This window comes from Somniosus microcephalus, chromosome 2, assembly GCF_052327205.1.
Source record: "Somniosus microcephalus isolate GS21.2 chromosome 2, FLI_Smic_1.0, whole genome shotgun sequence".
In the NCBI taxonomy this organism is placed as follows: Eukaryota; Metazoa; Chordata; class Chondrichthyes; order Squaliformes; family Somniosidae; genus Somniosus; species Somniosus microcephalus.
The window spans coordinates 381,001,935-381,146,113 of NC_140988.1; positions in this window are offsets into that span (position 1 = coordinate 381,001,935).

Here is a 144,179-nt window from a genome sequence, read left to right on the forward strand (position 1 = left end):
TAATCATGGGTGACTTTAAACTACATATAGACTGGCCAATCCAAATTAGCAATAATACTGTGGAGGATGAATTCCTGGAGTGTGTACGAGATGGTTTTTTAGACCAGTACGTTGAGGAGCCAACTAGGGAACAGGCTATCCTAGATTGGGTATTGTGTAATGAGAAGGGATTAATTAATAATCTTGTTCTGCAGGGTCCTTTAGGGAAGAGTGAGCATAACATGATAGAATTCTTCATTAAGATGGAAAGTGAAAAAGTCCAATCCGAAACTAGGGTCCTATATCTAAACAAAGGAAACTACGAAGGTATGAGGAGTGAGTTGTCTATGATAGATTGGGGAGCTTCATTAAAAAGCATCACGGTGGATAAGCAATGGCTAACAAATAAGGAACGAATGCATGAATTGCAACCATTATACATTCCTTTCTGGTGCAAAAACACAAAAGGAAAAGCGGCCCAACCATGGATAACAATAGAAATTAAGGATAGTATTAGATCCAAAGAGGAGTCATATAAAGTTGCCAGAAAAATAGCAAGCCTGAGGATCGGGAGCAGTTTAGAGTTCAGCAAAAAAGGACCAACAGATTGACTAAGAGGGGAAAAATAGAGTATGAGAGCAAACTTGCTAGGAACATAAAAGCGGATTGTAAAAGCTTCTACAAGTATGTAAAAAGAAAAAGATTAGTGAAGACAAATGTAGGTCCCTTACAGTCAGAAACGGGAGAATTTATCACGGGGAACAAGGAAATGGCACAGCAATTCAACAAATACTTTGGTTCTGTCTTCATGGAAGAGGAAATGCTAGGGAACCAAGGGTCCAGTGAGAAGGAGGAATTAAAGGAAATTAGTATTAGTAAAAAACTAGAGAAATTAATGGGACTGAAAGCTGATAAATCCCCAGGGCCTTATAATCTGCATCCCAGAGTAATAAAAGAGGTAGCCATGGAAATAGTGGATGCATTGGTTGTCATCTTCCAAAATTCTATAGATTATGGAACAGTTCCTGCCAATTGGAGGGTGGCAAATGTAACCCCACTATTTAAAAAAGGAGGGAGAGAGAAAACGGGGAACTACAGACTATAGCCTAGCATCAGTAGTAGGGAAAATGCTAGAGTCTATTATAAAGGATATGATAACAGGACACTTAAAAAATATCAACTGGATTAGACAAAGTCAACATGGATTTATGAAAGGGAAATCTTGTTTGACAAACCTACTGGAGTTTTTTGAGGACGTAACTGGTAGAATAGATAAAGGAGAACCAGTGGATGTGGTGTATTTGGATTTTCAGAAGGCCTATGATAAAATCCCACATAAGAGGTTAGTGTGCAAAATTAAAGCACATGGGATTGGGGGTAATAAACTGGCATGGATCGAAAATTGGTTAACAGACAGGAAACAGAGAGTAGGAATAAATGGGTCTTTTTCGGGGTGGCAGGCGGTGACTAGTGGGGTACCGCAGGGATCAGTGCTTGGGCCCCAGCTATTCACAATATGTATCAATGATTTGGATGAGGGAACCAAATGTAATATTTCCAAATTTGCTGATGACACGAAACTAGGTGGGATTGTGAGTTGTGAGGAGGATGCAAAGAGGCATCAAGGTGATTTAGACAAGTTGAGTGAGTGGACAAATACATGGCAGATGCAGTATAAGGTGGATAAATGTGACGTTATCCACTTCGGTAGGAAAAACAGAAAGGTAGAGTATTATTTAAATGGTGATAGATTGGGAAATGTTGATGTACAAAGGGACCTGGGTGTCCTTGTACACCAGTCACTGAAAGCAAACATGCAGGTGCAACAAGCAGTTAGGAAGGTAAATGGCATGTTGGCCTTCATTGCAAGAGGATTTGAGTACAGGAGCAAGGATGTCTTACTACAGTTGTACAGGGCCTTGGTGAAACCACACCTGGAGTACTGTGTGCAGTTTTGGTCTCCTTACCTAAGAAAGGATATATTTGCCATAGAGGGAGTGCAGCGAAGGTTCACCAGACTGATTCCTGGGATGGCAGGATTGTCGTATGAGGAGAGATTGGGTCGACTACGCCAGTATTCACTAGAGTTTAGAAGAATGAGAGGGGATCTCATTCATACGCATAAAATTCTGACAGGGCTAGACAGACTGGATGCAGGGAGGATGTTTCCCCTGGCTGGGGGGTCTAGAACGAGGGGCCACAGTCTCAGGATACGGGGTAGGACATTTAGGACTGAGAGGAGGAGAAATTTCTTCACTCAGAGGGTGGAGAACCTGTGGAATTCTCTACCACAGAAGGCTGTGGAGGCCTAGTCACTGAATATATTTAAGAAAGAGATAGATAGATTTCTAGACACAAAAGACATCAAGGGATATGGGGAGAGCGCAGGAATATGGTATTGAGATAGAGGATCAGCCATGATCATATTGAATGGCGGAGCAGGCTCGAAGGGCCAAATGCCCTACTCCTGCTCCTATTTATCTATGTTCCTATGTTTTCTATGAAAGGACAGTGTGTGACCCACTATCCCAGAGTGTGAAAGGACAGTGTGTGACCCACTGTCCCAGAGTGTGAAAGGACAGTGTGTGACCAACTGTCCCAGAGTGTGAAAGGACAGTGTGTGACCCACTGACCCCGAGTGTGAAAGGACAGTGTGTGACCCACTGTCCCAGAGTGTGAAAGGACAGTGTGTGACCCACTGTCCCAGAGTGTGAAAGGACAGTGTGTGACCCACTGTCCCAGAGTGTGAGAGGACAGTGTGTGACCCACTGTCCCAGAGTGTGAAAGGACAGTGTGTGACCCACTGTCCCAGAGTGTCAAAGGACAGTGTGTGACCCACTGTCCCCGACTGTGAAAGGACAGTGTGTGACCCACTGTCCCAGAGTGTGAAAGGACAGAGTGTGACCCACTGTCCCAGAGTGTGAAAGGACAGTGTGTGACCCACTGTCCCAGAGTGTGAAAGGACAGCGTGTGACCCACTGTCCCAGAGTGTGAAAGGACAGTGTGTGACCCACTGTCCCAGAGTGTGAAAGGACAGCGTGTGACCCACTGTCCCAGAGTGTGAAAGGACAGTGTGTGACCCACTGTCCCAGAGTGTGAAAGGACAGCGTGTGACCCACTGTCCCAGAGTGTGAAAGGACAGTGTGTGACCCACTGTCCCAGAGTGTGAAAGGACAGCGTGTGACCCACTGTCCCAGAGTGTGAAAGGACAGTGTGTGACCCACTGTCCCAGAGTGTGAAAGGACAGTGTGTGACCCACTGTCCCTATAGATTCTGGAACAGTTCCCATGGATTGGAGGGTAGCTAATGTTACCCCACTGTTCAAAAAATGTGCTGGAGAAAAAATGGGGAATTATAGACCGGTAAGCCTGACATCGGTAGTGGGGAAAATGCTACAGTCCATTATAAAAGATATAATAGCAGAGCACTTGGAAAACAGTGACAGGATCGGACAAAGTCAACATGGATTTACAAAGGTAAATCATGCTTGACTAATCTACTCGAATTTTTTGAGGATGTAACTGGTAGAATAGATAAGGGAGAACCAGTGGATGTGGTGTATTTGGACTTTCAGAAGGCTTTCGATAAGGTCCCGCATAAAAGGTTCGCGTGTTAAGTTAAAGCATATGGGATTGGGGGCAAGGTACCGACTTGGACAGAGAACTGGTTGGCAGACAGGAAGCAAAGAGTTGGAATAAACGGGTCTTTTTCTGAGTGGCAGGCAGTGACTAGTGGGGTACCACAGGGATTGGTCCTTGGACCCCAGCTATTCACAATATATATTAATGATCTAGACAAAGGAACTAGATGTAGTATCTCCAAGTTTGCAGATGACACAAATCTGGGTGGGCGTGTGTGCTGTGAGGAGGATGCAGCACGGTGGCATAGTGGTTAGCACTGTTGCCTCACAGCGCCAGGGACCCGGTTTCGAATCTGGCCTCGGGTGACTGTCTGTGTGGAGTTTGCACATTCTCCCCGTGTTTGCATGGGTTTCCTCCGGGTGCTCCGGTTTCCTCCCACAGTCCAAAGATGTGCGGGTTAGGTTGATTGGCTATGATAAATTGATCCTTAGTGTTGGGGGGATTAAATACGTGGGGTTACGGGGATAGAGTGGGATTTGTGTTGGTGTAGGGGTTACAGGGATCGGGTGGGATATGTGTCGGTGCAGGCTCGATGGGCCGAAATGGCCTCTATCTGCACTGTGGGGTTTCTGTGATTCTGTGATTCTGTGAAACTCCAGTATGATTTGGACAGGTTGGGTGATTGGGCAGAAGCATGGCAGATGCAATATAATGTGGATAAATGCGAGGTTATCCACTTTAGTGTCAAAAGCAGGAATACAGATTATTATCTGAAGGCAATAGATTGGGAAAAGGGGAAGTGCAACGAGACCTGGGTGTCCTTGTGCACCAGTCGCTGAAGGTAAGCATGCAGGTGCAGCAGGCGGCTAAGAAGGCAAATGGTATGTTGGCCTTTACAGCGAGAGGATTTGAGTACAGGAACAGGGATGTCTTGCTGCAGTTGTACAGGGCCTTGGTGAGACCACACCTTGAGTATTGTGTGCAGTTTTGGTCACCTTATCTGAGGAAGGATGTTCTTGCCATGGAGAGAGTGCAGCGAAGATTCACCAGACTGATACCTGGGATGGCAGGAATGACGTATGAAGAGAGATTGGGTCAATTAGGCTTATATTCGCTAGAGTTTAGAAGAATGAGAGGGGATCTCATTGAAACTTATAAAATTCTAACAGGACTAGAGAGCCTAGATGCAGGAAGGATGTTCCCGATGGCAGGGGAGTCCAGAACAAGGGGTCACAGTCTAAGGATTAGGGGTAAGCAATTTAGGACTGAGATGAGGAGGAATTTCTTCACCCAGAGAGTGGTGAACCTGTGGAATTCTCTGCCACAGAAGGCAGTTGAGGCCAATTCATTAAATATATTCAAGAAGAAGTTGGATATATTTCTTGAGGCTAAAGGGATCAAGGGATATGGGGGGAAAGCAGGAACAGGGTACTGAATTTGGATGATCAGCCATAATCTCATTAAATGATGGAGCGGGCTCGAGGGCCCGAATGGCCGACTCCTGCTCCTATCTTCTATGTTTCTGTGAGTGTGAAAGGACAGTGTGTGACCCACTGTCCCAAAGTGTGAAAGGACAGTGTGTGACCCAGTGTCCCAGAGTTTGAAAGGACAGCTTGTGACCGACTGTCCCAGAGTGTGAAAGAACAGTGTCTGACCCAATGTCCCAGAGTGAGAAAGGACAGTGTCTGACCCACTGTCCCAGAGTGTGAAAGGACAGTGTCTGACCCACTGTCCCAGAGTGTGAAAGGACTGTGTCTGACCCACTGTCCCAGAGTGAGAAAGGACAGTGTCTGACCCACTGTCCCAGAGTGTGAAAGGACAGTGCCTGACCCACTGTCCCAGAGTGTGAAAGGACAGTGTCTGGCCCATTGTCCCAGAGTGTGAAAGGACAGTGTCTGACCCAATGTCCCAGAGTGAGAAAGGACAGTGTCTGACCCACTGTCCCAGAGTGTGAAAGGACAGTGTCTGACCCACTGTCCCAGAGTGTGAAAGGACAGTGTCTGACCCACTGTCCCAGAGTGTGAAAGGACAGTGTGTGACCCACTGTCCCAGAGTGTGAAAGGACTGTGAGTGACCCACTGTCCCAGAGTGTGAAAGGACAGTGTGTGACCCACTGTCCCAGAGTGTGAAAGGACTGTGAGTGACCCACTGTCCCAGAGTGTGAAAGGACAGTGTGTGACCCACTGTCACAGACACAAATAGTTCCTCTTCGAGTTCACAAAGCTGGGTCTAGGAGATGTGATCTTGAACTACACGGGACAATGTGCCGTCCCACTCCCACTTGCCACAACCCAGTGTGATCAGTGAAGCGTAATCGGAGCCTTTTCATCTGTTCGATGTTATTGACACAGACACAGGCATGAGAGGGATAACTGACTGTGTGCAGTGTCAATGAGTTAAAGAGTTTACAAAACATTAACCAGATCAGAAAAGACGTTAACACTTAATGAGGCAAGAGGGTGAGACAACAGACATTTCTCAGCATGTATCAAAACTCTACGTAGCCTAGGTGACAGTTTGACACAGTGCAATAGAACACGGAGTCCTTTCATTGCCTGAACTCTTGCGGGGGTGGTCCCCACAGGAATATTTAAAGCTGTCGTTTTATCTTCAATCTCACTCTCTCCCACCCTCGCTCATAGAATCGTAAAGGTTCATGGCACAGAAGGAGGCCATTTGGCCCATCGTGTCTGTGCCGGCCGAAGAAGAGCTATCCAACCTAATCCCACTTTCCAGCTCTTGGTCCGTAGCCCTGTAGGTTACGGCACTTCGAGTACATATCCAAGTACTTTTTAAATGTGATGAGGGTCTCTGCCTCTACCACCCTTTCAGGCAGTGAGTTCCAGACCCCCATCACCCTCTGGGTGAAAAATTTCTCCTCCACTCCCCTCTAATTCTTCTACCAATTACTTTAATTCTATGCCCCCTGGATATCGACCCCTCTGCGAAGAGAAATAAGTCCCTCCTATCCACTCTATCTGGGCCCCTCATAATTTTATACACCTCAATTAATTCTCCCCTCAGCCTTCTCTGTTCCAAAGAAAACTACCCCAGTCTATCCAATCTTTCCTCATAGCTAAATATCTCCAGCCCAGGCAACATCCTTGTAAATCTCCACTGCACCCCCTCTAGTGCAATCACATCCTTCCTGTGATGTGGTGACCAGAACTGCACGCAGTAGTCTAACTAGTGTTTTATACAGTTCTAGCATAACCCCCCCCCCCCGCTCTTATATTCTGTGCCTCGGCAAATAAAAGCAAGTATCCTGTATGCCTTCTTAACCACCTTGCCTGCTACCTTCAGGGATCTGTGGACATGCACTCCAAGGTTCCTCTACACTTCTCAGTACCCTACCATTTATTGTGTGTTCCCTTTCCTTGTTAGCCCTCCCCAAAAAATTCAACTTTATTGTCATTGCACAAGTACATGAACAGCAAAATGTGATCTTGCAAGCTCCCATGACTGGGAGAAGCAAAGCTGCTGCGTCGGTGCGTGCTGCCATTCCATTTCCACCATTCCTCCTGTCCAACAATCTTCAGCCCAACGCCTGGGCCTGCTCACCAGCTGCTCCTCCTTCCGTGACCTTCTCACCAACTGCCCCTCCTCGGGGCTCCTTCTGTGACCTTCTGCACCTGGTCTTCCCTGCTGGTCACCTCTCTAGGTACTAACCAGGCCTGGCTCTAGCTTAGCTTCCAAGCCTTGCCAGTGACCCTGTCCCTAGTCCCAGGAACAGGGCCTTACCTCACACTTCTCCAGATTGAATTCCATTTGCCACTGTTCTGCCCACCTGACCAGTCCATTGATATCTTCCTGCAGTCTACAGCTTTCTTCCTCACTATCAATCACATGGCCAATTTTTGTATCATCTGTAAACTTCTGAATCATGCCCCCTACATTGAAGTCTAAATCATTGATATATACCACAAAAAGCAAGGGACCTAGAACCCTGCAGAAGCCCACTGGAAACAGCCTTCCAGTCACAAAAAACACCCTTCGACTATTACCCTTTGCCTCTGAGACAATTTTGGATCCAACTTGCCACTTTTCCTTGGATCCCATGGGTTTTACTTTTATGACCAGCCTGCCAAGCGGGACCTTATCAAAAGCCTTGCTAAAATCCATGTAGACTACATCAAATGCGCTACTCTTATCGACCCTCCCCGTTACCTCCTCAAAAAATTCAATCGAGTTAGTCAGATACTGTAGGAATTAACAAATTCCTACAAATAACGCAGATCGACACAAGAGAACAATTAAACAGGTCCTTACTCAACGGAGATGCCACGAGGACTGCCTGGGCAGCCCCGTGGCTTGCGACGTGACATCATCGCATTTACCCGCGTTTTCCCGCGCTCTTAAAGGGGCAACGCCCCGTACATGCAAACTTTATATGCAAAACACAGTAATGCCGAGCACAATGGTACAGGTTTAGGCTGGTGTTAGAACATCGTTAAAGAGAATTATATACAGTTAGCCAGAGTCATTCAGTGGTTCTGCCACATGCGCCCCCCAGAATTTGCTTTAACGGACAAAGTTAAACGGTGAGGGGGTCTGACGAGCCTGTCAGAATGACTCCTGTACTCTCGAGGCGGAGGCTGCTGGCCGGCTGGCGGTCTGGCGGGCGGTCGCACTTGGTCCGCCGTAACAACGATGGGTGGCCGACCCCGCCTCGGCGGTTGTGCTGTCTCGACGGGGCGATCGAGGTCTAAATGTGCTGGCTTTAAGCGGTCGACCAAAATGTGGTCCGGTTTACCACCGGCATCTACCGTGAAGGTTTTGTCCCCTGCTTCCAACACGTGGAAGGGACCGGTATTCAGGGCCTTGAGCGGATCCCTATGTGTGTCATGGCGAATAAAAACGTCTCCAGCCTTGTGAAGCTCCGTGGGAACGTGTGACCTCTGCAGCCCGTGGTGCGAAGTGGGCACCGGTGCGAAACATCTGGCCGCCTCTTGGTGACTAGCAAGCTGGGCAGACGCGGACCATGGCTCCGTCGATGTTGGTAAGAAGTCTCCCGGGACTCGCAGCGGCTGACCATACACAAGCTCTGCTGATGGTCCTACCAGGTCCGCGTTGACATGGTCAAAACGTCGCTCCGGAACTGTGAAGGTGGCCAACGGAGCTTTGATGTGGCGCTGTGCCTTGGCCTTTTGGCAGACCACGCAGGTGTTGGCCCAGTCGCAGATGTCTTTATGCATGCCATGCCATACAAATTTCGCTGACATCAGTTTCTGAGAGGCCTTCATTCCTGGGTGTGAAGGTCTTCTTTGGGGGCCGTGCGAAGGCCCAACAGGACCCACGGTAGCTTGTCTGCCCATCCAGCGTCCTGGAGGCTGGCCCTCAGGGCGGCTTTCATTGACCGGTGGAAGCGTTCGCAGAGGCCATTCGCCTGTGGGTGGTAGGCTGTGGTGCGGTACAATTTGACACCGAGTCCTTGGGCCACTGCGTTCCAGAGTTCGGAGGAAAACTGCGGTCCCCTGTCTGATGAAATATCTGCGGGCACTCCGAAATGGGCGATCCAGGAGGAAATGAACGCCCTGGCCGCGTCCGCCGAAGTAGTGGATGACAGGGGGACCGCCTCTGGCCATCTGGTGGTGCGGTCAACCATGGTCAGGATGTGTGAAGAACCATGGGAGGGTGGGAGTGGTCCTACCAGGTCCACGTTGACATGGTCAAAATGTCGGTCCGGAACTGTGAAGGTGGCCAACGGAGCTTTGATGTGGCGCTGTGCCTTGGCCTTTTGGCAGACCACGCAGGTGTTGGCCCAGTCGCGGACGTCTTTATGCATGCCATACCATACAAATTTCGCTGACATCAGTTTCTGAGAGGCCTTCATTCCTGGGTGTGACAACCCATGTATGGCGTCAAACACTTTGCGGCACCAGATGACTGGCACGACAGGGCGAGGATCCTGTATGGAGACGTCACACAACAGCGTGGTACCTGCCAAATGGAACTTGACGTCGGCCAACTGGAGGCCAGTGATGGCCGTTCTGTAAGCTTGGACTTCCGGGTCTGAGGCTTGGTCCGCTGCCATGAGGGCGTAGTCGATGCCCAAATGAACCGTATTGACGATCGCGCGGGAGAGGCAGTCTGCCACCAGGTTGTCCTTATCGGCCACGTGCTGTATATCCGTGTTGAATTCGGATATGTAGGTCAGTTGACGCTGCTGTCGGGCTGACCACGGTTCAGCGGTCTTGGCCATTGCAAAGGTTAGCGGCTTATGGTCCACAAAGGCGGTGAAAGGACGTCCTTCGAGTAGGAACCGAAAATGACGGATGGCCAGAAAAAGGGCGAGCAACTCCGGGTCGAACGTGCTGTATGCTCTCTCGTTCTGCCGTAGTTGACGGCTGAAGAATGCCAATGGCTGCCACGTCCCATTCACCCACTGCTGCTGCACGGCACCGACTGCGTAGTCCGATGCGTCGGTGGTGAGGGCGATGGTGGCTCCTGGCAGCGGGTGCGCCAGCATAGTCGCGTTGGCTAAGGCGCTTTTGGTGTCGGCGAACGCTCGGGCCATGTCATCCGTCCACTCTACCGGGTTCTTGCCAGTCTTGCCCTTGAGGGCCTCGTACAGGGGCTGCATGAGTAGTGCCGCCTTAGGCACGAAACGGTGGTAAAAGTTTACCATGCCTAGGAATTCCTGCAGGGCTTTTACGTTCTGCGGGCGTGGAAAGGATGTCACCGCCTCTACTTTTGAAGGTAAAGGAACCGCTGCCTCCGAGGTGATGCGATGCCCCAGGAAGTCAATTTGGTGCAGGCCAAACTGACACTTGGCCGGGTTGATACTCAGGCCGTGTTGGCTGAGGCGTCGAAAAAGGGTGCGTAGGTGACAGGTATGTTCTTCCTTAGTAGGACTGGCAATCAGAATATCATCTAGGTAGGCGAAGAGGAACTTGAGGTCCCGCAGCACGGAGTCCATCAGGCGTTGGAAAGCCTGGGCGGCGTTCTTTAACCCAAACGGCATTCGTAAAAACTCAAAGAGGCCGAATGGGGTGATGACTGCAGTCTTCTGGACGTCTTGTGGATGAACTGGGAGATGGTGGTAGCCCCGGACGACGTCGACTTTTGAGAACACGGTGTTCCCTGCCAAATGGGCAGAGAAATCCTGAATGTGGGGATGTGGTACCGATCAGGAGTGGTGGCGTCGTTTAGGCGTCGATAGTCGCCGCATGGCCGCCATCCGCCGCCAGCCTTCGGGACGATATGGAGGGGTGAAGACCAGGGACTATTTGAACGGCGAATAATCCCTAACCGTTCCATGGTTGCGAACTCCGCCTTTGCGACCGCCAGCTTGCCAGGTTTCAGGCGCCGGGCCCGTGCGTAGACCGGGGGGCCGTTGGTGGTGATGTGGTGTTCCACACCATGTTTTGTGGCTGTGGAGGAGAACGTGGGTCTTGTCAGGTCGGGGAATTCGCTGAGCAGGCGAGTGAACTCATCAGGAGTCGGAAACGCACAGGAGACGGTGCGCAGCGTAGTGTTACTGCGATAACACGGAAGAGAATTAAAAGTTGCTGCGTTGATCAGCCGCCGGTTCCTAACGTCGACCAGGAGGCTGTTGGCGCACAGGAAATCCGCGCCGAGGAGGGGCTGGGAAACTTTGGCCGTAACAAACTCCCAGTGAAAACGTTGCCCCCCGAGGCACAACTCCACTCGCCGTCTGCCGAAGATCCGAATTGCTCCGCCATTGGCCGCTTCAAGTGTGGGGCCATGGTTCCCCATCTGCACATCGAGGGCGGACGCGGGTAAAATGCTGCACTGCGCTCCGGTGTCGCACAGAAAACGACGACCGGAGAGAGTATCAGTGATGAGCAGCAATTTTCCCACGTTGCCGATCGCCACAATACGACCTTCACTCAACAAATCCATGCTGACCGTCCCTGATTAATCCATGTCTTTTTAAACTCCTGCTGCTGACAAACTCATAGAATCATAGAAATTTACTGCACAGGAGGCCATTCGGCCCATCGTGTCCGCGCCAGCCGACTAAGAGCTCTCCAGCCTAATCCCACTTTCCAGCTCTTGGTCCAAAGCCCTGTAGGTTACGGCACTTCAGGTGCATATCCAAGTACTTTTTAAATGTGATGAGGGTCTCTGCCTCCACCACCCTTTCAGGTAGTGAGTTACAGACCCCCACCACCCTCTGGGTGAAGAAATTTCCTCTCAAATCCCCTCTAAACCTTCATGTAAATGAGTCTGAGGCCCAATATCAGGTGGGCCTTGGGCCCAGTTCACACTGGCACTCGGGTATGGTTGAGCGATTAAAATCGGGGATGTGCAAGAGGCCAGAATTAGAGGAGCGCAGATATCTCGGGCGGGTTGTGGGGCTGGAGGAGGTTACAGAGATAGGGAGGGACGAGACCATGGGGGGATTTGAACATGGGAACATGCCCGTTGCTCGGCCGTTGGATGAGGACAGGAGCGGGTTTACTGTGATGCCACCTGCGGTCAAATAGCTTGCTATTGTGGACAGTGAGAGGTGGTGCGGGGCTCGGGGGGACGATGGGGGTAACTGGCTCATTGCTCCGGGCCATGTACGAGGCTGGAAGCTGACTGGAGATTTTCTTTGAGACCGACTGAAGCCATTGGCAGGATTTGATCCCCGGTTCCATCTCCTAGGGACCCTTCTCCATCCTCGGGCGACTGCGCCTGACGGCAAAGCATTTCCTGCCTGCTGAACCTTGCCCCCATTGTCTACATGTTGCACCCAATTGCCTTCCACGTACAGTATGCTCAATCCATAGGGTGCGTGCTCCATACATGACCCAATAATCCATTTTTGGGTGTCAGATGAGAGATAAATATTGGCCAGGACATGAAGGAGAAGTCATAGAATCATAGAATGATTCAGCACTGAAGGAGGCCATTCAGCCCATCATGCCTGTAGCGCTGTTTCCCCATAGCCCAGTAATTCTTTTCACTTCTCTTCTTCGAAATAGTGCCGTGGGATCTTTTACGTTCACCTGAGAGGGCAGACGGGGCCTTGGTTTAACGTCTCATCCGAAAGACGTCACCTCTGACAGTGCAGCACTCCCTCAGTACTGCACTGGAGTGTCGGCCTAGATTTTTGTGCTCAAGTCTCTGGAGTGGGACTCGAACACACAACCTTCTGACTCCGAGGCGAGAGAGAGAGAGACCCACTGAGCCAGTGCTGCCGCTGAATGGTTGAGGAATCTGTGAGCAGTACCTGTGTATCCTGCCCCCCTTGCCCTCCCCCTCCCGCTGTGAGTCAGTGCCTTACTGGAGAAATTGTGAAAAAGATGAATAAAAGTCAGTTAATAATAGATGTACTTAAACATATTCAACACTTAAATCTGATGCTCTGAGCCTTTTTAACTCATGTAATTATTCCCATAAATGTATAATTCTCTGGTTATTGTCAAATGAAGCTGTATCTCGTGGGGCTGATGTGCTTTTTCTTTCCACTCTTGCAACTTTTAACAGCCCTTTGGAAACAGAGGCGGCTGGTCAATCTTTAATCCTCCTTAACCTCCCTCACTGGGAGTTTACTGCGCACCGTTACACAGGAGTGAGGAGTCATTTATTAACTCCTTCATTTCTCACAGTGTCCTGGATGCTGTGGTCAGCAATTTACCATTCCACCCATTCACTGCCACCCTGCACAAGTGGCCTTCACTGGAATATTTCAAACTCCATCGCTCTTGTACAGGATAGAGGTACCAGTGTGGCATATGATCATCATCATCATCATTACCACCTCCATCATCATCATCATTACCACCTCCATCATCATCAACATTACCACCTCCATCATCATCAACATTACCACCTCCATCATCATCAACATTACTGACATGAATCAGTCATTCATGAAAGAAAGACTTATGAAATAATACTGAGCGGCCTATGGGTGGCGCTGTCCAGGGAGAGTATAAATACTCGGGCATGGGCCCAGCTTGCGCAGGACATTCTTAACAGAAACTAGTGAAGGATGCAACTGGACCGCCATGTTGTAAAACAGTTGATTAGATTAAAGCTTTGTTTAACGCTTAGACCAAGTGCCTAGTAGTTTTCTTATGTCAATTACCATAACCTCCACCCCCACCACCATCACTGCCAGCCCACCACAATCACCACCAGCCCACCACAATCACCGCCAGCCCACCACAATCACCGCCGGCCCACCCCAATCACCACCGGCCCACCACAATCACCGCCGGCCCACCACAATCATCGCCGGCCCACCACAATCATCGCCAGCACCACAATCATCGCCGGCCCACCACAATCACCGCCGGCCCACCTCAATCACCGCCGGCCCACCACAATCACCGCCGGCCCACCACAATCACCACCAGCCCACCGCCAGCCCACCACAATCACCGCCAGCCCACCACAATCACTGCCAGCCCATCACAATCACCACAATCACTGCCAGCCCACCACAATCACCACAATCACCGCCAGCCCACCACAATCACCGCCAGCCCACCACAATCACCGCCAGCCCACCACAATCACCGCCAGCCCACCACAATTACCACCAGCCCACCACAATCACCACCAGCCCACCACAATCACCACCAGCCCACCTTCTCCTTCTTAGGCAGTCCCTCTGAACCGAGGATGACTTGCTTCCACACTAACAATGAGTTCTCAGGTGACTGATGAGTCCAATGCAGGACCTACAGTCTCTGTCACAGGTGGGGCAGACGATGGTTGGAGGGGCGGTTGGGTGGGGTGCTTGGGTTGACATGCACTCCTTGCGCTGCCTGCGCTTGGCTTCCGCTTGCTCCCGGCGAAGAGACTCGAGGTGTTTGGCGTCTTCCCGGATGCTTCTCCTCCACTTTGTGCAGTCTTGGGCCTGGGATTCCCAAGTGTTGATGGGGATGTTACACTTTTTCAAGGAGGCTTTGAGGGTGTCCTTGAAGCATTTCCTCTGCCCACCTGGGGCTCTCTTGCCGTGCCGGAGCTCCGAGTAGAGCGCTTGTTTTGGGAGTCTTGTATCGGGCATGCGGACAATGTGACCCGTCCATCGGAGCTGGTTGAGCGTGGTCAAAGCTTCGATGCTGGGGATGTTGGCCTGAACAAGAACACTGACATTGGTGCGCCTATCCTGCCAATGAATTTGCAGGATCTTGCGGAGGCAGCGTTGGTGGTACCTCTCCAGTGCTTTGAGGTGCCTGCTGTACATGGTCCATGTCTCTGAGGCATACAGCAGGGCAGGTATCACTGCTGCTCTGTAGACCATGAGCTTAGTGCCGGGTTTGAGGTCCTGGTCTTCAAACACTCTCTTCCTCAGGCGACCGAAGGCTGCACTGGCACACTGAAGGTGGTGTTGGACTTCGTCGTCGACATCTGCCCTTGTTGACAGTAGGCTCCCGAGGTATGGAAAGTGGTCCACGTTATCCAAGGCCTTGTCGTGGATTTTGATAATCGGGGGGCAGTACTGTGTGGTGGGGGCAGGTTGGTAGCGGAACCCTTGTCTTACGGATGTTTAGTGTAAGGCCCATCCTCCCGTACGCTTTGGTGAAGGTGTTGATGATGGTTTGGATTTCGACCTCCGAGTGAGCGCAGACGCAAGCGTTATCTGCACACTATAAATCAACGACAGAGGATGGGACGACCTTGGATCTGGACTGGAGGTGACTGAGGTTGAACAGTTTCCCGTTTGTTCTGTAAATTAGCTCCACTCCAGTGGGGAGCTTACTGAGGGTGAGATGGAGCATTGCAGCAAGGAAGATCGAGAAGAGCGTTGGTGCGATGACACAGCCTTGCTTGACCCCGGTTCGTATGTGAATTGGGTCTGTGGTGGAACCGTTGGTCAGGATCACGGCTTGCATGTCATTGTGAAGCAGTCGGAGGATGCTGACAAACTTTTGAGGGCAGCCGAATTTGAGGAGGACACTCCATAATCCCTCACGGTTGACAGTGTCGAAGGTTTTTGTGAGATCAAAGAAGGCCATGTACAGCGGTTGGTGCTGTTCCCTGCATTTCTCTTGTAATTGACGTGCGGGGAAGATCATATCCATTGTGCCCCTTAGTGAGCGGAATCCGCATTGCGACTCTGGGAGGAGCTCTTCTGCACTGGGAGAAGGCGATTGAGGAGGATTCTTGCGATGACTTTCCCTGTGGCAGACAGCAGGGAAACTCCTCTGTAATTACCGCAATCGGACTTGTCACCTTTTTTGAAGGTGGTCACAATTACGGCATCTCTGAGATCCCCTGGCATGCTCTCCTCCTTCCAGATAAGAGAAATTAGTTCATGTATTCGTGCCAGTAGTGCTTCTCCGCCATGCTTTAGTGCCTCGGCGGGGATTCCATCTGCTCCTGAGGCCTTGTTGTTCTTCAGTTGTCGGATGGCCTTTTCAACCTCATGCCGGGCTGGGGTTGTGCTGAGATGGTGGCGCGTAGCATGCTGCGGGATGGAGTTGAGGACACTCAAATCAAAGACAGAGTCACGGTTAAGGAGATTTTCGAAGTGCTCCTTCCAGTGGGCACTGACTGCCTCTCTGTCCTTGATGAGTACCTCGCCGTTCTTAGCCCACAGTGGGGTAGGGCCTTTGGGTGCTTGGGCCGTAGATGGTCTTGACTGCGCTAAAGAATCCATGCATGTCCGCCACAATCACCACCACCGCCACCATCACCAGTCAACTATTGCCAGAGCTTTGCTCACCCATTGCCTTGTCCTGTACTGGTTGTGTCTCAGTTTGCAGGTTGTAGACACCGTTGGTTAATTCAAGGGCATCAGACTGGACAGAGGGCAGGATAGGGGGTCAGACTGGGCAGAGGGCAGGAGAGGGCATTGGACTGGGCAGAGGGCAGGAGAGGGAATCGGACTGGGCAGAGGGCAGGAGAGGGAATCGGACTGGGCAGAGGGCAGGAGAGGGCATTGGACTGGACAGAGGGCAGGAGAGGGAATCGGACTGGGCAGAGGGCAGGAGAGGGCATCAGACTGGACAGAGGGCAGGAGAGGGAATCGGACTGGGCAGAGGGCAGGAGAGGGCATTGGACTGGGCAGAGGGCAGGAGAGGGCATCGGACTACAGAGATTGAGGTTCCTCACTCTGACCTCTCAGAAGGCTAACACCATCCTACCAGAGGAAGGGGAAGCAACCAGTTCCTCCACACCAGCCCATAAGGATGCGGTTGTATAAGTCCTGTAAACTTTGCCAACTACAACCATATAGGCATTAATCTATTCAATAGACTGAATGTCGAATACTGTTAACCTTTCAGCTATCCAAGGATTCTCATCCTAAATCAATGTTATTAATTTATATCAATCTCAGATAGGAATAGGAACATAGGAACAGGAGGAGGCCATTCAGCCCCCTGTGCCTGTTTCGCCATTGAATGAGATCATGGCTGATCGATGACCTACCGCCACCTTGGCTCCATATCCCTCGATACCTTTGTCTGACAAAAATCTATTGATCTCAGTTTTAAAATGATTAATTGAGCTGGCATCTACTGCTCTTTGTGGGAGAGAGTTCCACACTTCTACCACCCTGTGTGTGAAGAAGTGTTTCCTAACTTCTCTCCTGAATGGCCTGGCTCTGATTTTAAGGTCATGTCCCCTTGTTCCAGGCTCCCCCACCAGTGAACAGAGTTCCTCTCTATCGACCCAATCAATTCCTTTCAAAATTCTAAAAACCTCAATCCAATCACCCCTGAACCTTGTATATTCCAGGGAACACAAGCCTAGTTTCTGTAATCTCCGCCCATAATCTAACCCCTGGACCCCTGGTAACATTCTGGTGAATCTGCGCGGCTCTCCTTCCAAGGCCAAGATATCCTCTCTAAGGTGCGGTGCCCAGAACTGTACACAGTGCTCCAGATGTGGTCTAACCAGGGCTTTGTACAGCTGCAGCAAAACTCCCTCCCCTTTATATTCCAGCCCTCTGGTTATAAAGGCTAACATTCCATTAGCCTTTTTCGTTATTACCTGACCGCTAAATCTCTTTGGCCCTCCACTGTTTCTAGCTTCTCATCATTTAAATAATACTCGGATCTCTCCTTTCTTGGCTCAACATGGATGACCTCACACTTACCTGGGTTGAAATCCATCTGCCACAGTTTCGCCCGCTCACTTACTCTATCAATGTCTCTTTGTAATTTTATACTCCCATCTACACTCTGCCACCAAACTTTGTGTCATCGGTAAACTTGGATATATGGCTCGCTATTGTGTTATCTAAGTCATTAATCATTATAGTGAATATTTGAGGCCCCAGCACAGGTCCTTGTGGGTCACCACTAGTCACGTTCTTCCAGTTTGAGTTCAGAACCATTATCCCTTCTCTCTGTTTTCTACCGTCTAACCATCCTCATAATCAGGTCAATAATTAGCCTTCAATTCCATGAGCTTTAATTTTAGCTAACAGTTTCTTATGTGGAACCTTATCGAATGCCTTCTGGAAGTCCATATGAACTATATCCATAGACATTCCCATGTCTACTATTTTAGTTACTTCCTCAAAAAATTCAATTAAGTTCTGTAACAAGTTGAAACAGGCCCAGGAACCAATGGTTCATTAGGCACACAGACCAGAGCATAATGGTTAAAATAAGTCCGGTTTATTTACCCACCACAGTTGTGTCTTTAAGTGCAGTGATGAACAAGACAGTAACAGGGCCTATGCCTCGGTCCTCGGCCCTCAGTCCTCAGACCACAGTCCCCAGTTCTCCCAGCTTTTTACCCTCACAGGCTGGGAGTCATTTCTTTACCGAATGAAGGTTCACCAGACTGATTCCTGAGATGAGGGGATTGTCCTATGAGGAGAGATTGAGTAGACTAGGCCTATATTCTCCAAAGTTTAGAAGAATTAGTGGGGGGGAGGTTTCTAGAGAGCAAATAACAGAAATGACAACGGAGAAGGTCATAGACTTAGGTAGCAGTGGGGAAATTAAAAAGCAGAACGTGTCAGGAAGGGACAGAAGGTATGGAGTAAAAGGTAAAGTAGTAAAAGGGGAAAAAACAGGAACTAAGTGTCACAAAACATATTTGAAAGTTCTTTATCTGAATGCACGTAGCATTCGTAACAAAATGAATGAGTTAACGGCACAAATAACTACATATGGGTATGATCTTGTGGCCATTACAGAAACATGGCTGCAGGGTGACCATGACTGGGAATTAAACATACCAGGTTATTTAACAATCAGGAAGGATAGGCAGGAAGGGAGGGGAGGTGGGGTGGCTATGTTAATGAAGGAAGGAATCACTATTGTATTGTATGTGCCTTTAAGAGCCCCATGTGTGCTGTAATGCCGGTAATGGCCACTCGGGCTATATAAGCCTGTATATTGTGTTGCATCCGTTAGTTCCCCTCCAGACTTTGTTTAGTAAACACCTATCAAACCAACTCCTGTCTTCAGTGTCTCTATCAACACACAGACACAACAGTGGCGACGAAGTGGAAACGGACTTACCTGCAATTCAGCAGCACCTCAAGGACATCGATTCCTCTGGCATCCAGAAGAATCAAGAAAGTGAAAGAAGCTGTGGTTTCACCAGCTGGCCAAGCTGGTGGCAGGTACTGCGCTAATCCTTCCTGGGCATCAGGCTGGGGCTCCAGCGGCTGGCTCTACAGCTGGGCCAAGCAGCGAAATCGGAGGCAAGCAATAACGGACTGGGAGGGAGCACTCGGGAGACGGCCAGCGCAGCAAGCAGGTCAGCGTTCAGACCTCCGGCGGGAACGAGTCTCCAACTGTAAATAAATAAATAAAAAAAGAACGGAAACCACGGGAAACAGCGTTGTCATCGGCAGCAGCAGCGGGAAAGCGCGGGAAGCGCCATATCTTTTCTAAGATGCCTAAGTCTGGCAATATTGATGCTTTTGATAACAAGATAGAGGATTGGACCACATATGTGGAAAGAGTGGAGGTATATTGCACTGCAAATGGAATAGAAGATGAAAAAAAAGCTTCAGTACTGCTAAATCTAATGGGCGCAAAGACATACGGGCTGTTACGAAATTTAATCACTCCAGCCAAACCAAAGGACAAGAATTTTAAAGAAATTGTTGATACCCTACAGGAGCACTTAAATCCAACACTGCTGCTGATAGCGGAACGATTCAAATTCTTCAAGAGAAATCAACACAAGAATGAAAGTAACGCTGATTACCTCACCGAATTAAGAAAGCTATCAAAACACTGCCAATTCGGGGCAGGACTAGCAGATTATCTTCGAGACAAATTCGTCTGCGGTCTCTTAAGTGAAGGAACACAGAAAAGGCTGCTTTTTGAAAAGGATTTAACACTGGACAAGGCTTTCAGTATGGCTGTATCATACGAAGCAGCCGCAAGAGGAGCTGCAGAGATACAACAAAAGACACAGGACTTCAGCACCCATGAAATGACACAGGGTTTCGAGAGATGTTATCGCTGCGGCAGATCCACCCATGACCAGAGAGACTGCTGTTTCAAGGACAAAGCATGCAGGCAATGCGGAAAGATTGGACACATTGCACGGGTATGCCGATCTGGACAAAATAAATCCACAGACAGGAAAAAAAAAATCAATAAAAAAAAGTACAGAAAGGTACAAATGATGACGGACAGTAGCTCCGAAGACCAGAAGGGCGATAGCGACTCCGAAAACAAGAGACTAAGCTGTCTCAAATTACATAATGTACTTGCCAAAGATGATTACCAGACCATTTGGGTTACCCTCACGATAGCAGGGTCCCCAGTTAAAATGGAGCTAGATACAGGATCAGCTCTGAACGTCATAAATCGACGGGATTACGAGCAGCTATTTCCGCATATACCTTTAAAAGACACATCCATTATCTTGAAAACATATACGGGGCAGAAAGTATACCCAAAGGAAAAATAAGGGTGCCTGTTGTATACAACGGCAAGGAAATACAAAAGTTGTATTTATACATTCTACAAGATGGTGGCCCACCGCTGTTGGGACGTGACTGGATCAGGAAAATACGTTTAGACTGGCACTCCATTCAGGCACTGACAGTGACCAGTAAGAAAAAAAACGATGATGACGTCATACCTGAACGATTGAAAGACATCTTGGCCAACGCCAAGGAAGTGTTTCAAGAGAAACTAGGAACCTTGAAAGGCATCACCGCCTCAATAAAAGAGGAAGATGCAGCAATTCCCAAGTTTTTTAAGGCAAGACCGGTACCATACGCAATTCGTCCAGCAGTCGAGGCAGAGCTGGAGAATTTGGAAAATGCAGGCGTATTATCCAAAATAGATTGGAGCGAGTGGGCAACACCCATCGTTCCAGTCATGAAGAAAGCATTGAATAATGATAAATCTGAAGAACAGAGAAAAATTCGCATCTGTGGAGACTTCAAGGTGACTGTAAACCCGGTCCTTCACACGGTACAGTATCCTCTTCCGAGGATAGAAGCTATTTTTGCCTCACTATCCGGAGGGAAACGTTTCACCAAAATTGACTTGGCACAGGCATATCTACAGATGGAGGTTGAAGAGGCCTCTAAAAAAATATCTCACGATAAATACACACAAAGATCTGTACAAGTACAATCGACTGGTTTTCAGAGTAGCATCCGCTCCAGCTATCTGGCAAAGAGCTATGGAGCAAGTCCTCCAAGGGATTCCGGGGACTCAATGCTACCTTGACGACATCCTTGTAACAGGAGAAAACGACAACGAGCACCTTGCCAATTTGGAGCAGGTGCTCACTAGGCTGAGAGAACGGGGCCTACGAGCAAATCGCCCCAAGTGCGAATTTTTCCAAAATCAAATATCATATTGTGGCCACATAATTAATAAGGAAGGGTTGCATAAGTCACCTGAAAAAATTGAAGCGGTCATAAAAGCCCCAGCACCTGAAAATGTTTCACAATTAAGGTCGTTCCTGGGATTAATAAATTACTATCATAAATTTTTACCGAACTTATCAACTCTTCTACACCCTCTTAATGAACTGCTACAAACAGGAGTAATTTGGAAATGGAGCGAAGACTGTAAACGTGCCTTCCATAAATGCAAAGACTTAATCACGTCCAAAGAAGTTTTGGCTCATTACAACCCATCACTGCCAATCAGACTAGCGTGCGATGCATCCCCTTACGGCATAGGAGCAGTATTATCGCATAAATTCCCTGATGGCTCGGAACGGCCGATAGCTTTTGCGTCACGCTCATTGAATGCAGCTGAGCGTAACTATGCCCAAATCAACAGGGAAGCACTCAGCCTGGTATGGGGAGTGAAGAAATTCAACCATTACCTACACGGACAAAAATTTACCTTGTTGACTGACCATCAACCCCTCATCTCCATATTCAACCCTAAAAAGGGTGTTCCAATTATGACAGCGCAAAGGCTACAGAGGTGGTCCCTTTTTCTAGGGGCACACCAATACAACATAGAATACAAAGGATCAAAACAGCATGGGAATGCTGATGGTTTATCGCGCCTACCGTTGCCAACGGTAGAAGAGGCATCTACAGTGGAGATGTTCCACTCAACCATAGTGGAATGTCTACCAGTAACAAATTCTGCCATTGAAAAGGAAACAAGAAATGACCCGACTCTCTCACGAGTCTACGACTTAACGGTGAAGGGATGGCCAGCACATGGCGAACCACTGTTGCCAGCATTCTCGCAAAGAAGAGAACAGCTGTCAGTGTGCCGAGGAACCTTGATGTGTGGATCCAGAGTGGTGATTCCACCCAAACTCCAGGATAAAGTGCTAAAGGAGCTTCACGAGGGGCATCTGGGTGGAGTGAAAATGAAGAACCGAGCCAGAGCATTTGTATGGTGGCCAGGTATCGATGGAGACATAGAAGAAATGACCAAGAGCTGCCTAGGATGCCAGAAGGTCCAAAACGCTCCACCCCAAGCCCCTCTACATCCATGGGAGAGGCCCTCATCCCCCTGGCAAAGGGTACACATCGACTTTGCTGGTCCATTTATGGACTCAATGTTCTTAATCGCGGTTGATGCACACGCCAAGTGGCCGGAGGTAATAAAGATGTCCTCCACCACCACGGAAAAAACCATCACAGTATTAAGGACCATATTTGCCAGGAATGGGATGTCGGAACAGATCTGTTCTGATAATGGACCGCAATTTGTGTCCGAAGAATTCAGGAAGTTCTTAAAAAACAATGGGGTTAAGCACTACACGTTCGCCCCATACCATCCCGCCACCAATGGATTGGCTGAAAGGTTTGTCCAGACCTTCAAGAAGGCCATATAAAGGCCATGGGTAATGAAGACATAAAACTTCAGCACAAGTTGGATAACTTCTTGTTCGCATACAGGAATGCAACACATATGGTTACAAACCAAACTCCCGCCATGATGTTCTTCAATAGAAGCCTAAGATGCCGGCTGGATTTGATCAAGCCCAACATCAGAAGGGACGTGGAGAACCGGCAATTTCAATGCATGAATGAAAGGCCAACTAGAACCTTCCAGATAGGTCAACAATTTTTGGCCCGGGACTACCATACCGAGAAATGGCAGCCTGGAACTATCTGCACACGACTAGGACCACTGATGTATACCGTGGACATCGGAGAAAGCATAATAAGGCGCCATGCTGACCAAATCATAGAGTCATCCGAAAAGGGACAACCTACACCACAACTCTATACGCCTAACGATGAAGTAGAGATACCCATATCTACCTCCAATCCGGTGATACTGGAACCCGATGAACCCGACACTGACATTCAAGCCGAATCAGCCTTGCCAAAAGAACCTACTACACCACCAGAAACTACTACACCACCGAGGCGTTATCCGGACCGAGTCAGGAAGCCTCCAGAGAGAATGACTTATAATTAATTAACTGCAGCAATGTGTATATTATTTTTCTTATAACATGTAATTAATAATTACTTAAAATATTATGTACTGGTTAGCTAAAAGGGGAGGAATTGTAGTGTATGTGCCTTTAAGAGCCCCATGTGTGCTGTAATGCCGGTAATGGCCACTCGGGCTATATAAGCCTGTATATTGTGTTGTATCCGTTAGTTCCCCTTCAGACTTTATTTAGTAAACACCTATCAAACCAACTCCTATCTTCAGTGTCTCTATCAACACACAGACACAACGGCCTAGAAATTCAGTCGCGCCACTTTTGGGGCGCTAAAGTCGGGCGGTCGCTAAAGTTAGCGCCCGCCGGAAAGTGTAGGCCACTTCGCCGAAATTCAGTAGATTTGGCCAAGGAGTTTGGGCGAGCGCTGAAACTGGCGTTGCACTCCTATCTTTAGGCGCTAAGCCGGCGGTGCGGACTGATAACGCCGAGGCCGGGCGCAGCGCAGGTGCGGTCATGTTTTGATTGACAGCAGACACCCTGACGCCGGCCAGCTCTTAAAGGGGGAAGGGTCGATTTTGTCTGCTGCCACGCCCTGGATAGTGGAGCCCTGCAGCTAGGCCTCAACACTGCTGGTGGACCCAAATAGCGCCTGAAGCCATGCAGAAGGCCCGTGAACAAGTGCAGCGCTTCGCAGAGCCTGCTTTGTGGGTGCTGCTTAAGGGTTTGGAAAAGAGGAGAGAGATCTTGTGCCCGGACAGTGGCAAGAAGGCTCCCAGGAGGCAGTTCAGGAGAGCCTGGAGGGAAATCGCCCACAGGGTGTCAGCCACCAGCGATGTCCCCAGGACTGGTGACCAATGCCGCAAGAAGTACAATGACCTCACTCGGTTGGTCAAGGTGAGTAGCCTTTCCAGTGTCCTCCTCATCCTTGCATGTGCACCTCACATTATGGGCAAAGGGACCTCAAAGGCCTAATGGCCATCCCTCCTCCCGCAGCTATGGCACTGGCATGATCATCAATAGCACTTTCTGCACTTTACACACTGGCCAAGCTATTCGACCATGGGAGGCAGTGCACACAACAACAGGGCACCACACTGGCCAAGCTATTCCACCGTGGGAGGAAGTGCACACAACAACAGGGCACCACACTGGCCAAGCTATTCCACCATGGGAGGCAGTGCACACAACAACAGGGCACCACACTGGCCAAGCTATTCCACCATGGGAGGCAGTGCACACAACAACAGGGCACCACACTGTACTTGGAGGCCGTCCTTTCTCTTGCAGGCCAAGCTGGCCCAGAATATGAAGAGCCGGAATGTCACCGGGGGAGGCCGTGCCCAGTTCCAGGAGCTCAGTGAGCTGGAGGAGCGCGTGGCTCGACTCATGCGTGGCCGGGTGGTTGGCCCCGTTGCTATTGGTGATGCGGACCCTGTGCTGGGCCCCAATGGTAAGGACATGACCGTTTGGACCTCTCTCGTTCCCCTTGCGCTTCAGATCTACATCCTTTGCCACTGTCCGACCAATGCGCATAATGCCACCACTCATGCCTCCCTCGCTGATGCTCTGTCCTCACTCTAAAGCTACTCTTGTGCCTTCCTGCTTTCAGCTGGTGAGGAGGAGGTCCATGAAGCTGAGAGTGCCAGTCCCTCGGAAGAGGAGGACGACGAGGACCAAGAGGAAGGCGGCACATCGGGGGAACCCTCATCCGCGCCAGGGGATGGCGATGGAGGGGAGACGTCTTGCCTGGAGGAGAGCCAGGGGGAAGTGTTGCAGGGGGGTGTAGCTCCTGGGCCCAGTGGCGTCCATGCACGCGGGAAGGGTCGGGCAGCACGGCTGCCTTCTCCCCAGAGGGGGGAAGTGTTGCAGGGGGGTGTAGCTCCTGGGCCCAGTGGCGTCCAGGCACGCGGGAAGGGTCGGGCAGCACGGCTGCCTTCTCCCCAGAGGGGGGAAGTGTTGCAGGGGGGTGTAGCTCCTGGGCCCAGTGGCGTCCAGGCACGCGGGAAGGGTCGGGCAGCAAGGCGGCCTTCTCCCCAGAGGGGGGAAGTGTTGCAGGGGGGTGTAGCTCCTGGGCCCAGTGGCGTCCAGGCACGCGGGAAGGGTCGGGCAGCACGGCGGCCTTCTCCCCAGAGGGGGGAAGTGTTGCAGGGGAGGGCAGTTGCTGGGCCCAGTGGCGTCTAGGCACGCGGGAAGGGTCGGGCAGCTCGGCGGCCTTCTCCCCAGAGGGAGAGTCCGCCCTCCAGTCCGGAGACGGTCCTCGCCCAGGAGGTGCGCCTCCTTGATGAAATGTCCGCGGCCTCGGAGCGGCGCCACAACGAGTTCATGGGGGTTGTGGGACAGATGCCTCAGGCCATTGAGTCCCTGGCTCATAGTGTGGCCGCTTTTGGGGACTCACAGGCCAGGGGTGTCGACCAACTCACGGCAGCACAGGCCAGGGGTGTCGACCAACTCGCGGCAGCACACGCCAGGGGTGTCGACCAACTCGCGGCAGCACAGGCCAGGGGTGTCAAACAACTCGCGGCAGCACAGGACGCGAGTCGCGAGTTCATGAGTGGTGCCGTCCAGACACTGGCTGATCTGATGCGGGCACAGACCAGGGCAGTTCGGGCACTCACTTCTGCCACACTCGCGGTGTCACGGAAGCATCGCCAGGGCACCCGCCGCCCTGCTGCAGCACAGCGGTCTGGCCTCCACCAGATTGCTGCGCTTGCTGCAGTGCCAGCCCGGCCGAGTGCCAGTGTCTCTGGCGACCAGCGAGCGCCTGGCATCAGCCAGCTTGCCCCCATTGCTGCAGCCGCCACTGCCACTCCCCCAGCCAAGGTGCGACGAGCTGATGCAGAGACTGATGCTGCCCAGCCACAGCTGCAGCAGTCAGCAGCCGGCCCCTCCAGGGCCGGACCTCATCTAGGCCGACCCCCAAGGGCATCTGCCGTCACGCAGTGTGCCCCTCAGGAGCCTTCCCCCAGCCTTGCCACACCCACAGGGCCCAGGTTGAGGCGGAGCAACAGGTCGGGCAGGGGCCGGAGAAGCCTGCACAAGGACTCGCCCTCTCGGCACACCAAGTAGAGTGTGTTGCTGACTGTTTTTTTTATATGGGGGTGTTTGTGTTCTGTGGGGGGGGCTTATTTTGGGAAGGCGGAAGATGAAGCCAAATGTTTTTTTATATGGGGGTGGTTGTGTTCTGGAGGGGGGGGGCTTATTTTGGGAAGGCCGAGGATGAAGGCAAATGTTATTGACAAGTTTTGTTATTCCTCCCCAGGTTGTGGGAGTGAGAGATGTTTTTGACTGTTTTTTGGGGGTCTTGTCTGTTTCTCTGTTTCATGTGGGAAGGGCCCTGAGTTTGTTAAATAAAGCTTTTTATTTATTCAGCTTGTCCAGGTGTCATGTTTCAAGTGGTTGTTGCGTTAACCGGCTGAGGGCTTGCGGAGCGGCTGCATTCAGGTGCGTTCATTGCCACAAGCCATTCCCTGACAGGGGGCCTAGAAGTGCCGTTCAATAAGCCGCCGGCGGACGGCCCTTGGACCTTGTGGCTCCCTCCTGGGCTGGTACTCCTCCTCCTCCTCCTCCTCCTCATGGTCCTCCTGCTCGTCCTCCTGAGGTGGTGGTCCAACGTGAGGTGGCAGTGCCTGAGTCCTGCGGATAGCCAGGTTGTGCAGCATGCAGCAAACGACGACGAACTGGGAGACTCTATCCGGCGAATACTGTAGAGATCCGCCGGAACGATCCAGGCAGCGGAACCGTTACTTCAGGACGGCAATCGTTTACTCTATGATGTTCCTTGTGGCTTGATGGCTTTCGTTGTATGCCTCCTCCGCAGGGGTCCTGGGCGCGCGGAGCGGGGTCATGAGCCATGTCCACAAAGGGTAGCCCTTGTCCCCAATAAGCCATCCCCTTGGTGGAGGCTGTGCCTCGAACATGTCAGCCACAGTAGTCTGGCGCAGGATAAATGCATCGTGGCTGCTTCCTGGAAAGCGGGCATTGACAGCTAGGATGCGCTGCCTGTGGTCACACACCAGCTGTACATTGAGGGAATGGTAGCCCTTCCGGTTGCGGTAATCCTCAGCATTGTCGATAGGTGCCCGCATAGCCACATGCGTGCAGTCAATGGCACCCCGCACCATGGGGAAGTCGGCGATCCTGGCAAATCCGACTGCACACTGCTCCTGCCTCTCTAGGGTCATGGGGAAGGAGATGAATTGGTGTCTCCTTGCGAAAAGGGCATCGGTGACCTGCCGGATGCAGCGATGCACGGCGAACTGGGAGATGTTCGCTATGTCCCCAGCAGCGGCTTGGAAGGAGCCGCTTGCATAAAAGTTCAGAGCCACCGTGACCTTCACTTCCACCGACAGAGAGGTCCTGCACATCAGCTGTGGACGCAGATCTCTTTGAAGCAGCTGGCAGATCTCTGCAACCACCTCCCTTCTGAAGCGCAGCCTCCTAACACAATGCGCGGCAGTCATGGTGAGATAGGACACCTGCTGGCGGTATTCCCTGAGTGGGTAAGGCCTACGTTGCCGACGCCTGATGGCCCCTCTGCGTCTAGGCATGGCTGGCCCTCTCACACAGCGTCTGCGAGCCCTTAGCACATAATGCTGGAACTGAGGGTTGGAACCCCATGCAGCCCCCATAATAAACTTGCAAACAGTGAAATCACAAGAGTCAAATTTCCAAGCTCTGGCCAGAAGCCAAAAATACCTCTCCTATGTTGTCCCAAATCAGTAAGGTCTGTTCCTTGGTCTCTGTCCAGAAATCCAAAGCACTGAAGTCATTGCAGCAAAATGGCTGGCCTTTATAGTTCAGTGTAAGTGCCCTTTAATTAGCGCTCCCCGAGGCCCGCAGGGCCTCTGCTGCGTTCCACTTCACAGTTCTTAACAGCGCCACGTCCACATTGGGCGGGCGCCACTGAATTTCCGGTTTGGGGCGCACAAACAGCGTTGCACGACGAAATGACGTCAGAAGCTGCGCGCGCAGCTGAGCGGGCGCAAACACTTTGCGCCGGCGCTAAATGTCAACTGAAGTTGGGCGTAGGCGCAGATCGAGCTGCGCCCGGGCGCTAAGTGCCTAGCGCTGGAAATCTACCCCGCTTATGGCGTTAACGGCTGGCGAACGCAACTGAATTTCTAGGCCAACAACTATAATACAGAGAAATGATATTGGGTCAAAGGAGCAGGATAGTGAAACAGTTTGGGTAGAGATAAGGAATAATAAGGGGAAAAAAACACTAGTGGGCGTAGTCTATAGGCCTCCAAACATTTGCAGCTCTGTTGGACGGAGTATTAATCAGGAAATAGTTGAGGCTTGTAATAAGGGAAGAGCTATAATTATGGGGGATTTTAACTATCATATTAACTGGACAAATCAAATTGGGCAGAGCAGCCTTGAGGATGAGTTCATTGAGTGTATTAGGGATGGGTTTCTTGAGCAGTATGTAACTGAACCGACCAGGGGGCAAGCAACCTTAGATTTGGTCCTGTGTAATGAGACAGGATTAATTAAAAATGTCCTAGTAAAGGATCCCCTTGGAATGAGTGACCATAACATGGTTGAATTCCATGTTCAAGTAGAGGGTGAGAAGGTTGGATCTCAAACAAGCGTGCTGAGCTTGAATAAAGGAGACTATGAAGGTATGAGAGCGGAATTGATTAGAGTGGACTGGGAAAATAGATTAAAGGGTAAGACAGTACATGATCAGTGGTGTACATTTAAGGAGTTATTTTACAACTTCCAAAAAATATATATTCCACTGAGGAAAAAAGGGTGTAAAAGAAAAGATAGCCATCCGTGGCTAAGCAAAGTAATTAAGGATAGTATCCGACTTAAAACAAGGGCATATAAGGTAGCCAAATCTAGTGGGAGGATAGAAGATTGGGAAGTCTTTAAAAGATAGCAAAAAATAACTAAAAGATTGATTAAGAAAGGGAAGATAGATTATGAAAGTAAATTAGCAAAAAATATAAAAACGGATAGCAAAAGTTTCTATAGTTATATAAAAAGAAAAAGGGTGACTAAAGTAAATGTTGGTCCCTTAGAGGATGAGACCGGGAAATTAATGATGGGAAACATGGAGATGGCAATAACGCTGAACAAATATTTGTATCAGTCTTTACGGTAGAGGACACTAAGAATATCCCAACACTGGACAAACAGGGGACTCTAGGGGGAGAGGAGCTAAATATGATAAAAATCACTAAGGAAGTGGTACTTGGTAAAATAATGGGACTTAAGCCAGATAAATCCCCTGGACCCGATGGCTTACATCCTAGGGTCTTGAGGGAAGTGGCGGTTGGGATTGTGGATGCATTGGTAATAATTTTCCAAAACTCCCTGGACTCAGCAAAGGTCCCGGCAGATTGGAAAACTGCTAATGTAACACCCTTATTTAAATAGGGTAGTAGGCAGAAGGCTGGAAACTATAGACCTGTCAGCCTAACATCTGTGGTTGGTAAAATGTTAGAGTCCATTATTAAGGAGACAGTAACGGGACATTTGGATAAACATAATTTAATAGGACAAACTCAGCATGGTTTCATGAAGGGGAAGTCATGTTTGACAAATTTGCTTGAGTTCTTTGAGGAAGTAACATACAGGGTGGATAAAGGAGAACCAGTGGACGTAGTGTATTTAGACTTCCAAAAGGCATTTGACAAGGTGCCACACAAAAGATTATTGCTCAAGATAAAAAATCAAGATTGGGGGTAATATTCTGGCGTGGGTGGAGAATTGACTCTCTAACAGAAAGCAGAGAGTTGGGATAAATGGTTCATTCTCAGACTGGCAATCAGTAACTAGTGGTGTTCCGCAGGGGTCAGTCCTGGGTCCCCAACTCTTTACAATCTATATTAACGATTTGGAGGAGGGGACCGAGTGTAACATATCAAAGTTTGCAGATGATACAAAGATGGGAGGGAAAGTAGTGAGTGAGGAGGACATAAAAAACCTGCAAAGTGACATAGACAGGCTAAGTAAGTGGGCAGAGATTTGGCAGATGGAATACAATACTGGAAAGTGTAAGGTTATGCACTTTGGCAGGAAAAATCATAGAGCAAGTTATTATCTTAATGGCAAGAAACTGGAAAGTACTGCAGTACAAAGGGATCTGGGGGTCCTGGTGCATGAAACTCAAAAAGTTAGTATGCAGGTGCAGCAAGTGATTAAGAAGGCCAATGGAATGTTGGCTTTTATTGCTAGGGAGAGAGAATATAAAAACAGGGAGGTATTGCTGCAGTTGTACAAGGTATTGGTGAGACCGCACCTGGAATACTGCATACAGTTTTGGTGTCCATACTTAAGAAAAGACATACTTGCTCTCGAGCCAGTACAAAGAAGGTTCACTCGGTTAATCCCGGGGATGAGGGGGTGGTCATATGAGGAGAGGTTGAGTAGATTGGGACTCTACTCATTGGAGTTCAGAAGAATGAGAGGCGATCTTATTGAAACATATAAGAGTGTGAAGGGGCTTGATCGGGTGGATGCGGTGAGGATGTTCCCAATGATGGGTGAAACTAGAACTAGGGGGCATAATCTTAAAATAAGGGGCTGCTCTTTCAAAACTGAGATGAGGAGAAACTTCTTCACTCAGAGGGTGGTAGGTTTGTGGAATTTGCTGCCCCAGAAAGCTGTGGAAGCTACATCATTAAATAAATTTAAAACAGAAATAGATAGTTTCCTAGAAGTAAAGGGAATTAAGGGTTACGGGGAGCGGGCAGGAAATTGGACATGAGTCTAGGTTCGGAATGGTCATGGCCCTGTGGGTAGTGGAGCGGGCCCAGGGGCCGTGTAGCCTGGTTCTGCTCCTACTTCTTGTGTTCTAATTCTGTGTTAGATTTCAGGAGATGGTTTTATTCCTGTTCCTGGCTGGGGTGGAGATCGCCTTTACAGAAGGCAAGTACTGTAGAAAATATAGGGACAGAGTGATCTCCTGGAAGAGTTTTGATCGCCTAGATGGGTCAAAGAGGAATTTCCCAGATTTTTTCTCCCAAATTGGCCATTGGGTTTTTTATCTGGTTTTTCACCTCTCCCGGGAGATCACATGGGTTCGGGTGGGATGGAGAGCGATAGAAGATTTGAGGTTAGGATCAGATCAGCCATGATCTTATTGAATGGTGGAGCAGGCTCGAGGGGCCGATTGGCCTACTCCTGCTCCTATTTCTTATGTTCTTATGTTCTTAATGAGAGGTGATCTCATTGACAGAGTTTGACAGGGTAGATGCTGAGAGGTTGTTTCCCCTGGCTGGAGAGTCTAGAACTAGGGGGCATAGTCTCAGGATAAGGGGTTGGCCATTTAAGACCGAGATGAGGAGGAATTTCTTCACTCAGAGGGTTGTGAATCTTTGGAATTCTCTGCCCCAGAGGGCTGTGGAGGCTCAGTCTTTGAATATATTCAAGGCTGAGATCGATAGATTTTTGGACTCTAGGGGAACCAAGGGATATGGGGATCGGGTGGGAAAATGGAGTTGAGGTCGATGATCAACCATGATCTTATTGAAAGGTGGAGCAGGCTCGAGAGGCCGTGTGGCTGACTCCTGCTCCTATTTCTTATGTTCTTATGTTATTGCCTTGGTCATTTTATATAACTTCCTAAAGTTGTACGCCTATCGCAGAGACAGAGCTCTCAAAAGCCTATGGTTCACGCATCGTCCCTCTCCCATTCTGTTACAGTTTGTTAGACATGACCTATGCTTTACAAATCCATGTTGGCTCTCTCCAATCAGCTCACATTTCTCTCAGTGCTCAAACAACTGTAAATTTATGATCAGCAAGCAGGTAACACAGAATTATTGTGACACAACTGAACTGCCTTTGTAACCTATCATTCATTTTGTCAATTAACTCTACTAGTTATTTGCATACTACTTTTTAAGTTGAAGTGCAGCTCACTATTGATTATCTTGTCTCTGAGTCAGAAGGTCGTGGGTTCAAGTCCCACTCCAGAGACTTGAGCACATAATCCAGGCTGACACTCCCAGTGCAGGGCTGAGGGAGTGCTGCACTGTCGGAGGTGCCGTCTTTCGGATAAGACATTAAACCTGCTCTCTCCGGTGGACGTAAAAGATCCCACGGCCACTATTTCGAAGAACAGCAGGGGGCAATTCTCCCCTGTGTCCTGCCCAATATTTATCCTTCAACCGACATCACTAAAACAGATGATCTGGTCATTATCACATTGCTGTTTGTGGGAGCTTGCTGTGCGCAAATTGGCTGCTGCGTTTCTTACATTACAACAGTGACTACACTTCAAAAAGTACTTCATTGGCTGTAAAGAGCTTTGGGACATCCTGAAAGGCGATATAGAAATGTAAGTCTTATTTTTACGTTTAATAAACAATTTTTAGTTTGTGACTTCGTTCTCTATTTTTGATAATTGACGAGAAAGTGTTAATTTATTCACCCAGCAGCTTATGTGGATCCTGATGGGAGGTTAGGAGTGTAAATACTAATATAAACCAAACTGGTTGATGTAAAACAGTTTAGCGAGCTAAATTTAGACATCATTAACTCCTAGGTATAGACTGGGTGATAAACATCAGTCAGTTCCTTAAGGTGAAGGAGTTAAGGATTTGTCCAGTGCCCTTGATGCTCTTGTCAGCGTATGAATCCCAATGTTACAATGAGGATAGACCTTTCTCACCTTTCCAAAATAACCCTCCCGCCTGCCCATTACCCTATCTCGCTCTTTGTTAAATGGTTCCAGTGTTGCGGCCTCACTTCCTGGGAACCCTGTTTCAGCTGACTATTCCACTACACTCCTGGCCGGCCTCCCAACTTCCACCCTCCATAAACTTGAGCTCATTCAAAACTCTGCTGCTCGTGTCCTAGCTCGCACCAAGCCCCGTTCACCCATCATCACCCACCGTGCTCACTGCCCCGTGTCCTAGCTCGCACCAAGTCCCGTTCGCCCATCACCCCCTGTGCTCACTGCCCCGTGTCCTAGCTCGCACCAAGCCCCGTTCACCCATCATCACCCACCATGCTCACTGCCCCGTGTCCTAGCTCGCACCCAGTCCGTTCACCCATCACCCCCTGTGCTCACTGCCCCGTGTCCTAACTCACACCCAGTCCGTTCACCCATCACCCCCTGTGCTCACTGCCCCGTGTCCTAGCTCGCACCAAGCCCCGTTCACCCATCACCCCCTGTGCTCACTGCCACGTGTCCTAGCTCGCACCAAGCCCCATTCACCCATCATCACCCACCGTGCTCGCTGCCCCGTGTCCTAGCTCGCACCAAGTCCCGTTCACCCATCATCACCCCCTGTGCTCACTGCCCCGTGTCCTAGCTCGCACCAAGCCCCGTTCACCCATCATCACCCACCGTGCTCACTGCCCCGTGTCCTAGCTCGCACCCAGTCCCGTTCACCCATCACCCCCTGTGCTCACTGCCCCGTGTCCTAACTCACACCCAGTCCCGTTCACCCATCACCCGCTGTGCTCACTGCCCCGTGTCTGAGCTCGCACCAAGCCCCGTTCACCCATCACCCCCTGTGCTCACTGCCCCATGTCCTAGCTCGCACCCAGTCCGTTCACCCATCACCCCCTGTGCTCACTGCCCCGTGTCCTAGCTCGCACCAAGTCCGTTCACCCATCACCCCCTGTGCTCACTGCCCCGTGTCCTAGCTCGCACCCAGTCCGTTCACCCATCACCCCCTGTGCTCACTGCCCCGTGTCCTAGCTCGCACCAAGCCCCGTTCACCCATCATCACCCACCGTGCTCACTGCCCCGTGTCCTAGCTCGCACCCAGTCCCGTTCACCCATCACCCCCTGTGCTCACTGCCCCGTGTCCTAACTCACACCCAGTCCCGTTCACCCATCACCCGCTGTGCTCACTGCCCCGTGTCTGAGCTCGCACCAAGCCCCGTTCACCCATCGCCCCCTGTGCTCACTGCCCCGTGTCCTAACTCGCACCCAGTCCGTTCACCCATCACCCCCTGTGCTCACTGCCCCGTGTCCTAGCTCGCACCCTGTCCCGTTCACCCATCACCCGCTGTGCTCACTGCCCCGTGTCCTAGCTTGCACCAAGCCCCGTTCACCCATCACCCCCTGTGCTCACTGCCCCGTGTCCTAGTTCGCACCAAGTCCCATTAACCCATCATCACCCACCGTGCTCGCTGACCCGCGTCCTAGCTCGCACCAAGTCCCGTTCACCAATCACCACCCACCGTGCTCACTGCCCCGTGTCCTAACTCGCACCAAGTCTCGTTCACCCATCATCACCCACCGTGCTCGCTGACCCGTGTCCTAGCTCGCACCAAGTCCCGTTCACCCATCATCACCCACCGTGCTCGCTGACCCGTGTCCTAGCTCGCACCAAGTCCCGTTCACCCATCATCACCCACCGTTCTCACTGCCTCGTGTCCTAGCTCGCACCAAGCCCCGTTCACCCATCATCACCCACCGTGCTCACTGCCCCGTGTCCTAGCTCGCACCAAGCCCCGTTCACCCATCATCACCCACCGTTCTCACTGCCTCGTGTCCTAGCTCGCACCAAGCCCCGTTCACCCATCACCCCGTGCTCACCGCCCCGTGTCCTAGCTCGCACCCAGTCCCGTTCACCCATCACCCGCTGTGCTCACTGCCCCGTGTCCTAACTCACACCCAGTCCGTTCACCCATCACCCCCTGTGCTCACTGCCCTGTGTCCTAACTCACACCCAGTCCGTTCACCCATCACCCCGTGCCCACTGCCCCGTGTCCTAACTCGCACCCAGTCCCGTTCACCCATCACCCGCTGTGCTCACTGCCCCGTGTCCTAGCTCGCACCCAGTCCCGTTCACCCATCACCCGCTGTGCTCACTGCCCCGTGTCCTAGCTCGCACCAAGCCCCGTTCACCCATCACCCCCTGTGCTCACAGCCCCGTGTCCTAGCTCGCACCAAGCCCCGTTCACCCATCGCCCCCTGTGCTCACTGCCCTGTGTCCTAACTCGCACCCAGTCCGTTCACCCATCACCCCCTCTGCTCACTGCCCCGTGTCCTAGCTCGCACCCAGTCCCGTTCACCCATCACCCGCTGTGCTCACTGCCCCGTGTCCTAGCTTGCACCAAGCCCCGTTCACCCATCACCCCCTGTGCTCACTGCCCCGTGTCCTAGCTCGCACCAAGTCCCATTAACCCATCATCACCCACCGTGCTCGCTGACCCGCGTCCTAGCTCGCACCAAGTCCCGTTCACCAATCACCACCCACCGTGCTCACTGCCCCGTGTCCTAACTCGCACCAAGTCCCGTTCACCAATCACCACCCACCGTGCTCGCTGACCCGTGTCCTAGCTCGCACCAAGCCCCGTTCACCCATCATCACCCACCGTGCTCGCTGACCCGTGTCCTAGCTCGCACCAAGCCCCGTTCACCCATCATCATCCACCGTGCTCGCTGCCCCGTGTCCTAGCTCGCACCAAGTCCCGTTCACCCATCATCACCCACCGTGCTCGCTGACCCGTGTCCTAGCTCGCACCAAGCCCCGTTCACCCATCATCATCCACCGTGCTCGCTGCCCCGTGTCCTAGCTCGCACCAAGTCCCGTTCACCCATCATCATCCACCGTGCTCGCTGCCCCGTGTCCTAGCTCGCACCAAGTCCCGTTCACCCATCATCACCCACCGTGCTCGCTGCCCCGTGTCCTAGCTCGCACCAAGTCCCGTTCACCCATCATCACCCACCGTGCTCGCTGCCCCGTGTCCTAGCTCGCACCAAGTCCCGTTCACCCATCATCACCCACCGTGCTCGCTGCCCCGTGTCCTAGCTCGCACCAAGTCCCGTTCACCCATCATCATCCACCGTGCTCGCTGCCCCGTGTCCTAGCTCGCACCAAGTCCCGTTCACCCATCATCACCCCCTGTGCTCACTGCCCCGTGTCCTAACTCGCACCAAGTCCCGTTCACCCAACATCACCCACCGTGCTCGCTGCCCCGTGTCCTAGCTCGCACCAAGTCCCGTTCACCCATCATCACCCACCGTGCTCGCTGCCCCGTGTCCTAGCTCACACCAAGCCCCGTTCACCCATCATCACCCACCATGCTCGCTGCCCCGTGTCCTAACTCACACCAAGCCCCGTTCACCCATCACCCCCTGTGCTCGCTGCCCCGTGTCCTAACTCACACCAAGCCCCGTTCACCCATCACCCCCTGTGCTCACTGCCCCGTGTCCTAACTCACACCAAGCCCCGTTCACCCATCATCACCCACCATGCTCGCTGCCCCGTGTCCTAACTCACACCCAGTCCCGTTCACCCATCGCCCCCTGTGCTCACTGCCCCGTGTCCTAGCTCGCACCAAGCCCCGTTCACCCATCGCCCCCTTTGCTCACTGCCCCGTGTCCTAACTCGCACCAAGCCCTGTTCACCCATCGCCCCCTGTGCTCACTGCCCCGTGTCCTAGCTCGCACCAAGCCCCGTTCACCCATCGCCCCCTTTGCTCACTGCCCCGTGTCCTAACTCGCACCAAGCCCCGTTCACCCATCGCCCCCTGTGCTCACTGCCCCGTGTCCTAGCTCGCACCAAGCCCCGTTCACCCATCGCCCCCTGTGCTCACTGCCCCGTGTCCTAGCTCGCACCAAGTCCCGTTCACCCATCGCCCCCTTTGCTCACTGCCCCGTGTCCTAACTCGCACCAAGCCCCGTTCACCCATCATCACCCACCGTGCTCGCTGACCCGTGTCCTAGCTCGCACCAAGTCCCGTTCACCCATCACCACCCACCGTGCTCACTGCCCCGTGTCCTAACTCGCACCAAGTCCCGTTCACCCATCATCACCCACCGTGCTCGCTGACCCGTGTCCTAGCTCGCACCAAGTCCCGTTCACCCATCATCACCCACCGTGCTCGCTGCCCCGTGTCCTAGCTTGCACCAATTCCCGTTCACCCATCATCACCCACCGTGCTCGCTGCCCCGTGTCCTAGCTCGCACCAAGTCCCGTTCACCCATCATCACCCACCGTGCTCGCTGCCCCGTGTCCTAGCTCACACCAAGCCCCGTTCACCCATCATCACCCACCGTGCTCGCTGCCCCGTGTCCTAACTCGCACCAAGCCCCGTTCACCCATCGCCCCCTGTGCTCACTGCCCCGTGTCCTAGCTCGCACCAAGTCCCGTTCACCCATCGCCCCCTTTGCTCACTGCCCCGTGTCCTAACTCGCACCAAGCCCCGTTCACCCATCATCACCCACCGTGCTCGCTGACCCGTGTCCTAGCTCGCACCAAGTCCCGTTCACCCATCACCACCCACCGTGCTCACTGCCCCGTGTCCTAACTCGCACCAAGTCCCGTTCACCCATCATCACCCACCGTGCTCGCTGACCCGTGTCCTAGCTCGCACCAAGTCCCGTTCACCCATCATCACCCACCGTGCTCGCTGCCCCGTGTCCTAGCTTGCACCAAGTCCCGTTCACCCATCATCACCCACCGTGCTCGCTGCCCCGTGTCCTAGCTCGCACCAAGTCCCGTTCACCCATCATCACCCACCGTGCTCGCTGCCCCGTGTCCTAGCTCGCACCAAGTCCCGTTCACCCATCATCACCCACCGTGCTCGCTGCCCCGTGTCCTAGCTCGTACCAAGTCCCGTTCACCCATCATCACCCACCGTGCTCGCTGCCCCGTGTCCTAGCTCACACCAAGCCCCGTTCACCCATCATCACCCACCGTGCTCGCTGCCCCGTGTCCTAGCTCGCACCAAGCCCCGTTCACCCATCATCACCCGCTGTGCTCACTGCCTCGTGTCCTAGATCGCACCAAGTCCCGTTCACCCATCATCACCCGCTGTGCTCACTGCCTCGTGTCCTAGCTCGCACCAAGCCCCGTTCACCCATCATCACCCACCATGCTCGCTGCCCCGTGTCCTAACTCACACCAAGCCCCGTTCACCCATCACCCCCTGTGCTCACTGCCCCGTGTCCTAGCTCGCACCAAGCCCCGTTCACCCATCGCCCCCTGTGCTCACTGCCCCATGTCCTAGCTCGCACCAAGCCCCGTTCACCCATCGCCCCCTTTGCTCACTGCCCCGTGTCCTAACTCGCACCAAGCCCCGTTCACCCATCGCCCCCTGTGCTCACTGCCCCGTGTCCTAGCTCGCACCAAGCCCCGTTCACCCATCATCACCCACCGTGCTCGCTGACCCGTGTCCTAGCTCGCACCAAGTCCCGTTCACCCATCACCACCCACCGTGCTCACTGCCCCGTGTCCTAACTCGCACCAAGTCCCGTTCACCCATCATCACCCACCGTGCTCGCTGCCCCGTGTCCTAGCTTGCACCAAGTCCCGTTCACCCATCATCACCCACCGTGCTCGCTGCCCCGTGTCCTAACTCGCACCAAGTCCCGTTCACCCATCATCCCCCACCGTGCTCGCTGCCCCGTGTCCTAGCTCGCACCAAGTCCCGTTCACCCATCATCACACACCGTGCTCGCTGCCCCGTGTCCTAGCTCGCACCAAGCCCCGTTCACCCATCATCACCCACCATGCTCGCTGCCCCGTGTCCTAACTCGCACCAAGCCCCGTTCACCCATCGCCCCCTGTGCTCATTGCCCCGTGTCCTAGCTCGCACCAAGCCCCGTGATGCACTATCAATTACTCATAAAAGACTGAGAGTTAAGAGAGTAACTAAAGGCTTTTATTAACAAAAGAATGAAGGTCTGCCTCGAGTGGTCGACCAGTCCAGAATACAAAGGGCTGGGGAGCAGTCACCTTTATACTAGGACTTGTGGGAGGAGTCAGCCGAGGCATGTCCAGGCATGTACACAGTGGAATACAAACAGTGGTTTGCCACATTCACCCCTTGTTTAAAATTGAGTCCGGCGGGGTGAAGTGTATTAAAAGTTAGTGTATTGGAGTCTCTCCGGAGGTCTTGTCTGCCGCTGTGATCGGCGTGGCGACGGCGGGGTTAGTGGAGCTTCCGGCGTCGAGTCCTGCGTAGGCTGTGGCACAGGCGTGTCGTCCTCGTAGATGTCGAGCGGGTCGCGGGGCCCAGGCCTGCCGTCTGCTGGGGCTGGATATCGGATCGTGGGGGGGGGTGGTAGTGAGTAGTGGGTTACTGCGGCCCCCGAGGGTGCAAGGTCTCTTATGGAGACTGTGTCCTCCCGCCCGTCCGGGTATGCAATGTAAGCATACTGGGGGTTGGCGTGGAGGAGGTCGACCCTCTCGACCAGGGGGTCCATTTTATGGGTCCTCACATGTCTTCTCAGTAGGACCGGCCCTGGGGACGTCAGCCATGGCGGTAGCGATGTCCCCGATGTGGACTTCCTTGGGAAGACAAACATTTTCTCATGAGGGGTGGCGTTAGTGGCAGTGCAGAGCAGTGACCGAATAGAGTGGAGCGCATCGGGGAGCACATCCTGCCAGCGGGAGGTTGGAAGGCCCCTAGACTTTAAGGCTAGCAGGGCGGCCTTCCAAACTGTCGCATTTTCTCTTTCCACCTGTCCGTTCCCCCGGGGGTTGTAACTGGTGGTCCTGCTTGTGGCAATACCCCTAGTTAGCAGGTACTGACGGAGTTCGTCGCTCATAAACGATGAGCCCCGGTCGCTATGGATATAGCTGGGGAAACCGAACAGGGTGAAGAGGTCGTTCAGACATTTAATGACCGTGGCACTGGTCATGTCCGGGCAGGGGATGGCGAACGGGAAACGGGAGTACTCATCAATAATGTTGAGGAAGTACACATTACGGTCGGAGGAGGGGAGAGGCCCTTTAAAATCAACGCTCAGGCGCTCGAAGGGGCGAGTGGCTTTTATCAGGTGAGCCCTGTCTGGTCTATAAAAGTGCGGTTTGCACTCAGCGCAGACTTGGCAGTTCCTGGTCATGGTCCTGACCTCCTCAATGGAGTAAGGCAGGTTGCGGGCCTTGATGAAGTGGGAGAACCTGGTGACCCCCGGGTGGCAGAGGTCATTGTGGAGGGCCCGCAGTCTATCGATCTGCGCGCTGGCGCAGGTGCCACGCGATAGCGCATCCGGGGGTTCATTGAGCTTCCCGGGCCGGTACAAGATCTCGTAATTGTAGGTGGAAAGTTCGATTCTCCACCTCAAGATCTTGTCATTTTTGATTTTGCCCCTCTGCTTGTTGTTAAACATGAAAGCAACTGAACGCTGGTCAGTGAGCAGGGTAAATCGTTTTCCGGCCAGGTAGTGCCTCCAATGACGCACAGCCTCCACAATCGCCTGGGCCTCCTTCTCAACAGCGGAGTGTCTGGTCTCCGGGCCTTGGAGGGTTCGTGAAAAGAAGGCCACGGGTCTCCCCACCTGATTGAGGGTAGCGGCCAGGGCAAAGTCGGACGCGTCGCTTTCCACCTGGAAGGGGATGGATTCGTCCACTGCGTGCATGGTGGCTTTGGCAATGTCCTCCTTGATACGGTGGAAGGCTAAGCGGGCCTCTGCCGTCAAGGGAAAAGAGGTGGACTTGATCAGCGGACGGGCCTTGTCCGCATAGTAGGGGACCCACTGGGCGTAATAGGAGAAAAACCCTAGGCACCTCTTCAGGGCCTTGAGGCAGTGGGGCAGTGGGAGTTCCATAAGGGGACGCATCCGGTCGGGGTCGGGGCCGATGACTCCGTGTTCCACAACACAGCCAAGGATGGCGAGGCGGTTTGTGCGGAATATGCACTTCTCCTTGTTATATGTCAGGCTCAGGAGTTGGGCGGTGCGGAGGAATTTTTCGAGGTTTGCGTCATGGTCCTGCAAGTCACGGCCGCAGATGGTCACATTGTCCAGATATGGGAAAGTGGCCTGCAACGCATTTTGATCTACCATCCGGTCCATCTCCCTTTGGAAGACGGAGACCCCGTTGGTGACGCCAAAGGGAACCCTAAGGAAGTGATAGAGGCGGCCGTTTGCCTCAAAGGCAGTATACTGGCGGTCCTCAGGGCGGATAGGGAGCTGGTGGTACGCTGATTTCAGGTCAATGGTCGAGAAGACGCGGTACTGCGCGATCTGGTTGACCATATCAGCTATGCGGGGGAGTGGGTAGGCGTCCAGCAGGGTGTAGCGATTTATTGTCTGGCTGTAGTCGATGACCAGGCGCTGCTTCTTGCCAGTCTTAACGACCACAACCTGGGCTCGCCAGGGGCTGGTGCTGCCCTCAATAATCCCTTCCTTCAGGAGCCGCTCCACTTCGGTTTTAATGAAAACCCTGTCCCTGGCACTGTATCGCCTGCTCTTTGTGGCGATGGGCTTACAGTCGGGGGTGAGGTTAGCAAACAGTGGGGGGGGGGGTGACTCTGAGTGTGGAGAGGTTGCACCTGGTGCGCAGCGGGCAATTTGGAAGCTGCTGGCTGCGGACTGTGAGTGGGGGTAGGGGTCCACCGTACGCCATCGTAACACTTTTAAGGTGGCACTGAAAATCTAACCCCAGCAGGACGGCAGCGCAGAGGTCGGGCAGGACCAGAAGTTTAAAATGATCGTACAGAGTCCCATCTACTACGAGTGTCACCACACAGTAGCCGCCGATGTCCGCCGACTGGGACTCGGAGGCCATAGAAATCCGCTGGTGCGCAAGCAGGACTGGGAGAGAGCAACGCCGCACCATGTCGGGGTGGATGATGCTCTCCGTGCTCCCAGAGTCAAAAAGGCAGATTGTATCGTGACCATTTACCTTAATGTCCATTGTGGAACTGGCCAGCTGGTGCGGTCTCGCTTGGTCCAGTGTAACGGATGCCAGCGTAGGGGTCGGTGTGTCGCTGCGGGTATCAGACGAGGCGGTGTTGGGGGCCTGCTGCGTTCCGGCTGTCATCCAAGATGGCGGCGTCCATGATCCCCATGTGGCTGGACGCGTCCAAAATGGCTGCTGTACCGGTGGTTCGCACATGGCCGGGGAGGCCCAAGATGGCGGCCCGCATGGCCCACACGTGGCGCTGCTGGGGTTCGGGGTGGCTTTGGCCCTGCAGACGCTAGCGTAGTGTCCCTTCTTCCCGCAGCCCGAGCAGATCGCGTTTTTCGCCGGGCAGCGCGCTCTGGGGTGTTTTGCCTGGCCACAGAAGTAGCATTTCTGGCCTTGGGGCACTGCTGTCTGGCCTTGGGACACTGCTGCGGTAGTTGGGCCGTTGCTGGGGTGTGGCTGGGTTGGCACGGCGCTATGAGGCGGTCCTACCGTGTCCCAGGCTGTCATTCCCCGCGGCGTCCACGGTGCAGAGGAGTAGGCATCCATGCCCCGGTAGGCTGCATCGAATGATAGTGCGAGTTCAGAGGCCTTGTTGAGGTCAAGGTCACTCTGCTCCAACAGTCGCTGTCGGGTGTAATTGGATCTGTGGCCCGCTACAAAATCGTCCCGGATAAGTTCCTCTGTGTACACGGCGGCCTTTACATCCTTACAGCCACAGGCCTGGCCAAGCACAGACAGTGCCTGAAGGTATTCCACGGTCGATTCCCCAGGTTGTTGTTTACGACTCCCCAGAAGGTGCCTGGCGTACACTTCGTTCACTGGGCGCGTGTACTGGTCCTTGAGGAGCTTGATAGCGTCCGCGTACGAGGTCACGTCTTGGATGACCGAGTACACTCGGTGGTTCACTTTGGAGGTCAGGACATCCAGTTTGTCCTCGTCCGATTTGATTGCTGCGGAGGCGGTCAGGAATTTTTCGAAACACTTAAGCCAGTGAGTAAACTTGGTGGATGAGTCCGCCTCCCGATGATCTAAGTCCAGGCATGCTGGTGTGAGGATCTTCTCCATTATAAAAATTTTGTTAATAAAATTGATGCACTATCAATTACTCATAAAAGACTGAGAGTTAAGAGGGTAACTAAAGGCTTTTATTAACAAAAGAATGAAGGTCTGCCTCGAGTGGTCGACCGGTCCAGAATACAAAGGGCTGGGGAGCAGTCACCTTTATACTAGGACTTGTGGGAGGAGTCAGCCGAGGCATGTCCAGGCATGTACACAGTGGAATACAAACAGTGGTTTACCACACCCCGTTCACCCGTCGCCCCCTTTGCTCACTGCCCCGTGTCCTAACTCGCACCAAGCCCCCGTTCACCCATCACCCACTGTGCTCACTGCCCCATGTCCTAGCTCGCACCAATCCCCGTTCACCCATCGCCCCCTGTGCTCACTGCCCCGTGTCCTAGCTCGCACCAAGCCCCGTTCACCCATCATCGCCCACCGTGCTCGCTGCCCCGTGTCCTAACTCACACCCAGTCCCGTTCACCCATCACCCCCTGTGCTCACTGCCCCATGTCCTAACTCGCACCAATCCCCGTTCACCCATCATCACCCACCGTGCTCGCTGCCCCGTGTCCTAACTCACACCCAGTCCCGTTCACCCATCACCCCCTGTGCTCACTGCCCCATGTCCTAACTCGCACCAATCCCCGTTCACCCATCATCACCCACCGTGCTCGCTGCCCCGTGTCCTAACTCGCACCAAGCCCGTTCACCCATCGTCACCCACCGTGCTCGCTGCCCCGTGTCCTAACTCGCACCAAGCCCCGTTCACCCATCATCACCCACCGTGTTCGCTGCCCCGTGTCCTAACTCGCACCAAGCCCCGTTCACCCATCATCACCCACCGTGCTCGCTGCCCCGTGTCCTAACTCGCACCAAGCCCGTTCACCCATCATCACCCACCGTGCTCGCTGCCCCATGTCCTAACTCGCACCGAGCCCCGTTCACCCATCATCACCCACCGTGCTCGCTGACCTACATTGGCTCCCGGTCCGGCAATGCCTCAACTTTAAAATTCAAATCCTTCCATGGCCTCACCCCTCCCTATCCCTGTAACATCCTCCAGCCGCACAACCCCCTGAGATATCCGCGCTCCTCTAATCCTGGCCTCTTGCGCATCCTTGATTTTAATTGGCGGCCGTGCCTTCTGTTGCCTGGGCCCTAAGCTCGGGATGTCCCTCCCTAAACCTCTCCGCCTCCCTAGCTTTCCATCCTTCTTTAAGACGCTCCTTAAAAGCTACCTCTTTGACCAAGCTTTTGGTCACCTGTCCGAACATCGCCTTATGCGGCTCGCTGTCAATGTTTGTTTGATAACGTTCCTGTGAAGAGCCTTGGGACGTTTTACTACATTAAAGGTGCTTTTTAAATGCAAGTTGTTGTTGATCACCCTGTGTGTAAAGGAATAATGTATTTTTTTGAGACGTTTGCTCACAGCCATGAATGCGTGGCCTCTTGCCTCGCTTTCCTGCCATAAACCTGTATCGAACCTTGGTTTGACCACACTTGGAGAACTGCGTACAGTTCTGGTCACCATACTATAAAAAGAATATAGAGGCACTGGAGAGGGTGCAGAGAAGATTTACAAGGATGTACCAGAACTGCGAGGTTATACCTATCAGGAAAGGATGAACCGGCTGGGTCTCTTTTCTCTTGGAAGGCTGAGGGGGTGACCTAATAGAGGTCTTTAAAATGATGAACGGTTTTGATAGAGTGGATACAGAGAGAATGTTTCCACTTGTGGGGAAGAGCAAAACTAGAGGCCATCAATATAAGATAGTCACCAAGAAATCCAATAGGGAATTCAGAAGGAGTGGAACTCGCTGCCACAGCGGGTGGTTGAAGTGTATGGTATAGATGCTTTTAAGGGGAGGCTAGACAAGCTTATGAGGGAGAAGGGAATAGAGGGTTATCCTGATAGATTTAGATGAGGAAAGACGGGAGGAGGCTCGAGTGGAGCATAAATGCCGGCATGGACTGGTTGGGCCGAATGGCCTGTTTCTGTGCTCTATATCCTATGTAATTCTATGTAATATATGCTGCTGTTTTTAAGCAAGTGTTAGAATCTATAAAGCATCTTTCACGTTTTCAATATATCCCAAAGCACTTCACAATCAATTAATTACGTTGATGCGTGGCTATTGTTTTGTAGGTAAACACGCAGCCAATTTGTACTCAACAAGGTCCCACGGACAGCAATGAGATGAATGACCAGGTAATCTGGTTTCAGTGGCTACGGTTAAGGGAGAAATGTTGGCCGAGACACTGAGAGAACTTTCTGCTCTTCTTACAATAACGCCATTGGATTTTTTACAACCACCTGAACAGGCAGTTGGGGCTCATATTCATGTCTGATCTGAAGGACTTAGAGGCATAGGAAATACCAGACTACAAAAGACCGAGGTCCGTCTAGTTCACCTTCTCCATCCTGGTTGTCACACGATACAATGATAATGGAGTTGTTGACTAATCACAGCGATCAATCTCTATCAATGAGTCTTCAACAGACCCAGGCATGAGGTGAGGAGAACCCCCAGTGGTGGAGAGCTTTGGAAACCAGAGGGGTAATTTTGACTCGGTGTGAAAGTGTAAAACGGGCAATAGTGAGTCGACAGTCCGTTTTACATCCCTCCCGATTTTTATTTCTATTGACTTCAGTGGAATCGGGACAGATGTAAAACGGGCTGCCGACTCGCTATCACCCATTTGACACTATCGCTCAAAGTGAAAATTAACCGTCATAGCTCCAAACACACAGAGAAAGAAGGAGGGAAGGAAAGAAGGAAGGAAAGAAAGAAAGATGAAAAAAGATTTGCCTTCCACCACCTCAGGATGTCCCAAAGTGCTTTACAGACAATGAAGCACTTTTGAAGTGTAGTCACTGCTGTAATATAGGAAATGCGGCAGCCAAATTGCGCACAGCAAGCTCCCACAAATGGCAATCTGATAATGACCAGATAATCTGTTTTTTACTGATGTTGGTTGAGGGATAAGTATTGGCCCCAGGACACCAGGGAGAACCCCCCCTGCTCTTCTTCGATATAATGCCACGGGATCTTTTACGTCCACCTGAGAGGGCAGACGGGACCTCAGTTTAAAATCTCATCCAAAGGACTGCCCCTCCGACAGTGCAGCACTCCCTCAGTACTGCCCCTCTGACAGTGCAGCACTCCCCCAGTACTGCCCCTCCGACAGTGCGGCGCTCCCTCAGTACTGCCCCTCCGACAGTGCAGCGCTCCCTCAGTACTGCCCCTCTGACAGTGCAGCGCTCCCTCAGTACTGCCCCTCCGACAGTGCAGCACTCCCTCAGTACCGCCCCTCCGACAGTGCGGCGCTCCCTCAGTACCGCCCCTCCGACAGTGCGGCGCTCCCTCAGTACCGACCCTCCGACAGTGCGGCTCTCCCTCAGTACTGCCCCTCCGACAGTGCCGCACTCCCTCAGTACTGCCCCTCTGACAGTGCGGCTCTCCCTCAGTACTGCCCCTCCGACAGTGCAGCACTCCCTCAGTACTGCCCCTCTGACAGTGCAGCGCTCCCTCAGTCCTGCCCCTCCGACAGTGCAGCACTCCCTCAGTACCGCCCCTCCGACAGTGCGGCGCTCCCTCAGTACTGCCCCTTCGACAGTGCAGTGCTCCCTCAGCACTGCCCCTCCGACAGTGCAACGCTCCCTCAGCACTGCCCCTCCAACAGTGCAGCACTCCCTCAGTACTGACCCTCCGACAGTGCAGCGCTCCCTCAGTACTGCCCCTCCGACAGTGCAGCGCTCCCTCAGTACCGCCCCTCCGACAGTGCAGCGTCCCTCAGTACTGCCCCTATGACAGTGCGGCACTCCCTCAGTACTGCCCCTCCGACAGTGCAGCGCTCCCTCAGTACTGCCCCTCCGACAGTGCAGCGCTATTGATGTGCCTCAATAATTCCGAGGCTCGATGTTAGCGAAACAAAACAAGGCTTTTATTAACTTAGAAAGTAACACGTAAGAGAGAGAGGTATCTTCCTTCTGGAGACTGAGGCCAGACTGAGCTAGCTTACAAAAGGGGCCAGGTATGGGCGGAGCCCTACACACACAGCACATTCCAGCACATTCCAATAAACAATACAATGAGGACTGGGGGAAGGGAAATGGCACTGAAACCGACCACAGTCACAGGCAGTGATGAATGGAATATTTCATCACAGCTCCCTCTGTACTAACATAAGAACATAAGAAATAGGAGCAGGAGTAGGCCATTTGGCCTCTCGAGCCTGCTCCGCCATTTAATGAGATCATGGCTGATCTGATCTTGGGCTCAGCTCCACTTCCCTGCCCGCTCCCCATAACCCATCACTCCCGTATTGTTCAAAAATCTGTCTATCTCCACCTTAAATATATTCAATGACCCAGCCTCCACAGCTCGCTGGGGCAGAGAATTCCAAAGATTCACGACCCTCAGAGAAGAAATTCCTCCTCATCTCAGTTTTAAATGGGCGACCCAAGGGAAGGTCATGCCAAGAGAGCCCAGCCCCGTGATATGCTCCTCTTGCTCTATGTGGGAATTCAGGGACACTGCCGGTGCCCCTGATGACCACGTGTGCCAGAGATGCATCCATCTGCAGCTACTAGCAGACCGCATTGAGGCACTGGAGCTGCGGGTGGATGGGTTGTTGAGCATTCACGATGCTGAGAGGGTCGTGGATAACACGTTTAGTGAGTTGGTCACACCGCAGGGTAGGGCTACACAGGAAGAAAGGAAATGGGTGACCACCAGGCGGAGCAATAGAAGCAGGCAGGTAGTGCAGGAGACCCCTGTGACCATTCCCCTCTCAAACAGGTATACCGCTTTGGATACTGTTGAGGGGGATGACTCACCAGGGGAAGGCAGCAGCAGCCAACTTCCTGGCACTGGGGGTGCTCCTGCTGCCCAGGAAGGGAGGAAAAAGAGTGGGAGAGCAATAGTGGTAGGGGATTCTATAGTTAGGGGAACAGATAGGCGTTTCTGTGGCCGTAGACGTGAATCCAGGATGGTTTGTTGCCTCCCTGGTGCCAGGGTCAAGGGTGTCACTGAGCGGCTGCAGGGCATTCTGGAGGGGGAGGGTGAACAGCCAGAGGTCGTGGTCCACATTGGTACCAACGACATAGGTAAAAAGAGGGATGAGGTCCTGCAGCAAGAATTTAAGGAGCTAGGTGGAAGATTAAAGAGCAGGACCTCAAAGGTTGTAATCTCTGAATTACTCCCGGTGCCACGTGCTAGTGAGTATAGGAATAGGAAGATAGAAGAGATGAATGCGTGGCTAAAGGGATGGTGCAGGAGGGAGGGCTTTAGTTTCCTGGATCACTGGGTCTGCTTCTGGGAAAGGTGGGACTTTTACAAGTCGGACGGTTTACACCTGAACCAGAGGGGGACCAATATCTGTAAAGTCTGTGGGTTGTGCAGTTAATAAATACACAGACTTCAGAAGTAACAAACAAACAGGTCTTTACTATTCGAAGGTCCGGGCGAATCTGCCCCAGAAATCCTGCTACAACACTTATATGCTGGTGTGGTCACTATCGGTATTACAGTATACAGAAGCCAAACAAATAGTGCCACACCTAAAGTAGTTCCCTTAAAGGTGAACGGTTACATTCAATAGTTCCCTTAAAGGTAGACGGGTACATACACTACAATCCTCCCTTTTTAGCTTATTACTTACAGAGTCCCCGTTAAACATACATATCTTCAACTTCCTATAAAACAAATTACAGCTATAATCTCGGTGGAGTCAATGTCATATAAAACAATTTACAAATATAATCTCGGTGGAAACAGTTCACAGGTTCCGTCTCTGCGGAAACAGTTCATAGATTCAGTCTCTGATCTTGACTCGTTCCGAACAACATTTCTTTGGGGTAGCCGGTTCACCTGGCTAGCGTGACTCCTCCATAGCCTTTTTCTTGACGTAGCAGCTTGAACTTTCGTCCTGTTGAACCAGCAGTGCGGACTTTGACAACCAACTGGCTGTCTTGACATTTACCAGTTTTTCAACTAATCTAGCTCCTTTCGTAATGTCCCGCCTGGAATGGTAGAAGTGCTAATATTTTAGACAGTTATTATCTTCTGCTTCTTCTTTTTCTTTTCTGCCTTTTTGAAACTCTCGGAGCTCCTTTCTCGGCTGCCAGCTGTAGCGCCACCAACTCTCTATGTCCCTTAGACCTTAAGTGCTTCATCCGGATTTCAGCACTTTGAGAGTTTTCATCACAAGCTGGGCAGACCACATCCTCATAATATTCAGTGTCACTCAACAGGTCATGGTAATATTCAGGTTCGTCCTGAGTTAGGCCAGCGAGAGAGACTTCTTCTTCCTCCTCACCCGTCTGGACGTTAGCTGACGGTGGTTCCTTCCCTAAACATCTTTCTTGAAAAGCCTTCTTCATGCATTCATATTCATCCCGCTCTTCCTGGGTTATCTGCCATTCCTTCACGACGGACCTCATTTGTGAGTTCAATACCTTCCTTTCCACCGGTAATTGCGTTATCAGGCTATTTAACCCTTCTACTGAAGTAACGGTTTCCACCTTCTTCTGTTCACCTTGACGTGATTCAACGTACTTTTGGCATCCTTGTAAAATTTGTGTTGCCATCTCAGCTATCTCCGTGACTTTTGAGAGCTCCGAACTCGTTCCCCCTGAAGATTGAAGCTCGTGTTCAGATTGTTCCCCTTGTAGAGTCTTGTCCTTCAGCATATGAAGGAGTTGGCCGACCGTTAACTCTTCCCTGGGAACACGGTGGATCAGAGTCTTCTCCATTTCATCCAACTCTTTCTCCAATACTTCCACCTTACGTTCCTCTTGAACTTTGGCTTTCAGCGCTCGGAAAAGTTGCGCCCTGATGCTCTCTAGTTCATGTTCAGGGACCATTCTTACAGTGTCCTGTTCTTCCACTGCAAGGATTCCCAGTTGAATCTGTTCTTCAAGTTGTTGAACCTCAGACATTGCCGCCTCATATTTGTCTTGGGTGTCCTTCAATGTTTTTATAAGTTCTTGGACATCCTGTCTTTCATGCTCTGCCATGATTTTCACCTCTAATTGCTCATCTATGGATGGAGCTTCTATCGATGAGTCTGTCTTGGCCTTGAGCTCATCAAGAATTTCCTGCAGCCTTTGGACTTCTTGCTCATGTTCAACCTTTAGTTGTTCATATGCTTCTACTGAAACTAGCTTTTCGGAGGCTGCCGAGTTAACCCCCTTCTGAATTGTAGCCTGGGCCTGTTCATACTGTTCTTTCAACTTCTCACACTCTGCTTGTAAGGAGTCATAAAGAAGAATTGGAATAAAATCCTGGCTTCCTGAAGATTCCTCTTCCTTTGGTTCATTCTGTAAATATTCTAGTTCCTGAACAGCATCAGGGGAATGTGATTGGTATTTGACCATGATGGCTCTATGGTCGCTCTCTGCTTGAGCTAGCTGTCTCTGTAGTCTTTCCAGGTTCCCCCATTCGGTGTCCCAGAACTTTTCCATATTTTTCATCTCCTGTACGAGACGATCACTCAACTGTTCTAATTGTTGTCGTACTTTGACATAAGTTTGCGTCCGAGCTCGGTGTTCTTCCGTCATGGATGAATCCTTTGCTTGAACAGGCTCAGAATTCTCTGTCAACCTGGAGTTCTGCTCTGCAGCTTTATTCTTCTTGGCACCATAAGTCCTTCTGCCTGTCTTCATTTTCGACTTGGTCTTATCATCATCCATTTCAGAATCTGAGCTAATAGCTTGCACCGAGTCCTCCCTCATTATGGCTTTTAGGTAATGCCATTCCATGTCTATTTTCTTAATCCACTCCCGTCCTAGAAGTGGTGGTCCTCCCTCAGGTAATACGTACAAGCTCATTCTTGGGTGTTCTTTACCCCTATCTCTCACCTTGACTCTTATTTTCCCCACGGGGTATACGTTATGCCCCGTGTATGTCTGTAATACGAACTTGGTATTTCTTAAAGGTATGTGAGAGAATAGCCGGTGGTAGTCCCTTCGGTTGATGACTGATAGAGCTGATCCAGTGTCCAGCTCCATTCTTATTTGGACTCCAGCTATTTTTAGTATGACCCAGATGGCCTGTAGATCCGTTTCTTTACCCACATTGTGGATTCTCAGACTACCCATCTCCTGGTTGTTTGGGTCTGAGTCTGAATTCTGTTCGTCTGAACTCTTCTCAGCCACCTTGTGTACCTTGTTGTACTTTTCTGGTGGTGGCTTCCTTTGATTATTGATCTTTTTCCCGGACCGGCATACCTTCGCGATGTGACCCAGTTTGCCACATTTCCTACACTCTTGGTTCTTAAACCAGCATTGATTCTGGTCATGCGTTGTCTTCCCACAATGGTAGCATTTTGTTGTGCTTGAAGTAATTTGGTCCACCCCGAGTGCCGCCGCCTTTAGTTGCATTTCCGCCGTTCCTTTCGCTGCGGCTTCGTGCGATGCAGCTATAAGGACAGCCCTGTCCAGTGTGAGGTCATTCTCTTCCAGTAGTCGCTTCTGCGTCCCTTCTTTGGACAATCCGCATACGAACTTGTCCCGCAGCGCTTCTGTCAGATTCCCTCCGAACTGGCAGTATTTCGCTAGCCTACGCAGTTCGACCAAGTATTCCGCATTGCTTTCGTCTTTCTTCTGCGTTCTTGCGTAGAATTTGAATCGTTCAGCCAGCATCAGCGGTGTGGGGTTCAAGTGGTCCTTCAGCACAGCCACAATCTCTTCGAAGGTCTGATCCGCTGGTTTATTTGGTGCTATTAGATGCTTCAAGAGCCCGTATGTTTTTGCCCCCATCGAGTTTAGCAATGTTATCGCTTTGTCGTCTTCCTCTATTTTGTTGGCTTCGCAATAGATCTCTATGCGTTCCACGTACGTGGCCCAGTCTTCTATTTCAGAATTAAAGTCGTTAATATTCCCTCGCTTAGGCATCTTTCTTCCCTTGGGAGCAGCACCAGTATTTCTTATTTATTTATTTGTTTCTAAGATGGCGGTTTTCCCGCGAAATCGGCGGTTTCCCGCTCTTTCCTTCTCTCCCCGCCCACTTCAATGGCGGTATGTCAATCAAGATGGCGGTTTTCCCGCGAAAATGGCGGTTTCCCGCCCTTCCTTTCTCGCCCCGCCCACTTCAATGGCGGTTTCCCGCTTCTGGCATCTTCTCCGCCTAATGGCGGCTTCCCGCGTTTCTTCCCGGTGGAAGGGGTACGCTTCCCCCTCAGCGGACAGGTTCAGCCGCTGGCTGGCTACCGCACAGCTCCTCTTACTTGCCTATGTCTTTTCCTCCCGCCCGCATGGCTCTACCGGCGCTGGGTACACCCCGTTAGCGGAGCACAGTTCAGCCGCTGGACTGGCTCTCGCGCAGTCTCTCTCTCCGTACCCGGCTCTGTCTCTCTCACCCGCACGTTCGATGCTACCGGCCCTGGGTACCCCGTTGGTGGAGAACAGCTCACCGCTGGACTGGCTCTCGCGCAGTCTCTCACCCCGTTTTCGGCTGTGTCTCTCACCCACTCCCGCACGTTCGGTTTTGCCGGCTCTGAGTGCCCCGTTGGTGGAGAACAGCTCAGCCGCTGGACCGGCTCCTCGCAGTCTCTCTCTCCGCACCCGGCTCTCACCCGCACGGTTCCCGTTCGCCTCCCCAGCCCTCTCGCAGACCGGTGTTTCCCTCCCCGGCTGCGGCTGGGTTTCTCTTCCCGTGCCTACTCGCAGGCTCAGCGCTTCGTGGCTGCGGTCGCTGCCCCGATTGTCCCGCCGATCGCGGTCCGGCTGTCACCCGACGCCGTTGGATCCGACTTTTGGCCGGCACAGCTCCCCCTCGACCGAGGTCGAGTGCTCTGCCCTTATCCTCCGGATGCTTCTACACCTTCCCCTACTCACAGTCTCTTCGGCCGCCTTGTTTCTTGCTGGTCGGCTCACTCCGCACCGTGGCAGAAGGGTAGTCAGTGCCTGTTGCTGATACAGCTTTTGTTGTTAGTCTTCCTGCTTTCTGTTGTTGCAGCCTCGTGTTTTCTTTTGGTAGCACGACGAGGGCGGTTGTCTCTCTTCGACGCTCTTCGTTGCTTATGGTAATCTTGCCGCAGGGTACGATCGGACTCGTCGCCACTGTAAAGTCTGTGGGTTGTGCAGTTAGTAAATACACAGACTTCAGAAGTAACAAACAAACAGGTCTTTACTATTCGAAGGTCCGGGCGAATCTGCCCCAGCAATCATGCCACAACACTTATATACTGGTGTGGCCACTATCGGTATTACAGTATACAGAAGCCAAACAAATAGTGCCACACCTAAAGTAGTTCCCTTAAAGGTGAACGGTTACATTCAATAGTTCCCTTAAAGGTAGACGGGTACATACACTACAATATCCTTGCGGGGAGGTTTGCTAGCACTGTTGGGGGGGGTTTAAACTAACTTGGCAGGGGGATGGGATACAGAGTGGAACTATAGTAGGGGGTGATTTACAGCCAAATACGGAGGAAAAAACAAGTCAGCTGGGAAGGCAGAGCAAATATGTGAAGGCAAAAGGGAATATGGCAAGGCTGGAAGGCATTTATTTTAATGCAAGGAGTCTTGCAAATAAGGTGGATGAACTGAAGTTGTTGCTGAACACATGGGAGTACGATATTGTTGCTATCACGGAGACATGGTTGAGGGAGGGTCAGGACTGGCAGCTCAATATTCCGGGGTATAGAATCTTCAGGCGAGACAGAGGGGGGTGTAAAAGGGGAGGGGGTGTTGCAATATTAATTAAGGAATCAATTACTGCTGTAAGGAGGGATGATATATTAGCGGGTTCCTCTAATGAGGCCATATGGGTAGAACTTAAAAACAAAAAGGGGGCAAGCACTTTGCTGGGAGTGTACTATAGGCCCCCGAACAGTCAGGGGGAGATAGAGGAACAGATATGTAGGCAAATCTCAGAGAAGTGCAAAAATAATAGGGTAATAATAGTGGGGGATTTCAACTTCCCCAATATTAATTGGGATAGTCAGAGTGTGAAAGGCTTAGAGGGTGCAGAATTCTTAAAGTGCATCCAGGAGAGCTTTTTGAGCCAACATGTAGAAAGTCCTACAAGAGAGGGGGCGGTACTGGACCTAATTCTAGGGAATGTAGCCGGGCAAGTGGTGGAAGTGTCAGTAGGAGAGCATTTTGGCGACAGTGACCATAATTCGGTGAGATTTAAGGTGGTCATGGAAAAAGACAAAGACGGCCCGGAAATAAGGGTTCTAAATTGGGGAAAGGCCGATTTTAATATGATAAGGCAGGATCTGGCCAAAGTGGACTGGGAGCAGCTACTTATAGGAAAATCCACATCAAAGCAGTGGGAGACTTTCAGAAGGGAAATAGAGAGAGTACAACGCCAACATGTTCCTGTAAAGGTCAAGGGTGGGACCAACAAGCAAAGGGAACCTTGGATGACAAGGGATATACAAAAATGCATTAGGAAAAAAAGGGGGGCTTTTGGCAGTCACAAAAGACTAAAGACGGAGGAAGCCCTAGAGGAGTATAAAAAGTGCAGGGGCATACTTAAAAAAGAAATTAGGAGGGCGAGGAGGGGCCATAAAATAACACTGGCGAGCAAAATAAAGGAATATCCTAAGATGTTTTATAAGTATATTAAGGGCAAGAGGATAACCAGGGAAAGGGTAGGGCCCATTAGGGACCAAAGTGGCAATCTGTGTGTAGAGCCAGATGATGTAGGCGGGGTTTTAAATGAATTTTTTGCATCTGTGTTCACTATGGAGAAAGATGATGTAGACATAGAAATCGGGCAAGGGGACTGTGACATACTTGAACATATTAGCATCGAGAGGGAGGAGGTACTAGCGGTTTTAGCAGGCCAAAAAGTGGATAAATCCCCAGGCCCGGACGAGATGTATCTCAGGCTGTTGTGTGAGGCAAAGGAGGAGATTGCAGGGGCTCTGACACAAATTTTCAGAACCTCTCTGGCCACAGGGGATGTACCAGAGGACTGGAGAACAGCTAACGTAGTACCATTATTCAAGAAGGGTAGCAGGGATAAACCAGGGAATTACAGGCCAGTGAGCCTAACATCTGTGGTAGGGAAATTATTGGAAAAAATTCTGAGGGACAAAATTAGTCTCCACTTGGAGAGGCAAGGATTAATCGGGGATAGTCAGCATGGCTTTGTCAAGGGTAAATCATGTCTGACCAATCTGATTGAATTTTTCGAGGGGGTGACTAGGTGTGTGGATGAGGGAAATGCTGTGGATGTGGTTTACATGGATTTCAGTAAAGCTTTTGACAAAGTCCCGCATAGGAGACTGGTCAAGAAGGTAAGAGCCCATGGGATCCAGGGTGCCTTGGCGCGTTGGATCCTAAACTGGCTGAGTGGCAGGAGGCAGAGGGTGATGGTCGAAGGTTGCTTTTGTGACTGGAAGCCTGTGTCCAGTGGGGTACCTCAGGGATCGGTGCTGGGTCCCTTGCTGTTTGTGATCTACATAAATGATTTGGATGAGAATGTAAAAGGTATGATCAGTAAGTTTGCAGATGACACGAAAATTGGTGGGGTGGTAAATTGCGAGGAGGAAAGCCTCAGGCTACAGGATAATATAAACAGGTTGGTCAGATGGGCGGAAAAGTGGCAAATGGAATTTAACGCTGAAAAGTGCGAGGTGATGCATTTTGGACGGACAAATAAGGCAAGGGAATACACAATGAGTGGTAGGACCCTAGGAAGTACAGAGGGTCAGAGGGACCTTGGTGTACATGTACATAGATCTCTGAAGGCAGCGGAACAGGGAGATAAGGTGGTTAAAAAGGCATATGGGATACTTGCCTTCATTAGCCGAGGCATAGAATATAAGAGCAGGGAGGTTATGATGGAGCTGTACAAAACGCTGGTGAGGCCACAGCTGGGGTACTGTGTGCAGTTCTGGTCGCCTCACTATAGGAAGGATGTGATTGCTTTGGAGAGGGTGCAGAGAAGATTCACCAGGATGTTACCTGGGATGGAGCGCCTCAGCTATGAAGAAAGACTAAACAGGCTGGGGTTGTTTTCCCTGGAGCAAAGAAGGCTGAGGGGGGACCTGATTGAGGTGTACAAAATGATGAGGGGCATAGATAGGGTAGATAAAGAGGAACTTTTCCCCTTAGTACGGGGGTCAATAACAAGGGGGCATAGATTCAAGGTAAGGGGCAGGAGGTTTGGAGGGGATTTGAGGAGGAACTTTTTCACCCAGAGGGTGGTTGGAATCTGGAACTCACTGCCTGAAAGGGTGGTAGAGGCAGGAACCCTCATAACATTCAAGAAGCATTTGGATGAGCACTTGAAATGCCATTGCATACAAGGCTATGGACCAAATGCTGGAAAATGGGATTAGACTGGACAGGGATTGATGGTCGGCGCAGACACGATGGGCCGAAAGGCCTCTTTCTGTGCTGTATAACTCTATGACTCTATGGCCTAGAAATTCAGTGGGCCTTGCGCCCACTTAGCGCCTAAAGAGGTCTTTTGCGCCGGCGGGGTGGTAGCGCGGAAATTGAGTGCAGCGGTATTGGCAGCGGTAGCCGTTAGCACTGCGCCGGGACCGATGACGTCATCGGTGTGCGCGGTGGCCCGTTACGCCCCGAAACCGCGCCGATCCCCATATTTATTTGCGGCCGCCTCCTCCTCCTCCGAAGCGGGCGCAAACAGCGAACAGAAAACGGGGCTGTCCTGCTGCCATAGTGGGGCGCTTTAAAGCTGAAGGTGCGGCCGGCCGCTTTTTCGGCGGCCGCCTGCCCGCACCTCCTTCCCCGGCCTCCTCCACCCCCCCGCGGATTTGCCGGCTGGTTTCCGTGGAGCCCGGCACTTCTCCGTTGTGCCGGGCTCTTTTGCCGGCACTCGCGATCGGGGCTCAGGCCGTTGCAGGCACCTTCCCCTTAAGAGAAGGGGGAGGCCTGCAGTACCGCAGCCTGCCGCACCGCATCGGGTGGCGCTGCGGCAACTAGCGCGCCGATATTCAGTTGCAGCGCCCCAAACGGAGGCGGGCACACCCTGGTATAGCGCCCGCTTCCGAATTGGGGCGCAGAAGACGAATATACGGCGTGCGCTAATGCCTCCCCGCCCAGCGCTAACTTTTGGGCCTATGACTCTATGACCCCTTATTCTGAAACTGTAGTGTATGTGCCTTTAAGGGCAGAACTACTTTTTACAGCTCCTGTATACTGTAGTACCGGCAGTGACCACACCTGTATATAACCCTGAGTAGGGATCTGTACTGTTTAGTTTTAGAGCAACCCTCATCCAGTAAACACCTGTTGATTGTTCTCTGCAGTCTCTGTCGATTATTTGAAGGACACACTACCAAAAGATTCACGGATTCAACAGACACTATGCCCCCTAGTTCTAGATTCCCCCATGAGGGGAAACATCTTCTCTGCATCTACCTTGTCGAGCCCCCTCAGTATTTTATATGTTTCAATAAGATCCCCTCTCATTCATCTAAACTCCAATGAGTATAGGCCTAACCTGCTCAACCTTTCTTCATAAGTCAACCCCCTCATCACAGGAATTAACCTAGTGAACCTTCTCTGAACTGCCTCCAATGCAAGTATATCCTTCCTTAAATAAGGAGACCAAAACTGTACGCAATACTCCAGGTGTGGTCTCACCAACGCCCTGTACGGTTGTAGCAAGACTTCCCTACTTTTATACTCCAAACCCCTTTGCAATAAAGGCCAACATTCCATTTGCCTTCCTGATTACTTGCTGTACCTGTATGCTAACTTTTTGTGTTTCATGCACAAGGACCCCCAGGTCCCTCTGGACTGCAGCATTTTGTAATCTCTCTCCATTTAAATAATAATTTGCTTTTTTATTTTTCTTACCAAGGTGAATAACCTCACACTTTCCCACATTATACTCCATCTGCCAAATAGTTGCCCACTCACTTAGCCTGTCTATTACCCTTTGCAGATTCTTTTTATCCTCGGTACTACTCCTTCGACAGTGCAGGGCTCCCTCAGTACTGCCTGTCTGACAGTGCAGCGCTCCCTCAGTACTGCCCCTCCGACAGTGCGAAGCTCCCTCAGTACTGCCCCTCCGACAGTGCGGCGCTCCCTCAGTACTGCCCCTCCGACAGTGCGGAGCTCCCTCAGTACTGCCCCTCCGACAGTGCGACGCTCCCTCAGTACTGCCCCTCCGACAGTGCGACGCTCCCTCAGTACTGCCTCTCCGACAGTGCGGCGCTCCCTCAGTACTGCCCCTCCGACAGTGCGACGCTCCCTCAGTACTGCCCCTCCGACAGTGCGGTGCTCCCTCAGTACTGCCCATCCGACAGTGCGGCGCTCCCTCAGTACTGCCCCTCCGACAGGCGGAGCTCCCTCAGTACTGCCCCTCCGACAGTGGAGGTGCTGTCTAACTTGCCTTTGAATGAATCAACGCTATCAGCTTCCATCATCTCCCTACGGATCCTGATCCAAACACAGAATGGCACCTCTGACAGTGCAGCACTCCTTCAGCACCGCACTAAATCACGTATCAAGTCTCTGGAGTGGGGCTCGAACCCACAGCCTTCCGACTCAGAGACAGTGCTAGACCATGAGTCATAGCTGACATAGAACTCGCATAATTGACACAATCGTTTTTATGAATTAGCAATTGTCAACCAGCCAAATAGATTTTATTTCTCGTGAACCATGTGCTATTTTCTCTTCATTTTCATCAACTCAAACGAAAAGCCCTGATTAATGAAACTAAATGGAGGTCAGCGAGTGATCGAGAGAGGAAAGGTTCTCTGTGAAGTGAAACTGGCTGTAACCGGACTATTCCCATCCTTTGTTGAGTGATCTTTGGCAGATGAAGAGTGGAAGACACTTTTTGTTTTGTAACTTGACCCCTGAGTCATTCAATACCTAACCCAGGTGTGAAAGACTCAGTACCCATTAACCTGCCCCACATACCAGCCCCAGCCACACAAGCGCTGGAGACGGGCCGATCAACATCCGCCGCGGCCTTTAAAGGAATACCGCCACAGAAAAATAAATAAATGCCTCCTCTCATTATTAACCCATTCTGGGACTGAAGTTCTGTTGGGGGAAAAAATATTAGGAGGAAAGGAAGTAATTGCAACCTTGGGCGCTGATATAAAATGGGCGTTGAAGTGAAAAGTTAAACCCCCCCCCCTCAATATTACAGATTATAATAGCATCTCTCTGTTGAAAGGAAGACTCAACACACCAGCCTAGAAATTCAATCATGCCGCACCCATTTTGCAGGCACTAAACGGGCGCATAAGCGTCCAATATCGCGCCGCCCGCCATATTGGATTGGCCTTCTTCATAGGTGTCCAGGGCGCACACCAGAACTATTTAAAGCAATGAATAACATGTAAATAAGGGTTTTATGCTTGTTTTGGGAGCCCTTTCGTGATAGTGGGCTGCCCCAGTGCCTGACTTCCCATGTGATCAACTTGCAGCAGTAACCAGCAGGAAGGACCCTTCAACAGCGCTAATTAAAGGGATCATTCAGAACTTACTGGTTAGGTGCTGGTTTGTCATGTCAGGGTGCTGGTTAATTTCTGGGCACATTTTGGTCTCTTATCTGACTCTGGAAAGTTAAGTTTGATTGCTGAGAAGAAGATTTTGCTGGTGCTGCACTGTTACTGGCTAACTCACAGATAGTTTTACTGTAGTCAGGGGCAACGGTTAGGGCTGAAGAAGACAGCAGAGAACAGGAGTAGCTGTGACAACAGGGAGGTGGAGGAGGAGGAGGAGGAGGGCAGTGCACAGGAGGCCATATCCACGGCAGGTCTCCAGGGAGCACTTCTCCTGCCACAACTTCACTAAGGAGCAATGTCTGAGGCACTTTTGCTTCAACAAGGAGGTTGTCACTGAGATACGTCACCAGCTGCAGCCCAACTCGAGACTCGCCCCAGGGCATGGGCAACACTGCCTGTGGCTGATAAGGTCACCATCGCTCTCGACCTTTATGTCACAGGCATACTGAGGGTGAGATGGAGCATTGCAGCCAGGAGGATCAAGAAGAGCGTTGGTGCAATGACACAGCCTTGCTTGACCCCGGTCCATACGTGAATTGGGTCTGTGGTGGATCCGTTGGTCAGGATCACGGTTTGCATGTCGTTATGAAGCAGGCGGGAGATGGTGACAAACTGTTGAGGGCAGCCAAATTTGAGGACACTCCATAATCCCTCACGGTTGATGGTGTCAAAGGCCTTTGTGAGATCAAGGAAGGCCATGTACAGTGGTTGGTGCTGTTCCCTGCAATTCTCTTGTAGTTGACGCGTGGTGAAGATCATGTCTATTGTGTCCCTTAGTGGGCGGAATCCGCATTGTGACTCTGGGAGGAGCTCTTCAGCCACTGGGAGAAGGCAATTGAGGAGGATTCTTGCGATGACTTTCCCTGTGACAGACAACAGGGAGACTCCTCTGTAATTATCGCAATCGGACTTGTCACCTTTCTTGAAGATGGTCACGATTATGGCGTCTCTGAGATCCCCCGGCGTACTCTCCTCCTTCCAAATAAGAGAAATGAGATCATGTATTCACGCCAATAGTGCTTCTCCATGTTTTAGCGCCTTGGCAGAGATTCCATCTGCTCCTGAGGCCTTGTTGTTCTTCAGTTGTCGGATGGCCTTTTCAACCTCATGCCGGGCTGGGGTTGTGCTGAGGTGGTGGCGGGTAGCATGTTGCGGGATGGAGTTGAGGACACTCGCGTCGAAGACAGGGTCTCGGTTAAGGAGATCTTCGAAGTGCTCCTTCCAGCGGGCACTGACTGCCTCTCTGTCCTTGATGAGTACCTCTCCGTTCTTGGCCCGTAGTGGGGTAGGACCTTGGGTGCTTGGGCTGTAGATGGTCTTGACTGCGCTAAAGAATCCACGCATGTCATGAGTGTCGGCTAGCTGCTGGATTTCCTGCGCTTTCTCCACCCACCATCTGTTCTTTAGGTCACGAATTTTTTGTTGGACCTCGGCCTTCAGGCGTCTGCAGAGCTGCTTTCTTGCTCTCGAGTTGTGTTGCTGTTTCCAGATCAGAAATGCCTTGTGCTTGTGGTTTATTAGCTCCTGGATCTCCTGGTCGTTCTCGTCGAACCAGTCTTGGTGTTTCCTGGTCAAGTGACCGAGCGTCTCTTCACAGGTGCTGATTATAGAGGCCTTGAGTGCAGACCAGGCGCTCTGGACACTCTGTGTCTCTGCATCACTGGGAGTCGTCACGTTGGTTGTGAGGCGCAGGCTGAATAGGGCTCTCTTAGTGGGGTCTTTGAGTGCTCCAGCATTGATTTTCCTGCGGCATTGTTTCTGTTGATCTTCCTGGCTGCAATGCTCCACCTCACCCTCAGTAAGCTCCCCGCTGGAGTGGAGCCAATCTACAGAACAAACGGGAAACTGTTCAAACTCCGTCGCCTCCAGTCCAGATAAGAACATAAGAACATAAGAAGTAGGAGCAGGAGTAGGACATACGGCCCCTCGGGCCTGCTCCGCCATGGAAGGAGTTCAGTGAAGATTCACCAGGCTGATACCTGGGATGGCAGGAATGACGTATGAGGAGAGATTGGGTCGATTGGGCTTATACTCGCTGGAGTTTAGAAGAATGAGAGGAGATCTCATTGAAACTTATAAAGTTCTGACAGGACTAGACAGACTAGATGCAGGAAAGATGTTCCCGATGGCAGGGGAGTCCAGAACCAGGGGTCACAGTCTAAGGATAAGGGGTAAGCCATTTAGGACAGAAATGAGGAGGAATTTCTTCACCCAGAGAGTGGTGAACCTGTGGAATTCTCTACCACAGAAGGCAGTAGAGGCCAATTCATTAAATATATTCAAGAAGGAGTTGGATATATTTCTTAAGGCTAAAGGGATCAAGGGGTATGGGGAGAAAGCAGGGACAAGGTACTGAATTTGGATGATCAGCCATGATCGCATTGAATGGTGGAGTAGGCTCGAGGGGCCAAATGGCCTACTCCTGCTCCTATCTTCTATGTTTCTATGTTTCTATGTAATAGCCTGTTCCTAGAGGGTGAGATGTTGGTTACCTCTGTGGCCCTGATGGGTTTTATCACAGGACGTTACAATGAGTTCCAGTCAGCTCCATGATGACCCTGTACTTTACAAGCTTCTGTGAGTCTGCATTTTGATTAACTTTTGTTTATAAGCCCGTCGTCTCCCCCACCCTCCTATTTGCGCCCATCTGTCCCGAAGGTGACAACTCACGCAACTGGTCATCACTTACTTGGAGACCCTGGACGCTGATGGTCAGCAGTGAATTGAACCATGAGGACATCGCAGCCATGCTTGACCTGGTCATCAGACGGTGGTCAGACAGATCGAACCACAGCGAGACATTTCCATTTCTATCATCAGCAAAGTGATGGAAGGTGTTATCGACAGTGCTGTCAAGCAGCACTTACTCACCAATAACCTGCTCACTGATACCCAGATTGGGTTCCCCCAAGACCACTCTGCTCCCGACCTCACTACAGCCTTGGTCCAAACATGGACAAAAAAGCTGAATTCCAGAGGTGAAGTGAGCGTGACTGCCCTTGACATCAAGGCAGCATTTGACCAAGTGTGGTATAAAGGAGCCCGAGTAAAACTGAAGTCAATGGGAATCAGGGGGAAAACTCTCCACTGGCTGGAGTCATACCTAGCACAAAGGAAGTTTTTCCAGCATTTTCTGTTGTTATTTCGGATTTCCAGCATCTGCAGTATTTTGCTATCGTACAAGATGGTTGTGGTGGTTGGAGGTCAATCATCACAGCCCCAGGACATCGCTGCAGGAGTTCCTCAGGCCAGTGCCCTAGGCCCAACCATCTTCAGCTGCTTCATCTTCCCTCCATCATAAGGTCAGAAATGGGGATGTTCGCTGATGACTGCACTGTGTTCAGTGCCATTCACAACTCCTCAGATAATGAAGCAGTCCCAGCCCGCATGCAACAAGACCTGGATAACATTCAGGCTTGGGCTGATAAGTGGCAGGTATTATTCATGCCACACAAGTGCCAGGCAATGACTATCACCAACAAGCGAGAGTCTAACCATTGCCCCTTGACATTCAACGGCATTACCATCACCAGATCCTCCACCATTAACATCCTGAGGGTCACCATTGACCAGAAACTTAACTGGACCAGCCACATAAATACTGTGGCAACAAGAGCAGGTCAGAGGCTGGGTATTCTGCGGCGAGTGTCTCACCTCCTGACTCCCCAAAGCCTTTCCACCATCTACAAGGCACAAGTTAGGAGTGTGATGGAATACTCTCCACTTGCCTGGATGAGTGCAGCTCCAATAACACTCAAGAAGCTCGACACCATCCAGGACAAAACAGCCCGCTTGATTGGCACCCCATCCACCACCTTAAACATTCACCCCATCCACCACCTTAAAGATTCACTCCCTTCACCACCGGCGTACCGTGGCTGCAGTGTGTAGCATCTACAAGATGCAATGGAACAATTCGCCAAGGCTTCTTCGGCAGCACCTCCCAAACCTCCACCTAGAAGGACAAGGGCAGCAGGCGCATGGGAACACCATCACCTCCAAGTTCCCCTCCAAGTCACACACCATCCTGACTTGGAAGTATATCGTCGATCCTTCATTGTCGCTCACCACCACCTTCTCAATGGGCAACTAGAGATGGGCAATAAATGCTGGCCTTGCCAGCGACGCCCACATCCCATGAATGAATAAAAACATTTCCCTTCTCATCCTGGTGACCCTTCCCTGCCAACTTCAGTTGCATTATAGGCTGTTTTGTACCCATATCGAGCAGGAATAGAGCTTAGTCTCTACAAATAATCGTACGGCTGTATGGTAGTTATGTTACTGGACTAGTAATCCAAAGGCCGGTTATGTTACTGGACTAGTAATCCAAAGGCCGGTTATGTTACTGGACTAGCAACCCAAAGGCCAAGACTAATATTATAGAGAATGTGAGTTTGAATCCCACCATGGCTCTTGAAGAATTTGAATTCAGTTTAAAATGCTCTGAAAATAATACCAGTAAAAATGACCATTAAGCTGTCATAAAAGTCCTTCAGGGAAGGAAAGCTGCCATCCTTAATGCTATTCTTGAGAGAGCCGAACAGGTGGCAGAGGGAGAGAGGAAACTCTCATCCCATCAGGCATTGCCACAAGTGAAAGGTGAACGTTCTACCCCACTGCTTCAATTAGTCTCCCTGGGAGATGTGTTTTACGGCTCTGATCTTCTGCCTCCTTCCTCAACCCCAGCCTCACCCTTGAAAGGTTAATCTGTTAATTGTTGAGCTATGTGCGAGAGCCTAGCCAAAGTAAACTTTGCACTTGAGTCTCTGTGAGCAGTCCCATACCGTCAATATCGTCAATATCTATAACAACAGTCTCTGCACATAAATCACAGGGGCAGCACTCGGCACTCAGCAGGGTTGGTCAGTCTGTGGGATCGGTCAAACTGTGGGATCGGTCAGTCTGTGGGAACAGTCAGACTGTGGGATCGGTCAGACTGTGGGATCGGTCAGACTGTGGGATCGGTCAGTCTGTGGGATCGGTCAGACTGTGGGATCGGTCAGACTGTGGGATCGGTCAGACTGTGGGATCGGACAGTCTGTGGGATCGGTCAGACTGTGGGATCGGTCAGAGTGTGGGATCGGTCAGACTGTGAGATCGGTCAGACTGTGGGATCGGTCAGTCTGTGGGATCGGTCAGACAGTGGGATCGGTCAGACAGTGGGATCGGTCAGTCTGTGGGATCGGTCAGACTGTGGGATCGGTCAGTCTGTGGGATCGGTCAGACTGTGGGATCGGTCAGACTGTGGGATTGGTCAGACTGTGGTATCGGTCAGACTATGGTATCAGCCAGTCTGTGGGATCGTCAGACTGTGGGATCGGTCAGTCTATGGGACAGGTCAGACTGGAATCGGTCAGTCTGTGGGATCGGTCAGTCTGTGGGATCAGTCAGTTTGTGGGATTGGTCAGTCTGTGGGATCGGTCAGACTGGTATCGGTCAGTCCATGGCATCAGTCAAACAGTGGGATCAGTCAGTCTGTGGGATGGGTAAGACTGGAATCGGTCAGTCTGTGGGATTGGTCAGTCTGTGGGGTCGGTCAGACTGTGGGATCGGTGAGACTGTGGGATCGGTCAGACTGTGTGACCGGTCAGACTGTGGGATCGGTCAGTCTGTGAGATCGGTCAGACAGTGGGATCGGTCAGACAGTGGGATTGGTCAGTCTGTGGGAGTGGTCAGGCTGTAGGATCGGTCACACTGTGAGATAGGTCAGATTGTGGGATCGGTCATACTGTGAGACCAGTCCGACTGTGGGATAGGTCAGTTTGTGGGATCGGTCAGACTGTGGGATCGGTCAGACTGGAAAGGTCAGACTGGAATTGTTCAGTCTGTGGGATCGGTCAGTCTGTGCGATCGGTCAGTCTGTGCGATCGGTCAGTCTGTGCGATAGGTCAGTCTGTGCGATAGGTCAGTCTGTGCGATCGGGCAGACTGTGGGATCGGGCAGACTGTGGGATCAGTCAGGCTGTGGAATCGGTCAGTCTGTGGGATCGGTCAGACTGTGGGATCGGTCAGTCTGTGGGATCGGTCAGTCTGTGGGATCGGTCAGACTGTGGGACTGGTCAGACTGGAATTGGTCAGACTGTGGGATCGGTCAGACTGTGCGATCGGTCAGACTGTGGGATCAGTCAGACTGTAGGATCGGTCAGTCTTTGGGATCGGTAAGACTGTGGGATCGGTCAGTCTGTGGGATCGGTCAGTCTGTGGGATCGGTCAGACTGTGGAATCGGTCAAACTGTGGGATCAGTCAGTCTGTGGGATCGGTCAGTGTGTGGGATCGGTCAGAATGGAATCGGTCAGACTGGGATCGGTCAGACTGGGATCGGTCAGTCTGTGGGATCGGTCAGTCTGTGGGATCGGACAGTCTGTGGGATCGGTCAGTCTGTGGGATCGGTCAGACTGTGGGATCGGTCAGACTGTGGGATCGGTCAGACTGTGGGATCGGTCAGTCTGTGAGACCGGTCAGTCTGTGGGATTGGTCAGTCTGTGGGGTCGGTCAGACTGTGGGATCGGTGAGACTGTGGGATCGGTCAGACTGTGTGACCGGTCAGACTGTGGGATCGGTCAGTCTGTGAGATCGGTCAGACAGTGGGATCGGTCAGACAGTGGGATTGGTCAGTCTGTGGGATTGGTCAGGCTGTAGGATCGGTCACACTGTGAGCTCGGTCACACTGTGAGATAGGTCAGATTGTGGGATCGGTCATACTGTGAGACCAGTCCGACTGTGGGATAGGTCAGTTTGTGGGATCGGTCAGACTGTGGGATCGGTCAGACTGGAAAGGTCAGACTGGAATTGTTCAGTCTGTGGGATCGGTCAGTCTGTGGGGTCGGTCAGACTGTGGGATCGGTGAGACTGTGGGATCGGTCAGACTGTGTGACCGGTCAGACTGTGGGATCGGTCAGTCTGTGAGATCGGTCAGACAGTGGGATCGGTCAGACAGTGGGATTGGTCAGTCTGTGGGATTGGTCAGGCTGTAGGATCGGTCACACTGTGAGCTCGGTCACACTGTGAGATAGGTCAGATTGTGGGATCGGTCATACTGTGAGACCAGTCCGACTGTGGGATAGGTCAGTTTGTGGAATCGGTCAGTCTGTGGGATCGGTCAGTCTGTGGGATCAGTCAGTTTGTGGGATTGGTCAGTCTGTGGGATCGGTCAGACTGGTATCGGTCAGTCCATGGCATCAGTCAAACAGTGGGATCAGTCAGTCTGTGGGATGGGTAAGACTGGAATCGGTCAGTCTGTGGGATTGGTCAGTCTGTGGGGTCGGTCAGACTGTGGGATCGGTGAGACTGTGGGATCGGTCAGACTGTGTGACCGGTCAGACTGTGGGATCGGTCAGTCTGTGAGATCGGTCAGACAGTGGGATCGGTCAGACAGTGGGATTGGTCAGTCTGTGGGATTGGTCAGGCTGTAGGATCGGTCACACTGTGAGATAGGTCAGATTGTGGGATCGGTCATACTGTGAGACCAGTCCGACTGTGGGATAGGTCAGTTTGTGGGATCGGTCAGACTGTGGGATCGGTCAGACTGGAAAGGTCAGACTGGAATTGTTCAGTCTGTGGGATCGGTCAGTCTGTGCGATCGGTCAGTCTGTGCGATCGGTCAGTCTGTGCGATAGGTCAGTCTGTGCGATAGGTCAGTCTGTGCGATAGGTCAGTCTGTGCGATCGGGCAGACTGTGGGATCGGGCAGACTGTGGGATCAGTCAGGCTGTGGAATCGGTCAGTCTGTGGGATCGGTCAGACTGTGGGATCGGTCAGTCTGTGGGATCGGTCAGTCTGTGGGATCGGTCAGACTGTGGGACTGGTCAGACTGGAATTGGTCAGACTGTGGGATCGGTCAGACTGTGCGATCGGTCAGACTGTGGGATCAGTCAGACTGTAGGATCGGTCAGTCTTTGGGATCGGTAAGACTGTGGGATCGGTCAGTCTGTGGGATCGGTCAGTCTGTGGGATCGGTCAGACTGTGGAATCGGTCAAACTGTGGGATCAGTCAGTCTGTGGGATCGGTCAGTGTGTGGGATCGGTCAGAATGGAATCGGTCAGACTGGGATCGGTCAGACTGGGATCGGTCAGTCTGTGGGATCGGACAGTCTGTGGGATCGGTCAGTCTGTGGGATCGGTCAGACTGTGGGATCGGTCAGACTGTGGGATCGGTCAGACTGTGGGATCGGTCAGTCTGTGAGACCGGTCAGTCTGTGGGATTGGTCAGTCTGTGGGGTCGGTCAGACTGTGGGATCGGTGAGACTGTGGGATCGGTCAGACTGTGTGACCGGTCAGACTGTGGGATCGGTCAGTCTGTGAGATCGGTCAGACAGTGGGATCGGTCAGACAGTGGGATTGGTCAGTCTGTGGGATTGGTCAGGCTGTAGGATCGGTCACACTGTGAGCTCGGTCACACTGTGAGATAGGTCAGATTGTGGGATCGGTCATACTGTGAGACCAGTCCGACTGTGGGATAGGTCAGTTTGTGGGATCGGTCAGACTGTGGGATCGGTCAGACTGGAAAGGTCAGACTGGAATTGTTCAGTCTGTGGGATCGGTCAGTCTGTGGGATCGGTCAGACTAGTATCGGTCAGTCTGTGGGATCAGTCAAGCTGTGGCAGGTTAGTCTGTGGAATCGGTCAGACTGTGGGATCGGTCAGTCTGTGGGATCGGTCAGTCATAGAGTCATAGAGTAATACAGCACGGATAGAGGCCCTTCGGCCCATCGTGTCCGCGCCGGCCATCAAGCCCTGTCTAATCTAATCCCATATTCCAGCATTTGGCCCGTAGCCTTGTATGCTATGGCATTTCAAGTGCACATCCAAATGCTTCTTAAATGTTGTGAGGGTTTCTGCCTCCACAACCCTTTCAGGCAGTGAGTTCCAGACTCCAACCACCCTCTGGGTGAAAAAGTTCTTTCTCAAATCCCCTCTAAACCTCCCGCCCTTTACCTTGAATCTATGCCCCCTAGTTATTGACCCCTCTACTAAGGGAAAAAGCTCCTCAGCATCCATCCTATCTATGCCCCTCATAATTTTGTACACCTCAATCATGTCCCCCCTCAGCCTCCTCTGCTCCAAGGAAAACAAACCCAATCTGCCCAGTCTCTCTTCATAGCTGAAGCACTCCAGCCCTGGTAACATCCTGGTGAACCTCCTCTGCACCCTTTCTAACGCGATCACATCCTTCCTGTAGTGTGGCGACCAGAACTGCACACAGTATTCCAGCTGTGGCCTAACCAGTGTTTTATACAGCTCCATCATAACCTCCTTGCTCTTATATTCAATGCCTCGGCTAATGAAGGCAAGTATCCCATATGCCTTTTTTACCACCTTATCCACCTGTTCCGCCGCCTTCAGGGATCTGTGTACTTGCACACCCAGATCCCTCTGACCCTCCGTCTTGCCTAGGGTCTTTCCATTCATTGTGTATTCCTTTGCCTTGTTAGTCCCCCCAAAGTGCATCACCTCGCACTTTTCCGGGTTAAATTCCATTTGCCACTGTTCCGCCCATCTGACCAACCCATCTATATCGTCCTGCAGACTGAGGCTACCCTCCTCGCTATTTACCACCCTACCAATTTTTGTATCATCCGCGAACTTACTGATCATACCCTTTACATTCATATCCAAGTCATTAATGTAGACCACAAACAGCAAGGGACCCAGCACCGATCCCTGTGGTACCCCACTGGCCACAGGCTTCCAGTCACAAAAACAACCTTCGACCATCACCCTCTGCCTTCTGCCACTAAGCCAGTTTTGTATCCAATGTGCCAAAGCACCCTGGATTCCATGGGCTCTTACCTTCTTGACCAGTCTCCTGTGCGGGACTTTATCGAAGGCCTTACTGAAATCCATGTATACCACATCCACTGCGTTACCCGCATCCACACACCTAGTCACCCCCTCAAAAAATTCAATTAAATTAGTCAGACATGATCTTCCCTTGACAAAGCCATGTTGACTATCCCTGATTAATCCTTGCCTCTCCAAGTGGAGACAAATTTTGTCCCTCAGGATTTTTTCCAATAATTTTCCTACCACTGATGTTAGGCTCACTGGCCTGTAGTTCCTCGGTTTTTCCCTACTACCCTTCCTGAATAATGGTACTACATTAGCGGTTCTCCAGTCCTCTGGCACATCCCCTGTGGCCAGAGAGGTCCTGAATATATGTGTTAGAGCCCCCGCAATCTCCTCCTTTGCCTCACACAGCAGCCTGGGATACTTTTCATCCGGGCCTGGGGATTTATCCATTTTTAGGCCAGCTAAAACCGCCAATACCTCCTCCCTCTCGATGTTAATATGTTCGAGCATATCACAGTCCCCCCGCCCTATTTCTATGTCTATATCGTCCTTCTCCATAGTGAAAACAGATGCAAAAAATTCATTTAGAACCCGTCCTACATCTTCCGGCTCCACACACAGATTGCCACTTTTGTCCCTAATGGGCCCTATTTTTCCCTAGTTATCCTCTTACCCTTAATATACTTATTAAACATCTTAGGATTTTCCTTTATTTTGCTTGCCAGTGTTATTTCATGGCCCCTCCTTGATCTCCTAATTTCTTTTTTAAGTATCCCCCTGCACTTTTTGTACTCCTCTAGGGCTTCCTCCGTCTTTAGCCTTTTGTATCTGCCAAAAGCCCTCCTTTTTTTCCTAATCCATTCTCGTATATCCCCTGACATCCAAGGTTCCCTGTGGTTTTTGGAACCACCCTTGACCTTTACGGGAACATGTTGCCATTGTATGATCTCAATCTCCCTTCTGAAAGCCTCCCATTGCTCCGATGCGGATTTTCCTACAAGTAGCTGATCCCAGTCCATTTTGGCCAGATCCTGCCTTATCCTATTAAAATCGGCCTTCCCCCAATTTAGAACCTTTATTTCCGGCCCATCCCTGTCCTTTTCCATGACCACCTTAAATCTTACCATATTATGGTCACTATCACCAAAGTGCTCACCTACTAGCACTTTTTCCACTTGGCCGGCCACATTCCCTAGAATTAGGTCCAGTACCGCCCCCTCTCTTGTAGGACTTTCTACATGCTGGCTCAAAAAGCTCTCCTGGATGCACTTTAAGAATTCTACACCCTCTGAGCCTTTCACACTCTGACTATCCCAGTTAATATTGGGGAAGTTGAAATCCCCCATTATTATTACCCTATTATTTGCACATTTCTCTGAGATTTGCCTACATATCTGTTCCTCTATCTCCCCCTGACTGTTTGGAGGCCTATCGTACACTCCCAGCAAAGTGCTTGCCCCCTTTTTGTTTTTAAGCTCCACCCATATGGCCTCATTAGAGGACCCTGCTAATATATCATCCCTCCTTACTGCAGTAATTGACTCCTTAATTAATATTGCGACACCCCCTCCTCTTATACCTCCCCCTCTGTCTCGCCTGAAGATTCTGTACCCCGGAATATTGAGCTGCCAGTCTTGCCCTTCCCTCAACCATGTCTCCGTGATAGCAACAATATCATACTCCCATGTGTTTATCAACACCTTCAGTTCATCCACCTTATTTGCAAGACTCCTTGCATTAAAATAGATGCCATCCAGCCTTGCCCTTATATATTTGCCCTGTCTACCAAGCTGACTTGTTTTTTTCTCTATAATTGGCAGCACATCCCCCCCTACTTCAGCTCCCCTCTGTATCCCATCCCCCTGCCAAGTTAGTTTAAACCCCCCCCAACAGTGCTAGCAAACCTCCCCGCAAGGATATTTGTCCCGCTCTGGTTCAGGTGCAACCCGTCCGACTTGTACAAGTCCCACCTTTCCCAGAAGCAGGCCCAGTGATCCAGGAAAGTAAAACCCTCCCCCCTACACCAACTCTTTAGCCACGCATTCATCTGCTCTATCCTCCCATTCCTATACTTACTAGCACGTGGCACTGGGAGTAATCCAGAGATTACAACCTTTGAGGTCCTGCTCTTTAATCTGTTACCTAGCTCCCTAAATTCTTGATGCAGGACCTCATCCCTCTTTTTACCTATGTTGTTGGTACCAATGTGGACCACGACCACTGGCTGTTCACCCTCCCCCTCCAGAATGCCCTGCAGCCGCTCAGTGACATCCTTGACCCTGGCACCAGGGAGGCAACAAACCATCCTGGATTCACGTCTACGGCCACAGAAACGCCTATCTGTTCCCCTTACTATAGAATCCCCTACCACTATTGCTCTCCCACTCTTTTTCCCCCCTTCCTGGGCAGCAGGAGCACCCCCAGTGCCAGGAAGTTGGCTGCTGCTGCCTTCCCCTGGTGAGTCATCCCCCTCAACAGTATCCAACTTGGTATACTTGTTTGAAAGGGGGATGTCCGCAGGGGTTCCCTGCACTACCTGCCTGCCTTTGTTGCTCCACCTGATGGTCACCCCCTGTGCTGCCCTACCCTGAGGCGTGAACAACTCGCTAAACGTGCTATCCACGAGCCTCTCAGCATCGCGCATGCTCCAAAATTCATCCACCCGCAGCTCGAGCGCCGCAATGCGGTCTGCAAGTAGCTGCAGCTGGATGCATTTCCCGCACACATGGTCGTCAGGGAGACTGGCAGCGTCCCTGATTTCCCACATGGAGCAAGAGGAGCAGAACACGGGTCTGAACTCTCCTGCCATGACTTACTCCTTTAATTAATTTAAAAATTTATTCAATACCCCAGTTACAGGTATACTCTATGGCGCTTTATTTACCAACTGTCCCCACTGCACCAGAGACCCTAGAAATTTAACACCACAGAAGTCAAGCTTGTATTGAAAAGAGAGAAATACTCACCAACCAATCACTTACCTGCTCCATGGTGACATCACACACTGATTACTTTTTACCTCTCTCCTCTGCTGTTGAGTTGGTGGGCCTCTGCCTTCGCGCCGGTTTTTAAGCCGGGCTCCTCCTCCGCTGCTGCTCTCCCCCGAACTGGTCGGGCCTCTGCCTTCGCGCCGGTTTTTAAGCCGGGCTCCTCCTCCGCTGTTGCTCTCCCCCGAACTGGTCGGGCCTCTGCCTTCGCGCCGGTTTTTAAGCCGGGCTCCTCCTCCGCTGCTGCTCTCCCCCGAACTGGTCGGGCCTCTGCCATCGCGCCGGTTTTTAAGCCGGGCTCCTCCTCCGCTGCTGCTCTCCCCTGAACTGGTCGGGCCTCTGTCTTCGCGCCGGTTTTTAAGCCGGGCTCCTCCTCCGCTGCTGCTCTCCCCCGAACTGGTCGGGCCTCTGCCTTCGCGCCGGTTTTTAAGCCGGGCTCCTCCTCCGCTGCTGCTCTCCCCCGAACTGTGGGATCGGTCAGACTGTGGGATCGGTCAGACTGTGGGATTGGTCAGACTGTGGTATCGGTCAGACTATGGTATCAGTCAGTCTGTGGGATCGTCAGACTGTGGGATCGGTCAGTCTATGGGACAGGTCAGACTGGAATCGGTCAGTCTGTGGGACCGGCCAGTCTGTGGGATCGGTCAGACTGTGGGACCGGTCTGGCTGGAATCAGTCAGACGGGAATGGGTCAGTCTGTGCGATCGGTCAGTCTGTGGGATCGGGCAGACTGTGGGAACGGGCAGACTGTGGGATCAGTCAGACTGTGGGATCGGTCAGACTGTGGGATCGGTCAGACTGTGAGACCGGTCAGACTGTGGGATCGGTCAGACTGTGGGATCGGTCAGTCTGTGGGATCGGTCAGTCTGTGGGATCGGTCAGACTGGAATTGGTCAGACTGTGGGATCGGTCAGACTGGAATTGGTCAGACTGTGGGATCGGTCAGTCTGTGGGATCGGTCAGACTGTGGGATCGGTCAGTCTGTGAGATCGGTCAGACTGTGGGATCGGTCAAACTGTGGGATCAGTCAGTCTGTGGGATCGGTCAGTGTGTGCGATCGGTCAGTTTGTGGGTTCGGTCAGTCTGTGGGATCAGTCAGACCGTGGGATCGGTCAGACTGTGGGATCGGTCAGACTGTGAGACCGGTCAGACTGTGAGACCGGTCAGACTGTGGGATCGGTCAGACTGTGGGATCGGTCAGACTGTGGGATCGGTCAGTCTGTGAGACCGGTCAGACTGTGGGATCGGTCAGTCTGTAGGATCGGTCAGACTGTGGGATCGGTCAGACTGTGGGATCGGACAATCTGTGGGATCGGTCAGACTGTGGGATCGGTCAGACTGTGGGATCGGTCAGTCTGTGGGATCGGTCAGACTGTGGGATCGGTCAGACTGTGGGATCGGTCAGACTGTGAGACCTTTCAGACTGTGGGATCGGTCAGTCTGTGGGATCGGTCAGACAGTGGGATCGGTCAGTCTGTGCGATCGGTCAGTCTGTGGGATCGGGCAGACTGTGGGATCGGTCAGACTGTGGGATCGGTCAGTCTGTGGGATCGGTCAGTCTGTGGGATCGGTCAGTCTGTGGGATCGGTCAGACTGTGGGATCAGTCAGACTGTGGGATCGGTCAGAATGTGGGATCGGTCTGTCTGTGGGATCAGTCAGACTGTGGGATCGGTCAGACTGTGGGATCGGTCAGTCTGTGGGATCGGTCAGTTTGTGGGATCAGTCAGACTGTGGGATCAGTCAGACTGTGGGATCGGTCAGTCTGTGGGATCGGTCAGACTTGAACCAGTCAGTCTGCGGGATCGGTCAGACTGTGGGATCGGTCCGACTGGAATCATAAGAACATAAGAAGTATGAGCAGGAGTAGTCCATACGGCCCCTCGGGCCTGCTCCGCCATTCAATAGGATCATGGCTGTTCCAAATCTAGACTCACGTCCACTTCCCTGCCCTGTCCCCGTAACCCCTGATTCCCTTATCTGCTAGGAAACTGTCTATCTCCATTTTAAAGTTATTTAATGTTGCAGCTTCCGCAGCTCTCTGGGGTAACAAATTCCATAGATTTACTACCCTCTGAGTGAAGAAGGTTCTCCTCCTCTCAGTTTTGAAAACACAGCCCCTTATTCTTAGATTATGCCCCCTAGTTCTAGTCTCACCCATCAGTGGAAACATCCTCACCGCATCCACCCGATCAAGCCCCCTCACAATCTTATATGTTTCGATAAGATCGCCTCTCATTCTTCTGAACTCCAATGAGAAGAGTCCCAACCTACTCAACCTCTCCTCATACGTCAACCCCCTCATCTCCGGAATCAACCGAGTGAACCTTCTCTGAACCACCTCGAGAGCAAATATATCTATTCTGCCCTTGCAGTGCGTTCCTTTGCAGAGCTAGACAGGTAGCTAACAACTTGATATCTTCCCATAAAGATCACAAGGCTTGACTTTTCTTGTAAACTTTACTGTGTGGCGTACCAATCACAGAAAGGACACAATCCGCTTTCCGGTCCGTAGACTATAAATCAGGCGTCATGCCTTTAAGAAGGATCACACCTTTAAGAAACTCGATCTGCAACATAGTTAAGCCCAGAGCGGGGGAGGGGCAGTCGAAGCTGTGCACTGATGAAAGGCAGTCGTACTTTGTGTAGTCTCTGACTCCATTTTGTGTTCAGCATGCAGCCTCAACAATTAAACCTTTTCTGTTGAACCTCTCCGAGTTCAGTATTTTTTGCTAGGAGTACGTAGACTCCTACAACTGAAAGATTCTTATTGTGAAACTGAAATACAATACAGAAATGGAAGCACACATTAGTGCACAAGCACATAACTGATATGCATACACAAATTTAGGTAGGCCTGAGCAACACAGTACATTTGGCATGTAACTTACCAAAACACGTGGAAACACAGCTTACTGTGAATATACATTTAGCAAACTGAAAGGCATTCTCTTACATTCACTTTAAATTAGCCCTGTACATAGTGCATCAAAATACAGCTACAAGTTAACCAGCTAGACAGAGAGCGAGCACTTCACGGCTAGCTGTGTAAGTTTGCTTACAGAGAAAAGTTACAAACTAAACATTTTCTGCAAAATATAGTGTACACTAATCATCTATAACATTCTCAAGTACTTACAGACAAATAGTGTCCAAGGCTGGAGCATAACAAGAAAATAACTTCCCAGACCATGTGTGGCTGCAGGGCTGTGATATACATTAGTTTACTTTACTGCACTTTACTGCACTTGCTAGGTACCAAATATCCACTAGGTGGCGGCACACAATGGGAATCAACCCAAATTACTCAAACCCCTGAATTAACTGGAAAACTAACATAAATTCCTAAAGAAAGGCAGCACAATATCTTTTCTTAAATATGGAAACCAAAACTGCACGTGTAGGAATCAACGGATTCCTATCTAAATCACTCAGGTCGAGTCAGTTCAGTAAATTAACCGAATTTAATTAAACTGGTGAACAAAACACAAACATGCAGGAGCAACAGCAAACAGGTCTATGCAGTAGCTTGTTCCACGAGGTCTGAACCCAGAACCTCCCACCTCTGACGTCATGACGTCATCACGTTTCCCGCCATTCAGGGCACCACGTGACCAACGTGATGACGTCATCGCGTTGTTTCAGGGTTTTTACAGAAAGCTTGTTTACACTCAGCAAACGGACATAGGTGTTGTAACATTGCTTTAAAGACAGTTATTCATTTGTACAGGAGTTCATTGGTGGTTTTACCACATGCGCCTCCCCAGAAGTGTCTTTAATCATCAAAGTCAATCGCAGAGGAGGTCGGACAATCCTGTCGGAGTGACTCCGATATTCCCGGAGAGGAATGGATGGTGCAGGAGAGGAGCTGGGCCGCGGGGCCGATGGGCCAGGCGTAGCGGCCGCGGGCGGTCGCCCACGATGCGGCGGCTGCGCTGTTTCGACTGATTGGCTGAGGTCCAGGTGTGCAGCCTTGAGGCGGTCCATGGAAATGTAGTCGGGCATCCTGCCGACGTCTACCAGAAAACTCTTGGCGCCCGCCTTCAGTACCCGGAAGGGGACCGTGTATGGAGGCATGAGGGGACTATGGTGGGCATCGTGCCGTACAAAACGAATTTAGCCCTCATGAGCATTGGCGGAACATGTAACGCAGGCAGTCCATGCTGTGAAGTCAGAATGGGCCGGAAAGCGTGCGCCGCGGCTCGGTGAGCCTCCAGTTGTTCAGTGGTGGACCATGGACGCGTCGGCGATGGGAGAAACTCGCCGGGGACCCTGAGCGGCTGGCCGTAGACCAGTTCGGCGGCCGACGCCTGCAGGTCCTCTTTAGGTGCCGTGCGCAACCCGAGCATTACCCATGGCAACTTATCCATCCACGCAGTCACTTGGAGGGTAGCCCGCAGCGATGCCTTCAGAGAACGATGGAAGCGTTCGCATAACCCATTGGCCTGCGGGTGGTGAGCCGTGGTGCGATGGAGCTTGGCGCCCAATTTTGAAGCCACGGCGTTCCACAAAGCAGAGGAGAACTGTGGCCCGCGGTCCGATGAAATGTCCGCCGGCACGCCGAAACGGGCAACCCAGGATGAAAGAAAAGCCCGGGCGACGTCCGCGGAGGTGGTGGACGTCAATGGAATGGCCTCCGGCCATCTGATGGTACGGTCGACGATTGTCAGCAGATGCGTGAATCCTTGTGACGGTGGTAGTGGGCCCACGAGGCCGATATGAACATGATCAAATCGCCGCTCCGGTACCTCGAAAACGGCGACAGGAGCTTTAACGTGGCGCTGCACCTTCGCTCTCTGGCACACGACACAGGTGTTGGCCCAGTCGCGCACATCTTTTCGCATTCCCCTCCAGACAAACTTGGATGCTAACAACTTCTGTGAAGCCTGCACACCCGGGTGGGCGAGGTTGTGCATGACATCGAAGACTTTCCTGCGCCAGGATGACGGAAAGATCGGGCGTGGGTCTCCCAGGGAGACATCGCAGAGCAAGGATGTGCCGTCTGAGTGGAAAAGTACGTCCACTGGCCGCAGGCCGGATGAATCGGAACGGAAAGCGTGCATCTCCGGGTCAGCCGCTTGGTCGACCGCCATTAGTGAATCGTCGAGACCCAGTTGGACGGCCTGGACAGCCACACACGAAAGGCAGTCGGCAACCACGTTGTCCTTGCCGGCCACATGACGGATGTCGGTGGTAAACTCGGAGATGAAAGTGAGTTGCCGTTGCTGTCGGGCCGACCACGGCTCAGTCGTCTTGGCCATGGCAAACGGCAGGGGCTTGTGATCCACGAAAGTGACGAATTGGCGTCCTTCCAATAAAAAAACGAAAGTGGCGGATGGCCAGGAACAACACCAACAGCTCTCGGTCAAATGTGCTATAGCTACGTTCGTTAATACGTAACCGGCGGCTAAAAAACACCAGTGGTTGCCATGCCCCGTCGACCCATTGCTCTTGCATGGTGCCGACGGCGTAGTCCGACGCATCTGTCGTGAGCGCGATGGTGGCACCGGGCAGTGGGTGCGCTAACATCGTCGCATTGGCGAGGGCCTCCTCCGTGTTCCCAAATGCGCGGTCCATGACCGACGACCAGGTCACCGGTTCTTTCCCCAGTTTCCCTCGGAGTGCCTCGTAGAGCGGCCGCATGAGCTGGGCGGCCTGGGGGACAAAGTGATGGTAAAAGTTTACCATGCCGATGAATTCTTGGAGCGCCTTGACGGATTGCGGCTGCGGGAACGCAGCGATGGCTGCCACTTTCGCCCTGAGTGGCAGTGCCCCTTCCGCGGTGATGCGGTGGCCCAGAAAATCGATCTGCCTCAGTCCAAATTGGCACTTGTTTGGGTTAACTATAAGGCCATGCTCCTGGAGACGGCGGAAAAGGACGCGCAGGTGACGTAGGTGTTCTTCCTTTGACGCGCTGGCGACGAGGATGTCATCGAGGTACACGAAAAGGAATTTGAGATCCCGGAGCACCGAATCCATGAGGCATTGGAACGCCTGCGCCGCATTTTTAAGCCCGAAAGGCATCCGTAAAAATTCAAAAAGGCCAAATGGGGTAATGACCGCCGTTTTCTGGACGTCCTGAGGGTGGACGGGCACCTGGTGGTACCCGCGGACGAGGTCGATCTTGGAGAACCACGATGTGCCGGCCAAATGGGCGGAAAAATCTTGAATATACGGTATCGGGTACCGGTCTGGAGTTGTGACCTCGTTGAGGTGCTGATAATCACCACAAGGCCGCCACCCACTGCCGGGCTTTGGCACAATGTGTAGCGGAGACGACCAGGGACTATCAGATCGGCGAACGATGCCCAACCGCTCCATAGTGGCGAATTCCGCCTTCGCGGCCTCGAGTTTACTGGCCTCTAATCGCCGAGCCCGGGCGTAAACCGGGGGGCCGGTCATCACGATCTGGTGTTCAACACCGTGTTTGGCGGTCATCGCAGAGAAAGTGGGTCGAGCGAGCTCCGGAAATTCCTTGAGCAGGCGGGCGAACTCGTCGGGCGGCGACTCGGTGCGGGCAACCGCGTGGGTCGCGCCAGAGCCCCGAAAACAGGGGATGGGGGCTCGTGAGGCGGCATGGATCAGGCGGCGATGACGTACGTCGACCAGTAGGTCATGCGTGCAGAAAAAATCGGCACCGAGGATTGCCAGTGGTATCGTGGCGGTGATAAACTCCCAGTGGAAGAGCTGGCCGCCGAGACACAATCGGATACGAGGCACAATCGGACACGCCGCTTCCCATACGTACAGATGGCGCTGCCATTGGCGGCCTGTAGTGGAGAACCGCGCCACCCAGATCGGACGTCGAGAACCGTGTCGCATAAGAAACGCCGGCCCGAAATGGAGTCAGTGATGTACAACAATTTCCCGGAATCACCAACTGTCATTGTGGAGGCGAAACCGACCTCGGGGCTTCCCTTCCGGTCGCACAATCGGTGTTGCTGCTTTCTCGGTGCCGGCGGCACGAATTTACACGGGGGTCGGCAGCATCTGGCTTTCTGACCGAAACGGGCGTGGTAGTAGCAAAGGCCGGTCTGTGGAGGTGCCGAGGCGGGGTTCTTGGAGGCGGGGCGCATCGAGGTGGCACAATACTGTTGCATCACCGCGTAAATGGTGTCGGCTTCGGCCACGAGCGCCACACCATCCGTAGCCGTCGACCTGGCCAGGGCTGCTTGTACCTGCTCAGGGAGCTGGCTCAGGAACAGTTCACGAAATATGAAACACTGCGGCTCAGACCCGAGGAGGGTGAGCATGTGGCTCATCAACTCAGAAGGCTAAGCATCGCCTAACCCGGGGAGTGCGAGCAAGCGTCGTGCGCGCACCGCCTTTGTAAGACCGAATACTTGCATGAGGCGCGCCTTGAGTGTTTCGTACTTGTTCTCCGCGGGCGGGGTCTCCAGCAGGCTGATAATACGGGAAGCCGTCGAGCTGTCCAGTGCGGAGACCACATACAGGTAATGGGTCTGATCCAGCACTATGTTTCGCAGTTGGAACTGAGCCTCCGCTTGAACGAACCAGGAGGCTGCCTGTTGTTCCCAAAATTGAGGGAGCTTCAAACTCGCTGCACTTACATCCATCTTGTTCTCGAGCTTGTCTCCACGAAAATCGTCCACGAAGCTTCGGGGTCACAAATGTAGGAATCAACGGATTCCTATCTAAATCACTCAGGTCGAGTCAGTTCAGTAAATTAACCGAATTTAATTAAACTGGTGAACAAAACAAAAACATGCAGGAGCAACAGCAAACAGGTTTATACAGTAGCTTGTTCCACGAGGTCTGAACTCAGAACTTCCCACCTCTGACGTCATCACGTCATCACATTTCCCGCCACTCGGGGCACCACGTGACCAACGTGATGACGTCATCGCGTTGTTTCAGGGTTTTTACAGAAAGCTTGTTTACACTCAGCAAACGGACATAGGTGCTGTAAAATTGCTTTAAAGACAGTTATTCATTTGTACAGGAGTTCATTGGTGGTTTTACCACACACGCAGTTTTCCAGGTGTGGCCTCACCAATACCCTGTATAACTGCAGCAAGACTTCCCTGTTTTTATACTCCATCCCCCTTGCAATAAAAGCCAAGATTCCATTGGCCTTCCTGATCACCTGCTGCACCTGCATACTAACTGTCCAAGAAGTATAAATATTCGGGCGTCGGCCAAAGCTTGCCAGGGACATTTCGTAAGACAAGGAACTAGTGAAGTACAACTAGACCGCCATGTTCTAAAACAAGTTGACTAAAGCCTTGCTTTATACTCAAACCAAATGCGTAGTGAGTTTTATTATGTCAGTCAGACTGTGGGATCGGCCAGACTGTGGGATCGGTCATCTGTGGGATCGGTCAGACTGTGGGATCGGTCAGTCTGTGGGATCGGCCAGACTGGAACCGGTCAGTCTGTGGGATCGTTCAGACTGTAGAATAGGTCAGACTGTGGGATCGGTCAGTCTGTGGGATCGGTCGGACTGGAATCGGTCAGTCTGTGGGATCGGACAGACTGTGGGATCGATCAGACTGGAACCGGTCTGTCTGTGGGATCGGTCAGAATGTGGGATCGGACAGAATGTGGGATCAGTCAGTCTGTGGGATCGGTCAGACTGTGGGATCGGTCAGAATGTGGGATCGGTCAGACTGGAACCGGTCTGTCTGTGGGATCGGTCAGTCTGTGGGATCGGTCGGACTGGAATCGGTCAGTCTGTGGGATCGGACAGACTGTGGGATCGGTCAGACTGGAACCGGTCTGTCTGTGGGATCGGTCAGAATGTGGGATCGGACAGAATGTGGTATCGGTCAGTCAGTAGGATCGGTCAGACTGTAGAATCAGTAAATCTGTGGGATCTTTAAGACTGTGGGATCGGTCAGACTGTGGGATCGGCCAGACTGTTGGATCGGTCATCTGTGGGATCAGTCAGACCGTGGGATCGGTCAGTCTGTGGGATCGGCCAGACTGGAACCGGTCAGTCTGTGGGATCGTTCAGACTGTAGGATAGGTCAGACTGTGGGATCGGTCGGACTGGAATCGGTCAGTCTGTGGGATCGGACAGAGTGTGGGATCGGTCAGACTGGAACCGGTCTGTCTGTGGGATCGGTCAGAATGTGGGATCGGACAGACTGAGGGATCAGTCAGTCTGTGGGATCGGTCAGACTGTGGGATCGGTCAGACTGTGGTATCGGTCAGTCAGTAGGATCGGTCAGACTGTAGGATCAGTAAATCTGTGGGATCTTTCAGACTGTGGGGTCGGTCAGACTGTGGGATCGGCCAGACTGTTGGATCGGTCATCTGTGGGATCGGTCAGGCCGTGGGATCAGTCAGTCTGTGGGATCGGCCAGACTGGAACCGGTCAGTCTGTAGGATCGTTCAGACTGTAGGATAGGTCAGACTGTGGGATCGGTCAGTCTGTGGGATCGGTCTGTCTCTGGGATCGGTCTGTCACTGGGATCGGTCTGTCTCTGGGATCGGTCTGTCTCTGGGATCGGTCAGACGGTGGGATCGGCCAGACTGTGGGATTGGTCAGTCTGTGGGATCGGTCAGACCGTGCGAGCGGCCAGACTGCAACCGGTCAGTCTGTGGGATCGGTCAGACTGTGGGATCGGTCCGACTGGAATCGGTCAAACTGTGGGATCGGTCAGTCTGTGGGATCGGTCCGACTGGAATCAGTCAGTCTGTGGGATCGGTCAGACTGTGGGATCGGTCAGTCTGTGGGATCGGTCAGACTGTGGTTTGATCAGACTGTGGGTTCGTTCAGACTGTGGGATCGTTCAGACTGTGGGATCGGTCAGCCTGTGGGATCGGTCAGTCTGTGGGATCGGTCAGTCTGTGGGATCGGTCAGACTGTGGGATCGGTCAGGCTGTGGGATCGGACAGTCTGTGGAATCGGTCAGTCTGTGGGATCGGTCAGTCTGTGGGATCGGTCAGTCTGTGGGATCGGTCTGTCTGTGGGATCGGTCAGTCTGTGGGATCGGTCAGGCTGTGTAATATGTCAGTCTGTGGGATCGGTCAGCCTGTGGGATCGGTCAGTCTGTGGTATTGGTCAGACTGTGGGACCGGTCAGTCTGTGGGATCGGTCAGTCTGTGGGATCCGTCAGACTGTGGGATCAGTCAGACTGTGCGATAGGCCAGCCTGGAACTGGTCAGTCTGTGGGAATGGTCAGTCTGTGGGATTGGAGAGTCTGTTGGATCGGACAGTCTGTTGGATCAGACAGTCTGTGCGAATGGTCAGACGGTGGCATCGGTCAGCCAGTGGGAATGGTCATTCTGTGCGATCGGTCAGACTGTGGGATCGGTCTGTCTGTGGGATCGGTCAGACTGTGGTATCGGTCAGGCTGTGGAATCAGACAGTCTGTGGAATCGGTCAGTCTGTGGGTTCCGTCAGACTGTGGGATCCGTCAGACTGTGGGATCGGTCAGACTGTGCGATCGGCCAGACTGGAACCGGTCAGTCGGTGGGAATGGTCAGTCTGTGGCATTGGACAGTCTGTTGGATCGGACAGTGTGTGGGATCGGTCAGACTGTGGGATCGGTCAGCCTGTGGGATCGGTCAGCCTGTGGGATCGGTCAGTCTGTGGGATCGGTCAGTCTGTGGGATCGGTCTGTCTGTGTGATCGGTCAGACTGTGGGATCAGTCAGTCTGTGGGATCGGACAGTCTGTGGAATCGGTCAGTCTGTGGGATCGGTCAGTCTGTGGGATCGTACAGACTGTGCGATCGGTCAGGCTGTGTAATCGGTCAGACTGTGGGACCGGTCAGTCTGTGGGATTGGTCAGTCTGTCGGATCCGTCAGACTGTGCGATCAGTCAGACTGTGAGATCGGCCAGTCTGTGCGATCGGCCAGACTGGAACCGGTCAGTCTGTGGGATTGGACAGTCTGTTGGATCGGACAGTCTGTGGGAATGGTCAGACGGTGGCATCGGTCAGCCAGTGGGCTCGTTCTGTCCGGAACCGGTCATTCTGTGCGATCGGTCAGACTGTGGGATCGGTCCGACTGGGATCGGTCAGTTTGTGGGATCGGTCAGACTGTGGGATCGCTCAGACTGTGGGATGGGTCAGACTATGGGATCGGTCAGACTGTGGGATCAATCAGACTGTGGGATCGGTCAGTCTGGAACCGGTCAGTCTGTGACATCGGTCAGACTGTGGGATCGGTCAGACTGTGGGATCGGTCAGTCTGTGGGTTCGGTCAGACTATGGGATCAGCCAGACTGTGGGATCGGTCAGTCCTAGGGATCGGTCTGTCTGTGGGATCGGTCAGATTGTGGGATCGGTCTGTCTGTGGGATCGGTCAGACTGTGGGATCGGTCAGACTGTGGTATCGGTCAGGCTGTGGGATCGGACAGTCTGTGGAATCGGTCAGTCTGTGGGATCCGTCAGACTGTGGGATCGGTCAGGCTGTGGGATCGGACAGTCTGTGGAATTGGTCAGTCTGTGGGATCCGTCAGACTGTGGGATTGGTCAGACTGTGCGATCGGCCAGACTGGAATAGGTCAGTCGGTGGGAATGGTCAGTCTGTGGCATTGGACAGTCTGTGGGATCGGTCATTCTGTGCGATCGGTCAGACTGTGGGATCGGTCAGACTGTGGGATCGGTCAGTGTGTGGGATCGGTCAGACTGTGGGATCGGTCAGAATGTGGGATCGGTCAGCCTGTGGGATCGGTCAGTCTGTGGGATCGGTCAGTCTGTGGGATCGGTCTGTCTGTGGGATCTGTCAGACTGTGGGATCGGTCAGGCTGTGGGATCGGACAGTCTGTGGAATCGGTCAGTCTGTGTGATCTGTCAGTCTGTGGGATCGTACAGACTGTGCGATCGGTCAGGCTGTGTAATCGGTCACGCTGTGGGACCGGTCAGTCTGTGGGATCGGTCAGACTGTGGTATTGGTCAGACTGTGGGACCGGTCAGTCTGTGGGATCGGTCAGTCTGTGGGATCAGTCAGACTCTGGCATCGGTCAGACTGTGCGATCGGCCAGACTGGATACGGTCAGTCTGTGGGAATGGTCAGTCTGTGGGATTGGACAGTCTGTTGGATCGGACAGTCTGTGGGAATGGTCAGACGGTGGCATCGGTCAGACAGTGGGCTCGTTCAGTCCGGAACCGGTCATTCTGTGGGATCGGTCAGACTGTGGGATCGGTCAGTGTGTGGGATCGGTCAGACTGTGGGAACGGTCAGACTGTGGGATGCGTCAGACTGTGGGATCGGTCAGACTGTGGGATCAATCAGACGGTGGCATCGGTCAGCCAGTGGGCTCGTTCAGTCCGGAACCATTCATTCTGTGCGATCGGTCAGACTGTGGGATCGGTCAGACTGTGGGATCGGCCGGTGTGTGGGATCGGTCAGACTGTGGGATCGGTCAGACTGTGGGATGGGTCCGACTCTGGGATCGGTCAGACTGTGGGATCAATCAGACTGTGGGATCGGCCAGTCTGTGGAATCGGTCAGACTGTGGGATTGGTCAGTCTGTGGGATCGGTCCATCTGGAACCGGTCAGTCTGTAACATCGGTCAGACTGTGGGATCGGTCAGACTGTGGGATCAGTCAAGCTGTGGGATCGGACAGTCTGTGGAATCGGTCAGTCTGTGGGATCGGTCAGTCTGTGGGATCGTACAGACTGTGCGATCGGTCAGACTGTGTAATCGGTCAGACTGTGGGACCGGTCAGTCTGTGGGATTGGTCAGTCTGTCGGATCCGTCAGACTGTGCGATCAGTCAGACTGTGAGATCGGCCAGTCTGTGCGATCGGCCAGACTGGAACCGGTCAGTCTGTGGGATTGGACAGTCTGTTGGATCGGACAGTCTGTGGGAATGGTCAGACGGTGGCATCGGTCAGCCAGTGGGCTCGTTCTGTCCGGAACCGGTCATTCTGTGCGATCGGTCAGACTGTGGGATCGGCCAGACTGTGGGATCGGTCTGTCTGTGGGATCGGTCAGAATGTGGGATCGGACAGACTGAGGGATCAGTCAGTCTGTGGGATCGGTCAGACTGTGGGATCGGTCAGACTGTGGTATCGGTCAGTCAGGAGGATCGGTCAGACTGTAGGATCAGTAAATCTGTGGGATCTTTCAGACTGTGGGGTCGGTCAGACTGTGGGATCGGCCAGACTGTTGGATCGGTCATCTGTGTGATCGGTCAGGCCGTGGGATCAGTCAGTCTGTGGGATCGGCCAGACTGGAACCGGTCAGTCTGTAGGATCGTTCAGACTGTAGGATAGGTCAGACTGTGGGATCGGTCAGTCTGTGGGATCGGTCTGTCTCTGGGATCGGTCTGTCACTGGGATCGGTCTGTCTCTGGGATCGGTCTGTCTCTGGGATCGGTCAGACGGTGGGATCGGCCAGACTGTGGGATTGGTCAGTCTGTGGGATCGGTCAGACCGTGCGAGCGGCCAGACTGCAACCGGTCAGTCTGTGGGATCGGTCAGACTGTGGGATCAGTCCGACTGGAATCGGTCAAACTGTGGGATCGGTCAGTCTGTGGGATCGGTCCGACTGGAATCAGTCAGTCTGTGGGATCGGTCAGACTGTGGGATCGGTCAGTCTGTGGGATCGGTCAGACTGTGGTTTGATCAGACTGTGGGTTCGTTCAGACTGTGGGATCGTTCAGACTGTGGGATCGGTCAGCCTGTGGGATCGGTCAGTCTGTGGGATCGGTCAGTCTGTGGGATCGGTCAGACTGTGGGATCGGTCAGGCTGTGGGATCGGACAGTCTGTGGAATCGGTCAGTCTGTGGGATCGGTCAGTCTGTGGGATCGGTCAGTCTGTGGGATCGGTCTGTCTGTGGGATCGGTCAGTCTGTGGGATCGGTCAGGCTGTGTAATATGTCAGTCTGTGGGATCGGTCAGCCTGTGGGATCGGTCAGTCTGTGGTATTGGTCAGACTGTGGGACCGGTCAGTCTGTGGGATCGGTCAGTCTGTGGGATCCGTCAGACTGTGGGATCAGTCAGACTGTGCGATAGGCCAGCCTGGAACTGGTCAGTCTGTGGGAATGGTCAGTCTGTGGGATTGGAGAGTCTGTTGGATCGGACAGTCTGTTGGATCAGACAGTCTGTGCGAATGGTCAGACGGTGGCATCGGTCAGCCAGTGGGAATGGTCATTCTGTGCGATCGGTCAGACTGTGGGATCGGTCTGTCTGTGGGATCGGTCAGACTGTGGTATCGGTCAGGCTGTGGAATCAGACAGTCTGTGGAATCGGTCAGTCTGTGGGTTCCGTCAGACTGTGGGATCGGTCAGGCTGTGGGATCGGACAGTCTGTGGAATCGGTCAGTCTGTGGGATCCGTCAGACTGTGGGATCGGTCAGACTGTGCGATCGGCCAGACTGGAACCGGTCAGTCGGTGGGAATGGTCAGTCTGTGGCATTGGACAGTCTGTTGGATCGGACAGTGTGTGGGATCGGTCAGACTGTGGGATCGGTCAGCCTGTGGGATCGGTCAGCCTGTGGGATCGGTCAGTCTGTGGGATCGGTCAGTCTGAGGGATCGGTCTGTCTGTGTGATCGGTCAGACTGTGGGATCAGTCAGTCTGTGGGATCGGACAGTCTGTGGAATCGGTCAGTCTGTGGGATCGGTCAGTCTGTGGGATCGTACAGACTGTGCGATCGGTCAGGCTGTGTAATCGGTCAGACTGTGGGACCGGTCAGTCTGTGGGATTGGTCAGTCTGTCGGATCCGTCAGACTGTGCGATCAGTCAGACTGTGAGATCGGCCAGTCTGTGCGATCGGCCAGACTGGAACCGGTCAGTCTGTGGGATTGGACAGTCTGTTGGATCGGACAGTCTGTGGGAATGGTCAGACGGTGGCATCGGTCAGCCAGTGGGCTCGTTCTGTCCGGAACCGGTCATTCTGTGCGATCGGTCAGACTGTGGGATCGGTCCGACTGGGATCGGTCAGTGTGTGGGATCGGTCAGACTGTGGGATCGCTCAGACTGTGGGATGGGTCAGACTATGGGATCGGTCAGACTGTGGGATCAATCAGACTGTGGGATCGGTCAGTCTGGAACCGGTCAGTCTGTGACATCGGTCAGACTGTGGGATCGGTCAGACTGTGGGATCGGTCAGTCTGTGGGTTCGGTCAGACTATGGGATCAGCCAGACTGTGGGATCGGTCAGTCCTAGGGATCGGTCTGTCTGTGGGATCGGTCAGATTGTGGGATCGGTCTGTCTGTGGGATCGGTCAGACTGTGGGATCGGTCAGACTGTGGTATCGGTCAGGCTGTGGGATCGGACAGTCTGTGGAATCGGTCAGTCTGCGGGATCCGTCAGACTGTGGGATCAGTCAGGCTGTGGGATCGGACAGTCTGTGGAATCGGTCAGTCTGTGGGATCCGTCAGACTGTGGGATTGGTCAGACTGTGCGATCGGCCAGACTGGAATAGGTCAGTCGGTGGGAATGGTCAGTCTGTGGCATTGGACAGTCTGTGGGATCGGTCATTCTGTGCGATCGGTCAGACTGTGGGATCGGTCAGACTGTGGGATCGGTCAGTGTGTGGGATCGGTCAGACTGTGGGATCGGTCAGAATGTGGGATCGGTCAGCCTGTGGGATCGGTCAGTCTGTGGGATCGGTCAGTCTGTGGGATCGGTCTGTCTGTGGGATCTGTCAGACTGTGGGATCGGTCAGGCTGTGGGATCGGACAGTCTGTGGAATCGGTCAGTCTGTGTGATCGGTCAGTCTGTGGGATCGTACAGACTGTGCGATCGGTCAGGCTGTGTAATCGGTCACGCTGTGGGACCGGTCAGTCTGTGGGATCGGTCAGACTGTGGTATTGGTCAGACTGTGGGACCGGTCAGTCTGTGGGATCGGTCAGTCTGTGGGATCAGTCAGACTCTGGCATCGGTCAGACTGTGCGATCGGCCAGACTGGATACGGTCAGTCTGTGGGAATGGTCAGTCTGTGGGATTGGACAGTCTGTTGGATCGGACAGTCTGTGGGAATGGTCAGACGGTGGCATCGGTCAGCCAGTGGGCTCGTTCAGTCCGGTACCGGTCATTCTGTGGGATCGGTCAGACTGTGGGATCGGTCAGTGTGTGGGATCAGTCAGACTGTGGGAACGGTCAGACTGTGGGATGCGTCAGACTGTGGGATCGGTCAGACTGTGGGATCAATCAGACGGTGGCATCGGTCAGCCAGTGGGCTCGTTCAGTCCGGAACCATTCATTCTGTGCGATCGGTCAGCCTGTGGGATCGGTCAGACTGTGGGATCGGCCGGTGTGTGGGATCGGTCAGACTGTGGGATCGGTCAGACTGTGGGATGGGTCTGACTCTGGGATCGGTCAGACTGTGGGATCAATCAGACTGTGGGATCGGCCAGTCTGTGGAATCGGTCAGACTGTGGGATTGGTCAGTCTGTGGGATCGGTCCATCTGGAACCGGTCAGTCTGTGACATCGGTCAGACTGTGGGATCGGTCAGACTGTGGGATCGGTCAGACTGTGGGATCGGTCAGTCTGTGGGATCGGTCAGACTATGGGATAAGCCAGACTGTGGGATCGGTCAGTCTGTGGGATCGGTCAGTCTGTGGAATCTGTCGGACTCTGGGATCGGTCAGACTTTGGAATCGGTCAGTCTGTGGGATCGGTCAGTCTGTGGGATCGGTTAGACCGTGGGATCGGTCAGACCGTGAGATCGGCCAGACCCTGGGATCAGTCAGTCTGTGGGATCGGTCAGACTGTGGGATCGGTCAGACTGTGGGATCGTTCATACTCTGGGATCAGTCAGTCTGTGGGTTCGGTCTGTCTGTTGGATCGGTCTGTCTGTGGGATCGGTCAGACTATCGGCTCAATCAGACTGTGGGATCGGTCAGTCTGTGGAATCGGTCAGAATGTGGGATTGGTCAGACTCGAACCGGTCAGTCTGTGGGATCAGTCAGACTGGAATCAGCCACTGTGGGATCGGTCAGTCTTTGGGATCGGTCAGACTGTGGGATCGGACAGGCTGTGGGATCGGACAGTCTGTGCGATCGGTCAGACTGTGGTATTGGTCAGACTGTGGGACCGGTCAGTCTGTGGGATCGGCCAGTCTGTGGGATCGGTCAGACTGTGGGATCGGTCAGACTGTGGGATCGGTCAGACTGTGGGATCGGTCAGTCTGTGGGATCGGTCAGTCAGTGGGATCGGTCAGTCAGTGGGATCGGTCAGACTGTAGGATCGGTCAATCTGTGGGATTGGTCAGACTGTGGGATCGGTCAATCTGTGGGATCTTACAGAGTGGAATCTGTCAGGCTGTGGGATTGGTCAGACTGTTGGATCGGACAGTCTGTGGGATCGGTCAGACTGTTGGATCGGTCAGTCTGTGGGATCGGTCTGACTGGAATCGGTCAGACTGTGGGATCGGTCTGTCTGTGGGATCGGTCTGTCTGCGGGATCGGTCTGTCTGTGGGATCGGCCAGACTGTGGGATCGGCCAGACTGTGGGTTCAGTCAGTCTGTGGGATCGGTCAGACCGTGGGATCGGTCAGTCTGTGCGATCGGCCAGACTGCAACCGGTCAGTCTGTGGGATCAGTCAGACTGTGGGATCGGTCCGACTGGAATCGGTCAAACTTTGGGATCGGTCAGTCTGTCGGATCGGTCCGACTGGAATCGGTCAGTCTGTGGGATCGGTCAGACTGTGGGATCGGTCAGTCTGTGGGATCGGTCAGACTGTGGGATTGGTCAGACTGTAGGTTCGATCAGACTGTGGGTTCGTTCAGACTGTGGGATCGGTCAGACTGTGGGATCGGCCGGTGTGTGGGATCGGTCAGACTGTGGGATCGGTCAGACTGTGGGATGGGTCCGACTCTGGGATCAGTCAGTCTGTGGGATCGGTCTGTCTCTGGGATCGGTCTGTCTCTGGGATCGGTCTGTCTCTGGGATCGGTCAGACGGTGGGATCGGCCAGACTGTGGGATTGGTCAGTCTGTGGGATCGGTCAGACCGTGCGAGCGGCCAGACTGCAACCGGTCAGTCTGTGGGATCGGTCAGACTGTGGGATCGGTCCGACTGGAATCGGTCAAACTGTGGGATCGGTCAGTCTGTGGGATCGGTCCGACTGGAATCAGTCAGTCTGTGGGATCGGTCAGACTGTGGGATCGGTCAGTCTGTGGGATCGGTCAGACTGTGGTTTGATCAGACTGTGGGTTCGTTCAGACTGTGGGATCGTTCAGACTGTGGGATCGGTCAGCCTGTGGGATCGGTCAGTCTGTGGGATCGGTCAGTCTGTGGGATCGGTCAGACTGTGGGATCGGTCAGGCTGTGGGATCGGACAGTCTGTGGAATCGGTCAGTCTGTGGGATCGGTCAGTCTGTGGGATCGGTCAGTCTGTGGGATCGGTCTGTCTGTGGGATCGGTCAGTCTGTGGGATCGGTCAGGCTGTGTAATATGTCAGTCTGTGGGATCGGTCAGCCTGTGGGATCGGTCAGTCTGTGGTATTGGTCAGACTGTGGGACCGGTCAGTCTGTGGGATCGGTCAGTCTGTGGGATCCGTCAGACTGTGGGATCAGTCAGACTGTGCGATAGGCCAGCCTGGAACTGGTCAGTCTGTGGGAATGGTCAGTCTGTGGGATTGGAGAGTCTGTTGGATCGGACAGTCTGTTGGATCAGACAGTCTGTGCGAATGGTCAGACGGTGGCATCGGTCAGCCAGTGGGAATGGTCATTCTGTGCGATCGGTCAGACTGTGGGATCGGTCTGTCTGTGGGATCGGTCAGACTGTGGTATCGGTCAGGCTGTGGAATCAGACAGTCTGTGGAATCGGTCAGTCTGTGGGTTCCGTCAGACTGTGGGATCCGTCAGACTGTGGGATCGGTCAGGCTGTGGGATCGGACAGTCTGTGGAATCGGTCAGTCTGTGTGATCGGTCAGTCTGTGGGATCGTACAGACTGTGCGATCGGTCAGGCTGTGTAATCGGTCACGCTGTGGGACCGGTCAGTCTGTGGGATCGGTCAGACTGTGGTATTGGTCAGACTGTGGGACCGGTCAGTCTGTGGGATCGGTCAGTCTGTGGGATCAGTCAGACTCTGGCATCCGTCAGACTGTGCGATCGGCCAGACTGGATATGGTCAGTCTATGGGAATGGTCAGTCTGTGGGATTGGACAGTCTGTTGGATCGGACAGTCTGTGGGAATGGTCAGACGATGGCATCAGTCAGCCAGTGGGCTCGTTCAGTCCGGTACCGGTCATTCTGTGGGATCGGTCAGACTGTGGGATCGGTCAGTGTGTGGGATCGGTCAGACTGTGGGAACGGTCAGACTGTGGGATGCGTCAGACTGTGGGATCGGTCAGACTGTGGGATCAATCAGACGGTGGCATCGGTCAGCCAGTGGGCTCGTTCAGTCCGGAACCATTCATTCTGTGCGATCGGTCAGACTGTGGGATCGGTCAGACTGTGGGATCGGCCGGTGTGTGGGATCGGTCAGACTGTGGGATCGGTCAGACTGTGGGATGGGTCTGACTCTGGGATCGGTCAGACTGTGGGATCAATCAGACTGTGGGATCGGCCAGTCTGTGGAATCGGTCAGACTGTGGGATTGGTCAGTCTGTGGGATCGGTCCATCTGGAACCGGTCAGTCTGTGACATCGGTCAGACTGTGGGATCGGTCAGACTGTGGGATCGGTCAGACTGTGGGATCGGTCAGTCTGTGGGATCGGTCAGACTATGGGATAAGCCAGACTGTGGGATCGGTCAGTCTGTGGGATCGGTCAGTCTGTGGAATCTGTCGGACTCTGGGATCGGTCAGACTTTGGAATCGGTCAGTCTGTGGGATCGGTCAGTCTGTGGGATCGGTTAGACCGTGGGATCGGTCAGACCGTGAGATCGGCCAGACCCTGGGATCGGTCAGTCTGTGGGATCGGTCAGACTGTGGGATCGGTCAGACTGTGGGATCGTTCATACTCTGGGATCAGTCAGTCTGTGGGTTCGGTCTGTCTGTTGGATCGGTCTGTCTGTGGGATCGGTCAGACTATCGGCTCAATCAGACTGTGGGATCGGTCAGTCTGTGGAATCGGTCAGAATGTGGGATTGGTCAGACTCGAACCGGTCAGTCTGTGGGATCGGTCAGACTGGAATCAGCCACTGTGGGATCGGTCAGTCTGTGGGATCGGTCAGACTGTGGGATCGGACAGGCTGTGGGATCGGACAGTCTGTGCGATCGGTCAGACTGTGGTATTGGTCAGACTGTGGGACCGGTCAGTCTGTGGGATCGGCCAGTCTGTGGGATCAGTCAGACTGTGGGATCGGTCAGACTGTGGGATCGGTCAGACTGTGGGATCGGTCAGACTGTGGGATCGGTCAGTCTGTGGGATCGGTCAGTCAGTGGGATCGGTCAGACTGTAGGATCGGTCAATCTGTGGGATTGGTCAGACTGTGGGATCGGTCAATCTGTGGGATCTTACAGAGTGGAATCTGTCAGGCTGTGGGATTGGTCAGACTGTTGGATCGGACAGTCTGTGGGATCGGTCCGACTGGAATCGGTCAGACTGTGGGATCGGTCTGTCTGTGGGATCGGTCTGTCTGTGGGATCGGCCAGACTGTGGGATCGGCCAGACTGTGGGTTCAGTCAGTCTGTGGGATCGGTCAGACCGTGGGATCGGTCAGTCTGTGCGATCGGCCAGACTGCAACCGGTCAGTCTGTGGGATCAGTCAGACTGTGGGATCGGTCCGACTGGAATCGGTCAAACTTTGGGATCGGTCAGTCTGTCGGATCGGTCCGACTGGAATCGGTCAGTCTGTGGGATCGGTCAGACTGTGGGATCGGTCAGTCTGTGGGATTGGTCAGACTGTAGGTTCGATCAGACTATGGGTTCGTTCAGACTGTGGGATCGGTCAGTCTGTGGGATCGGTCAGGCTGTGGGATCGGTCAGACTGGAATCGGTGAGAATGTGGGATCGGTCAGACGGTGGCATCTGTCAGACGGTGGCATCGGTCAGCCAGTGGGCTCGTTCAGTCCGGAACCTGTCATTCTGTGCGATCGGTCAGACTGTGGGATCGGTCAGACTGTGGGATCGGTCAGCCTGTGGGATCGGTCAGTCTGTGGGATCGGTCTGTCTGTGGGATCGGTCTGTCTGTGGGATCGGTCAGACTGTGGGATCGGCCAGGCTGTGGGATCGGACAGTCTGTGGAATCGGTCAGTCTGTGGGATCGGTCAGTCTGTGGGACCGGACAGTCTGTGGGATCGGTCAGTCTGTGGGATCCGTCAGACTGTGGCATCGGTCAGACTGTGCGATCGGCCAGACTGCAACCGGTCAGTCTGTGGGAATGGTCAGTCTGTGGGAATGGTCAGACGGTGGCATCGGTCAGCCAGTGGGCTAGTTCAGTCCGGAACCCGTCATTCTGTGCGATCGGTCAGACTGTGGGATCGGTCAGACTGTGGGATCGGTCAGTGTGTGGGATGGGTCAGACTGTGGGATCGGTCAGTTTGTGGGATGGGTCAGACTGTGGGATCGGTCAGACTGTGGGATCAATCAGACTGTGGGATCGTCAGTCTGTGGAATCGGTCAGACTGTGGGATTGGTCAGTCTGTGGGATCGGTCCATCTGGAACCGGTCAGTCTGTGACATTGTTCAGACTGTGGGATCGGTCAGACTGTGGGATCGGTCGGTCTGTGGGATTGGTTTGTCTGTGGGATCGGTCAGACTGTGGGATCGGCCAGGCTGTGGGATCGGACAGTCTGTGGAATCGGTCAGTCTGTGGGATCGGTCAGTCTGTGGGATTGGTCAGACTGTGGTATTGGTCAGACTGTGGGACCGGTCAGTCTGTGGGATCGGTCAATCTGTGGGATCCGGCATACTGTGGGATCGGTCAGACTGTGCGATCGGCCAGACTGGAACCGGTCAGTCTGTGGGAATGGTCAGTCCGTGGGATTGGACAGTCTGTTGGATCGGACAGTCTGTGGGAATGGTCAGACGGTGGCATCGGTCAGCCAGTGGGCTTGTTCAGTCCGGAACCGGTCATACTGTGCGATCGGTCAGACTGTGGGATCGGTCAGACTGTGGGATCGGTCAGTGTGTGGGATCGGTCAGACTGTGGGATCGGTCAGACTGTGGGATCGGTCAGCCTGTGGGAACGGTCAGCCTGCGGGATCGGTCAGTCTGTGGGATCGGTCAGTCTGTGGGATCGGTCAGACTGTGGGATCGGTCAGGCTGTGGGATCGGACAGTCTGTGGAATCGGTCAGTATGTGGGATCGGTCAGTCTGTGGGATCGGTCAGTCTGTGGGATCGGTCTGCCTGTGGGATCGGTCAGACTGTGCGATCGGTCAGGCTGTGTAATCGGTCAGGCTGTGGGATCGGTCAGTCTGTGGGATCAGTCAGACTGTGGTATTGGTCAGACTGTGGGATTGGACAGTCTGTGGGATCGGTCAGACTGTGGGATCGGTCAGACTGTGGGATCGGTCAGGCTGTGTAATCGGTCAGTCTGTGGGATCGGTCAGGCTGTGGGATCGGTCAGTCTGTGGGATCAGTCAGACTGTGGTATTGGTCAGACTGTGGGATTGGACAGTCTGTGGGATCGGTCAGACTGTGGGATCGGTCAGACTGTGGGATCGGTCAGGCTGTGTAATCGGTCAGTCTGTGGGATCGGTCAGACTGTGGGACCGGTCAGACTGTGGGATCGGTCAGTCTGTCGGATCCATCAGACTGTGCAATCAGTCAGACTGTGAGATCGGCCAGACTGTGCGATCGGCCAGACTGGAACCGGTCAGTCTGTGGGAATGGTCATTCTGTGCGATCGGTCAGACTGTGGGATCGGTCTGTCTGTGGGATCGGTCAGACTGTGGTATCGGTCAGGCTGTGGAATCGGACAGTCTGTGGAATCGGTCAGTCTGTGGGATCCGTCAGTATGTGGGATCGGTCAGGCTGTGGGATCGGACAGTCGGTGGAATCGGTCAGTCTGTGGGATCTGTCAGACTGTGGGATCGGTCAGACTGTGCGATCGGCCAGACTGGAACCGGTCAGTCGGTGGTAATGGTCAGTCTGTGGCATTGGACAGTCTGTTGGATCGGACAGTGTGTGGGATCGGTCAGACTGTGGGATCGGTCAGACTGTGGGATCGGTCAGCCTGTGGGATCGGTCAGTCTGTGGGATCGGTCAGTCTGTGGGATCCGTCTGTCTGTGGGATCGGTCAGACTGTGGGATCAGTCAGGCTGTGGGATCGGACAGTCTGTGGAATCGGTCAGTCTGTGGGATCGGTCAGTCTGTGGGATCGTACAGGCTGTGCGATCGGTAAGGCTGTGTAATCGGTCAGACTGTGGGACCGGTCAGTCTGTGGGATTGGTCAGTCTGTCGGATCCGTCAGACTGTGCGATCAGTCAGACTGTGAGATCGGCCAGTCTGTGCGATCGGCCAGACTGGAACCGGTCAGTCTGTGGGATTGGACAGTCTGTTGGATCGGACAGTCTGTGGGAATGGTCAGACGGTGGCATCGGTCAGCCAGTGGGCTCGTTCTGTCCGGAACCGGTCATTCTGTGCGATCGGTCAGACTGTGGGATCGGCCAGACTGTGGGACCGGTCAGTGTGTGGGATCGGTCAGACTGTGGGATGGCTCAGACTGTGGGATCGGTCAGACTGTGGGATCAATCAGACTGTGGGATCGGTCAGTCTGGAACCGGTCAGTCTGTGACATCGGTCAGACTGTGGGATCGGTCAGTCTGTGGGTTCGGTCAGACTATGGGATCAGCCAGACTGTGGGATCGGTCAGTCCTAGGGATCGGTCTGTCTGTGGGATCGGTCAGATTGTGGGATCGGTCTGTCTGTGGGATCGGTCAGACTGTGGTATCGGTCAGACTGTGGTATCGGTCAGGCTGTGGGATCGGTCAGGCTGTGGGATCGGAAAGTCTGTGGAATCGGTCAGTCTGTGGGATCCGTCAGACTGTGGGATTGGTCAGACTGTGCGATCGGCCAGACTGGAACAGGTCAGTCGGTGGGAATGGTCAGTCTGTGGCATTGGACAGTCTGTGGGATCGGTCATTCTGTGCGATCGGTCAGACTGTGGGATCGGTCAGACTGTGGGATCGGTCAGAATGTGGGATCGGTCAGCCTGTGGGATCGGTCAGTCTGTGGGATCGGTCTGTCTGTGGGATCGGTCAGACTGTGGGATCGGTCAGGCTGTGGGATCGGACAGTCTGTGGAATCGGTCAGTCTGTGTGATCGGTCAGTCTGTGGGATCGTACAGACTGTGCGATCGGTCAGGCTGTGTAATCGGTCACGCTGTGGGACCGGTCAGTCTGTGGGATCGGTCAGACTGTGGTATTGGTCAGACTGTGGGACCGGTCATTCTGTGGGATCGGTCAGTCTGTGGGATCAGTCAGACTCTGGCATCGGTCAGACTGTGCGATCGGCCAGACTGGAACCGGTCAGTCTGTGGGAATGGTCAGTCTGTGGGATTGGACAGTCTGTTGGATCGGACAGTCTGTGGGAATGGTCAGTCTGTGGGAATGGTCAGACGGTGGCATCGGTCAGCCAGTGGGCTCGTTCAGTCCGGAACCCGTCATTCTGTGCGATCGGTCAGACTGTGGGATCGGTCAGACTGTGGGATCGGTCAGTGTGTGGGATCGGTCAGACTGTGGGATCGGTCAGTTTGTGGGATGGGTCAGACTGTGGGATCGGTCAGACTGTGGGATCAATCAGACTGTGGGATCGTCAGTCTGTGGAATCGGTCAGACTGTGGGATTGGTCAGTCTGTGGGATCGGTCCATCTGGAACCGGTCAGTCTGTGACATTGGTCAGACTGTGGGATCGGTCAGACTGTGGGATCGGTCGGTCTGTGGGATTGGTTTGTCTGTGGGATCGGTCAGACTGTGGGATCGGTCAGGCTGTGGGATCGGACAGTCTGTGGAATCGGTCAGTCTGTGGGATCGGTCAGTCTGTGGGATTGGTCAGACTGTGGTATTGGTCAGACTGTGGGACCGGTCAGTCTGTGGGATCGGTCAATCTGTGGGATCCATCAGACTGTGGGATCGGTCAGACTGTGCGATCGGCCAGACTGGAACCGGTCAGTCTGTGGGAATGGTCAGTCCTTGGGATTGGACAGTCTGTTGGATCGGACAGTCTGTGGGAATGGTCAGACGGTGGCATCGGTCAGCCAGTGGGCTCGTTCAGTCCGGAACCGGTCATACTGTGCGATCGGTCAGACTGTGGGATCGGTCAGACTGTGGGATCGGTCAGCCTGTGGGATCGGTCAGTCTGTGGGATCGGTCAGACTGTGGGATCGGTCAGGCTGTGGGATCGGACAGTCTATGGAATCGGTCAGTATGTGGGATCGGTCAGTCTGTGGGATCGGTCAGTCTGTGGGATCGGTCTGTCTGTGGGATCGGTCAGGCTGTGCGATCGGTCAGGCTGTGTAATCGGTCAGGCTGTGGGATCGGTCAGTCTGTGGGATCAGTCAGACTGTGGTATTGGTCAGACTGTGGGACCGGTCAGTCTGTGGGATCGGTCTGTCTGTGGGTCCCGTCAGACTGTGGGATCGGTCAGACTGTGCGATTGGCCAGACTGGAACCGGTCAGTCTGTGGGAATGGTCAGTCTGTGGGATTGGACAGTCTGTTGTATCGGACAGTCTGTGGGAATGGTCAGACGGTGGCATCGGTCAGCCAGTGGGCTCGTTCAGTCCGGAACCGTTCATTCTGTGCGATCGGTCAGACTGTGGGATCGGTCAGACTGTGGGATCGGTCAGTGTGTGGGATCGGTCAGACTGTGGGATCGGTCAGACTGTGGGATGGGTCCGACTCTGGGATCGGTCAGACTGTGGGATCAATCAGACTGTGGGATCGGTCAGTCTGTGGGATCGGTCAGTCTGTGGGATGGGTCCGACTCTGGGATCGGTCAGACTGTGGGATCAATCAGACTGTGGGATCAATCAGACTGTGGGATCGGTCAGTCTGTGGGATCGGTCAGTCTGTGGGATCGGTTAGACCGTGGGATCGGTCAGACCGTGAGATCGGCCAGACCCTGGGATCGGTCAGTCTGTGGGATCGGTCAGACTGTGGCATCGGTCAGACTGTGGCATCGGTCAGACTGTGGGATCGTTCATACTCTGGGTTCGGTCAGTCTGTGGGTTCGGACTGTCTGTTGGATCGGTCTGTCTGTGGGATCGGTCAGACTGTCGGATCAATCAGACTGTGGGATCGGCCAGACTGTGGGATCGGTCAGACAGTGGGATCGGTCAGTCTCTGGGATCGGTCAGACTATGGGATCAGCCAGACTGTGGGATCGGTCAGACTGTGGGATTGGTCAGTCTGTGGGATCGGTCCATCTGGAACCGGTGAGTCTGTGACATCGGTCAGACTGTGGGATCGGACAGACTGTGGGATCGGACAGACTGTGGGATCGGTCAGTCTGTGGGATCGGTCAGACTATGGGATAAGCCAGACTGTGGGATCGGTCAGTCTGTGGGATCGGTCAGTCTGTGGGATCGGTCGGACTCTGGGATCGGTCAGACTTTGGAATCGGTCAGTCTGTGGGATCGGTCAGTCTGGGGGATCGGTTAGACCGTGGGATCGGTCAGACCGTGAGATCGGCCAGACCCTGGGATCGGTCAGTCTGTGGGATCGGTCAGACTGTGGGATCGTTCATACTCTGGGATCGGTCAGTCTGTGGGTTCGGTCTGTCTGTTGGATCGGTCTGTCTGTGGGATCGGTCAGACTATCGGATCAATCAGACTGTGGGATCGGTCAGTCTGAGAAATCGGTCAGAATGTGGGATTGGTCAGACTCGAACCGGTCAGTCTGTGGGATCGGTCAGACTGTGGGATCTGTCCGACTGGAATCAGCCACTGTGGGATCGGTCAGTCTGTGGGATCGGTCAGACTGTGGGATCGGACAGGCTGTGGGATCAGACTGTCTGTGCGATCGGTCAGACTGTGGTATTGGTCAGACTGTGGGACCGGTCAGTCTGTGGGATCGTTCAGACCGGAACCTGTCAGTCTGTGGAATCAATCAGACTGTGGGATCGGTCAGACTGTGGGATTGGTCAGTCTGTGGGATCGGTCAGACTGTGGGATCGGTCAGTCTGTGGGATCAGTCAGACTGTGGGATCGGTCAGAATGTGGGATCGGTCAGTCTGTGGGATCGGTCAGTCAGTGGGATCGGTCAGTCAGTGGGATCGGTCAGTCAGTGGGATCGGTCAGTCAGTGGGATCGGTCAGACTGTAGGATCGGTCAGACTGTGGGATCGGTCAGTCTGTGGGATCGGTCAGTCAGTGGGATCGGTCAGTCAGTGGGATCGATCAGACTGTAGGATCGGTAAATCTGTGGGATTGGTCAGACTGTGGGATCGGTCAATCTGTGGGATCTTTCAGAGTGGAATCTGTCAGACTGTGGGATTGGTCAGACTGTTGGATCGGACAGTCTGTGGGATCGGTCAGACTGTTGGATCGGTCAGTCTGTGGGATCGATCCGACTGGAATCGGTCAGACTGTGGGATCGGTCTGTCTGTGGGATCGGTCTGTCTGTGGGATCGGTCTGTCTGTGGGATCGGCCAGACTGAGGGATCGGCCAGACAGTGGGTTCAGTCAGTCTGTGGGATCGGTCAGACCGTGGGATCGGTCAGTCTGTGCGATCGGCCAGACTGCAACCGGTCAGTCTGTGGTATCAGTCAGACTGTGGGATCGGTCCGACTGGAATCGGTCAAACTTTGGGATCGGTCAGACAGTCGGATCGGTCTGACTGGAATCGGTCAGTCTGTGGGATCGGTCAGACTGTGGGATCGGTCAGTCTGTGGGATCGGTCAGAATGTGGGATTGGTCAGACTGTAGGTTCGATCAGACTGTGGGTTCGTTCAGACTGTGGGATCGGTCAGTCTGTGGGATCGGTCAGGCTGTGGGATCGGTCAGACTGGAATCGGTGAGACTGTGGGATCGGTCAGCCTGTGGGATCGGTCAGCCTGTGGGATAGGTCAGTCTGTGGGATCGGTCAGTCTGTGGGATCGGTCTGTCTGTGGGATCGGTCAGGCTGTGGGATCGGCCAGACTGGAACCGGTCAGTCTGTGGGATCGGTCAGCCTGTGGGATCGGTCAGTCTGTGGGATCGGTCTGTCTGTGGGATCGGTCTGTCTGTGGGATCGGTCAGACTGTGGGATCGGCCAGGCTGTGGGATCGGACAGCCTGTGGAATCGGACAGTCTGTGGGAACGGTCAGTCTGTGGGATCGGTTTGTCTGTGGGATCGGTCAGTCTGTGGGATCCGTCAGATTGTGGCATCGGTCAGACTGTGCGATCGGCCAGACTGGAACCGGTCAGTCTGTGGGAATGGTCAGTCTGTGGGATTGGACAGTCTGTTGGATCGGACAGTCTGTGGGAATGGTCAGGCGGTGGCATCGGTCAGCCAGTGGGCTCGTTCAGTCCGGAACCCGTCATTCTGTGCGATCGGTCAGACTGTGGGATCGGTCAGACTGTGGGATCGGTCAGTGTGTGGGATCGGTCAGACTGTGGGATCGGTCAGACTGTGGGATGGGTCAGACTGTGGGATCGGTCAGACTGTGGGATCAATCAGACTGTGGGATCGTCAGTCTGTGGAATCGGTCAGACTGTGGGATCGGTCAGTCTGGAACTGGTCAGTCTGTGACATTGGTCAGACTGTGGGATCGGACAGCCTGTGGAATCGGTCAGTCTGTGGGATTGGTCAGACTGTGGGATCGGTCAATCTGTGGGATCCGTCAGACTGTGGGATCGGTCAGTCTGTGGGATCGGTCAATCTGTGGGATCCGTCAGACTGTGGGATCGGTCAGACTGTGCGATCGGCCAGACTGGAACCGGTCAGTCTGTGGGAATGGTCAGTCCGTGGGATTGGACAGTCTGTTGGATCGGACAGTCTGTGGGAATGGTCAGACGGTGGCATCGGTCAGCCAGTGGGCTCGTTCAGTCCGGAACCGGTCATTCTGTCAGATCGGTCAGACTGTGGGTTCGGTCAGACTGTGGGATCGGTCAGTGTGTGGGATCGGTCAGACTGTGGGATCGGTCAGACTGTGGGATCGGTCAGGCTGTGGGATCGGACAGTCTATGGAATCGGTCAGTATGTGGGATCGGTCAGTCTGTGGGATCGGTCTGTCTGTGGGATCGGTCTGACTGTGCGATCGGTCAGGCTGTGTAATCGGTCATGCTGTGGGATCGGTCAGTCTGTGGGATCGGTCAGACTGTGGGATCCGTCAGACTGTGGGATCGGTCAGACTGTGCGATTGGCCAGACAGGAACCGGTCAGTCTGTGGGAATGGTCAGTCTGTGGGATTGGACAGTCTGTTGGATCAGACAGTCTGTGGGAATGGTCAGACGGTGGAATCGGTCAGCCAGTGGACTCGTTCAGTCCGGAACCTGCCATTCTGTGCGATCGGTCAGACTGTGGGATCGGTCAGTGTGTGGGATCGGTCAGACTGTGGGATCGGTCAGACTGTGGGATGGGTCAGACTCTGGGATCGGTCAGACTGTGGGATCAATCAGACTGTGGGATCAGCCAGTCTGTGGAATCGGTCAGACTGTGGGATTGGTCAGTCTGTGGGATCGGTCCATCTGGAACCGGTCAGTCTGTGACATCGGTCAGACTGTGGGATCGGTCGGACAGACTGTGGGATCGGTCAGTCTGTGGGATCGGTCTGACTATGGGATCAGCCAGACTGTGGGATCGGTCAGTCTGTGGGATCGGTCAGTCTGTGGGATCAGTCAGACTTTGGGATCGGTCAGACTTTGGGATCGGTCAGACTTTGGAATCGGTCAGTCTGTGGGATCGGTCAGACTGTGGGATCGGTCAGACCGTGGGATCGGTCAGACCGTGGGATCGGCCAGACCCTGGGATCGGTCAGTCTGTGGGATCGGTCAGACTGTGGGATCGTTCATACTCTGGGATCGGTCAGTCTGTGGGATCGGTCTGTCTGTTGGATCGGTCTGTCTGTTGGATCGGTCTGTCTGTGGGATCGGTCAGACTGTGGGATCGGCCAGTGTGTGGGATCGGTCAGACTGTGGGATGGGTCCGACTCTGGGATCGGTCAGACTGTGGGATCAATCAGACTGTGGGATCGGCCAGTCTGTGGAATCGGTCAGACTGTGCGATTGGTCAGTCTGTGGGATCGGTCAGTCTGTGGGATCGGTCCATCTGGAACAGGTCAGTCTGTGACATCGGTCAGACTGTGGGATCCGTCAGACTGTGGGATCGGTCAGTCTGTGGGATCGGTCAGACTATGGGATAAGCCAGACTTTGGGGTCGGTCAGTCTGTGGGATCGGTCAGTCTGTGGAATCTGTCGGACTCTGGGATCGGTCAGACTTTGGAATCGGTCAGTCTGTGGGATCGGTCAGTCTGTGGGATCGGTTAGACCGTGGGATCGGTCAGACCGTGAGATCGGCCAGACCCTGGGATCGGTCAGACTGTGGGATCGTTCATACTCTGGGATCAGTCAGTCTGTGGGTTCGGTCTGTCTGTTGGATCAGTCTGTCTGTGGGATCGGTCAGACTATCGGCTCAATCAGACTGTGGGATCGGTCAGTCTGTGGAATCGGTCAGAATGTGGGATTGGTCAGACTCGAACCGGTCAGTCTGTGGGATCGGTCAGACTGGAATCAGCCACTGTGGGATCGGTCAGTCTGTGGGACCGGTCAGACTGTGGGATCGGACAGGCTGTGGGATCGGACAGTCTGTGCGATCGGTCAGACTGTGGTATTGGTCAGACTGTGGGACGGGTCAGTCTGTGGGATCGGCCAGTCTGTGGGATCGGTCAGACTGTGGGATCGGTCAGACTGTGGGATCGGTCAGACTGTGGGATCGGTCAATCAGTGGGATCGGTCAGTCAGTGGGATCGGTCAGACTGCAGGATCGGTCAATCTGTGGGATTGGTCAGACTGTGGGATCGGTCAAACTGTGGGATCTTACAGAGTGGAATCTGTCAGACTGTGGGATTGGTCAGACTGTTGGATCGGACAGTCTGTGGGATCGGTCAGACAGTTGGATCGGTCAGTCTGTAGGATCGGTCCGACTGGAATCGGTCAGACTGTGGGATCGGTCTGTCTGTGGGATCGGTCTGTCTGTGGGATCGGTCTGCCTGTGGGATCGGCCAGACTGTGGGATCGGCCAGACTGTGGGTTCAGACAGTCTGTGGGATCGGTCAGACCGTGGGATCGGTCAGTCTGTGCGATCGGCCAGACTGCAACCGGTCAGTCTGTGGGATCAGTCAGACTGTGGGATCGGTCCGACTGGAATCGGTCAAACTTTGGGATCGGTCAGTCTGTCGGATCGGTCCGACTGGAATCGGTCAGTCTGTGGGATCGGTCAGACTGTGGGATCGGTCAGTCTGTGGGATCGGTCAGACTGTGGGATTGGTCAGACTGCAGGTTCGATCAGACTGTGGGATCGTTCAGACTGTGGGATCGGTCAGTCTGTGGGATCGGTCAGGCTGTGGGATCGGTCAGACTGGAATCGGTGAGACTGTGGGATCGGTCAGCCTGTGGGATCGGTCAGTCTGTGGGATCGGTCTGTCTGTGGGATCGGTCAGACTGTGGCATCGGTCAGACTGTGGCATCGGTCAGACTGTGCGATCGGCCAGACTGCAACCGGTCAGTCTGTGGGATCGGTCAGGCTGTGGGATCGGTCAGACGGTGGCATCGGTCAGCCAGTGGGCTCGTTCAGTCCGGAACCTGTCATTCTGTGCGATCGGTCAGACTGTGGGATCGGTCAGACTGTGGGATCGGTCAGCCTGTGGGATCGGTCAGTCTGTGGGATCGGTCTGTCTGTGGGATCGGTCTGTCTGTGGGATCGGTCAGACTGTGGGATCGGCCAGGCTGTGGGATCGGACAGTCTGTGGAATCGGTCAGTCTGTGGGATCGGTCAGTCTGTGGGATCGGTTTGTCTTTGGGATCGGTCAGACTGTGGTATTGGTCAGACTGTGGGACCGGACAGTCTGTAGGATCGGTCAGTCTGTGGGATCCATCAGACTGTGGCATCGGTCAGACTGTGCGATCGGCCAGACTGCAACCGGTCAGTCTGTGGGAATGGTCAGTCTGTGGGAATGGTCAGACGGTGGCATCGGTCAGCCAGTGGGCTCGTTCAGTCCGGAACCCGTCATTCTGTGCGATCGGTCAGACTGTGGGATCGGTCAGACTGTGGGATCGGTCAGTGTGTGGGATCGGTCAGACTGTGGGATCGGTCAGTTTGTGGGATGGGTCAGACTGTGGGATCGGTCAGACTGTGGGATCAATCAGACTGTGGGATCGTCAGTCTGTGGAATCGGTCAGACTGTGGGATTGGTCAGTCTGTGGGATCGGTCCATCTGGAACCGGTCAGTCTGTGACATTGGTCAGACTGTGGGATCGGTCAGACTGTGGGATCGGTCGGTCTGTGGGATTGGTTTGTCTGTGGGATCGGTCAGACTGTGGGATCGGTCAGGCTGTGGGATCGGACAGTCTGTGGAATCGGTCAGTCTGTGGGATCGGTCAGTCTGTGGGATTGGTCAGACTGTGGTATTGGTCAGACTGTGGGACCGGTCAGTCTGTGGGATCGGTCAATCTGTGGGATCCATCAGACTGTGGGATCGGTCAGACTGTGCGATCGGCCAGACTGGAACCGGTCAGTCTGTGGGAATGGTCAGTCCTTGGGATTGGACAGTCTGTTGGATCGGACAGTCTGTGGGAATGGTCAGACGGTGGCATCGGTCAGCCAGTGGGCTCGTTCAGTCCGGAACCGGTCATACTGTGCGATCGGTCAGACTGTGGGATCGGTCAGACTGTGGGATCGGTCAGTGTGTGGGATCGGTCAGACTGTGGGATCGGTCAGACTGTGGGATCGGTCAGCCTGTGGGATCGGTCAGTCTGTGGGATCGGTCAGACTGTGGGATCGGTCAGGCTGTGGGATCGGACAGTCTATGGAATCGGTCAGTATGTGGGATCGGTCAGTCTGTGGGATCGGTCAGTCTGTGGGATCGGTCTGTCTGTGGGATCGGTCAGGCTGTGCGATCGGTCAGGCTGTGTAATCGGTCAGGCTGTGGGATCGGTCAGTCTGTGGGATCAGTCAGACTGTGGTATTGGTCAGACTGTGGGACCGGTCAGTCTGTGGGATCGGTCTGTCTGTGGGTCCCGTCAGACTGTGGGATCGGTCAGACTGTGCGATTGGCCAGACTGGAACCGGTCAGTCTGTGGGAATGGTCAGTCTGTGGGATTGGACAGTCTGTTGTATCGGACAGTCTGTGGGAATGGTCAGACGGTGGCATCGGTCAGCCAGTGGGCTCGTTCAGTCCGGAACCGTTCATTCTGTGCGATCGGTCAGACTGTGGGATCGGTCAGACTGTGGGATCGGTCAGTGTGTGGGATCAATCAGACTGTGGGATCGGTCAGTCTGTGGGATCGGTCAGTCTGTGGGATCGGTCGGACTCTGGGATCGGTCAGACTTTGGAATCGGTCAGTCTGTGGGATCGGTCAGTCTGTGGGATCGGTTAGACCGTGGGATCGGTCAGACCGTGAGATCGGCCAGACCCTGGGATCGGTCAGTCTGTGGGATCGGTCAGACTGTGGCATCGGTCAGACTGTGGGATCGTTCATACTCTGGGATCGGTCAGTCTGTGGGTTCGGACTGTCTGTTGGATCGGTCTGTCTGTGGGATCGGTCAGACTGTCGGATCAATCAGACTGTGGGATCGGCCAGACTGTGGGATCGGTCAGACAGTGGGATCGGTCAGTCTCTGGGATCGGTCAGACTATGGGATCAGCCAGACTGTGGGATCGGTCAGACTGTGGGATTGGTCAGTCTGTGGGATCGGTCCATCTGGAACCGGTGAGTCTGTGACATCGGTCAGACTGTGGGATCGGACAGACTGTGGGATCGGACAGACTGTGGGATCGGTCAGTCTGTGGGATCGGTCAGACTATGGGATAAGCCAGACTGTGGGATCGGTCAGTCTGTGGGATCGGTCAGTCTGTGGGATCGGTCGGACTCTGGGATCGGTCAGACTTTGGAATCGGTCAGTCTGTGGGATCGGTCAGTCTGGGGGATCGGTCAGACCGTGAGATCGGCCAGACCCTGGGATCGGTCAGTCTGTGGGATCGGTCAGACTGTGGGATCGTTCATACTCTGGGATCGGTCAGTCTGTGGGTTCGGTCTGTCTGTTGGATCGGTCTGTCTGTGGGATCGGTCAGACTATCGGATCAATCAGACTGTGGGATCGGTCAGTCTGAGAAATCGGTCAGAATGTGGGATTGGTCAGACTCGAACCGGTCAGTCTGTGGGATCGGTCAGACTGTGGGATCTGTCCGACTGGAATCAGCCACTGTGGGATCGGTCAGTCTGTGGGATCGGTCAGACTGTGGGATCGGACAGGCTGTGGGATCAGACTGTCTGTGCGATCGGTCAGACTGTGGTATTGGTCAGACTGTGGGACCGGTCAGTCTGTGGGATCGTTCAGACCGGAACCTGTCAGTCTGTGGAATCAATCAGACTGTGGGATCGGTCAGACTGTGGGATTGGTCAGTCTGTGGGATCGGTCAGACTGTGGGATCGGTCAGTCTGTGGGATCGGTCAGACTGTGGGATCGGTCAGAATGTGGGATCGGTCAGTCTGTGGGATCGGTCAGTCAGTGGGATCGGTCAGTCAGTGGGATCGGTCAGTCAGTGGGATCGGTCACACTGTAGGATCGGTCAGACTGTGGGATCGGTCAGTCTGTGGGATCGGTCAGTCAGTGGGATCGGTCAGTCAGTGGGATCGATCAGACTGTAGGATCGGTAAATCTGTGGGATTGGTCAGACTGTGGGATCGGTCAATCTGTGGGATCTTTCAGAGTGGAATCTGTCAGACTGTGGGATTGGTCAGACTGTTGGATCGGACAGTCTGTGGGATCGGTCAGACTGTTGGATCGGTCAGTCTGTGGGATCGATCCGACTGGAATCGGTCAGACTGTGGGATCGGTCTGTCTGTGGGATCGGTCTGTCTGTGGGATCGGTCTGTCTGTGGGATCGGCCAGACTGAGGGATCGGCCAGACAGTGGGTTCAGTCAGTCTGTGGGATCGGTCAGACCGTGGGATCGGTCAGTCTGTGCGATCGGCCAGACTGCAACCGGTCAGTCTGTGGTATCAGTCAGACTGTGGGATCGGTCCGACTGGAATCGGTCAAACTTTGGGATCGGTCAGACAGTCGGATCGGTCTGACTGGAATCGGTCAGTCTGTGGGATCGGTCAGACTGTGGGATCGGTCAGTCTGTGGGATCGGTCAGAATGTGGGATTGGTCAGACTGTAGGTTCGATCAGACTGTGGGTTCGTTCAGACTGTGGGATCGGTCAGTCTGTGGGATCGGTCAGGCTGTGGGATCGGTCAGACTGGAATCGGTGAGACTGTGGGATCGGTCAGCCTGTGGGATCGGTCAGCCTGTGGGATAGGTCAGTCTGTGGGATCGGTCAGTCTGTGGGATCGGTCAGACTGTGGGATCGGCCAGGCTGTGGGATCGGACAGTCTGTGGAATCGGTCAGTCTGTGGGATCGGTCAGTCTGTGGGATCGGTTTGTCTTTGGGATCGGTCAGACTGTGGTATTGGTCAGACTGTGGGACCGGACAGTCTGTAGGATCGGTCAGTCTGTGGGATCCATCAGACTGTGGCATCGGTCAGACTGTGCGATCGGCCAGACTGCAACCGGTCAGTCTGTGGGAATGGTCAGTCTGTGGGAATGGTCAGACGGTGGCATCGGTCAGCCAGTGGGCTCGTTCAGTCCGGAACCCGTCATTCTGTGCGATCGGTCAGACTGTGGGATCGGTCAGACTGTGGGATCGGTCAGTGTGTGGGATCGGTCAGACTGTGGGATCGGTCAGTTTGTGGGATGGGTCAGACTGTGGGATCGGTCAGACTGTGGGATCAATCAGACTGTGGGATCGTCAGTCTGTGGAATCGGTCAGACTGTGGGATTGGTCAGTCTGTGGGATCGGTCCATCTGGAACCGGTCAGTCTGTGACATTGGTCAGACTGTGGGATCGGTCAGACTGTGGGATCGGTCGGTCTGTGGGATTGGTTTGTCTGTGGGATCGGTCAGACTGTGGGATCGGTCAGGCTGTGGGATCGGACAGTCTGTGGAATCGGTCAGTCTGTGGGATCGGTCAGTCTGTGGGATTGGTCAGACTGTGGTATTGGTCAGACTGTGGGACCGGTCAGTCTGTGGGATCGGTCAATCTGTGGGATCCATCAGACTGTGGGATCGGTCAGACTGTGCGATCGGCCAGACTGGAACCGGTCAGTCTGTGGGAATGGTCAGTCCTTGGGATTGGACAGTCTGTTGGATCGGACAGTCTGTGGGAATGGTCAGACGGTGGCATCGGTCAGCCAGTGGGCTCGTTCAGTCCGGAACCGGTCATACTGTGCGATCGGTCAGACTGTGGGATCGGTCAGACTGTGGGATCGGTCAGTGTGTGGGATCGGTCAGACTGTGGGATCGGTCAGACTGTGGGATCGGTCAGCCTGTGGGATCGGTCAGTCTGTGGGATCGGTCAGACTGTGGGATCGGTCAGGCTGTGGGATCGGACAGTCTATGGAATCGGTCAGTATGTGGGATCGGTCAGTCTGTGGGATCGGTCAGTCTGTGGGATCGGTCTGTCTGTGGGATCGGTCAGGCTGTGCGATCGGTCAGGCTGTGTAATCGGTCAGGCTGTGGGATCGGTCAGTCTGTGGGATCAGTCAGACTGTGGTATTGGTCAGACTGTGGGACCGGTCAGTCTGTGGGATCGGTCTGTCTGTGGGTCCCGTCAGACTGTGGGATCGGTCAGACTGTGCGATTGGCCAGACTGGAACCGGTCAGTCTGTGGGAATGGTCAGTCTGTGGGATTGGACAGTCTGTTGTATCGGACAGTCTGTGGGAATGGTCAGACGGTGGCATCGGTCAGCCAGTGGGCTCGTTCAGTCCGGAACCGTTCATTCTGTGCGATCGGTCAGACTGTGGGATCGGTCAGACTGTGGGATCGGTCAGTGTGTGGGATCAATCAGACTGTGGGATCGGTCAGTCTGTGGGATCGGTCAGTCTGTGGGATCGGTCGGACTCTGGGATCGGTCAGACTTTGGAATCGGTCAGTCTGTGGGATCGGTCAGTCTGTGGGATCGGTTAGACCGTGGGATCGGTCAGACCGTGAGATCGGCCAGACCCTGGGATCGGTCAGTCTGTGGGATCGGTCAGACTGTGGCATCGGTCAGACTGTGGGATCGTTCATACTCTGGGATCGGTCAGTCTGTGGGTTCGGACTGTCTGTTGGATCGGTCTGTCTGTGGGATCGGTCAGACTGTCGGATCAATCAGACTGTGGGATCGGCCAGACTGTGGGATCGGTCAGACAGTGGGATCGGTCAGTCTCTGGGATCGGTCAGACTATGGGATCAGCCAGACTGTGGGATCGGTCAGACTGTGGGATTGGTCAGTCTGTGGGATCGGTCCATCTGGAACCGGTGAGTCTGTGACATCGGTCAGACTGTGGGATCGGACAGACTGTGGGATCGGACAGACTGTGGGATCGGTCAGTCTGTGGGATCGGTCAGACTATGGGATAAGCCAGACTGTGGGATCGGTCAGTCTGTGGGATCGGTCAGTCTGTGGGATCGGTCGGACTCTGGGATCGGTCAGACTTTGGAATCGGTCAGTCTGTGGGATCGGTCAGTCTGGGGGATCGGTCAGACCGTGAGATCGGCCAGACCCTGGGATCGGTCAGTCTGTGGGATCGGTCAGACTGTGGGATCGTTCATACTCTGGGATCGGTCAGTCTGTGGGTTCGGTCTGTCTGTTGGATCGGTCTGTCTGTGGGATCGGTCAGACTATCGGATCAATCAGACTGTGGGATCGGTCAGTCTGAGAAATCGGTCAGAATGTGGGATTGGTCAGACTCGAACCGGTCAGTCTGTGGGATCGGTCAGACTGTGGGATCTGTCCGACTGGAATCAGCCACTGTGGGATCGGTCAGTCTGTGGGATCGGTCAGACTGTGGGATCGAACAGGCTGTGGGATCAGACTGTCTGTGCGATCGGTCAGACTGTGGTATTGGTCAGACTGTGGGACCGGTCAGTCTGTGGGATCGTTCAGACCGGAACCTGTCAGTCTGTGGAATCAATCAGACTGTGGGATCGGTCAGACTGTGGGATTGGTCAGTCTGTGGGATCGGTCAGACTGTGGGATCGGTCAGTCTGTGGGATCGGTCAGACTGTGGGATCGGTCAGAATGTGGGATCGGTCAGTCTGTGGGATCGGTCAGTCAGTGGGATCGGTCAGTCAGTGGGATCGGTCAGTCAGTGGGATCGGTCAGTCAGTGGGATCGGTCACACTGTAGGATCGGTCAGACTGTGGGATCGGTCAGTCTGTGGGATCGGTCAGTCAGTGGGATCGGTCAGTCAGTGGGATCGATCAGACTGTAGGATCGGTAAATCTGTGGGATTGGTCAGACTGTGGGATCGGTCAATCTGTGGGATCTTTCAGAGTGGAATCTGTCAGACTGTGGGATTGGTCAGACTGTTGGATCGGACAGTCTGTGGGATCGGTCAGACTGTTGGATCGGTCAGTCTGTGGGATCGATCCGACTGGAATCGGTCAGACTGTGGGATCGGTCTGTCTGTGGGATCGGTCTGTCTGTGGGATCGGTCTGTCTGTGGGATCGGCCAGACTGAGGGATCGGCCAGACAGTGGGTTCAGTCAGTCTGTGGGATCGGTCAGACCGTGGGATCGGTCAGTCTGTGCGATCGGCCAGACTGCAACCGGTCAGTCTGTGGTATCAGTCAGACTGTGGGATCGGTCCGACTGGAATCGGTCAAACTTTGGGATCGGTCAGACAGTCGGATCGGTCTGACTGGAATCGGTCAGTCTGTGGGATCGGTCAGACTGTGGGATCGGTCAGTCTGTGGGATCGGTCAGAATGTGGGATTGGTCAGACTGTAGGTTCGATCAGACTGTGGGTTCGTTCAGACTGTGGGATCGGTCAGTCTGTGGGATCGGTCAGGCTGTGGGATCGGTCAGACTGGAATCGGTGAGACTGTGGGATCGGTCAGCCTGTGGGATCGGTCAGCCTGTGGGATAGGTCAGTCTGTGGGATCGGTCAGTCTGTGGGATCGGTCAGACTGTGGGATCGGCCAGGCTGTGGGATCGGACAGTCTGTGGAATCGGTCAGTCTGTGGGATCGGTCAGTCTGTGGGATCGGTTTGTCTTTGGGATCGGTCAGACTGTGGTATTGGTCAGACTGTGGGACCGGACAGTCTGTAGGATCGGTCAGTCTGTGGGATCCATCAGACTGTGGCATCGGTCAGACTGTGCGATCGGCCAGACTGCAACCGGTCAGTCTGTGGGAATGGTCAGTCTGTGGGAATGGTCAGACGGTGGCATCGGTCAGCCAGTGGGCTCGTTCAGTCCGGAACCCGTCATTCTGTGCGATCGGTCAGACTGTGGGATCGGTCAGACTGTGGGATCGGTCAGTGTGTGGGATCGGTCAGACTGTGGGATCGGTCAGTTTGTGGGATGGGTCAGACTGTGGGATCGGTCAGACTGTGGGATCAATCAGACTGTGGGATCGTCAGTCTGTGGAATCGGTCAGACTGTGGGATTGGTCAGTCTGTGGGATCGGTCCATCTGGAACCGGTCAGTCTGTGACATTGGTCAGACTGTGGGATCGGTCAGACTGTGGGATCGGTCGGTCTGTGGGATTGGTTTGTCTGTGGGATCGGTCAGACTGTGGGATCGGTCAGGCTGTGGGATCGGACAGTCTGTGGAATCGGTCAGTCTGTGGGATCGGTCAGTCTGTGGGATTGGTCAGACTGTGGTATTGGTCAGACTGTGGGACCGGTCAGTCTGTGGGATCGGTCAATCTGTGGGATCCATCAGACTGTGGGATCGGTCAGACTGTGCGATCGGCCAGACTGGAACCGGTCAGTCTGTGGGAATGGTCAGTCCTTGGGATTGGACAGTCTGTTGGATCGGACAGTCTGTGGGAATGGTCAGACGGTGGCATCGGTCAGCCAGTGGGCTCGTTCAGTCCGGAACCGGTCATACTGTGCGATCGGTCAGACTGTGGGATCGGTCAGACTGTGGGATCGGTCAGTGTGTGGGATCGGTCAGACTGTGGGATCGGTCAGACTGTGGGATCGGTCAGCCTGTGGGATCGGTCAGTCTGTGGGATCGGTCAGACTGTGGGATCGGTCAGGCTGTGGGATCGGACAGTCTATGGAATCGGTCAGTATGTGGGATCGGTCAGTCTGTGGGATCGGTCAGTCTGTGGGATCGGTCTGTCTGTGGGATCGGTCAGGCTGTGCGATCGGTCAGGCTGTGTAATCGGTCAGGCTGTGGGATCGGTCAGTCTGTGGGATCAGTCAGACTGTGGTATTGGTCAGACTGTGGGACCGGTCAGTCTGTGGGATCGGTCTGTCTGTGGGTCCCGTCAGACTGTGGGATCGGTCAGACTGTGCGATTGGCCAGACTGGAACCGGTCAGTCTGTGGGAATGGTCAGTCTGTGGGATTGGACAGTCTGTTGTATCGGACAGTCTGTGGGAATGGTCAGACGGTGGCATCGGTCAGCCAGTGGGCTCGTTCAGTCCGGAACCGTTCATTCTGTGCGATCGGTCAGACTGTGGGATCGGTCAGACTGTGGGATCGGTCAGTGTGTGGGATCGGTCAGACTGTGGGATCGGTCAGACTGTGGGATGGGTCCGACTCTGGGATCGGTCAGACTGTGGGATCAATCAGACTGTGGGATCGGTCAGTCTGTGGGATCGGTCAGTCTGTGGGATCGGTCGGACTCTGGGATCGGTCAGACTTTGGAATCGGTCAGTCTGTGGGATCGGTCAGTCTGTGGGATCGGTTAGACCGTGGGATCGGTCAGACCGTGAGATCGGCCAGACCCTGGGATCGGTCAGTCTGTGGGATCGGTCAGACTGTGGCATCGGTCAGACTGTGGGATCGTTCATACTCTGGGATCGGTCAGTCTGTGGGTTCGGACTGTCTGTTGGATCGGTCTGTCTGTGGGATCGGTCAGACTGTCGGATCAATCAGACTGTGGGATCGGCCAGACTGTGGGATCGGTCAGACAGTGGGATCGGTCAGTCTCTGGGATCGGTCAGACTATGGGATCAGCCAGACTGTGGGATCGGTCAGACTGTGGGATTGGTCAGTCTGTGGGATCGGTCCATCTGGAACCGGTGAGTCTGTGACATCGGTCAGACTGTGGGATCGGACAGACTGTGGGATCGGACAGACTGTGGGATCGGTCAGTCTGTGGGATCGGTCAGACTATGGGATAAGCCAGACTGTGGGATCGGTCAGTCTGTGGGATCGGTCAGTCTGTGGGATCGGTCGGACTCTGGGATCGGTCAGACTTTGGAATCGGTCAGTCTGTGGGATCGGTCAGTCTGGGGGATCGGTTAGACCGTGGGATCGGTCAGACCGTGAGATCGGCCAGACCCTGGGATCGGTCAGTCTGTGGGATCGGTCAGACTGTGGGATCGTTCATACTCTGGGATCGGTCAGTCTGTGGGTTCGGTCTGTCTGTTGGATCGGTCTGTCTGTGGGATCGGTCAGACTATCGGATCAATCAGACTGTGGGATCGGTCAGTCTGAGAAATCGGTCAGAATGTGGGATTGGTCAGACTCGAACCGGTCAGTCTGTGGGATCGGTCAGACTGTGGGATCTGTCCGACTGGAATCAGCCACTGTGGGATCGGTCAGTCTGTGGGATCGGTCAGACTGTGGGATCGGACAGGCTGTGGGATCAGACTGTCTGTGCGATCGGTCAGACTGTGGTATTGGTCAGACTGTGGGACCGGTCAGTCTGTGGGATCGTTCAGACCGGAACCTGTCAGTCTGTGGAATCAATCAGACTGTGGGATCGGTCAGACTGTGGGATTGGTCAGTCTGTGGGATCGGTCAGACTGTGGGATCGGTCAGTCTGTGGGATCAGTCAGACTGTGGGATCGGTCAGAATGTGGGATCGGTCAGTCTGTGGGATCGGTCAGTCAGTGGGATCGGTCAGTCAGTGGGATCGGTCAGTCAGTGGGATCGGTCAGTCAGTGGGATCGGTCAGACTGTAGGATCGGTCAGACTGTGGGATCGGTCAGTCTGTGGGATCGGTCAGTCAGTGGGATCGGTCAGTCAGTGGGATCGATCAGACTGTAGGATCGGTAAATCTGTGGGATTGGTCAGACTGTGGGATCGGTCAATCTGTGGGATCTTTCAGAGTGGAATCTGTCAGACTGTGGGATTGGTCAGACTGTTGGATCGGACAGTCTGTGGGATCAGTCAGACTGTTGGATCGGTCAGTCTGTGGGATCGATCCGACTGGAATCGGTCAGACTGTGGGATCGGTCTGTCTGTGGGATCGGTCTGTCTGTGGGATCGGTCTGTCTGTGGGATCGGCCAGACTGAGGGATCGGCCAGACAGTGGGTTCAGTCAGTCTGTGGGATCGGTCAGACCGTGGGATCGGTCAGTCTGTGCGATCGGCCAGACTGCAACCGGTCAGTCTGTGGTATCAGTCAGACTGTGGGATCGGTCCGACTGGAATCGGTCAAACTTTGGGATCGGTCAGACAGTCGGATCGGTCTGACTGGAATCGGTCAGTCTGTGGGATCGGTCAGACTGTGGGATCGGTCAGTCTGTGGGATCGGTCAGAATGTGGGATTGGTCAGACTGTAGGTTCGATCAGACTGTGGGTTCGTTCAGACTGTGGGATCGGTCAGTCTGTGGGATCGGTCAGGCTGTGGGATCGGTCAGACTGGAATCGGTGAGACTGTGGGATCGGTCAGCCTGTGGGATCGGTCAGCCTGTGGGATAGGTCAGTCTGTGGGATCGGTCAGTCTGTGGGATCGGTCTGTCTGTGGGATCGGTCAGGCTGTGGGATCGGCCAGACTGGAACCGGTCAGTCTGTGGGATCGGTCAGCCTGTGGGATCGGTCAGTCTGTGGGATCGGTCTGTCTGTGGGATCGGTCTGTCTGTGGGATCGGTCAGACTGTGGGATCGGCCAGGCTGTGGGATCGGACAGCCTGTGGAATCGGACAGTCTGTGGGAACGGTCAGTCTGTGGGATCGGTTTGTCTGTGGGATCGGTCAGTCTGTGGGATCCGTCAGATTGTGGCATCGGTCAGACTGTGCGATCGGCCAGACTGGAACCGGTCAGTCTGTGGGAATGGTCAGTCTGTGGGATTGGACAGTCTGTTGGATCGGACAGTCTGTGGGAATGGTCAGGCGGTGGCATCGGTCAGCCAGTGGGCTCGTTCAGTCCGGAACCCGTCATTCTGTGCGATCGGTCAGACTGTGGGATCGGTCAGACTGTGGGATCGGTCAGTGTGTGGGATCGGTCAGACTGTGGGATCGGTCAGACTGTGGGATGGGTCAGACTGTGGGATCGGTCAGACTGTGGGATCAATCAGACTGTGGGATCATCAGTCTGTGGAATCGGTCAGACTGTGGGATCGGTCAGTCTGGAACTGGTCAGTCTGTGACATTGGTCAGACTGTGGGATCGGACAGCCTGTGGAATCGGTCAGTCTGTGGGATTGGTCAGACTGTGGGATCGGTCAATCTGTGGGATCCGTCAGACTGTGGGATCGATCAGTCTGTGGGATCGGTCAATCTGTGGGATCCGTCAGACTGTGGGATCGGTCAGACTGTGCGATCGGCCAGACTGGAACCGGTCAGTCTGTGGGAATGGTCAGTCCGTGGGATTGGACAGTCTGTTGGATCGGACAGTCTGTGGGAATGGTCAGACGGTGGCATCGGTCAGCCAGTGGGCTCGTTCAGTCCGGAACCGGTCATTCTGTCAGATCGGTCAGACTGTGGGTTCGGTCAGACTGTGGGATCGGTCAGTGTGTGGGATCGGTCAGACTGTGGGATCGGTCAGACTGTGGGATCGGTCAGGCTGTGGGATCGGACAGTCTATGGAATCGGTCAGTATGTGGGATCGGTCTGTCTGTGGGATCGGTCTGTCTGTGGGATCGGTCTGACTGTGCGATCGGTCAGGCTGTGTAATCGGTCATGCTGTGGGATCGGTCAGTCTGTGGGATCGGTCAGACTGTGGGATCCGTCAGACTGTGGGATCGGTCAGACTGTGCGATTGGCCAGACAGGAACCGGTCAGTCTGTGGGAATGGTCAGTCTGTGGGATTGGACAGTCTGTTGGATCAGACAGTCTGTGGGAATGGTCAGACGGTGGAATCGGTCAGCCAGTGGACTCGTTCAGTCCGGAACCTGTCATTCTGTGCGATCGGTCAGACTGTGGGATCGGTCAGTGTGTGGGATCGGTCAGACTGTGGGATCGGTCAGACTGTGGGATGGGTCAGACTCTGGGATCGGTCAGACTGTGGGATCAATCAGACTGTGGGATCAGCCAGTCTGTGGAATCGGTCAGACTGTGGGATTGGTCAGTCTGTGGGATCGGTCCATCTGGAACCGGTCAGTCTGTGACATCGGTCAGACTGTGGGATCGGTCGGACAGACTGTGGGATCGGTCAGTCTGTGGGATCGGTCGGACTATGGGATCAGCCAGACTGTGGGATCGGTCAGTCTGTGGGATCGGTCAGTCTGTGGGATCAGTCAGACTTTGGGATCGGTCAGACTTTGGGATCGGTCAGACTTTGGAATCGGTCAGTCTGTGGGATCGGTCAGACTGTGGGATCGGTCAGACCGTGGGATCGGTCAGACCGTGGGATCGGCCAGACCCTGGGATCGGTCAGTCTGTGGGATCGGTCAGACTGTGGGATCGGTCAGACTGTGGGATCGGTCAGTCTGTGGGATCGGTCAGACTGTGGGATCGTTCATACTCTGGGATCGGTCAGTCTGTGGGATCGGTCTGTCTGTTGGATCGGTCTGTCTGTTGGATCGGTCTGTCTGTGGGATCGGTCAGACTATGGGATCAATCAGACTGTGGGATCGGTCAGTCTGTGGGATCGGTCAGACTGTGGGATCTGTCCGACTGGAATCAGCCACTGTCGGATCGGTCAGTCTGTGGGATCGGTCAGACTGTGGGATCGGACAGGCTGTGGGATCGGACAGTCTGTGCGATCGGTCAGACTGTGGTATTGGTCAGACTGTGGGACCGGTCAGTCTGTGGGATCGTTCAGACCGGAACCTGTCATTCTGTGGGATCAGTCAGACTGTGGGATCGGTCAGACTGTGGGATTGGTCAGTCTGTGGGATCGGTCAGACTGTGGGATCGGTCTTTCTGTGGGATCATTCAGACTGTGGGATCGGCCAGTCTGTGGGATCAGTCAGACTGTGGGATCGGTCAGACTGTGGGATCGGTCAGTCTGTGGGATCGGTCAGTCAGTGGGATCGGTCAGACTGTGGGATCGGTCAATCTGTGGGATTGGTCAGACTGTGGGATCGGTCAAACTGTGGGATCTTTCAGAGTGGAATCTGTCACACTGTGGGATTGGGAAGACTGTTGGATCGGACAGTCTGTGGGATCGGTCAGACTGTTGGATCGGTCAGTCTGTGGGATCGGTCTGTCTGTGGGATCGGTCTGTCTGTGGGATCGGTCTGTCTGTGGGATCGATCAGACTATGTGATCAATCAGACTGTGGGATCGGCCAGAATGTGGGATCGGCCAGACTGTGGGATCGGTCAGTCTGTTGGATCGGTCAGGCTGTGGGATCGGTCAGACTGGAATCGGTGAGACTGTGGGATCGGTCAGCCTGTGGGATCGGTCAGACGGTGGCATCGGTCAACCAGTGGGCTCGTTCAGTCCGGAACCTGTCATTCTGTGCGATCGGTCAGACTGTGGGATCGGTCAGACTGTGGGATCGGTCAGCCTGTGGGATCGGTCAGTCTGTGGGATCGGTCTGTCTGTGGGATCGGTCAGACTGTGGGATCGGCCAGGCTGTGGGATCGGACAGTCTGTGGAATCGGTCAGTCTGTGGGATCGGTCAGTCTGTGGGATCGGTTTGTCTGTGGGATCGGTCAGACTGTGGTATTGGTCAGACTGTGGGACCGGACAGTCTGTAGGATCGGTCAGTCTGTGGGATCCGTCAGACTGTGGCATCGGTCAGACTGTGCGATCGGCCAGACTGCAACCGGTCAGTCTGTGGGAATGGTCAGTCTGTGGGAATGGTCAGACGGTAGCATCGGTCAGCCAGTGGGCTCGTTCAGTCCGGAACCCGTCATTCTGTGCGATCGGTCAGACTGTGGGATCGGTCAGACTGTGGGATCGGTCAGTGTGTGGGATCAGTCAGACTGTGGGATCGGTCAGTTTGTGGGATGGGTCAGACTGTGGGATCGGTCAGACTGTGGGATCAATCAGACTGTGGGATCGTCAGTCTGTGGAATCGGTCAGACTGTGGGATTGGTCAGTCTGTGGGATCGGTCCATCTGGAACCGGTCAGTCTGTGACATTGGTCAGACTGTGGGATCGGTCAGACTGTGGGATCGGTCGGTCTGTGGGATTGGTTTGTCTGTGGGATCGGTCAGACTGTGGGATCGGTCAGGCTGTGGGATCGGACAGTCTGTGGAATCGGTCAGTCTGTGGGATCGGTCAGTCTGTGGGATTGGTCAGACTGTGGTATTGGTCAGACTGTGGGACCGGTCAGTCTGTGGGATCGGTCAATCTGTGGGATCCGTCAGACTGTGGGATCGGTCAGACTGTGCGATCGGCCAGACTGGAACCGGTCAGTCTGTGGGAATGGTCAGTCCTTGGGATTGGACAGTCTGTTGGATCGGACAGTCTGTGGGAATGGTCAGACGGTGGCATCGGTCAGCCAGTGGGCTCGTTCAGTCCGGAACCGGTCATACTGTGCGATCGGTCAGACTGTGGGATCGGTCAGACTGTGGGATCGGTCAGTGTGTGGGATCGGTCAGACTGTGGGATCGGTCAGACTGTGGGATCGGTCAGCCTGTGGGATCGGTCAGTCTGTGGGATCGGTCAGTCTGTGGGATCGGTCAGACTGTGGGATCGGTCAGGCTGTGGGATCGGACAGTCTGTGGAATCGGTCAGTATGTGGGATCGGTCAGTCTGTGGGATCGGTCAGTCTGTGGGATCGGTCTGTCTGTGGGATCGGTCAGGCTGTGCGATCGGTCAGGCTGTGTAATCGGTCAGGCTGTGGGATCGGTCAGTCTGTGGGATCAGTCAGACTGTGGTATTGGTCAGACTGTGGGACCGGTCAGTCTGTGGGCTCGCTCTGTCTGTGGGTCCCGTCAGACTGTGGGATCGGTCAGACTGTGCGATTGGCCAGACTGGAACCGGTCAGTCTGTGGGAATGGTCAGTCTGTGGGATTGGACAGTCTGTTGTATCGGACAGTCTGTGGGAATGGTCAGACGGTGGCATCGGTCAGCCAGTGGGCTCGTTCAGTCCGGAACCGTTCATTCTGTGCGATCGGTCAGACTGTGGGATCGGTCAGACTGTGGGATCGGTCAGTGTGTGGGATCGGTCAGACTGTGGGATCGGTCAGACTGTGGGATGGGTCCGACTCTGGGATCGGTCAGACTGTGGGATCAATCAGACTGTGGGATCGGTCAGTCTGTGGGATCGGTCAGTCTGTGGGATCGGTCGGACTCTGGGATCGGTCAGACTTTGGAATCGGTCAGTCTGTGGGATCGGTCAGTCTGTGGGATCGGTTAGACCGTGGGATCGGTCAGACCGTGAGATCGGCCAGACCCTGGGATCGGTCAGTCTGTGGGATCGGTCAGACTGTGGCATCGGTCAGACTGTGGGATCGTTCATACTCTGGGATCGGTCAGTCTGTGGGTTCGGACTGTCTGTTGGATCGGTCTGTCTGTGGGATCGGTCAGACTGTCGGATCAATCAGACTGTGGGATCGGCCAGACTGTGGGATCGGTCAGACAGTGGGATCGGTCAGTCTCTGGGATCGGTCAGACTATGGGATCAGCCAGACTGTGGGATCGGTCAGACTGTGGGATTGGTCAGTCTGTGGGATCGGTCCATCTGGAACCGGTCAGTCTGTGACATCGGTCAGACTGTGGGATCGGACAGACTGTGGGATCGGACAGACTGTGGGATCGGTCCGTCTGTGGGATCGGTCAGACTATGGGATAAGCCAGACTGTGGGATCGGTCAGTCTGTGGGATCGGTCAGTCTGTGGGATCGGTCGGACTCTGGGATCGGTCAGACTTTGGAATCGGTCAGTCTGTGGGATCGGTCAGTCTGGGGGATCGGTTTGACCGTGGGATCGGTCAGACCGTGAGATCGGCCAGACCCTGGGATCGGTCAGTCTGTGGGATCGGTCAGACTGTGGGATCGTTCATACTCTGGGATCGGTCAGTCTGTGGGTTCGGTCTGTCTGTTGGATCGGTCTGTCTGTGGGATCGGTCAGACTATCGGATCAATCAGACTGTGGGATCGGTCAGTCTGAGAAATCGGTCAGAATGTGGGATTGGTCAGACTCGAACCGGTCAGTCTGTGGGATCTGTCAGACTGTGGGATCTGTCCGACTGGAATCAGCCACTGTGGGATCGGTCAGTCTGTGGGATCGGTCAGACTGTGGGATCGGACAGGCTGTGGGATCAGACAGTCTGTGCGATCGGTCAGACTGTGGTATTGGTCAGACTGTGGGACCGGTCAGTCTGTGGGATCGTTCAGACCGGAACCTGTCAGTCTGTGGAATCAATCAGACTGTGGGATCGGTCAGACTGTGGGATTGGTCAGTCTGTGGGATCGGTCAGACTGTGGGATCGGTCAGGCTGTGGGATCGGACAGTCTGTGGAATCGGTCAGTATGTGGGATCGGTCAGTCTGTGGGATCGGTCAGTCTGTGGGATCGGTCTGTCTGTGGGATCGGTCAGGCTGTGCGATCGGTCAGGCTGTGTAATCGGTCAGGCTGTGGGATCGGTCAGTCTGTGGGATCAGTCAGACTGTGGTATTGGTCAGACTGTGGGACCGGTCAGTCTGTGGGATCGCTCTGTCTGTGGGTCCCGTCAGACTGTGGGATCGGTCAGACTGTGCGATTGGCCAGACTGGAACCGGTCAGTCTGTGGGAATGGTCAGTCTGTGGGATTGGACAGTCTGTTGTATCGGACAGTCTGTGGGAATGGTCAGACGGTGGCATCGGTCAGCCAGTGGGCTCGTTCAGTCCGGAACCGTTCATTCTGTGCGATCGGTCAGACTGTGGGATCGGTCAGACTGTGGGATCGGTCAGTGTGTGGGATCGGTCAGACTGTGGGATCGGTCAGACTGTGGGATGGGTCCGACTCTGGGATCGGTCAGACTGTGGGATCAATCAGACTGTGGGATCGGTCAGTCTGTGGGATCGGTCAGTCTGTGGGATCGGTCGGACTCTGGGATCGGTCAGACTTTGGAATCGGTCAGTCTGTGGGATCGGTCAGTCTGTGGGATCGGTTAGACCGTGGGATCGGTCAGACCGTGAGATCGGCCAGACCCTGGGATCGGTCAGTCTGTGGGATCGGTCAGACTGTGGCATCGGTCAGACTGTGGGATCGTTCATACTCTGGGATCGGTCAGTCTGTGGGTTCGGACTGTCTGTTGGATCGGTCTGTCTGTGGGATCGGTCAGACTGTCGGATCAATCAGACTGTGGGATCGGCCAGACTGTGGGATCGGTCAGACAGTGGGATCGGTCAGTCTCTGGGATCGGTCAGACTATGGGATCAGCCAGACTGTGGGATCGGTCAGACTGTGGGATTGGTCAGTCTGTGGGATCGGTCCATCTGGAACCGGTCAGTCTGTGACATCGGTCAGACTGTGGGATCGGACAGACTGTGGGATCGGACAGACTGTGGGATCGGTCCGTCTGTGGGATCGGTCAGACTATGGGATAAGCCAGACTGTGGGATCGGTCAGTCTGTGGGATCGGTCAGTCTGTGGGATCGGTCGGACTCTGGGATCGGTCAGACTTTGGAATCGGTCAGTCTGTGGGATCGGTCAGTCTGGGGGATCGGTTTGACCGTGGGATCGGTCAGACCGTGAGATCGGCCAGACCCTGGGATCGGTCAGTCTGTGGGATCGGTCAGACTGTGGGATCGTTCATACTCTGGGATCGGTCAGTCTGTGGGTTCGGTCTGTCTGTTGGATCGGTCTGTCTGTGGGATCGGTCAGACTATCGGATCAATCAGACTGTGGGATCGGTCAGTCTGAGAAATCGGTCAGAATGTGGGATTGGTCAGACTCGAACCGGTCAGTCTGTGGGATCTGTCAGACTGTGGGATCTGTCCGACTGGAATCAGCCACTGTGGGATCGGTCAGTCTGTGGGATCGGTCAGACTGTGGGATCGGACAGGCTGTGGGATCAGACAGTCTGTGCGATCGGTCAGACTGTGGTATTGGTCAGACTGTGGGACCGGTCAGTCTGTGGGATCGTTCAGACCGGAACCTGTCAGTCTGTGGAATCAATCAGACTGTGGGATCGGTCAGACTGTGGGATTGGTCAGTCTGTGGGATCGGTCAGACTGTGGGATCGGTCAGTCTGTGGGATCAGTCAGACTGTGGGATCGGTCAGAATGTGGGATCGGTCAGACTGTGGGATCGGTCAGTCTGTGGGATCGGTCAGTCAGTGGGATCGGTCAGTCAGTGGGATCGGTCAGTCAGTGGGATCGGTCAGACTGTAGGATCGGTCAGACTGTGGGATCGGTCAGTCTGTGGGATCGGTCAGTCTGTGGGATCGGTCAGTCAGTGGGATCGATCAGACTGTAGGATCGGTAAATCTGTGGGATTGGTCAGACTGTGGGATCGGTCAATCTGTGGGATCTTTCAGAGTGGAATCTGTCAGACTGTGGGATTGGTCAGACTGTTGGATCGGACAGTCTGTGGGATCGGTCAGACTGTTGGATCGGTCAGTCTGTGGGATCGATCCGACTGGAATCGGTCAGACTGTGGGATCGGTCTGTCTGTGGGATCGGTCTGTCTGTGGGATCGGTCTGTCTGTGGGATCGGCCAGACTGAGGGATCGGCCAGACTGTGGGTTCAGTCAGACTGTGGGATCGGTCAGTCTGTGGGATCGGTCAGTCTGTGGGATCGGTCAGGCTGTGGGATCGGTCAGACTGGAATCGGTGAGACTGTGGGATCGGTCAGCCTGTGGGATATGTCAGTCTGTGGGATCGGTCAGTCTGTGGGATCGGTCTGTCTGTGGGATCGGTCAGGCTGTGGGATCGGCCAGACTGGAACCGGTCAGTCTGTGGGATCGGTCAGCCTGTGGGATCGGTCAGTCTGTGGGATCGGTCTGTCTGTGGGATCGGTCTGTCTGTGGGATCGGTCAGACTGTGGGATCGGCCAGGCTGTGGGATCGGACAGCCTGTGGAATCGGTCAGTCTGTGGGAACGGTCACTCTGTGGGATCGGTTTGTCTGTGGGATCGGTCAGTCTGTGGGATCCGTCAGATTGTGGCATCGGTCAGACTGTGGGATCGGTCCGACTGGAATCGGTCAAACTTTGGGATCGGTCAGACAGTCGGATCGGTCCGACTGGAATCGGTCAGTCTGTGGGATCGGTCAGACTGTGGGATCGGTCAGTCTGTGGGATCGGTCAGAATGTGGGATTGGTCAGACTGTAGGTTCGATCAGACTGTGGGTTCGTTCAGACTGTGGGATCGGTCAGTCTGTGGGATCGGTCAGCCTGTGGGATCGGTCAGACTGGAATCGGTGAGACTGTGGGATCGGTCAGCCTGTGGGATCGGTCAGCCTGTGGGATTGGTCAGTCTGTGGGATCGGTCAGTCTGTGGGATCGGTCTGTCTGTAGGATCGGTCAGGCTGTGGGATCGGCCAGACTGGAACCGGTCAGTCTGTGGGATCGGTCAGCCTGTGGGATCGGTCAGTCTGTGGGATCGGTCTGTCTGTGGGATCGGTCTGTCTGTGGGATCGGTCAGACTGTGGGATCGGCCAGGCTGTGGGATCGGACAGCCTGTGGAATCGGACAGTCTGTGGGAACGGTCAGTCTGTGGGATCGGTTTGTCTGTGGGATCGGTCAGTCTGTGGGATCCGTCAGATTGTGGCATCGGTCAGACTGTGCGATCGGCCAGACTGGAACCGGTCAGTCTGTGGGAATGGTCAGTCTGTGGGATTGGACAGTCTGTTGGATCGGACAGTCTGTGGGAATGGTCAGGCGGTGGCATCGGTCAGCCAGTGGGCTCGTTCAGTCCGGAACCCGTCATTCTGTGCGATCGGTCAGACTGTGGGATCGGTCAGACTGTGGGATCGGTCAGTGTGTGGGATCGGTCAGACTGTGGGATCGGTCAGACTGTGGGATGGGTCAGACTGTGGGATCGGTCAGACTGTGGGATCAATCAGACTGTGGGATCGTCAGTCTGTGGAATCGGTCAGACTGTGGGATCGGTCAGTCTGGAACTGGTCAGTCTGTGACATTGGTCAGACTGTGGGATCGGACAGCCTGTGGAATCGGTCAGTCTGTGGGATTGGTCAGACTGTGGGATCGGTCAATCTGTGGGATCCGTCAGACTGTGGGATCGGTCAGTCTGTGGGATCGGTCAATCTGTGGGATCCGTCAGACTGTGGGATCGGTCAGACTGTGCGATCGGCCAGACTGGAACCGGTCAGTCTGTGGGAATGGTCAGTCCGTGGGATTGGACAGTCTGTTGGATCGGACAGTCTGTGGGAATGGTCAGACGGTGGCATCGGTCAGCCAGTGGGCTCGTTCAGTCCGGAACCGGTCATTCTGTCAGATCGGTCAGACTGTGGGTTCGGTCAGACTGTGGGATCGGTCAGTGTGTGGGATCGGTCAGACTGTGGGATCGGTCAGACTGTGGGATCGGTCAGGCTGTGGGATCGGACAGTCTATGGAATCGGTCAGTATGTGGGATCGGTCTGTCTGTGGGATCGGTCTGTCTGTGGGATCGGTCTGACTGTGCGATCGGTCAGGCTGTGTAATCGGTCATGCTGTGGGATCGGTCAGTCTGTGGGATCGGTCAGACTGTGGGATCCGTCTGACTGTGGGATCGGTCAGACTGTGCGATTGGCCAGACAGGAACCGGTCAGTCTGTGGGAATGGTCAGTCTGTGGGATTGGACAGTCTGTTGGATCAGACAGTCTGTGGGAATGGTCAGACGGTGGAAACGGTCAGCCAGTGGACTCGTTCAGTCCGGAACCTGTCATTCTGTGCGATCGGTCAGACTGTGGGATCGGTCAGTGTGTGGGATCGGTCAGACTGTGGGATCGGTCAGACTGTGGGATGGGTCAGACTCTGGGATCGGTCAGACTGTGGGATCAATCAGACTGTGGGATCAGCCAGTCTGTGGAATCGGTCAGACTGTGGGATTGGTCAGTCTGTGGGATTGGTCCATCTGGAACCGGTCAGTCTGTGACATCGGTCAGACTGTGGGATCGGTCGGACAGACTGTGGGATCGGTCAGTCTGTGGGATCGGTCGGACTATGGGATCAGCCAGACTGTGGGATCGGTCAGTCTGTGGGATCGGTCAGTCTGTGGGATCAGTCAGACTTTGGGATCGGTCAGACTTTGGGATCGGTCAGACTTTGGAATCGGTCAGTCTGTGGGATCGGTCAGACTGTGGGATCGGTCAGACCGTGGGATCGGTCAGACCGTGGGATCGGCCAGACCCTGGGATCGGTCAGTCTGTGGGATCGGTCAGACTGTGGGGTCGGTCAGACTGTGGGATCGGTCAGTCTGTGGGATCGGTCAGACTGTGGGATCGTTCATACTCTGGGATCGGTCAGTCTGTGGGATCGGTCTGTCTGTTGGATCGGTCTGTCTGTTGGATCGGTCTGTCTGTGGGATCGGTCAGACTATGGGATCAATCAGACTGTGGGATCGGTCAGTCTGTGGGATCGGTCAGACTGTGGGATCTGTCCGACTGGAATCAGCCACTGTGGGATCGGTCAGTCTGTGGGATCGGTCAGACTGTGGGATCGGACAGGCTGTGGGATCGGACAGTCTGTGCGATCGGTCAGACTGTGGTATTGGTCAGACTGTGGGACCGGTCAGTCTGTGGGATCGTTCAGACTGGAACCTGTCATTCTGTGGGATCAGTCAGACTGTGGGATCGGTCAGACTGTGGGATTGGTCAGTCTGTGGGATCGGTCAGACTGTGGGATCGGTCTTTCTGTGGGATCATTCAGACTGTGGGATCGGCCAGTCTGTGGGATCAGTCAGACTGTGGGATCGGTCAGACTGTGGGATCGGTCAGTCTGTGGGATCGGTCAGTCAGTGGGATCGGTCAGACTGTGGGATCTGTCAATCTGTGGGATTGGTCAGACTGTGGGATCGGTCAAACTGTGGGATCTTTCAGAGTGGAATCTGTCACACTGTGGGATTGGGAAGACTGTTGGATCGGACAGTCTGTGGGATCGGTCAGACTGTTGGATCGGTCAGTCTGTGGGATCGGTCTGTCTGTGGGATCGGTCTGTCTGTGGGATCGGTCTGTCTGTGGGATCGATCAGACTATGTGATCAATCAGACTGTGGGATCGGCCAGAATGTGGGATCGGCCAGACTGTGGGATCGGTCAGTCTGTTGGATCGGTCAGGCTGTGGGATCGGTCAGACTGGAATCGGTGAGACTGTGGGATCGGTCAGCCTGTGGGATCGGTCAGACGGTGGCATCGGTCAGCCAGTGGGCTCGTTCAGTCCGGAACCTGTCATTCTGTGCGATCGGTCAGACTGTGGGATCGGTCAGGCTGTGGGATCGGTCAGCCTGTGGGATCGGTCAGTCTGTGGGATCGGTCTGTCTGTGGGATCGGTCAGACTGTGGGATCGGTCAATCTGTGGGATCCGTCAGACTGTGGGATCGGTCAGTCTGTGGGATCGGTCAATCTGTGGGATCCGTCAGACTGTGGGATCGGTCAGACTGTGCGATCGTCCAGACTGGAACCGGTCAGTCTGTGGGAATGGTCAGTCCGTGGGATTGGACAGTCTGTTGGATCGGACAGTCTGTGGGAATGGTCAGACGGTGGCATCGGTCAGCCAGTGGGCTCGTTCAGTCCGGAACCGGTCATTCTGTCAGATCGGTCAGACTGTGGGTTCGGTCAGACTGTGGGATCGGTCAGTGTGTGGGATCGGTCAGACTGTGGGATCGGTCAGACTGTGGGATCGGTCAGGCTGTGGGATCGGACAGTCTATGGAATCGGTCAGTATGTGGGATCGGTCTGTCTGTGGGATCGGTCTGTCTGTGGGATCGGTCTGACTGTGCGATCGGTCAGGCTGTGTAATCGGTCATGCTGTGGGATCGGTCAGTCTGTGGGATCGGTCAGACTGTGGGATCCGTCTGACTGTGGGATCGGTCAGACTGTGCGATTGGCCAGACAGGAACCGGTCAGTCTGTGGGAATGGTCAGTCTGTGGGATTGGACAGTCTGTTGGATCAGACAGTCTGTGGGAATGGTCAGACGGTGGAAACGGTCAGCCAGTGGACTCGTTCAGTCCGGAACCTGTCATTCTGTGCGATCGGTCAGACTGTGGGATCGGTCAGTGTGTGGGATCGGTCAGACTGTGGGATCGGTCAGACTGTGGGATGGGTCAGACTCTGGGATCGGTCAGACTGTGGGATCAATCAGACTGTGGGATCAGCCAGTCTGTGGAATCGGTCAGACTGTGGGATTGGTCAGTCTGTGGGATCGGTCGGACTATGGGATCAGCCAGACTGTGGGATCGGTCAGTCTGTGGGATCGGTCAGTCTGTGGGATCAGTCAGACTTTGGGATCGGTCAGACTTTGGGATCGGTCAGACTTTGGAATCGGTCAGTCTGTGGGATCGGTCAGACTGTGGGATCGGTCAGACCGTGGGATCGGTCAGACCGTGGGATCGGCCAGACCCTGGGATCGGTCAGTCTGTGGGATCGGTCAGACTGTGGGATCGGTCAGACTGTGGGATCGGTCAGTCTGTGGGATCGGTCAGACTGTGGGATCGTTCATACTCTGGGATCGGTCAGTCTGTGGGATCGGTCTGTCTGTTGGATCGGTCTGTCTGTTGGATCGGTCTGTCTGTGGGATCGGTCAGACTATGGGATCAATCAGACTGTGGGATCGGTCAGTCTGTGGGATCGGTCAGACTGTGGGATCTGTCCGACTGGAATCAGCCACTGTGGGATCGGTCAGTCTGTGGGATCGGTCAGACTGTGGGATCGGACAGGCTGTGGGATCGGACAGTCTGTGCGATCGGTCAGACTGTGGTATTGGTCAGACTGTGGGACCGGTCAGTCTGTGGGATCGTTCAGACTGGAACCTGTCATTCTGTGGGATCAGTCAGACTGTGGGATCGGTCAGACTGTGGGATTGGTCAGTCTGTGGGATCGGTCAGACTGTGGGATCGGTCTTTCTGTGGGATCATTCAGACTGTGGGATCGGCCAGTCTGTGGGATCAGTCAGACTGTGGGATCGGTCAGACTGTGGGATCGGTCAGTCTGTGGGATCAGTCAGTCAGTGGGATCGGTCAGACTGTGGGATCGGTCAATCTGTGGGATTGGTCAGACTGTGGGATCGGTCAAACTGTGGGATCTTTCAGAGTGGAATCTGTCACACTGTGGGATTGGGAAGACTGTTGGATCGGACAGTCTGTGGGATCGGTCAGACTGTTGGATCGGTCAGTCTGTGGGATCGGTCTGTCTGTGGGATCGGTCTGTCTGTGGGATCGGTCTGTCTGTGGGATCGATCAGACTATGTGATCAATCAGACTGTGGGATCGGCCAGAATGTGGGATCGGCCAGACTGTGGGATCGGTCAGTCTGTTGGATCGGTCAGGCTGTGGGATCGGTCAGACTGGAATCGGTGAGACTGTGGGATCGGTCAGCCTGTGGGATCGGTCAGACGGTGGCATCGGTCAGCCAGTGGGCTCGTTCAGTCCGGAACCTGTCATTCTGTGCGATCGGTCAGACTGTGGGATCGGTCAGACTGTGGGATCGGTCAGCCTGTGGGATCGGTCAGTCTGTGGGATCGGTCTGTCTGTGGGATCGGTCAGACTGTGGGATCGGCCAGGCTGTGGGATCGGACAGTCTGTGGAATCGGTCAGTCTGTGGGATCGGTCAGTCTGTGGGATCGGTTTGTCTGTGGGATCGGTCAGACTGTGGTATTGGTCAGACTGTGGGACCGGACAGTCTGTAGGATCGGTCAGTCTGTGGGATCCGTCAGACTGTGGCATCGGTCAGACTGTGCGATCGGCCAGACTGCAACCGGTCAGTCTGTGGGAATGGTCAGTCTGTGGCAATGGTCAGACGGTAGCATCGGTCAGCCAGTGGGCTCGTTCAGTCCGGAACCCGTCATTCTGTGCGATCGGTCAGACTGTGGGATCGGTCAGACTGTGGGATCGGTCAGTGTGTGGGATCAGTCAGACTGTGGGATCGGTCAGTTTGTGGGATGGGTCAGACTGTGGGATCGGTCAGACTGTGGGATCAATCAGACTGTGGGATCGTCAGTCTGTGGAATCGGTCAGACTGTGGGATTGGTCAGTCTGTGGGATCGGTCCATCTGGAACCGGTCAGTCTGTGACATTGGTCAGACTGTGGGATCGGTCAGACTGTGGGATCGGTCGGTCTGTGGGATTGGTTTGTCTGTGGGATCGGTCAGACTGTGGGATCGGTCAGGCTGTGGGATCGGACAGTCTGTGGAATCGGTCAGTCTGTGGGATCGGTCAGTCTGTGGGATTGGTCAGACTGTGGTATTGGTCAGACTGTGGGACCGGTCAGTCTGTGGGATCGGTCAATCTGTGGGATCCGTCAGACTGTGGGATCGGTCAGACTGTGCGATCGGCCAGACTGGAACCGGTCAGTCTGTGGGAATTGACAGTCCTTGGGATTGGACAGTCTGTTGGATCGGACAGTCTGTGGGAATGGTCAGACGGTGGGATCGGTCAGACTGTTGGATCGGTCAGTCTGTGGGATCGATCCGACTGGAATCGGTCAGACTGTGGGATCGGTCTGTCTGTGGGATCGGTCTGTCTGTGGGATCGGTCTGTCTGTGGGATCGGCCAGACTGAGGGATCGGCCAGACTGTGGGTTCAGTCAGACTGTGGGATCGGTCAGTCTGTGGGATCGGTCAGTCTGTGGGATCGGTCAGGCTGTGGGATCGGTCAGACTGGAATCGGTGAGACTGTGGGATCGGTCAGCCTGTGGGATATGTCAGTCTGTGGGATCGGTCAGTCTGTGGGATCGGTCTGTCTGTGGGATCGGTCAGGCTGTGGGATCGGCCAGACTGGAACCGGTCAGTCTGTGGGATCGGTCAGCCTGTGGGATCGGTCAGTCTGTGGGATCGGTCTGTCTGTGGGATCGGTCTGTCTGTGGGATCGGTCAGACTGTGGGATCGGCCAGGCTGTGGGATCGGACAGCCTGTGGAATCGGTCAGTCTGTGGGAACGGTCACTCTGTGGGATCGGTTTGTCTGTGGGATCGGTCAGTCTGTGGGATCCGTCAGATTGTGGCATCGGTCAGACTGTGGGATCGGTCCGACTGGAATCGGTCAAACTTTGGGATCGGTCAGACAGTCGGATCGGTCCGACTGGAATCGGTCAGTCTGTGGGATCGGTCAGACTGTGGGATCGGTCAGTCTGTGGGATCGGTCAGAATGTGGGATTGGTCAGACTGTAGGTTCGATCAGACTGTGGGTTCGTTCAGACTGTGGGATCGGTCAGTCTGTGGGATCGGTCAGCCTGTGGGATCGGTCAGACTGGAATCGGTGAGACTGTGGGATCGGTCAGCCTGTGGGATCGGTCAGCCTGTGGGATAGGTCAGTCTGTGGGATCGGTCAGTCTGTGGGATCGGTCTGTCTGTAGGATCGGTCAGGCTGTGGGATCGGCCAGACTGGAACCGGTCAGTCTGTGGGATCGGTCAGCCTGTGGGATCGGTCAGTCTGTGGGATCGGTCTGTCTGTGGGATCGGTCTGTCTGTGGGATCGGTCAGACTGTGGGATCGGCCAGGCTGTGGGATCGGACAGCCTGTGGAATCGGACAGTCTGTGGGAACGGTCAGTCTGTGGGATCGGTTTGTCTGTGGGATCGGTCAGTCTGTGGGATCCGTCAGATTGTGGCATCGGTCAGACTGTGCGATCGGCCAGACTGGAACCGGTCAGTCTGTGGGAATGGTCAGTCTGTGGGATTGGACAGTCTGTTGGATCGGACAGTCTGTGGGAATGGTCAGGCGGTGGCATCGGTCAGCCAGTGGGCTCGTTCAGTCCGGAACCCGTCATTCTGTGCGATCGGTCAGACTGTGGGATCGGTCAGACTGTGGGATCGGTCAGTGTGTGGGATCGGTCAGACTGTGGGATCGGTCAGACTGTGGGATGGGTCAGACTGTGGGATCGGTCAGACTGTGGGATCAATCAGACTGTGGGATCGTCAGTCTGTGGAATCGGTCAGACTGTGGGATCGGTCAGTCTGGAACTGGTCAGTCTGTGACATTGGTCAGACTGTGGGATCGGACAGCCTGTGGAATCGGTCAGTCTGTGGGATTGGTCAGACTGTGGGATCGGTCAATCTGTGGGATCCGTCAGACTGTGGGATCGGTCAGTCTGTGGGATCGGTCAATCTGTGGGATCCGTCAGACTGTGGGATCGGTCAGACTGTGCGATCGGCCAGACTGGAACCGGTCAGTCTGTGGGAATGGTCAGTCCGTGGGATTGGACAGTCTGTTGGATCGGACAGTCTGTGGGAATGGTCAGACGGTGGCATCGGTCAGCCAGTGGGCTCGTTCAGTCCGGAACCGGTCATTCTGTCAGATCGGTCAGACTGTGGGTTCGGTCAGACTGTGGGATCGGTCAGTGTGTGGGATCGGTCAGACTGTGGGATCGGTCAGACTGTGGGATCGGTCAGGCTGTGGGATCGGACAGTCTATGGAATCGGTCAGTATGTGGGATCGGTCTGTCTGTGGGATCGGTCTGTCTGTGGGATCGGTCTGACTGTGCGATCGGTCAGGCTGTGTAATCGGTCATGCTGTGGGATCGGTCAGTCTGTGGGATCGGTCAGACTGTGGGATCCGTCTGACTGTGGGATCGGTCAGACTGTGCGATTGGCCAGACAGGAACCGGTCAGTCTGTGGGAATGGTCAGTCTGTGGGATTGGACAGTCTGTTGGATCAGACAGTCTGTGGGAATGGTCAGACGGTGGAAACGGTCAGCCAGTGGACTCGTTCAGTCCGGAACCTGTCATTCTGTGCGATCGGTCAGACTGTGGGATCGGTCAGTGTGTGGGATCGGTCAGACTGTGGGATCGGTCAGACTGTGGGATGGGTCAGACTCTGGGATCGGTCAGACTGTGGGATCAATCAGACTGTGGGATCAGCCAGTCTGTGGAATCGGTCAGACTGTGGGATTGGTCAGTCTGTGGGATTGGTCCATCTGGAACCGGTCAGTCTGTGACATCGGTCAGACTGTGGGATCGGTCGGACAGACTGTGGGATCGGTCAGTCTGTGGGATCGGTCGGACTATGGGATCAGCCAGACTGTGGGATCGGTCAGTCTGTGGGATCGGTCAGTCTGTGGGATCAGTCAGACTTTGGGATCGGTCAGACTTTGGGATCGGTCAGACTTTGGAATCGGTCAGTCTGTGGGATCGGTCAGACTGTGGGATCGGTCAGACCGTGGGATCGGTCAGACCGTGGGATCGGCCAGACCCTGGGATCGGTCAGTCTGTGGGATCGGTCAGACTGTGGGGTCGGTCAGACTGTGGGATCGGTCAGTCTGTGGGATCGGTCAGACTGTGGGATCGTTCATACTCTGGGATCGGTCAGTCTGTGGGATCGGTCTGTCTGTTGGATCGGTCTGTCTGTTGGATCGGTCTGTCTGTGGGATCGGTCAGACTATGGGATCAATCAGACTGTGGGATCGGTCAGTCTGTGGGATCGGTCAGACTGTGGGATCTGTCCGACTGGAATCAGCCACTGTGGGATCGGTCAGTCTGTGGGATCGGTCAGACTGTGGGATCGGACAGGCTGTGGGATCGGACAGTCTGTGCGATCGGTCAGACTGTGGTATTGGTCAGACTGTGGGACCGGTCAGTCTGTGGGATCGTTCAGACTGGAACCTGTCATTCTGTGGGATCAGTCAGACTGTGGGATCGGTCAGACTGTGGGATTGGTCAGTCTGTGGGATCGGTCAGACTGTGGGATCGGTCTTTCTGTGGGATCATTCAGACTGTGGGATCGGCCAGTCTGTGGGATCAGTCAGACTGTGGGATCGGTCAGACTGTGGGATCGGTCAGTCTGTGGGATCGGTCAGTCAGTGGGATCGGTCAGACTGTGGGATCTGTCAATCTGTGGGATTGGTCAGACTGTGGGATCGGTCAAACTGTGGGATCTTTCAGAGTGGAATCTGTCACACTGTGGGATTGGGAAGACTGTTGGATCGGACAGTCTGTGGGATCGGTCAGACTGTTGGATCGGTCAGTCTGTGGGATCGGTCTGTCTGTGGGATCGGTCTGTCTGTGGGATCGGTCTGTCTGTGGGATCGATCAGACTATGTGATCAATCAGACTGTGGGATCGGCCAGAATGTGGGATCGGCCAGACTGTGGGATCGGTCAGTCTGTTGGATCGGTCAGGCTGTGGGATCGGTCAGACTGGAATCGGTGAGACTGTGGGATCGGTCAGCCTGTGGGATCGGTCAGACGGTGGCATCGGTCAGCCAGTGGGCTCGTTCAGTCCGGAACCTGTCATTCTGTGCGATCGGTCAGACTGTGGGATCGGTCAGGCTGTGGGATCGGTCAGCCTGTGGGATCGGTCAGTCTGTGGGATCGGTCTGTCTGTGGGATCGGTCAGACTGTGGGATCGGTCAATCTGTGGGATCCGTCAGACTGTGGGATCGGTCAGTCTGTGGGATCGGTCAATCTGTGGGATCCGTCAGACTGTGGGATCGGTCAGACTGTGCGATCGTCCAGACTGGAACCGGTCAGTCTGTGGGAATGGTCAGTCCGTGGGATTGGACAGTCTGTTGGATCGGACAGTCTGTGGGAATGGTCAGACGGTGGCATCGGTCAGCCAGTGGGCTCGTTCAGTCCGGAACCGGTCATTCTGTCAGATCGGTCAGACTGTGGGTTCGGTCAGACTGTGGGATCGGTCAGTGTGTGGGATCGGTCAGACTGTGGGATCGGTCAGACTGTGGGATCGGTCAGGCTGTGGGATCGGACAGTCTATGGAATCGGTCAGTATGTGGGATCGGTCTGTCTGTGGGATCGGTCTGTCTGTGGGATCGGTCTGACTGTGCGATCGGTCAGGCTGTGTAATCGGTCATGCTGTGGGATCGGTCAGTCTGTGGGATCGGTCAGACTGTGGGATCCGTCTGACTGTGGGATCGGTCAGACTGTGCGATTGGCCAGACAGGAACCGGTCAGTCTGTGGGAATGGTCAGGCTGTGGGATCGGACAGTCTGTGCGATCGGTCAGACTGTGGTATTGGTCAGACTGTGGGACCGGTCAGTCTGTGGGATCGTTCAGACTGGAACCTGTCATTCTGTGGGATCAGTCAGACTGTGGGATCGGTCAGACTGTGGGATTGGTCAGTCTGTGGGATCGGTCAGACTGTGGGATCGGTCTTTCTGTGGGATCATTCAGACTGTGGGATCGGCCAGTCTGTGGGATCAGTCAGACTGTGGGATCGGTCAGACTGTGGGATCGGTCAGTCTGTGGGATCAGTCAGTCAGTGGGATCGGTCAGACTGTGGGATCGGTCAATCTGTGGGATTGGTCAGACTGTGGGATCGGTCAAACTGTGGGATCTTTCAGAGTGGAATCTGTCACACTGTGGGATTGGGAAGACTGTTGGATCGGACAGTCTGTGGGATCGGTCAGACTGTTGGATCGGTCAGTCTGTGGGATCGGTCTGTCTGTGGGATCGGTCTGTCTGTGGGATCGGTCTGTCTGTGGGATCGATCAGACTATGTGATCAATCAGACTGTGGGATCGGCCAGAATGTGGGATCGGCCAGACTGTGGGATCGGTCAGTCTGTTGGATCGGTCAGGCTGTGGGATCGGTCAGACTGGAATCGGTGAGACTGTGGGATCGGTCAGCCTGTGGGATCGGTCAGACGGTGGCATCGGTCAGCCAGTGGGCTCGTTCAGTCCGGAACCTGTCATTCTGTGCGATCGGTCAGACTGTGGGATCGGTCAGACTGTGGGATCGGTCAGCCTGTGGGATCGGTCAGTCTGTGGGATCGGTCTGTCTGTGGGATCGGTCAGACTGTGGGATCGGCCAGGCTGTGGGATCGGACAGTCTGTGGAATCGGTCAGTCTGTGGGATCGGTCAGTCTGTGGGATCGGTTTGTCTGTGGGATCGGTCAGACTGTGGTATTGGTCAGACTGTGGGACCGGACAGTCTGTAGGATCGGTCAGTCTGTGGGATCCGTCAGACTGTGGCATCGGTCAGACTGTGCGATCGGCCAGACTGCAACCGGTCAGTCTGTGGGAATGGTCAGTCTGTGGCAATGGTCAGACGGTAGCATCGGTCAGCCAGTGGGCTCGTTCAGTCCGGAACCCGTCATTCTGTGCGATCGGTCAGACTGTGGGATCGGTCAGACTGTGGGATCGGTCAGTGTGTGGGATCGGTCAGACTGTGGGATCGGTCAGTTTGTGGGATGGGTCAGACTGTGGGATCGGTCAGACTGTGGGATCAATCAGACTGTGGGATCGTCAGTCTGTGGAATCGGTCAGACTGTGGGATTGGTCAGTCTGTGGGATCGGTCCATCTGGAACCGGTCAGTCTGTGACATTGGTCAGACTGTGGGATCGGTCAGACTGTGGGATCGGTCGGTCTGTGGGATTGGTTTGTCTGTGGGATCGGTCAGACTGTGGGATCGGTCAGGCTGTGGGATCGGACAGTCTGTGGAATCGGTCAGTCTGTGGGATCGGTCAGTCTGTGGGATTGGTCAGACTGTGGTATTGGTCAGACTGTGGGACCGGTCAGTCTGTGGGATCGGTCAATCTGTGGGATCCGTCAGACTGTGGGATCGGTCAGACTGTGCGATCGGCCAGACTGGAACCGGTCAGTCTGTGGGAATTGACAGTCCTTGGGATTGGACAGTCTGTTGGATCGGACAGTCTGTGGGAATGGTCAGACGGTGGGATCGGTCAGACTGTTGGATCGGTCAGTCTGTGGGATCGATCCGACTGGAATCGGTCAGACTGTGGGATCGGTCTGTCTGTGGGATCGGTCTGTCTGTGGGATCGGTCTGTCTGTGGGATCGGCCAGACTGAGGGATCGGCCAGACTGTGGGTTCAGTCAGACTGTGGGATCGGTCAGTCTGTGGGATCGGTCAGTCTGTGGGATCGGTCAGGCTGTGGGATCGGTCAGACTGGAATCGGTGAGACTGTGGGATCGGTCAGCCTGTGGGATATGTCAGTCTGTGGGATCGGTCAGTCTGTGGGATCGGTCTGTCTGTGGGATCGGTCAGGCTGTGGGATCGGCCAGACTGGAACCGGTCAGTCTGTGGGATCGGTCAGCCTGTGGGATCGGTCAGTCTGTGGGATCGGTCTGTCTGTGGGATCGGTCTGTCTGTGGGATCGGTCAGACTGTGGGATCGGCCAGGCTGTGGGATCGGACAGCCTGTGGAATCGGTCAGTCTGTGGGAACGGTCACTCTGTGGGATCGGTTTGTCTGTGGGATCGGTCAGTCTGTGGGATCCGTCAGATTGTGGCATCGGTCAGACTGTGGGATCGGTCCGACTGGAATCGGTCAAACTTTGGGATCGGTCAGACAGTCGGATCGGTCCGACTGGAATCGGTCAGTCTGTGGGATCGGTCAGACTGTGGGATCGGTCAGTCTGTGGGATCGGTCAGAATGTGGGATTGGTCAGACTGTAGGTTCGATCAGACTGTGGGTTCGTTCAGACTGTGGGATCGGTCAGTCTGTGGGATCGGTCAGCCTGTGGGATCGGTCAGACTGGAATCGGTGAGACTGTGGGATCGGTCAGCCTGTGGGATCGGTCAGCCTGTGGGATAGGTCAGTCTGTGGGATCGGTCAGTCTGTGGGATCGGTCTGTCTGTAGGATCGGTCAGGCTGTGGGATCGGCCAGACTGGAACCGGTCAGTCTGTGGGATCGGTCAGCCTGTGGGATCGGTCAGTCTGTGGGATCGGTCTGTCTGTGGGATCGGTCTGTCTGTGGGATCGGTCAGACTGTGGGATCGGCCAGGCTGTGGGATCGGACAGCCTGTGGAATCGGACAGTCTGTGGGAACGGTCAGTCTGTGGGATCGGTTTGTCTGTGGGATCGGTCAGTCTGTGGGATCCGTCAGATTGTGGCATCGGTCAGACTGTGCGATCGGCCAGACTGGAACCGGTCAGTCTGTGGGAATGGTCAGTCTGTGGGATTGGACAGTCTGTTGGATCGGACAGTCTGTGGGAATGGTCAGGCGGTGGCATCGGTCAGCCAGTGGGCTCGTTCAGTCCGGAACCCGTCATTCTGTGCGATCGGTCAGACTGTGGGATCGGTCAGACTGTGGGATCGGTCAGTGTGTGGGATCGGTCAGACTGTGGGATCGGTCAGACTGTGGGATGGGTCAGACTGTGGGATCGGTCAGACTGTGGGATCAATCAGACTGTGGGATCGTCAGTCTGTGGAATCGGTCAGACTGTGGGATCGGTCAGTCTGGAACTGGTCAGTCTGTGACATTGGTCAGACTGTGGGATCGGACAGCCTGTGGAATCGGTCAGTCTGTGGGATTGGTCAGACTGTGGGATCGGTCAATCTGTGGGATCCGTCAGACTGTGGGATCGGTCAGTCTGTGGGATCGGTCAATCTGTGGGATCCGTCAGACTGTGGGATCGGTCAGACTGTGCGATCGGCCAGACTGGAACCGGTCAGTCTGTGGGAATGGTCAGTCCGTGGGATTGGACAGTCTGTTGGATCGGACAGTCTGTGGGAATGGTCAGACGGTGGCATCGGTCAGCCAGTGGGCTCGTTCAGTCCGGAACCGGTCATTCTGTCAGATCGGTCAGACTGTGGGTTCGGTCAGACTGTGGGATCGGTCAGTGTGTGGGATCGGTCAGACTGTGGGATCGGTCAGACTGTGGGATCGGTCAGGCTGTGGGATCGGACAGTCTATGGAATCGGTCAGTATGTGGGATCGGTCTGTCTGTGGGATCGGTCTGTCTGTGGGATCGGTCTGACTGTGCGATCGGTCAGGCTGTGTAATCGGTCATGCTGTGGGATCGGTCAGTCTGTGGGATCGGTCAGACTGTGGGATCCGTCTGACTGTGGGATCGGTCAGACTGTGCGATTGGCCAGACAGGAACCGGTCAGTCTGTGGGAATGGTCAGTCTGTGGGATTGGACAGTCTGTTGGATCAGACAGTCTGTGGGAATGGTCAGACGGTGGAAACGGTCAGCCAGTGGACTCGTTCAGTCCGGAACCTGTCATTCTGTGCGATCGGTCAGACTGTGGGATCGGTCAGTGTGTGGGATCGGTCAGACTGTGGGATCGGTCAGACTGTGGGATGGGTCAGACTCTGGGATCGGTCAGACTGTGGGATCAATCAGACTGTGGGATCAGCCAGTCTGTGGAATCGGTCAGACTGTGGGATTGGTCAGTCTGTGGGATTGGTCCATCTGGAACCGGTCAGTCTGTGACATCGGTCAGACTGTGGGATCGGTCGGACAGACTGTGGGATCGGTCAGTCTGTGGGATCGGTCGGACTATGGGATCAGCCAGACTGTGGGATCGGTCAGTCTGTGGGATCGGTCAGTCTGTGGGATCAGTCAGACTTTGGGATCGGTCAGACTTTGGGATCGGTCAGACTTTGGAATCGGTCAGTCTGTGGGATCGGTCAGACTGTGGGATCGGTCAGACCGTGGGATCGGTCAGACCGTGGGATCGGCCAGACCCTGGGATCGGTCAGTCTGTGGGATCGGTCAGACTGTGGGGTCGGTCAGACTGTGGGATCGGTCAGTCTGTGGGATCGGTCAGACTGTGGGATCGTTCATACTCTGGGATCGGTCAGTCTGTGGGATCGGTCTGTCTGTTGGATCGGTCTGTCTGTTGGATCGGTCTGTCTGTGGGATCGGTCAGACTATGGGATCAATCAGACTGTGGGATCGGTCAGTCTGTGGGATCGGTCAGACTGTGGGATCTGTCCGACTGGAATCAGCCACTGTGGGATCGGTCAGTCTGTGGGATCGGTCAGACTGTGGGATCGGACAGGCTGTGGGATCGGACAGTCTGTGCGATCGGTCAGACTGTGGTATTGGTCAGACTGTGGGACCGGTCAGTCTGTGGGATCGTTCAGACTGGAACCTGTCATTCTGTGGGATCAGTCAGACTGTGGGATCGGTCAGACTGTGGGATTGGTCAGTCTGTGGGATCGGTCAGACTGTGGGATCGGTCTTTCTGTGGGATCATTCAGACTGTGGGATCGGCCAGTCTGTGGGATCAGTCAGACTGTGGGATCGGTCAGACTGTGGGATCGGTCAGTCTGTGGGATCGGTCAGTCAGTGGGATCGGTCAGACTGTGGGATCTGTCAATCTGTGGGATTGGTCAGACTGTGGGATCGGTCAAACTGTGGGATCTTTCAGAGTGGAATCTGTCACACTGTGGGATTGGGAAGACTGTTGGATCGGACAGTCTGTGGGATCGGTCAGACTGTTGGATCGGTCAGTCTGTGGGATCGGTCTGTCTGTGGGATCGGTCTGTCTGTGGGATCGGTCTGTCTGTGGGATCGATCAGACTATGTGATCAATCAGACTGTGGGATCGGCCAGAATGTGGGATCGGCCAGACTGTGGGATCGGTCAGTCTGTTGGATCGGTCAGGCTGTGGGATCGGTCAGACTGGAATCGGTGAGACTGTGGGATCGGTCAGCCTGTGGGATCGGTCAGACGGTGGCATCGGTCAGCCAGTGGGCTCGTTCAGTCCGGAACCTGTCATTCTGTGCGATCGGTCAGACTGTGGGATCGGTCAGGCTGTGGGATCGGTCAGCCTGTGGGATCGGTCAGTCTGTGGGATCGGTCTGTCTGTGGGATCGGTCAGACTGTGGGATCGGTCAATCTGTGGGATCCGTCAGACTGTGGGATCGGTCAGTCTGTGGGATCGGTCAATCTGTGGGATCCGTCAGACTGTGGGATCGGTCAGACTGTGCGATCGTCCAGACTGGAACCGGTCAGTCTGTGGGAATGGTCAGTCCGTGGGATTGGACAGTCTGTTGGATCGGACAGTCTGTGGGAATGGTCAGACGGTGGCATCGGTCAGCCAGTGGGCTCGTTCAGTCCGGAACCGGTCATTCTGTCAGATCGGTCAGACTGTGGGTTCGGTCAGACTGTGGGATCGGTCAGTGTGTGGGATCGGTCAGACTGTGGGATCGGTCAGACTGTGGGATCGGTCAGGCTGTGGGATCGGACAGTCTATGGAATCGGTCAGTATGTGGGATCGGTCTGTCTGTGGGATCGGTCTGTCTGTGGGATCGGTCTGACTGTGCGATCGGTCAGGCTGTGTAATCGGTCATGCTGTGGGATCGGTCAGTCTGTGGGATCGGTCAGACTGTGGGATCCGTCTGACTGTGGGATCGGTCAGACTGTGCGATTGGCCAGACAGGAACCGGTCAGTCTGTGGGAATGGTCAGTCTGTGGGATTGGACAGTCTGTTGGATCAGACAGTCTGTGGGAATGGTCAGACGGTGGAAACGGTCAGCCAGTGGACTCGTTCAGTCCGGAACCTGTCATTCTGTGCGATCGGTCAGACTGTGGGATCGGTCAGTGTGTGGGATCGGTCAGACTGTGGGATCGGTCAGACTGTGGGATGGGTCAGACTCTGGGATCGGTCAGACTGTGGGATCAATCAGACTGTGGGATCAGCCAGTCTGTGGAATCGGTCAGACTGTGGGATTGGTCAGTCTGTGGGATCGGTCGGACTATGGGATCAGCCAGACTGTGGGATCGGTCAGTCTGTGGGATCGGTCAGTCTGTGGGATCAGTCAGACTTTGGGATCGGTCAGACTTTGGGATCGGTCAGACTTTGGAATCGGTCAGTCTGTGGGATCGGTCAGACTGTGGGATCGGTCAGACCGTGGGATCGGTCAGACCGTGGGATCGGCCAGACCCTGGGATCGGTCAGTCTGTGGGATCGGTCAGACTGTGGGATCGGTCAGACTGTGGGATCGGTCAGTCTGTGGGATCGGTCAGACTGTGGGATCGTTCATACTCTGGGATCGGTCAGTCTGTGGGATCGGTCTGTCTGTTGGATCGGTCTGTCTGTTGGATCGGTCTGTCTGTGGGATCGGTCAGACTATGGGATCAATCAGACTGTGGGATCGGTCAGTCTGTGGGATCGGTCAGACTGTGGGATCTGTCCGACTGGAATCAGCCACTGTGGGATCGGTCAGTCTGTGGGATCGGTCAGACTGTGGGATCGGACAGGCTGTGGGATCGGACAGTCTGTGCGATCGGTCAGACTGTGGTATTGGTCAGACTGTGGGACCGGTCAGTCTGTGGGATCGTTCAGACTGGAACCTGTCATTCTGTGGGATCAGTCAGACTGTGGGATCGGTCAGACTGTGGGATTGGTCAGTCTGTGGGATCGGTCAGACTGTGGGATCGGTCTTTCTGTGGGATCATTCAGACTGTGGGATCGGCCAGTCTGTGGGATCAGTCAGACTGTGGGATCGGTCAGACTGTGGGATCGGTCAGTCTGTGGGATCAGTCAGTCAGTGGGATCGGTCAGACTGTGGGATCGGTCAATCTGTGGGATTGGTCAGACTGTGGGATCGGTCAAACTGTGGGATCTTTCAGAGTGGAATCTGTCACACTGTGGGATTGGGAAGACTGTTGGATCGGACAGTCTGTGGGATCGGTCAGACTGTTGGATCGGTCAGTCTGTGGGATCGGTCTGTCTGTGGGATCGGTCTGTCTGTGGGATCGGTCTGTCTGTGGGATCGATCAGACTATGTGATCAATCAGACTGTGGGATCGGCCAGAATGTGGGATCGGCCAGACTGTGGGATCGGTCAGTCTGTTGGATCGGTCAGGCTGTGGGATCGGTCAGACTGGAATCGGTGAGACTGTGGGATCGGTCAGCCTGTGGGATCGGTCAGACGGTGGCATCGGTCAGCCAGTGGGCTCGTTCAGTCCGGAACCTGTCATTCTGTGCGATCGGTCAGACTGTGGGATCGGTCAGACTGTGGGATCGGTCAGCCTGTGGGATCGGTCAGTCTGTGGGATCGGTCTGTCTGTGGGATCGGTCAGACTGTGGGATCGGCCAGGCTGTGGGATCGGACAGTCTGTGGAATCGGTCAGTCTGTGGGATCGGTCAGTCTGTGGGATCGGTTTGTCTGTGGGATCGGTCAGACTGTGGTATTGGTCAGACTGTGGGACCGGACAGTCTGTAGGATCGGTCAGTCTGTGGGATCCGTCAGACTGTGGCATCGGTCAGACTGTGCGATCGGCCAGACTGCAACCGGTCAGTCTGTGGGAATGGTCAGTCTGTGGGAATGGTCAGACGGTAGCATCGGTCAGCCAGTGGGCTCGTTCAGTCCGGAACCCGTCATTCTGTGCGATCGGTCAGACTGTGGGATCGGTCAGACTGTGGGATCGGTCAGTGTGTGGGATCAGTCAGACTGTGGGATCGGTCAGTTTGTGGGATGGGTCAGACTGTGGGATCGGTCAGACTGTGGGATCAATCAGACTGTGGGATCGTCAGTCTGTGGAATCGGTCAGACTGTGGGATTGGTCAGTCTGTGGGATCGGTCCATCTGGAACCGGTCAGTCTGTGACATTGGTCAGACTGTGGGATCGGTCAGACTGTGGGATCGGTCGGTCTGTGGGATTGGTTTGTCTGTGGGATCGGTCAGACTGTGGGATCGGTCAGGCTGTGGGATCGGACAGTCTGTGGAATCGGTCAGTCTGTGGGATCGGTCAGTCTGTGGGATTGGTCAGACTGTGGTATTGGTCAGACTGTGGGACCGGTCAGTCTGTGGGATCGGTCAATCTGTGGGATCCGTCAGACTGTGGGATCGGTCAGACTGTGCGATCGGCCAGACTGGAACCGGTCAGTCTGTGGGAATTGACAGTCCTTGGGATTGGACAGTCTGTTGGATCGGACAGTCTGTGGGAATGGTCAGACGGTGGCATCGGTCAGCCAGTGGGCTCGTTCAGTCCGGAACCGGTCATACTGTGCGATCGGTCAGACTGTGGGATCGGTCAGACTGTGGGATCGGTCAGTGTGTGGGATCGGTCAGACTGTGGGATCGGTCAGACTGTGGGATCGGTCAGCCTGTGGGATCGGTCAGTCTGTGGGATCGGTCAGTCTGTGGGATCGGTCAGACTGTGGGATCGGTCCGGCTGTGGGATCGGACAGTCTGTGGAATCGGTCAGTATGTGGGATCGGTCAGTCTGTGGGATCAGTCAGTCTGTGGGATCGGTCTGTCTGTGGGATCGGTCAGGCTGTGCGATCGGTCAGGCTGTGTAATCGGTCAGGCTGTGGGATCGGTCAGTCTGTGGGATCAGTCAGACTGTGGTATTGGTCAGACTGTGGGACCGGTCAGTCTGTGGGATCGGTCTGTCTGTGGGTCCCGTCAGACTGTGGGATCGGTCAGACTGTGCGATTGGCCAGACTGGAACCGGTCAGTCTGTGGGAATGGTCAGTCTGTGGGATTGGACAGTCTGTTGTATCGGACAGTCTGTGGGAATGGTCAGACGGTGGCATCGGTCAGCCAGTGGGCTCGTTCAGTCCGGAACCGTTCATTCTGTGCGATCGGTCAGACTGTGGGATCGGTCAGACTGTGGGATCGGTCAGTGTGTGGGATCGGTCAGACTGTGGGATCGGTCAGACTGTGGGATGGGTCCGACTCTGGGATCGGTCAGACTGTGGGATCAATCAGACTGTGGGATCGGTCAGTCTGTGGGATCGGTCAGTCTGTGGGATCGGTCGGACTCTGGGATCGGTCAGACTTTGGAATCGGTCAGTCTGTGGGATTGGTCAGTCTGTGGGATCGGTTAGACCGTGGGATCGGTCAGACCGTGAGATCGGCCAGACCCTGGGATCGGTCAGTCTGTGGGATCGGTCAGACTGTGGCATCGGTCAGACTGTGGGATCGTTCATACTCTGGGATCGGTCAGTCTGTGGGTTCGGACTGTCTGTTGGATCGGTCTGTCTGTGGGATCGGTCAGACTGTCGGATCAATCAGACTGTGGGATCGGCCAGACTGTGGGATCGGTCAGACAGTGGGATCGGTCAGTCTCTGGGATCGGTCAGACTATGGGATCAGCCAGACTGTGGGATCGGTCAGACTGTGGGATTGGTCAGTCTGTGGGATTGGTCCATCTGGAACCGGTCAGTCTGTGACATCGGTCAGACTGTGGGATCGGACAGACTGTGGGATCGGACAGACTGTGGGATCGGT